Source organism: Rhipicephalus sanguineus, chromosome 10, assembly GCF_013339695.2.
Source record: "Rhipicephalus sanguineus isolate Rsan-2018 chromosome 10, BIME_Rsan_1.4, whole genome shotgun sequence".
In the NCBI taxonomy this organism is placed as follows: Eukaryota; Metazoa; Arthropoda; class Arachnida; order Ixodida; family Ixodidae; genus Rhipicephalus; species Rhipicephalus sanguineus.
Window position 1 is genome coordinate 118,925,188 of NC_051185.1, and position 144,179 is coordinate 119,069,366.

Consider the following 144,179-nt stretch of genomic DNA (forward strand, 5'->3'; position numbering starts at 1 on the left):
GGGTTAGAGCGATTCAATAGAATTTCGCCCCAAAACAGGAGGTTAAATATTCGGGTACTCATGTATTATCAGCGTAACCTGTTCACTGAGGCTACCTTGTTTCGAAGATAAATACTTGGAGGACGCTTGAGCTTCATCTTCAAAAGGAGAGCGTGGCAGCGTGATTGGGCCCCGTTCGCATTGCCTTCTCACTCTCTAAGCAGACTTCGCTTTTCGGTGGGCATCCCAACCATGCCGCCAGGAAAGCAACGTCAGTGTGCGTACCATTGGCCGTTTTAAACTATCCTAGAATGCCTACTGCAAGTAAAATTGCAAGGTAACCACTATGCCATAATTCATCTCTGTGAATTAGCGAAATACTCACGTGCAGGTGCACCTGCACGCTTTCTTGATGCTTTCTTGAACGCCTTGTAAGGGGTGGGCCTTTAAACCACCTGTTTCATGCAAAAGATTTTTAAGCGCTCATAAATCGAAGACAGAAGAACTAAGAATTTGACAGGACAGCGCTTTGCTCCTTTAAGGCTCACCTTTTCTAATAATGGTCACGTGTGTTGGATGTACGCGCCCGGTACCCAGAAAAGGCTTCTACCATTTGACTCATCACACTCTAAAATCGTGAAGCGCGCCATAGCCACCTTATGCATCAACAATGCCCTGAACAGAAGCTGTCATCCCTTGATGGAGCAAAGTATTCAAGAACAGATAACACCTCTGGAGGCGGCTGGCTTCTCTAAAACTGTTCTTAAGGCGGTAACTGAGACAAAACTAAAAAAAAGCTGAAACAGGCAACTAAAGCAGAACGAGTTAACAGTGTTAACAAAACTGTTTATGACGACCGTAAGAAAGCAGAAGTCATGCCATGCATTCACAAGGTCTCGCCTGACGTGAAAAAGGTTGCCACACGGCATAGTTTGTGCGCTCTTTTCGACGCCGTGTAAGCTATCAAGTCTCTGTGGCAGGATTGATGGGCGGAAACCCACGAGTGCATTCTGTAGTGGTCATAAGTCTTGTTTTACTTCGTGCATCGCAAATGTTATTTATCGTATACCATTGTCGTGTGGTTGCGTGTATATTGCACAAACGGGACGGTGCATTAATGTCCGCTTAAAAGAACATGAAGCATCTATCAGGTCAGGGGGGTGAGCAAACATGCCTGCTCATTGCCGGGTGTGCGGCTGTTCTCCTGATCTGAAAGGCACGCAAATTATTGGTAAGGGAACCACGCAATACGGGCGTGAAATGATTGAAGCATATCAAATTTGGAAACATGGTTCGAACAAGTGCGTTAGTGTACCAGCGAGACTTAGGCCAGCGGGACTTCTGCAGCCAATCGAACCACCTCACCGGCCGTTTCAGCAAATCGGGATGGACCTACTGGGGCCGTTCCCGACGTCGACTTCCGGCAACAAGTGGATCGTCATAGCAACTGACTACGTCACCCGCTACGCCGAGACAAAAGCCTTGCCCAAAGGCAGTGCCGCCGAGGTAGCCAAGTTCATCCTGGAGAACATCGTCTTGCGTCATGGCGCCCCAGAGGTCCTCATCACAGACAGAGGTACCGCCTTTACTGCGTACCTAACTCAGGCGATCTTCAAATACAGCAAAACGAGCCACCGACGCACCACCGCCTACCACCCACAGACCAATGGCCTCACCGAGCGTATAAATAAGACCATCGCCGACATGCTGGCCATGCACATCGACGTTGAGCACAAGACGTGGGACGCCGTCCTTCCGTACGTGACCTTCGCTTACAACACGGCCGTCCAAGAAACGACGCAGATGACGCCGTACAAGTTGGTCTCCGGAAGGAGCCCGGCGACGACGCTCGACGCCATGCTTCCCAACGTCACCGACGAAGAAAATCTCGACGCCGCCGCTTACTTACAGCGCGCCGAAGAAGCACGACAGCTTGCCCGCCTACGGAGCAAGAACCAGCAGACGACTGACAGCCGCCGCTACAACCTTCGACGATGCCACATGGAATACAAACCCGGTGACCGTGTATGGGTATGGACGCCAATACGCCGACGGGGACTTAATGAGAAACTTCAGCTTCTTCGACGATACTTCGGACCGTACAGGGTACTTCGACCTCTCGGCGTACTCGACTACGAGTTCTTTCCTGACGGCATTACGAACTCTCAGCGGCGCCGTGCGCGACCTGAAGTCGTCCATGTCGTGCGCCTCAAACCATATTACGAGCATTAGCGAATCTGAGGACTGTCATTTTGCTTTATTATTGTACTTTCTTGCTTGTGCTTATTGTTTATTGTACTTTGTTGTTTTATTCTTGTTATTTATTGTTGCATGCATTGGCCACCACCCCCGCCCCCGTGTTCTGTTTTAAGCATCTGAACGATGCTTTTTCAGAGGGGGGCATTGCCACGTGCGTTTCTTATTATCACTTTTGCTGTATTCGTTTTTCGCCCACAAAGACTGTCAGCAACGCTCAGCGCAAACCGCGCCTTATTGTTGGAGATGCTTTGCGATTATTGTAGATCGTTTTGTTAGGATTACGCGCAAGACGTGAACACTCGAGCTTATTCTAGAACTTGCGCGACAACCAGCCATAACGCTGGAATATTCGACGGCACATGTACATTACAAGTGCCGACGCGCTTCACTGCTGGTCAGTTGATCGACGGTCGACGATCTGTTCGCCGCTATCAGTGTATTGCTTTCAGTTTCCCGGCCAACAGTTCGGCCAAATAAAGAGTTTCATCTCTGACGTGCTGACTGCTGCCTTCGTCGACGTCACGGCCTCGTGACAATATGAATGAATGAATCAATAGTGTAAAGTCCCGTTTAGAGTTTGTAATAGTCAGGCTTTGTGTAATTGTGTTTAGCCAAACCACCCCGATGATGTGTTCCCGATCGGAGTACTCGTGCTCGCCTCAAGACTTTAATCAATGTTTACGCCTTGCCTATTGTACTGCTCTTGCTAAGAACACTACACTAATTAAACCGAACATCTCACTTACTGGGGTCATGCGTGTGGTTGCCATAGCTGCTCCGCCTATTTAATAATAGGCCTTGTGGAACAACAAAAACATACTTCAATTTTGAATACCAGTAGATTACGCACAAACTATCGCATGCGCAGAATTTCTCTTCCAAATGTGTAATTGTGAAATGCTTATCGAGATGCCATTTCTGTAATTAAATATTTTCTCACAATTTATAGCGTCACGCGTGACGTGCACTTTTCATATCAAAGAACACCTCGGAAAGAATATTCATGCTTGCATGAAAATAACACCTTCATAACGTAAACAGCTTCACACCTGTGTGTTTCATTACTGGCACTAGCACCGAGTGACTCTCTTGTTTCTCTTCTAGGAACATCCTATAGAGCCTTCCCTACTTAAAAACAGCGAAACCTTACAGGTGTGAAAGCACCATGTAACCTCGTTTCCAGTATCCGAATGAAGTCCCAAATTATGAATAAGCGTTAAATTGGTAAGTTACTTTTGCAAATACGGACGGCGTCCTGTTAAACAATTCGCGTGTTTAAATGAAATGCTCCTTACAATAACATAAGGGTGTTCAACATACTGTTCAACACCAATGGACAGGCGTTTATCACAACATAACGCCCTTGTTGTACCACGTGCCTTGTACCCGAGTAATTACGGTAATATGACGACAATCCTACATTTACGTTTGTCTTTAAATTTGTAACGTTTGCTGCGCAGAAAGTTGAGAAAAGTTTTATTGGAGACACTGTGGTAAGCGCGATGACATTGCGTCACCATTAAGCTTGCTTATCCCCGAGAACCTTTGTTTACTTTGATAGGGAACACGTGCAAATAGTGCTCAAACGTAATGCTATTATGGGTGTAAATACGGTAAGCCATCTACGCCCAAAACATCGGCTTAAAATATTATTGAACACTAGAACACATCTATAGTAAAGAAATATGCGGGAACACTTGCACAAGGTCTCGCTAAGTGTCGACGTGTCCCGCTTGTCCCCGCAAAGCTTCGCTTGCTGACGCGAAGTCTCAAGGGTGCTTCGTTGCTGTGCCTTCGCTCCCTACTATCACGGCGTTCAGCAGATCTCAACCGCTCGCAAGCTAGTGCTAGCGCTCACTCTGAATCACAGCGCCCTTGTAAACTACATGTCGCATAAGTGCATGTCCATACTGGCGGCTGTTCGTATCCAATGCTGTCGTAATCTTGGATTGTAGGCGAGAGAGAGGGAAACATTCATCAAAAGGTACCCACAGGTTCCCTCATGCATTCGGCTAACACTACTTGAAGGCGAAAGCCAGCTTCTTTTTCTGATTCGATGCATTGATCCTCCCCTCGCACCTTTCAGAAAGCTTTCTGCGCCTAACGTGGTTTTGCACTGCCTTCAGGAGCGAAGACATTGAAAGCTTTGAGAACCACAGCTGTTTTTGCACTGCCTCTTTGACCAGTTAACCTTTGGGCAAGCGAAGATGTCGTGTGATGACGTCATCATGGGAAGTCACAATTTTTGATATGTGACTCCACGATGTCGTCATATGGTCACGCCATCAAGAGATTTTTTGCATCACTTGTGTGGTCTCCGATGGCGCCGACGCTAACGGCCAATTTTCGCGTTCGATGAGGGATCTAAGGCCTTAATAAAGAAAAACTGCAGCGTCCTTCGATGGTTCCGGCATGGTGCCGCTGGAGTGTTAAGAACACGACCCAAATTGTGCTTAGTGGCGAGAGGACTAGGTCCATTTGGTTAAAATGAGGCTGAGAGCAAAATGTAATTTGTGCATCGATTTATCAATGCCGAAGATTCCTGCGTATAACGAGCCGAAAAGTGCGGTGTTCTGTGCCGGCCATCCTCGGCGATAAAGAGGGGGGTCGGCAGGCGTCGGAGTGAACAAGAAAAGCATCAATAGCCGCATGATCTCACAGACTCATCAAGTGATGCTAAGAGCGAACTGTCGCAACAAATCATCAACCGCGCTACGTCATGATGAAACCGTGACATCATGTTGTGATGTTGCCGAACGAACTCGTCACTTGTTGAAAGGCGGGCCATCCAACCGGGTTAGGTTCAGAAAGCATCAATGGAAGGTAGTGGTCAGGAGGCACATAATTGAATAGACTAAGAACATCAGCCTATTTTATTCAGTCTCTCGTTACTGCATCGGCTTTCGTCAATCTTGTTTTTAGGTTTTCCTAAAGAGTGACTTTTTTTGAGAAACTGTTCTTCTCTGTCTGACTACCCACCGTAGCAGCTAGTGTAGTTTTTGCAAGCCAGACATCACGGCTTCAATTATCAGCCATGGCGGGCGCATTTAGAAGCGGGCGAACTGCATAAAACACACGTGTACTCAGGTTATGGGGCGCATTAGGGACCCCAGATGATTCAAACTTATTAGCACTAGCAACTACAATGTGGCTTACGATAATACCATGGTGTCCTGACATGCAGCCCCAGAAGATGTTTATTTGAAACGTTATACACGTATTCCTCTCGATTGTGGTAAAAAAAATCACTCGATTCTTGCTCCATGCAACTGTTGCTTTGCGAGTTGGAATTGCGTCAAGAACGTGTGTGATAACAGATACAAGCCGGTCTATTTATCAGTGCTTGTTACCGTAGCATCGCTGGACATATGGACCGATGATGACAGATGCATTGTACCTCGCCGGACAACAACAGTTGAGGAGCCAGAGAGGTGAGCCTAATGTTACAAGCAACAAAGCGAAAATTGCATTCTGAATTATCGGCCCTTGTTTCAATGACAGCCAAAGCGTATTAGATCGCCCAATAGCAATACGCTCGTTGAAATCTATTGGGTGTGAAGCCCACTACTGGAAACGCCGGCGCCACTATCGGCGTGACGTGCTTGGCAGGATCACGTGGTCTCAGGGGCCACGTCGGCTGCTTGTGAAGCGCTGCCACGTGCTTTGAAAACGACTTTGAAGTTCCACCTGCACTGCGGCCTGTTCAAATGCGGAGGTTTTCTCTAATTTTGAACACAATTGAACCCATTTTAATAGGAGTGGCTGCCTCCAAAAGCGATGAACATGCTGCTCTTCTGCTCGGTGCCGCACTTACGCCACGGAGCCCGCTGTCAGCCTGCACCGGTACCCGCGGGACAATAAACTGCGCGAAGCGTGGCTTGTGAAGCTGAAAACCGGCAAGCAGCCATTGACTACGCGTCGTGTGCGCAACGAGCGCTTCGGCGACGAAGACTTTCGCTACTGCGTCGGGGCTGCGATGTTCGGTGACTAGCAGACAGCGCAATTTGAGACGATCCATCGCGCGCGCTTCCCGCCGGCTACTATTGCTTGTATCCCGCAGGATCGATAAGGCGCAACCTTTTACCTGGTGCGATACCGTCTCAGAACCTGCCCGTGCGACCTCTTGATCGTCGGCCCCGTGCTCAGCGTACAAATCGGCTGCGTATACCTAAGTCATTGTTTAGACACGCTGGATTAAAAAACTCACAGGGTGCCTTATGCCTTTCCCTAAGATGACTGGCATGCCAAATCCATCTTCTTCTTCTTGTCAGTCAATGTATTGATTCTCCCCCGCCCCCCTCCAAAAGCTTTCTGCAGCGAACGTGGTATTGCACTACTACTCCGTGATCGGCCCACCGATCACGGAGGCTGTGCAAAGTGACCATATCGTGTTAATACGTCATTATGTGAAGTCATGTTATGCAACGTCATAGTGACGTCATAATGGCAGAGAACGGTAAGTTCACTGGAATGCAAAGAGCGCGGTAAAAAAGGCGAATATAAAAACGGCATCGCATTTGCTAACGCTTTGTGTGAGCACCTAACGAAACGAATGTACTAAAATGAGGAACAGAAGCAGCGGCAATTGCTCGCTGAGAAGACCGATCAATATGCAGTGCGCCGCAATTTGTGAAATGACATTGACACGTACGGGAATTTTGAACAAAAGAAAAAAGAAAGCTTTGCAATCGCCGGGACGGCACAACACAAGTTACCATAGGCGCGACAGAGTTATAGTTGTAACGAAATTGTTATTGAATTGCTCTGATAGTGTCTGCGCAACCGTTGTTTGTGTACTCGCAAATTCTCACATTTAGCGGCCTGAAGTTCACAGCACGGTGCCAAAACGCGCTCTAAGCGAAAGCGAAATCATGAGTACGGACATACATGCAGACGCTCATACATGCAGAAGCAACGTCGGTCGCCGCGAACCCGTGCGATCGCTGGCTTGAGGCTTCTTTCTGTTATGCTCCATTCGGTTATAGAAGCAGTCCATTTGAAAAAGGTATTTCCCACAGTGTGCAGTTAGTGACCGACTACATTTCACGCAAGAAGCCGGTTCAGCGGTCTCCATCGAGGTGACCGCGTGAAGTGGGCGCCCCGTTTTCTAAGAGACAGCGACTGTAAACTATCTTGTGCATTCTGTTCGTTTCGTCGAAAGTTATTATTTTTACAGTAAAGAACATATTTCGTTTCGAAAGTAGTTACAGAAATGTCCCGGTGGGCTTTCGCGAGGTGTTTTTTAGAGCACTGACAGCAAAACCTACGGGGAGCGCGCGGCGGTATCCTGCCTAGCACGCAATCGAGGCACGTGCGATGTAGGGAGACCCCGTAACTCCTAGCCCCCAATAACCACTCCGCTCTAGGGTGAGTCATGGCGGCCGGACCTGCGATGTGTGCACCGTTTTCGTGACCACCCCATTGCGGACGTCAACCGGTGACCGACTCCCTTTGTCGACGAGGTTTGCAGTTCTCGTCCTCTGTCGCATGTCGCCCAAGCGGATACAGATGCTTCCATCCTAGATTCTTCTGTCGGCCCCCAAAGCTCAGCCAGGGGGAACTGAGTCGCGCGTGGTGGAGGGACACGAGGCGGACACGCACGGTTCCAGTATTGTGAATTGTGTGACTTGTTAATTATGACCTGTGCTTCTTTAAAGACGATAGTCTTTCTTGGGGAACTTAAACGCAGAAATTTTGGTCTGTATGCCTGTCTGTCTGTCTGTCACCCGATTCAGCCACCCGGCCAAAGTTGAACCACTTGCTTACCGCCCACCCATCCTGAACTGGTACGGCTGTTCGTACTTGTGAACGTTGTCGATCAAAAATAAATATTACGCATATCCGCAGACACAGGTACTAAAGCGGAGTTATTTCCATGAAGACACTTTCGCGCTGGTGTTATACGAAAAGCGTTAGCGGTATGACGGGATATATATTAGTACTTTGTGAAGCAATATAATAATATCAGGAGTACTGCATGCCGAAGCAACGATACGATTACGAAGCATGCCGTAGTAATGGGCTCCGGAGATTTCAACCATCTGGTGTTTTCTTACCGTGCGCTGGCATCGCACGCTGCACGGGCGTCTGCCACTATGTAATCCGCCTAGATCGAAACGCGACTTCCGAGGCTGGGATCGAACCCACGACCTACGGGTGAGCAGCCAAGCATCATAAACATTATACCATCATGGCGGGCTACTTCGTCATGTTGAAAAAGAATAGTGAAAAAAAAATGGTTGATCCCTCCGTCATAGGAATCGGAATAACACGGAAGTAAAGCGCGCCCTTACAAAAGTAACTGGATGTTTACTGTACATTGATATAAGAGAGTTTACACAGTGTATATTGATGTCTGGCAGCTATAGCACCGTTCAACGTGGATACACCCACTTTGATGATTGGTGGTACATCTCCATCCCGACGACTAACGTCCATGTTAAGTGATTACACAAACCCTTGTGGTAGCTGTAGTAGTTAACTGTGAAATCGTAATCAGAAAACGAGGTGTGATAGCCAGAAGAGCGCCGTATATTGGACGCAGAACTTCGTCGCCATCCGAGCCATGTTACAATGTGATTGAACACCACGGCCGGACTAGAGGGAAACGCAAAGCGCGTCGTGCCGCCCCGGTAGCCCGGCCGTGATATTTCCCGGGGCGAGTGCGTGAGCGGGGAACGCAGTGTTACAGCCAGGTGAGGCAGGCGCGCGTGGCAGAGCTATTTTTGGTTTGGATTAGCGATGCCTACACTTTTACGACGCTTGGGCTAAGGTCGCAACCTCGCGGTGTGTTAAGGCATTGACAAAATTGAACGTCTATGAAAACGCGCCGAATGGGACGGACGTGTAACGCGTTGCACGGGCTAACCGCGGAGGCCAGAGTAATGATGAATTACCTTACGTTACCGCTGCCAGAGGGCGACACCACCCCACCGACCGGGAGAGTGGTAGATATAAAAGGCGCGTTTGTAAAACCTCTAGAGACTGCGACCGTGGCGCAGTGGATAGCGTGCCCGGCATGTGTTGTTGAGGACCGAACGGTCGTGGGTTCGACGCCCTTTGACGGAACTTTTTTTCTTTGCCATCTGATCGTGTAAAATGTTTCAACGACATTTCCGTGACGGAAGTACGTCACTAAAGTCATGGTGGACCCCGGCATAAAACACTTTCGTGCTAAAAAAACAAGGCAAAAGGCGTATCTAAAGCAGGAATATCACTATGTTATTGCCCATTAGAACTAAGACAACACAGAATTAGACACAGAGAATTAAGATAACATTAGAACTCAATCAACCAAAGGACCAAGCAGGATGTCGTACAGGCCACTTGACGATAGACACATATTCACACTATGAAGCAGGTGTTAGGGAGGAGGAGGAATACAAAAGGGAGAAGGCAGAGGGGTTAATCAGACAGCAGTCCGATTGGCTACACTACGCCGGGGAAAGGAAACGGGAGTGAAAAGATGGGAGAGAGAGAGAAGGGGGGGGGGGGAGCGAGAGAAAAAGGAAATGATCAATAAATGCGCTGACACATATGTGGCGGTGACACTGTACAATCGCCACAACCGTTCACAAAGGCCAGTAGTCCTTAAAAAGCACAAAAGTGCTTTACCAGCCTTGTGGGCCGACGAGCGATGGGGACGGTGCTCCAGCAACATCTGCACGGAGAGCGGCCGATCGTCCAATCGTCGCATCGCATCAGAAAGAGTTCGTCTTTCAGAGGCAAATCGAGGGCAGCGGCATAGCAGATGATCGATGTCTTCCTCAGTACTGCAGACCTCGCATTCCGCACTGTCGGTGACTCCAATTAATGTTGTGTATGCCTTCGTGAAGGCAACTCCCAACCAAAGCCGACAGAGAAGCGAAGCTTCACGTCGACGACGGCCGGATGGAGGTTGGAGTTCCAGCGTAGGGTTTATTTGGTGGAGTCTCGTACGTCTTATACTTGGCATGCTCCACTCCGCTAAACAGAGACTACGTGCCAGGTGACGAAGCTGACTTGCAGCGTCTGTCCTAGAAAGAGGAACAGGAACGGTGGTCTCTTCTTGGCGGGATGTGCCAGCAGCGTTGTCTGCGGAATCATTGCCACTGATCCCGCAATGACCAGTTAGCCACTGAAAGTCAACCTCGTGGCCTTTTTCGTTGACGCCGTGATGAATATTGAGTAACTGGTACTTAAGCTGTTCGTGGCAACCGCGTCGGAGAATTGACTGCAGGCACTGCAGTCAGCTGACTGCAGCTGACTGCAGGTTTCGAGTCGGAGAAAACAGCCCATTTGCTCGGTCTGTCCGAGTAGATATACTCTAGGGCACAACGCAAAGCCGTAAGTTCTGCCGCAGTAGATATAGTTACGTGGGATATGTTGAGTCGTTGAGTTATATATCGCCTTCACAGATTACGAGAAAGCATTTGATTCAGCAGACTTATCAGCAGTCATGCACGCACTAGGGAATCGGGGCGTCGACAAACCAGGTATAAACATACTGGAAGAAATCTACAGCGGCTCCACAACCACCAGAGTCCTCCATAAAGAAAGCGACAAAATTCTAATAAAGAAGGGTGTAAGGCAGGTTGAAAAAATCTCCCAAGTGCTGTTCACCGCGTACTTACAGGAGGCTTTCAGGGCCCTAGATTGGGAAGAGTTAGGGATACGACTTAATGGAGAGTACCTTAGTAACCTGCGATTCGCTGATGACATTGCATTGATGAGTAACTCAAGGAATGAATTGCAACTCATGAATACTGAATTGGACAAGGAAAGCAGAATGGTAGGTCGGAAAACGAGTATGCAGAAAACTAAAGTATTGCCTCGGATGAGAACAGCGCTTTGCGATAGGTAGCGAGGCACTGGAATTTTTTAAAGAATACGTGTACTTGGGACAGGTAGTAACCGCGTACCCTAACCATGAGACTGCAGTAACTAGGAGAATAAGGGTGGGATGGAGCACATTCGGCAAGTATTCTCAAGTCGTGAATGGTAGTCTACCACTATCCCTCAAGAGGAAGGTATATAACAGCTGCATCATACCGGTACTTACCTACGTAGCAGAAACATGGAGGCTTGCAAAGAGGGTCCAGCTTAAACTGAGGATGATGCAGCGAGCAATGGAAAAGAAGATGATAGGTGTAATATTAAGGGACAAGAAGAAAGCAGAGTGGGCCAGGGAACAAACGAGTTTTAAGGACACCTTAGTCGAAATTAAGACCAAAAAATGGACATGGGCAGGTCATGTGGCGCGTATAGACAAGGTAACCGTTGGTCATCAAGAGTAACTGACTGGATTCCATGAGAAGGCGAATGTGCGAGAGGAAGCCAGAAATTTAGGTGGGCAGCTGAGACTAAGAATTTTGCGGGTACAACCTGGCAGCAACAAGCACAGGACCGGGTTGATTGGCGGAACACGGGATAGGCCTTTGCCCTGCAATGGGCTTAGTGAGGCTAATGATTAAAACGCCTTATGCGCTTCTCCACCGCTGGTCACCTTAGAGAACACAAATTGAGTTCAAATCGTTTTCATCTCGCTTTCTTGCCGTTTGACGAAGCTGCTATTGGGTGCGTGCCAGTGCGCAGTCGCTTGAAAATTTTCAAATTTCTCTACTGGTAAATGACAGCGGTCTGACCACGTTGGTTCTGCGTCATTTTTGACAGTTATTGTCCAAGCCTCCTGCGAACTACCACAGTTTAACCAAATCGACCGCCCGCCTCGGTAGTTAATTGTGATTATGGTGCTTCACTGCTGACCTGAATGTGGCGGTATCGAATCCTGGCCGCGGCGGCCGCATTTTGATGGAGGCGTAATGCAAGGGTCCCGCGTGCTTCGAGGTAGGCGCACGTCAATGTAGTCCAGGTGGTCTAAATTTCCGGAGCCCTCCACTACGGCGTCCCTCATAACGATATCGTCGTTTTGGGACGCGAAACCCCTAGAATTATTATTACCTCCACCAACCGCGTATTTGGCACCAACAAAAGCCTTCTGAAAAAAAAAAAGACTTTGGAGTACACTTCCTAAAGCAATAAGTTCATCATCAACCATTCTATACATTTCCGACTTACTGTGCCAGTACGTCATGTGCGTCTCTTCAGTGGTTAGTCGGCGTTTGTGGTGTCCTGACTTCTTTCTTGTGTCCGTGTTTGCACGCCCTGTCTTTTTAGAATGAATACTTACCAACTAGCTCAGCTCTCTGTTATTCTAAGCTTCATTTCTAGTACTCTGAGCCCTTTTCCGTGTTCCCCTACTTATCTGAACAATCCTGCCTCTTTGGCTTCTTTAATTGCTATTTGCTTGGTCCGTGCTAGAACTTTTTCATGGTTTTCAAAAAATAGAGGTTGCCCAGTTAAAGTTCAACTTTTGTGCGGCTTTCTGCAACCTTCTACCGGACATGCCAGGAGGATATGTGCCATATTGACCGCGGAATCATGGCGTCAAGTGAGAGTTTACCAGGAATGCCTCAAGGTCCGTTGTTCGACTTCGCGTGATGATCGCCGCCAGACGCAGATGTACGCCGGCTGGATGAGGGTAGCTAACCAGCATGCGGAATTCATATGGGGGGTAAAACTTGGAGAACTTCAATCATGTAAGAGGAAGATTATTTCTACTGTTTCACCGCAAGATAACTTGCTAATCCTTGGAGGAGCTGCCTTAGATGATAGTCACTGCAAAACCCTAGCCTTAGGTCCTAAATACTGTTTTAAGCCGAACCTGAAACCAATAGACGTTCTAAGTTTGCCGCGTACAATCAGTAGACTTGTTCCTGCAGAAGAGCGTTCCCACTGCCTTTCAGACTGCGTTGCTAGCATCAAGGGTTCTAATATGCATCTCAAGTGTTCTGATCCTATCCGGCCTTTGGTTAATTACTGTGTCGAGAAGAAACTCAGGCGAGTAGTTTCAGATAAGGAAGCGTATTTTGTAATTATGCCGGACAGTTTGTTCTCAGAAAAAGCATTAACAGCCATAGAAAAGAATTTTAGGACGGTAAAACTTAAGCCATCGGTAGTTAGGCAACGCGCTGTCGACCTTTTGTTAAGACACAATCTTGAGAGAATACCTTGTAATGTCAAGAAGGCCAAATCACTTACTTTGGAATTGTTTTTTTTCAGTCAAAACACCTAAGAACGAGATTCCGTTTCGAGCAATCGTTTTAGAGCAAGGCACCTGGCAAGTCGCTGTATCTAGTTATTTGCAGAACTGCTTAACCTCTTCGAGTTTTTCAGACCTTTTCGTATGCGTAATTCTCAGCCGCTAGTTCAGTTCCTCTCAGAGGAGAACCCCGGCTGTTGTAAGGCCTTTAGTATGGATATTGAAGACCTGTATTATTCTTTGCCGCATGAGGACTTGTTGAAATGTGTTAATGAATGTAATAACGAACAAGAGCACCAGACGGTTTTCACCGAAAAATGTGGTGTTTCTACAGGGGCAATTCTAGAAATCCTTTCCATGTATTTAAAGTCGACGCTGGTAGGTTGGAAGGAAGGCGTTTATGTGCAGAAATCAGGGATATGTATTGGTTCTAAAGTTGCTCCGGTTCTTAGTGATTTATACATTAGCAAGATTGACAATCTTTTGGAAGGCGCCTTAGGTAATTCGGTTATTAAGGTATTTCGTTATGTGGACGATTACTTGATTTTTGTAGTGGTGAGGACTTTGGAAAGGTGGTAACTTCCGTGAGCGAAAAATTTGAATTAAATGGAGGAGGGCTGAGCTTTACTAAAGAGGTGCCTCAGAATAATGGAATACAATTTCCAGACATTTTCCTAACGTTCCAGAAGAACCACGTGTGTTGGCAGTATTCTCCTAGATCTTCGAAACCGCTGTTAAATTTTTCATCAAAGCACTCGAAAGTTGTAAAAAACGGCATCGCCATGTCTTGCCTTAAGTCAGCCCTCACCAAGTCGTGTGAGCACAAAATGAGTGATAGCTTTAACGCACAGGTTACGCGTCTTTTAGATGTAGGGTATCCTCGTGATGCAGTGGCCACGGTCGCTGAACGTTTAAAGAAGTCTATTGTGTTAAGTCCGAGCATGGTTGCAGAAAGCTATAGGAAGAAACGTGTGGTAGGTATACCGTACATTCATCGCGTATCTCACAGGCTAAAGAAAGTAGGAAGTAGATACGGCGTTAATGTTGTTTTCACGGCTGCCAATAAGCTAGGTAAGATTTGTGCCGCTGTGCAGAGGAAGAATGAGGGAGTAAAAGAAAAGAAGCGGACCGGTATTTGTTTCGTAAAACACACCAAAAAATTCACTGATTGCCGTACGAGTGTGGTATATAAGATCCCTTTCAGCTGCGGCCGCTTCTACGTAGGACAGACGGGCCGATGCATTGACCAGAGATTGTTGGAACATAAGAGATCGCTAACAGGAGGCTCGCCTTCTAATCTATCTTTACATTGTCGAGATTGTAAGTGCACGGCAAAATTTGATGAATGCGCAGTATTGTACCGGCATAGAAATGAAGAAACGCGCCTGATCATTGAAGCTTGGCATATCGAGAATAGTGGTAGTGCATGCGTGAGCCAACCGTCGATTAACTTCCATCAAGATGAAATCAAATGCCTTAACAGTTATCTTGCACGTAGACCGCCACGCGTGCCGGATCGATAGGTTCGCCTGTCGCATGGGCATGCGCAGATATGTTTTCGTGCCTTCTTTCTTTTCAGCCGTTGTGCGTCTCTTCAGTTGTTAGTCGGCGTTTGTGGTGTCCTGACTTCTTTCTTGTGTCCGTGTTTGCACGCCCTGTCTTTTTAGAATGAATACTTACCAACTAGCTCAGCTCTCTGTTATACTGTACAAATGCTGTATTCACAAAAGTGTAGTTTTCTTTCGCGTATTGTGTACCGTTTTGCCTTTTTTTTCTCCTTGTCTGTAATCTTTTATTTTAGGTTTTCTGTAATTGAGTTTCCTTTAGCGCAATATATAAGCTTTTGTTTTGTTTTGTATTAACCTATGCATAAAATCTTTCCACATGGATATAAATAATACTGTCGGTCAATAATGAAAACCAGCAGATAATGAAGCCAAGGAACATCCAAGGAGCGTTAATTGTACTATTTTAAGTGTATTGCTGTAATTGTAATATAGATGTGAAGAAAGTAAAGTGGACGAAAACAGAACTTGCCGCTAGCAGGGACCGAATCTGCGACCTTCGGATTACGCGCCCCATCGTCTCACGAAATCAGCTACCGCGGCGGTCGTCCCCTCGACCACTTATCGTGTATTTATGTGCACGCAAACCCTGGGAGTGCTAGTCAGCGCCGCTCTTAGCCATGACGACGAGTGTGAAAAACTTTTTTTTCGTCAGATAGCGTCACACAGTACGTGGACCTTCATCGAGCGGACAGCTGAACAATAAACCCTGGGATACTACGTGAAGGCACCAACTTTGCCGGAGCAAGACCCTCGCTGTGAAATCCGCTGCGAAATCTTATCTGCTGGTTTTCATTAAGGTTGTGTCAAACACAGAAGGGAGCCCTCGAAAATTCCCTTCCTTGAGGGTTGAATCGCGCAAACGAGACAGGGACTAAAAGAAGAGACGACAACACACAGAGCGCAACACATTGCGCTCTGTGTGTTGTCGTCTCTTCTTTCAGTCCCTGTCTCGTTTGCGCGATTCAACCCTTAAGCTGACAGCCATTCTGGAGTCCCTTCCTTCGTTCACTGTTTGTCAGAGGGGCCCTTTCCACAACTCAAGCTGGGTTCCGGAGTCCCATCTGTATTAATATGACGCACTGTACTCTATTTTGTTATGTATAATAGATAGATAGATAGATAGATAGATAGATAGATAGATAGATAGATAGATAGATAGATAGATAGATAGATAGATAGATAGATAGATAGATAGATAGATAGATAGATAGATAGATAGATAGATAGATAGATAGATAGATAGATAGATCAGTACTTTTGTAGAAGCCTCCTTTGACAAAAGCGTTCCGATCACATTTCAACACATTTGCTTAGTGAGCTACTGTCGCATGGCGGTACGCGAGAAACGAAGTGAGAAAGCTTTCCTTATCTGTAGCTCTTGCTTCGACATAAGGGCAAAATGGGCGGTTATCTTTAATAAGAGCGGTTTCCTTTAATGCGTATTTCATCGCCCCCATGCGATGGAAAGCCGCAAGCAAGAAGCGAACACTACGGTATATATGCGATAACAGTAGCATTGCTCCGTTTTATGTCTTTTTGTTGCTACACGAGAGCGGAATAGCGGAACACCACCGAGCAGCGAGAAGCCCGGTGACAAGAACAGCCATTCCGCTCCTGTGTGCAAACGAAGCAGCCACGTCTGAATTCACACCACCATGCCGAGTTTCCGACGAGTGCACCGTTTTTGCGAACACCCCGTCGCAGGCGTCAACTGGCGGCCGACTCGCTTTGTCGAGGAAGTGCCCAGCTCGCGTGTGTGTGGCCTCTGCCGCATGATTCCCAAGCGGATAATGGTGCTTCCGTGCGGCCACCTTCTATGCCAGTCGTGCCACGCAGCTACCCAAGGATCCCGTGGGCGGTGTCCCTTGGATCAAGAGCCGTTCGAGGAAGCTGAATGTGACAGCTATGATTTGCCTGCTAGAAAAGTGAACGCCTTGAAGGTCCGAAAACAGTTCTGTTACGTTACTAGCACACTGATTGTCTTCAGTAATAGCTGTGTAAGGCTGGCCGTTTTGTGTTGGCAAACCCGTAAGTTTATTAACCATGCAGTAAACACTTCTCAGAAAGCTTGTTGCCCCGGTATATCTTAATTAGAGCTACTAAATTACGGGTCCGCGTGGCGGAATGTTGTAGCATTGAACGTATTGCAGTGCTTCAGGTACATATCACTAAGTAGAAATGGGCCTATTTGCGCGGTCGTTCGGCACACGTTATTTCGCGGGTAACACGCACTGCAGCCTCAAAACGCGAGAATAAACCAATAGGTTGTTGACAAACTTTGAAAGTTGTAAGAAATCGGTAGAATCACAAGATTGTTTCGGCGCAAGCTGATATTCAAGTGACATTCACTAAACGCTGAACTCCATGTAAAAAGATGTCACAAGAGACATTCAGTTTATATAGGTAGAAACCGCTCGGTCCGTGGCTTACTCCTCGAACCGCTTCTTCCATGTTGCTGCTCGAACCGACGCGCACTATCTACATGACCGAGACTTATTTTGTCTTTCTTATTTGATGGGGGCCCGCGCCACGGGTTACAGCGATTCAATATATTTTCGCTCCAAAGCAAGAGATCACTGATTCGGTTAGCAAGGTATTACCAATATAAGCTATTCCGTCAGGTTATACCATTTTGAAAATAAGAAGTTGAAGGGCGCTTGAGCTACATCTTCAAGAGTAGAGCGCGCTATTGGCCGCGAGATCGAGCAGAGTCGCCTCCTAGCGGCGAGCAGACGAAACGCCGTGGTGTGGATGGCTCCTTGCACCGTGTGGTAGCGACACCGTGTTCGCATGTGTGCGTACGTCATACACGTCCTCAGATTACAGCTTTTTCCGTTGTGCTAGCGCAGGATCAAACGCTTGTACGTATTCCTGCACGATATGCATAACCATTTCGCCTTACGAGACTTGTATGCACTCAAATAAGCGAGTGCACGCACGTGTCGGTATGGCGCCAGGTCTAACCATCGTACCGTCCATTCACCAAAATCATTTCACTGTGGGTACAACTTTGTCGCTCAAGCACATCAGATAGTGTATTTGGCGTCGTCCTAAACGAAAAAAGGGTACTAAATGTCGAGTGAATGCAGAATTTTAGCGACACCATCTCGTGAAGTGTTGACGATTTTCAAACCCTTGTGACACGGCAAAGCATGAAATAGCGTCTGGAGAGGCCGGTTAGCGGCAAAAAGGACCTGACGCCACGCATTTCTATAGCAGTACGCGTATTCATGCAAACAGAAAAGCAGAGTGCACAAAGTTCTACTTCATCTAATTACGCAGAAATACAGGCCCTCTTTTTTTTTTGTAGCCGCTAGAGCAAAAAGTAAACACTTAATGGCTCAGTCGCGCATCACTATTTATATTGTGGTATAGGCAAAACACAATTTAGACACGTGCATATAAAGCAAGAAAAAACATCGAGCACAGTGGAATACATGAATGTGACCGAAGGCTAGTACATCATTGATTGGCAGATTGCGCTCCTCTCACACGTAATATGGACGTTAGGGCAGTTTTCTGCATTAATTTGCCAAAGGAGGGCGTATACATCACCTTTAGGCTGCTGTCAACGCGCTTTATTCGCCGACAATTGACTCAAACCGCCCATGGCGAAGTGCCGCTGCGTACATTTGCATACGCGCCGCCGACAGCCTATACACACTAACGCGGAGACGGTGCTGCCACCTATAGCCCGATCTCGCTGCGAATAGCGTGTTTGGGCCCCGTTAGCATAGTCTTGTCATTCTCTAGCCAGACTTCGCTTTTCGGTGGGCGCCTCAACCAAGCCGCGAAGAAAGTGACGTCTGTATGCGTAACACCAGCCGCTTTAAACTATCCTAGAATGCCCTACTGCAACTAATGTTGCGAAGTAACCACTATGCCATAATTTTTCACGCTGTGAATTAGCGAAATACGAACTACCCGTTCGTAAGGCAACAGGCACACCTACGCAGCTGCACACTTCGTTGATGCTTTCTTGAGTGACTTGTCATGGGTGGTCCTTTAAAGGGACCACGGTTTGCACGATTCATAAGATTTCGCTTTTGCGAATGTATGCTTCTGTTACGGAATATATGTTACCGCGACTTGTCGGACTACGTGAGGCCCATGTGGTGGTTTTTGTCTGAAACAGTGTCAAGCATTGGCGTCGCTCTGTGGTCCAACACTTGCTTGATGATGATGAGGATGATATAGAGTGGTTAGTGGCGCAAGAGCCAGTGATGGCAGAAGAGCGGCAAGACAACCTTTAGAGAGTGATCAAATATAGTGTAAGGTGGCTGCATAAGGGCCTGAAATCATGTGCACTAAACGTGCACAAAGCCTACATAATTCATAAAGTTATCACAGTTAGGTGATAGTTCAGTGAGTGAAAACGGCGGCATTGTACTAAATTTTGGTACAATACGAGGGAACTACTGCGATCGCAAGGGCACTAGACAGCAAGGATCCAGAGGTTTAGTGCATTAAATACATGGTGCTTTCGCAGCAGCATCCTCCTGCACAGAGTGTGCTACGAATCCGGCCTGCAAATGACTTTCAATGTGGCGGCCAACTTTAAGAAGCTTGAAACAGACTCACGATTAACGAGTGGTTCGCGACCTAAAAACATTGCAGGGTGAGATGGTATATTCTGACGATATGCTTTAAAAAAGAGTGCCATATTCTTCCCGGCTCCAAGTCACGGCGCTATCCTCAGGCACGGTCAGTGCCTCCTTATTTCTACTATTCAGGTCAGGGGTTCACTACCAGACAAAGGGCGATTGCGCGAGCTTTAAGTGTGTCCTCTTTTTAATCCAGAGAATAGGACATCGCTTCTAGATTTTGCAGCGGCTGGCCAGTTAGCTATTGTAGGCTCAAGTAAATGATGCTCCTTATGGGTGTGGGCATCCCACAAGCGTTGCCAGTACATTGTAAGCCTTTGACGTACGTACAGTCGCAACGGAAAAAAGATTAGAAAAAGTGACTGGTGGTTGGCGAAGCAAAATTGCTGCGACACGCCGCGGAACGCAACAAGGACAGCGAAAGATGCACACTTTCTCTGTCCTTGTTTTGTTCCGCTACATTATGCATTTAGGTCAAGACCAACTAGCCCAAATTTCAGCTTTAACTGTAACATTTTCCAAAGCAGGGGTGGCTGGCGGAAAGCACTCCACCAAACAGCTTCCATTTGAAATGATAGCTTGATCGCTGCTCATCTGTAAAACCATGCGCCAACGTTGCTGCGGACGTGAGTTCATTTCCTTTTTTTTACGCAGTAGATAACAGCAAGATGGGCTGCTTTTTGCGGTCCATCCCTGCTCTGGAAAATAGACTGTGCTTGGCACTGTCTCTCTCGGCATGCTCGGCCACAACACCGCCGCGTGCCGCACTTTTGCCGCTCCAGCCACAAGTCACTTGTGCTAATCTTTTTCCGTTGAGACTGTACATGGGGTTACATGTCCGTTTGCTTGCCACGCTTGCTTTCGTGACCCGCACAACACCTTCTTGCCGCGCAGAAGACGCGGGTTCGATTCACGTTCGGACGTATGACATTTGTAATTGCATCCAACGCGATTCTTCGGCGGCAGGCAACGCCGATTACGCGCTTACAACCAATGACTCCGACTTCGGAATTTCTGCGAAGCCACCTCTTTAACGCTGTCGCTTTAATATCACCGGCAAAACTAACAGCAGTAGAAACGGCTTTACATGAAAGTTTATTTTCTGTTACTTCACTGATATCTATATAACTATCCAAGGCTTTTAAAGTTCATGAGGTTGATTTACACTGAAAGCATGCGAAGTTGCATATATCTGTACAAAAAGCTCCCAAGAAGAGAATTCACACTGAACGTGACACTGGCGACCAGCCACAGCAAGGGCGTCATATTGTGAAACGTTTTGTAAATGTACTTGCGATAAAGCGTCATCGGCAAGCCAGAAATTGTACTCCAGTAAAACTTATTTGCTTCTTTGTAATTAAGGGTGTAAGTAACAGCTAGGTCATTAAAACAACGTTTAAGCGCTAGAAAAAAAGCACTAGTGCTGGTGTTTCTCAGAAAACATTAGAAGAGTATCTAAATCAAATTTCTTATGAAGTCTACCTCAGCTGCAGCTGTTCTTTTAAAGAAGAGAGCGAAAGAAAAACAATAGACGAATAGCTAAAATTTAATCTTCGTGGAGTGCAATGCGAAACTATTACAAAAAATATATTTGTGCATGTTCGGATGGGAAGAGATAACCCATATGTGCTAAAGATAATGCCTTCGTTTGTTCCTTTTTCTGCCTCATGTAACATAGGTATACTGCTGGAATAAACGACATGGATGCGAATTCGAGGGATCCATGGAAGATATGCTACGACACTACGAGAACGAGTGCACATGGTACACCGTGGAGTGTTTGCGATGTTGCGAGGAAGTCCTGCACAGGAACCTATCAACACACTACGTGGCCGGATGCAGAGCCCTGGTTTCTTCAGCACGCGCAGGTAACGCGTCCTCGGACTCTCAAGCAGTGAACCTTCAAGAAGTGACGGCTGCTCTCGGAGAACTGAAGATGCTCTTGAGGGACGCCAATCACGAGCAGCTGCTACCTGCGATCCAGAGTCAAATGAATGAACTGATCGAACAGATCAGGAACCAGGAGTCCAGGTCGGCCGTGATCCCTCACGCTGTCGCGGCATCTGCAAGGTCAGCGATAGCTCAAGTCACAGCACGGAGTCCCTCGACCTCGTTGCAAGAGGGAACTATTCAACAGAATCCGACTGAAGAAGCAGGCACGCCGTCGACTTCTCAGTCCTGCTCGGAGCAGACGTCGATGCCTCGACAGCTGGAGCCCCTAGTGGACCTGTCGCGAGATGTTCTCCAAGTCATGCGCAAAACATCCTCGCAAGATTTTCCTCAGCACGCCATTACTTATATTTTTGGAAGTTTTAAATGTAATTAGGGTTAGCCGGACTGCTGTCAACGGCAGTCACGTGGAGGGAAGTGTTTGGAACCGTGAAATATATTCTGTCGCTCTCAAATGTAGCCGTTTATGTGCCACACAGAGAAATCAAGTTTGCTGATGTCACAGTGTTGCACACGAGGGACGCGTCCTTTACAGTTGAAGTCTGCTGTCGCTTTAGTGATCTTTATGTGGGAATTACGTTTCATGGGATGCGTGGAGATTCTGCGTGTATGCCCCCTGTCTTCGTCGTGAAGGCGTTCAATCTGCGCACAGGGAGAATTGTACAAATGTCTTCGTCTGAAGAACAATGCGACTGCAAGCACGATCGAGACTTATGGACACATCGTCGCCGCATATACTGCACAGACGTCAAATACCTGGCGCACAAGGGCGCCCCAGACACCGGCGTCAAGTTGGAAATCGAGCATAAGAACGCGCGGGCACACACTCGAGCGTCTAGAGTTTCGTTTAGGTTTGCGAGTGTTTCTTGCTTCTTTTCTTTGGATGACTAGTGCTACAAGAGTGCATGTCGCAGCACCACATAAACATGAAAGAAAGAGTCTGTCAGCATTGAGCGCATAAATACTGCACTGCTTAACCTCCTTTCCGTATTATGTGTGCGTGTGACGTAAAGTGAGTGAAGTTCCGATCGAAGTTTCGGATCCTGAATAAAGCACGTCGTGCGTATTTTTTAAAAGCATTTCTTTGTATGAAACATTCTTGAAAACATCGTTCTCATTCAGCTCTAGTTTTAAGATTTTCTTTCATGTTTGCTCTGATATTTACTGTGAAGTTATACGAAGTCCCACATGGGGTTTCTAATAATGTGTATTTTTGAACCCCGTGTAGGTTTGCCAATATTTATGACACGACCATATAAAAACCGGTTGTGGTATATTTATATAAGCTACAAAGCATAGTATAAAGCAAATTACATTAAAGTCAAGCCGGTAGTTTACGGAAAAAAAAAGCGGGACATATATGACCGCTGACTCATGAGAGTGTTTTCAAAAAGTGGGAAAACACTGCCCCACTGCCTCATGAAGGCATCATCTCGTGATTGCATCAACGGGTATTTGGGATGAAACGGCCGAAGCAAGTGCCACAGAATATCGCTTCTCAAGATGTGCTGAGGAAAGTTGTGGGGATCTCATTCCAGCAGTAGAACACCACCTGCACCTGCGCTTCTTGTGAGTCGTCATAGTGGTATGGTCTGTTCTTGTAAAGCTTACTTCACCGCATGCACCAATCATTACATTTTCCTCCATTTGCCTGTCCTTTCTTTGGCTGTCGAAATGAGCCTTTTTCACTAGGGTAGTCTGCGCATGCGCGGCGGCGGTGACGACACGCGCGCCATGTTTTTTGGGGGTCACAGCGTGGTGACAGGAGCGAACTGAGCGCCACCTGGCGTGGCAGGTTTGCTAGTTTTCCCCAAAAATAACAGGCTTCCGAGAATGTCTACCGGCACGCGGCGGGCATCTTCGGTGGTCATGGGCCCCCAATTTCGTTTTCAGCGATCTCCACTAGAGGCACTGTTCAGACCTGAAAAAGGCCCATTGTCGAGTACCAGTGTTGTCCCTGTACATGCGCCTACTTTTCAAGAGGTATATGATAGCAGGAAAAATATTTCCACACAACAATATCCGCAATTACGCTGGGGAATGAGCGTGGCAATATCGCCAGGAATTGTTTCAATGCATTTATAGGCCAAGTTGTTTCTCAAATTTCTAAAAACACGTGATGACTGGAAGCTAAAATCACCTCTCTGAAAAACGAGAAAAAGAGGAATTTATCCCGCATTTTGATTGGTAGGTTCTTTCTATCTGAAGGAGAAAGTTCAGAAGCTATCATGAGAAGCTCATCGAAATTCAACGTCGCTGTAACACTACTTCCGCCCTTCGAAAGTGTGGGAAAAGATTTGTCTTCGATATTACGAAGACTTAGGTAAGATAAGAGTGACTTAGCGTTGCTCTAATGGCAACGGGTGATGTGAGAGAAAAATTTTCGCACAGACTAAAAAGTGGGACGTATGCGTCCAGCTGTCGCGCAAACGGTTAATTTTGTTTTGCCAAATCACCCACACGATACGTTTCCGATCGGAGTACTCGTACTCGCGATTAAGATCACAATGAATAATTACATCATGCCCATGGTAATACTGTTGCCAAGAACACACAATTTAGTAGCCTGAACATCACAGCGACTGAGATAACCCCTGCCGCTTTCATAGCCACTCCATCTGTCAACCAAATGGTTTTGTAGAACATCAAAAACACACTTCATTTATTCAAATAGCGGTAGATTACGCACAAACTATGGCATACGAAGAATTTCTTTTTCAAATGTGTCGACTTCAATGCTGACCGAGATGTCGTTTCGGTAATTAAACATTTTTCACACTTTATAGCTTAAATCGTGATCTGTACTTTCCATATCAACTAACACACGTGGAAACATTATGCTTCCATGAAAAAAAGAACTCCTAACATAAACGGTGTCACACCTCTGTGTATTATTACTAGCACTAGCACCGAGGGACACTTTGGGTTTTCTTTGAAGCACATCCGGTCATGCCTTTCCTGCTTAAAAATAGTGAAGCCTTACAGTCATGCGAGCTGCATGTAACGCCTTTGGCAGTATGCTAATAAAGTTCCAAATAATGAGTCTGCGCTAAATTTATGAGTTGATAATGCAAATGTGGACAATGTCCTGTTTAAATATTGGCGTTTGTAAATGTATAGTTATTTCTAATGGCATGGGGGCCTTTAAAAGGAGTAGTTCACTGCCAATTCAATGTAAGCTTATCACGGCAAATTAAACATCAAACTGAATTTTGGTGTTTCACGTGCGAAATCTCTGGCCTGATTAGGAGGCAGGCTTTAGTGTGCGACTCAGCAATCATTTTTGCTACGTGCCTTTTTGTATTTCTGAAGTTTCGCCATTCGTCTGACTTCTACTGCATCGTGATGTGATCGGGGGTCTGCCCATAGGACCGGGGAGCAGCCTGGCCTCAGGGAGAAGTCCAGTTCAGGAGCCGGAGTTGATAACAGGAACGTTTATTTACATGACGTTTTGGTAGCATGCTTGGAGCGTCCCGACGCTCGCGTTATAAAGCCTGGGCCTTCCCAGCATTCCCTGCTGGAGGAAACAATCAAGTCCAAGACAGTCCAATCAGACGTTGTCTTCATCTCCGCCCACTAAACGAAACGTAGGCGCCGCCCCCTTCGCCTCAAAGAAAGTGGGAAGCGGCGCGCCTGGAAGACGGAAGGGTCCTGGGAGACAAAAAAAAGATAATAAAGCACTCTACACACAAGGAACAGTTCCCGGCGTAGCACATTCCCGAACACAGGCTGCGTTGTCAGGTGTGCCGCCAGGTGCAGTCGTTCCTTGACTTGATTGCGCCGTCGGTGCAGCTGACGGCCAGCTCCCAGTCAGGTCACAAAGCCACGAAAGAACCATACACACAATGAATGGATCACTGCAGCGTACATTCCTGACGGCGGGCCGTGATGTCAGGTGTGTTGACAGCTGCAAACCTCTCGTTGCCTCGATGCGTTGCCGGTGCAGGTGACGGCCAGCTGCCGGCCGGGACCCAAAGTCGCAGACACCGCATAGTGCCCGATGAAGAATCTCCGGCGTTCGGCTAATGGTTCGGCGCATCTCGCAGAAGCCTGAACATAGCAATGCACAAGCGACTGCCTCCTCCGTGCAGCCTGGACTGTAAATAGTTCATCTTCAGGCCATAAAAGCGTCAAAGTCAGCCATGTCCAAGGCGATTGAAGAGGGAACTTGACAGCTTTGAAGGGTCCAGGACACTACGGCAGGGTCGTCGCCTCATCTGTTGCGTTTCGGGGAACGTTGAGGGCGAAGAATGCAGGGCTGACGCCGCCATACCATTTTGACAATCCCGCGGCGCCAAGCCGCGAAGTCCGATCATAACAGCCCGTCCACCGCACCAGGAGGTCTCGAAGGGGATGCAAAACCAAAGCACCCCGGAGAGGCCGTAGACTTTCTCCTCTGTCTTCCTTCTCACGTGGGCTGAGCCCCAGCTTTGGACCTGAGAAGCGGCTTGCAAGTGCCGGAAATGAACCAGCCAAACCCAAGCCACAACAAACAGAGAGCACTCAACTGACCTTGAGAAATGTCAGGCTATATTTCTGATCAAACCTCGCTCGAAAATTACATTTACGCTCTCGCTCGTGAAAGTCACGGATCAATTAACAAAAGCTACAAGAAACACAGACACACTAAACATGAACAAAATCAATAGCCTAACGTTTTCTATCGCTTCCAGAGAAAGCCACATCCTCTAAGGCACGCAGGTGCTATGGGCGATACAATACCGAAAGGGAGTGATTAACACAATACACTAATGGCATGTCATGAACTCAAAACACAAATAAAAGGTGTCTAAAGCTTTGGTGTTAAACTGGAAAGGCACGGCTGGGTCAACAGTGTGTCTGCCACTTGCCCAACATCGTGGTCCAAACAACCCACCTCAGCTTTACCGACCACAATTCATACAAATAACCAAGCGACTCACGCGATAACCTTTCCCTCTTCGCTCTTACACAAAACGCACGCGGAAAGAACAATAAACAAACAAAACCATTTTTCGCGTGGCTCTGCCAAAACTCGCACAAAGCCTAGCCTGGCCTATGCTTCCCGCAAGCTCCCAGCTTAGCGCCTAGGGTTTTGCTATCCAACACGTGGGACACCCCTGCGTCCACGCATGAAACGCAACGGAAATGCCACAAACTCTTTTTGCAGTCAGCTGTCATAATCCTATTCAGGGCACCCATCTCTTAGGCCCTTAACTTCCTCTGATGCGTGTCACTAACCTTCCGATAGTTAACTGCAGAATGCATATCGGCTAACAAAAAAAAAGCATAGAGCGCTAAAGAAAACAATGTTCAATACTAGTTAAACTAAACCGTCAACAGTCGCGGACACTACAAGGACAACTAATTCCTAACTAAAATCAACAAACAAACAAAATTCTTTTCAACAAATCCCGAGTCACACGTAGCTCGTGCCTGTAATAAGTCAGAGAGTTCATTAAAGGGACCCAAATGATTATTTCGGGAAAGCAGGCACCCGCTCGCATACTTACTCATGGTAGTGGGCGATGTGAACATACGCGTATGCGTAGTCAAGAGTTCGACGGAAGTTCTTTTGGTCAGGTATCATGATAAGCATCTAGATGCGGTCACTGACCAAGTCAAGGTGAAAAACACAGAGACGTTTCGGCACCCATACGGGTTCCTTGTTGACACTCTGTGTGAACAAGGAACCCGTATGGGTCCCGAAACGTCTCTGTGTTTTTCACCTTGACTTGGTCAGTGACCGCATCTACATCCTCATAGGCGTATCTGTTAGCAATGGCAGTTTTTTTTTTTTCGAACGCACCCTGACGGCCTCGCTGGTGAAAGTGGGATATGCACCGGTGTTAAGAGGTACGTTATAACCGACCTCGGCGCCCCATATTATCCTCTCCTACTATGGGATGCATCGTATGGCAGCTATTTGTCATATGACCCTATTCTAGGCCACTGGGCCTACGTGGCGTCAGAAAGAGAGAGAGAGGTGGCCTTATGGGAAACTTCGCTCGACTTATAAGCTCGGAGCCTGACGAATAAAAAAAGAAGAAAAACTCGTGGGTAGCAATACATACGGGTTCTTCCTTTAGCTCCTTAATGCGCTCATTTATCAGAAATGCTTCCTTGTATTTTGCGCGTTGTCTTCACTTATCCGACTCAGGCGAAAATAGATTAGCTGGCGTTCCTCGGCGATTAGGTCTTGGATTATTAACCACACAGAATGTTGTATTCATAACCATACTCGTTCTGCCATCAAGAAAAATTCGGTAGCAAAGTTTTGTGCTAGTAATCTTAAGTTTATTTTTTGTTTTTTTTTATTGCACTGGGAGAGCCAGTGCCGCTTCCCTTTGGAAGGCACTGAGATCGGGCTAGTTGGTACTGATCCATATTTTCTGTAAGCGCGAAGGACACGTACACAATCGAAGGACACAGGACAAGCGAACATCAACTTCTTCCCTTCGGAAGAAGTTGATGTTCTGCTGCTGTTATGAACATCGATGGACTTTCTGAAAAAAATAAAAAACGAATCGTGTGTAGTCGATTTATTTTATGCAGTTTGGCAACTGACTTAAGCGAGACGTGTCTTAAGCGCACGGCTCCTTAGTCCGTATACGCCTGATTTCAATCACGTTCTGTAGCTTGGACCTTTACCATTCAGTATGTATAAAAAACAACGTGCTCTATACGCGAAAGCAAAATCTCAACGCTATAGAGGATTTCGTTGGAAGTTTGAAAAGAACAATGAGCAAACTAATTTGCAGTTAGCCAGAGTTAAAGTTAGCGTCATGACTTAGCGTCACGACTTAGCGTCATGAATTAGCGTCAGTTAGCCAGAGCCAGAATTAGCGTAATGACATGAAACGACCGCATGGTGAAAAGTGGGCCGATCCCGGAGGCAGTGCAAAACCACGTTAGGAGCAGAAAGAATTTTGGGCCAAGGGACGGCAGGGGGGGGGGTGTCTAATATAACCGACTGAGAATAAAAAGAAAAAGATAGATTTCACCTTCTAGTAGTCTTAAGCGAATGCATAAATGGTGGTGTGACTTTTGACCTTTTTCATACTTATGCCTAGCAGCAAGAATCACGAATGAAAGTGACAATAATGGTACTCACTTTGAGAGAAAAAGGAAGAATTTTACGCTTTGAATCCAGACAAAAATGAGTCTGTCATATGACCTCATATGCATAAAAAAAATCACAGCATATCCACGGAGTGAATGATGATGAATGGGCGAAGCTGCGGAGGTTCATCGGTAAACCGTGAATCTTCCGTGAATTCTGCCCAGTACATCATCACCGACGTGAGATCGGGCGCGTTTATACTAAAGGTTCGATGAGTTATGACGACTTGCTGCTCACTTTAATTTTACATGTACGCTGTGAATTTTCATTGTTTAGAAAACCATTGCTTTAGAAAACATGTGGCGTCTTTCTTTAAGCAGCTGGCGTCTTTTCGCTTTGCTTTAGAAACATCTGGCGTTCTTTCGTTTTGCTTTTACAAAACCTCTGGCGTCTTTCGTTGGTTTATTTCATCAATCAACGGCGTTTTGAACAAAATTTTTATTGTTTAATCACGCACAGGAGAAATCTCACCAGGCACTACCTTGGAGGTAAACAATGGCTGCTAATGGGAATGAGAGACAGAAGAAGTCGGCTTTTAGCTAACACTTACGCTTCTACTTCTCATAACGTTTCCTACTGGAACATGCCAATGGCTGCTAATGGGGAATGAGAGACAGTATAATTCGGCTTTTAGTTAACGCGCACGCTGCGAATTTTTTATTGTTCAACAACGCACAGGAAAAATCTCCCACCGGCACCACCTTGGAGGTCAAAGCGTAAGACTTGTTACGCACTACTACTACGACTACGATTACGAGGGACGAACGGGGGCCGCCTTAAGGAGCTTCGCCCCTAAAACTTCGCGGCACAATCCTCCGGCGGCGCCATCACTAATAAAGCAGGATCTCCGTGAGTAGCTCGTTACATCACTTCACGTTTTGCAGCTAACTGAATACTAGGCAGACATTACCCCCGCCTCTCCCCATCACCCCCTTCCCCCCGGACGCACACACAAACACACATACACAGCAAGATTGCATCACATAACGTCATTCGTAATCTTGAACGTCACATTGAGTAATCGCAGATTGAAGGGCATAATATATTGCGACCTTTGAAGCGAATGCTGGGATGGCTCGTTTGACAAAAGGGTCTTGCTTTCGTAAATCTGTCTGAGCCTATCTGGTTTGTTGACTGTCGCAAAAAGATAAACAAAGGAACTCCCATAAAATATAAGACTAATTAATGCCTCTGGTACCATACTCTAGCAACGGTAGCACTAATCAGAGTGCGGTGAATGATACCGAAACCACGTTTCAGACATGCAGTCATTGTCCCTTTCGTAACGTTTTGGTGTAGGGATCCTGTCGAATGGAGTTAGCAGCGTCTCTAACGGCAAGGCTTTGAGGTTGCGTGGAACTCTCGGCGAGATGGTTGTAGTATATAGACCAGAATTTCCAGCGCTCGTAGGGGGCCGCCATGTTTGGCCGACCGAGGCGCCGCGGTGCGAGCATTTGCTTGGGGGCTGCTGAAACGCGCTTGCGTACAGCACGATGCACCACGTTTGTGGCTCTCAGTAGCGGGCGATGGCAGATTCGCAAGCGCTGCAGCCGCTCATTCTTCTCTGAATGTCGGAACGTGCATCTTCTTTCATGCGACTACATTTTCGAACAGTGGAATTGTGCCAGGGAGCTTACCAAACATCGCGAGAACGTTCAGCAACATCGTCACGAAGGTTTGAATAGTTGCAACGCCGTGCAGCTAGTTGTCAATTCTTTTTTTTTAGAACTGTATCATATCAAGAGACGTTTGAAACTTACGCATTTGCGTATGCTATCGGCCAGATGAAACCTAGTAAGCTGTATCTACTTCTTTTTTTCTGAAAGGAAGCAGCGACAAATATTTTCCTGCCGCGCTAACGTCCGACTTTATGCTGCACGACGGCTGTTTTGTGCTCTCTCGCAAAATGCGACGGGATGAATTTAATTAGGCGATTATGCCAGTTTTTAACGCAGAACGCTGTAGCTGAGATTGCGCGCGGTTTCTAAGCGAGATTACTGCGAAAGCATGGCCTGGCGTAGTCTCCGAAGCCTCTTGTAGCAAAGCTAGACGCAGCGCGCATGCCGGCCCCCAACATCTGTGTTCTTAAAGAGCCGAGTCTGCAAAAACATACCGTCGCACAGGTGCATTGAATTACGATTAAAACCGACCAAGATTACGTTTGAGTCCGATATTGCTTAAGTTGGATCCTGAGCGAGCGGCGCACACACGAGCACTTCCTATCGCGACATGCCTCGGTCTGCCATGACAAGATCCCGGTCACACGGGCACTTTCGATCATGATTGAGCCGGATCAAGATTTATCGCTTCGGCCTTCCTTTGCTGTCCCAGTAAAACTTCGTAGTTATGAAACCCCAGTTCGACATGCCTCGTGGTTGTGAGGTTCAAAATACATATGTTCTATGGATATGAAGTTGTAAAAAGTGAAACAGTTTGTTACATCGAGGTTTACCTGTGCCTTTTTGAACAAATTTATAGCCAAGGTGGCCGCATTTTGGATTTCGGAAGCAAGCTTAAACACCCGCGTGTTGAAATTTCTGTGCATGCTAATAACCGATGCTTGTTCCCGCTCGGCAGCTGCAGTGGTGCGCGTAAGTCTTCAGGTGAAATTGAGAAACATTTATTAATTGGCTTCGCAGTTTGCGAAAATATCTGTTGAGGTGCATGGATACTGTCTTTCTGATTTTAAGATTCGTCGTTGTTCTAGTAATTTTTTTTTTCATCCAGCAGGTGGTCCTGTTTTAACCGATGCACTTGCAGTGCAGCCGTTTGAATAGGTAGAAAATGTGGCCTCCTGAGCAAAAGTATCAGCTCACTTATTACTTATCGAATTAAAGGGCCTTGAAAACGTCTAGAATACACACTGCACAAACACAAGCCGCTCGTGTTCCCGTGAACGTCGCAGGTCTGTTGCATCAGCCGCTTCCTTTTTCACTCGTTGTTCGGGCACCCAACGACGGCGCAGCGCCACCCGGACGAATTTTTGTTCATTGCACTGCCGTTCCGAGTATGCGGCAAGCAAGCAGCTGAGACCGCAACTTTCTAACAGCTCTGAAAGCACTGACACAAGCGAACACGCGACGCAAGCACGGCTATCAGCTCCCGCCATCAGCAGCCCCCGCCGTCGTCTGCACCACCAGGAGGCGCCTGGGGTCGAGAGTAGCGGCGCGGCTGACACTCGCGCTACGAGGCTAAGAAAAATCTGGTCTATATACATGAGGGTGGTGTGCACTGCTCAAGAGCGACCTGGGAGAAAACGACAGATTACATTAAAGAAGAGCACTGCCTCTTTTCACTGTCTTTTTACTCTCTTTTTCTCTTTTACTCTCTCTTCGCTCTCTTTTGTATTCAATGCTTCCTTTCTTTTCACTCTCTTCTGTCTTTTCACTCTCCCCTTCCTCCTTTACCCTTTCCTCGCTTTCATCTCTTTTCGCAGCCTGCTTTCTCTCTCACTCTATTATTATTTGGCTTTTTCACTCTCCTCTGGCTTTACGCTAACTCTTTCCTCTTTATCTCTATTTTCCCTCTCTTGTGCCCTTTATTTCGCAAGCGTATACTGCACTATGCACACCATCTTGTTGTGTTGTGCATGAAATGCCCGACGCGTGGTACAACAGTTGCGGTACGCGGCTGCTGACCCGGTGGTCGCTGACTGGACGCCGGCCACGGCACTCACGTTTCAAAGGAGGCGATATTCTAGAGGCCGGTGTACTGTGCTTTGCCAGTACACGTTCTCTTTTGTATATAGTTCAGTTTTTTTCCCCGTTCTGTTGAAGACTGGAATTCATTACCTGGTTGTATTCGTTCACGCCCATTGCCCAATTTTGTAGCCGACATCCATGACATGCGTCTGTAATATACCCTCGTCTATTTGCTGTTGGTGTGATCTCTTAAGTAGCATTGTTTCTTTAATCTATTTTCAATCATGTTCATCACATGTTTGTGCACCTTTGACCTTGTATAATCACACATCTGTATTAGTTTGCCTGTTTACATAATTTTCATTGATGTTTGTTAAAATTCCGCGTATCTTTGTATACCCACTCCTGCCATAGCGCACGTAGCGCTGCAGCCTGTGTAAATAAATAAATAAATAAATAAATAAATAAATAAATAAAGAACACCAGATGGTCGAAATTTGCGGAGCCCTCTACTACGGCGTGCCTATAACGATGCAGTGGTTTCGGCACGTAAAACCCCATATTGCCGCGAGTCTTATATTTCATGAGTGTAAGCTTCACCCACAAAGACTGTGAGCAACGCGCTGCGCAGGCCTCGCCGTGATGTGTAGGAAGCTTCGCGATTGTTTTGGAACAATCTGTTAAGATTGCGCGCCGCACGAGAATGTTACAGCTTTGTCGAGAGATAACGCCGCCACCAGCGATATCGCTGGAAAGTTCGATAGCGCCTGTATAAAAGCCGACGCGCTTGACTGCTTGTCAGTTGATCGACGGACGACGCCCTGTTCGCCGCTATCATTGTACACCGTGTATTGCTGTAGTTCTAGTTCTCATGTTCCCGGCCACAAGTTCGGCCAAATAAACAGTTTCATTCTGCAAACGCCGACTGCTGTCTTCGTCGACGTCACGACCACGTGACATCTGGTGGAGGTGCTGCTTCATGATCCGGACGCCACCGCGGAGCGCTGACCCAAGCCCAAGCCGCGAAGAAGACGACTCTAAGGACAAACCGGATCCTCGAACCAGCCGCCGGCAGAAGGGACTAGAACCAGAGTACGGGCTCCTTCCCGAAAACGCCAGGCAGCCGAAGACCGTCACATCGACCGCTGAGACGATGACTGACGCAGTGCCCCTTACGGCGATCGTGATGCAGCCACCCAGGGAGCCGCCGACGTTCCGTGGTTCGCCATGTGAAGACCCCGAGACTTGGCTCGAGACCTTCGAAAGGGTCTCAACATTTAATAACTGGAACTGCGAGGACAAGCTGCGCCACGTATACTTCTACCTAGAAGACTCCGCGAGGACGTGGTTCGAGAACCGAGAATCCGCCCTTCAAACATGGGATCTCTTTCGGACGACGTTCCTAAGCACGTTCACGAGCGTGGTCCGCAAGGAACGGGCCGCGGCTATGCTGGAGACCCGTGTGCAGCTACCCAACGAAAATATTGCCATCTACACGGAAGAGATGAATCGCCTTTTTTGACACGCCGACCCAAGTATGCCCGAAGAGAAGAAAGTGAGGTTCCTTATGCGGGGTGTCAAACAGGAACTCTTCGCTGGATTGATAAGGAACCCGCCGAAGACGGTCGCTGAATTTGCATCGGAGGCTTCCACGATCGAGAAAACGCTTGAGATGCGAACGCGGCAATACAACCGCAGCTTCTTGGCTACAAGCTACGCCGACGTTCAAGCCCTAGGACCCGCCGACCTGCGTGAGACGATTCGAGCAATCGTGCAAGAGGAGTTGCGAAAAATTCTACCTCCGTCGCAACCTCAAGTAGAGTCCATCGCCGACGTCGTGCGCCAGGAGATCCAGCATTCACTCGGCGCGCCTCAGCTAGCAGAGCCGCAGCCGCAAGCTATTAGCTATGCTGCTGCAGCTCGCCGTCATGCTCCTCCTCCACGCCCCCGCCAAGACGCCACACCGCCGCAGTACCGTCGCCAGACGCCGCCGCCGCCACCGACGCCCTACCGACCACCTGTCGGCCAGCGCGACACCCCGAGGAAGACCGATGTCTGGCGTGCCCCCGACAACCGCCCGCTCTGCTACCACTGCGGAGAGGCCGGCCACACGTACCGCCGCTGCCAGTACCGACAGATGGGACTACGCGGATTCGCTATCAACGCGCCGCGCCCGCAGCCAGGCGAACGGCCGCGCGACATCAACGACTACCTCACCGGAACACAGTGGCAAGAACGACGACCTTCCCGCTCGCCGTCGCCCGGCCGCTACATGTCACCGCACCGCCGGCCGTACACTGGCCCACACCGGGGCCGGTCGCCTAGCCCGTATCCGGAAAACTAAGGGCAGCAACCGATGGAGGTGCGGTTGCTGAACGACAAAATGCTGAAGATCCTCCGCCGTCGACGACGACGCCGCGACGAAGTTCCGAGCCCCCGCCGAACGCCGAACGACGTCCTGAAGACGAAACTTTGCGACCGGAAGCAGACCTGACGACGCAACGCGGAAGCAGCGGTGCAAACCGACGCAGCCGTGACCCGACGCCGCGACGTAACCGCAACGCAAGACGGCGGACTAGCGACCTCGACGTTCTGATCGACGGCCACAACGTCACCGCTCTCGTCGATACTGGAGCCGACTATTCCGTCATCAGTGGGCCATTCGCAGCACAGTTGAAGAAAGTTAGGACTGCTTGGGAAGGCCCCGAGATCCGGACCGCTGGAGGCCATCTGATAACGCCGATTGGTGTCTGCACGGCGAGAGTCACCATCAATAACCGGACTTATCCTGCGAGCTTTGTAATCCTACAAAATTGCTCTAGGGATGTGATACTTGGAATGGACTTCCTAAGTGACCACGGCGCCGTCATCGACCTGAGGTGTGAGTCGATAACGCTAACCTCAGACAAAGCGCTCCCGCCCCACGCGACGCCAGGGAACCATGCATTGAACGTGATAGAAGAGCAGGTGACCGTCCCGCCGCGCTCCAGCGTCATTATTTCCGTTGGCACCGAAAAACCTGCGAACATTGAAGGCGTCATCGAGGGCGATCAGCAACTACTCTTGAATCGTCAAATTTGCGTCGCAAGAGGTATAGCCGAACTGCGTGACGGTAAAGCAAAGGTAGTGCTGACAAATTTCAGCCACGAATATAGGCACCTCAACATTGGTACGACGGTCGCCTACATCGACGAATGTGTGGCCGCCAGCAATGCTTTCGCCCTCTTCGATGCTGCCGAACCTGCTTCAACGAATCGAGGTCCCGAACCAGATTTCAACGTCAACCGGAGCCTCCCGAAGGTCAAGCAAGACCAGCTGAAAACCCTGCTCCTGCAATACAAGGACTGCTTCTCGTCGTCATCACGAATTCGACAAAGTCCTGTGGCGAAACACCGAATTATAACGGAGGAAAGTGCGAGGCCCCTCCGTCAGAGCCCCTACAGAGTTTCGACTCGAGAGCGCGACGCGATAAAGAAACAAGTCGACGAGATGCTACGCGACAACATCATCCAGCCGTCCAAGAGTCCGTGGGCGTCACCCGTGGTGTTAGTGAAGAAGAAGGACGTGACACTGCGCTTCTGCGTTGATTATCGGCGCCTGAACAAAGTCACGAAGAAGGACGTGTACCCCCTCCCACGAATAGACGACACCCTGGATCGACTTCACAACGCGACGTACTTTTCGTCGATGGACCTCAAGACCGGCTACTGGCAAATCGAAGTCGACGAGAGAGACCGAGAAAAGACTGCCTTTATAACACCCGACGGCCTCTTTGAGTTCAAGGTCATGCCTTTCGGTCTTTGCTCGGCACCTGCGACGTTCCAGCGTGTCATGGACATCGTACTGGCCGGATTGAAGTGGCAGACGTGCCTTGTGTATTTGGACGACGTCGTCGTGTTTTCCTCGACCTTCGACGAGCATCTCCGGCGGCTTGAGGCAGTACTTCAAGCAATCAAGGCCTCTGGACTGACCCTGAAGCCAGAAAAGTGCCGATTCGCGTACGAAGAGCTCTTGTTTCTGGGTCATGTGATCAGCAAGTCTGGAGTGCGCCCAGACCCGCGGAAAACAGCTGCCATCGCCGACTTCGCGCCACCCACCGACAAGAAGGCCGTGCGCCGATTTCTCGGCTTATTCGCCTATTACAGGCGCTTCGTCAAAAACTTTTCACGTATCGCCGAACCACTGACGCTTCTCACGAAGAATAACGTGGAATTCAGGTGGGAAACGGCGCAAGTGCAAGCCTTTCAAGAACTTAAACGACGCCTCCAGACGCCACCCATACTTGCGCATTTCGACGATTGCGCCGATACGGAAATACACACCGACGCAAGCAGCGTAGGACTCGGTGCCGTCCTTGTACAAAAGACTGACGGGCTTGAAAGGGTTATCAGTTATGCTAGCCGGTCACTATCCAAGGCAGAAGCAAACTATTCCACAACAGAAAAGGAATGCCTTGCCATCCTCTGGGCTACATCAAAGTTTCGCCCCTACCTCTATGGCAGGCCCTTCAAAGTTGTCAGTGACCATCACGCCTTATGTTGGCTAGCTAACTTGAAGGACCCTTCAGGTCGTCTCGCACGATGGAGTCTGAGGCTTCAAGAATTCGACATTACCGTCGTGTACAAGTCCGGACGAAAACACTCTGACGCCGACTGCCTGTCTCGTGCCCCCGTCGACGCGCCGCCGCAAGACGACGACGATGACTGCTTCCTCGGAAGTATAAGTGCCGACGACTTCGCCGAAAGGCAACGGGCCGACGCGGAACTGGGGGGCCTTATTGAGTACCTCGAGAGCAAGACCGCCGTTGTTCCGAGGATATTCAAGCGAGGACTGCCGTCGTTTTTCTTACGGAACGGCGTTCTCCTGAAAAAGAACTTCTCGCCACTGCGAACGGACTACCTTCTTGTCGTGCCCTCATCATTGCGACCAGAAGTCCTCCAGGCCCTACACGACGACAGGACGGCTGGACACCTCGGTGTTTCTCGCATGCTCGCCAGAATACAGGAAAAATACTACTGGCCACGCCTTGCTGCCGACGTCGCCCATTACGTCAAGACTTGCCGAGATTGCCAGCGACGGAAGACACCGCCGACTAAGCCAGCGGGACTTCTGCAGCCAATCGAACCACCGCACCGGCCGTTCCAGCAAATCGGGATGGACCTACTGGGGCCGTTCCCGACGTCGACTTCCGGCAAAAAGTGGATTGTCGTAGCGACTGACTACCTCACCCGCTACGCCGAGACAAAGGCCTTGCCCAAAGGCAGTGCCTCTGAGGTAGCCAAGTTCTTCGTGGAGAACATCGTCTTGCGTCATGGCGCCCCAGAGGTCCTTATCACAGACAGAGGTACCGCCTTTACTGCGGACCTAACTCAGGCGATCTTGAAGTACAGCGAGACGAGCCACCGCCGCACCACCGCCTACCACCCGCAGACCAATGGCCTCACCGAGCGTCTAAATAAGACCATCGCCGACATGCTCACCATGTACGTCGACGTTGAGCACAAGACGTGGGACGCCATCCTTCCGTACGTGACCTTCGCTTACAACACGGCCGTCCAAGAAACGACGCAGATGACGCCGTACAAGTTGGTCTACGGAAGGAGCCCGGCGACGACGCTCGACGCCATGTTACCCAACGTCACCGACGAAGAAAATGTCGACGCCGCCGCTTACTTACAACGTGCCGAAGAAGCTCGACAGCTGGCCCGCCTGCGCATCAAGACCCAGCAGCACACCGACAGCCGTCGCTACAATCTCCGACGACGCTTCGTCGAGTACCAGCCCGGTGACCGTGTCTGGGTCTGGACGCCAATACGACGACGCGGACTGAGCGAGAAGCTTCTTCGACGATACTTCGAACCGTACAGGGTACTCCGACGTCTCGGCGCACTCGACTACGAGGTTGTCCCCGACGGCATCACGAACTCCCAGAGGCGCCGAGCTCGACCCGAGGTCGTGCATGTGGTGCGCCTTAAACCGTACTATGCTCGTTAGAGCACCTGAGGACTCTAATGTTTGCTTTCTTTATTAGTTTTCTTTAGTATTGCATGTATTCATGTTCTGTTTTTAAGCATCGGGACGATGCTTTTTCAGAGGGGGGCATTGCCGCGAGTCTTATATTTCATGAGTGTAAGCTTCACCCACAAAGACTGTGGGCAACGCGCTGCGCAGGCCTCGCCGTGATGTGTAGGAAGCTTCGCGATTGTTTTGGAACAATCTGTTAAGATTGCGCGCCGCACGAGAATGTTACAGCTTTGTCGAGAGATAACGCCGCCACCAGCGATATCGCTGGAAAGTTCGATAGCGCCTGTATAAAAGCCGACGCGCTTGACTGCTTGTCAGTTGATCGACGGACGACGCCCTGTTCGCCGCTATCATTGTACACCGTGTATTGCTGTAGTTCTAGTTCTCATTTTCCCGGCCACAAGTTCGGCCAAATAAACAGTTTCATTCTGCAAACGCCGACTGCTGTCTTCGTCGACGTCACGACCACGTGACAATATATTATTATTATTATTATTATTATTATTATTATTATTATTATTATTATTATTATTATTATTATTATTATTATATGTGTTATTAGTATCATTATATGGCAGAGCACTGTAAGCGTTGCAACTGCCGTCCAATTCTTAATCAGACCAAAATTTTGTCACAATTTGGGGATGGATTAGACAGGGAGATCCTCGAAACCTTTTACATTTCGCGCGAAGGGACACGTTCACTAGCAGCGCATGAAGAAAGAGAGATTGCCTTCACGTCGCGGTAGAGCCTTAGCATGTCATGATGGTGATACTGCTTTTTTCATGTATAAATATTCGTGTTTCTTCGAATAAACTCATTTCATAGCTCGCGCTCGTCTGTTGTAAGTGTTCCTTATGGTCCTCGTGTTTGTTTGTTTTTTTGCTTTTTTTTGCGCATCGTTGTTCTGTAGTGATAAATATGGTTACCCGTAGAGAAACGATGAAGAAGGTGGTTGTTGTGGTTGGTGCTCGTGCTGGCTCCGTTTTGGGAACTGACTGCTGTCCCGTCACTGTCCCGCCTATAAGACGCTCACCGTACCTAAACAATTAAACGTATACTATCAATTGGTGGAGGTGCTGGGTTCTTCACCCTAGAACTTCGTTCTCGGACTCTACCCCCCGCCTTGTCAATTCCTGACGACATGGCCCAGCAAGCTGCTACCCCAACATACCTGTTCAGGCATGCCAAGACAGCGGGATCCGGTGATTTTCAACGCCTCCGACGAGCAAGACGCCGAAGACTGGCTATCTTCATACGAAATAGTAAGCGCGCACAATAAGTGGGATCAAGCCGGTAAACTTGGCTACCTTCACTTCTATCTCGCGGGTGTGGCACAGCTGTGGTTTAACAATGACCAAGCTGGCATTCCTAACTGGTCGTCCTTTAAGACACGCTTCGCGGAAGTATTCGGCCGACGCGCTGTTCGCAAGCTCCGCGCCGAACAGCGCTTGCGCGGCCGCGCGCAGCGGTCTTGTGAGACCTTCACGTCCTATATCGAGGATGTTGTGGACCTCTGCCGTCGTGTCAGTCCAGACATGTCTGATACTGACAAAATCCGGCACAATATGAAAGGTATCGAGGACAACGACTTCTACATGCTCGTTGCCAAAAACCCCCAAACTGTCGCAGACGTAACTCAGTACTGTCAGAGCTACGACGAGCTGCGGAGACAGCACATTTCTACGCGACACCCGAGCTTCGACACGGCCATAACGTCTGCATTAACCGTTGGCGCTGTTTCTACCGAACAGACCGCGTTAATGCAACAGATACAGCAGTTCGTCCGCGAAGAAGTGGCGCGACAATTGTCTCTTCTGCCTTACGTTCCGGCCAGTGCGCATACGCTGACCCCAACGCTCAGACAAGCGATAGAGCAGCAAGTCTCTGACGCTCTGCCTTCGAACTACCATCATTCGCCTACCTCCGCACCTCCGACTTACGCTGAGGCCACCAGACGACCATCGCTGTCGCTACGACTCGTCACGGACTCTGCTCGACAGGCTAATGCCTTCCACGCGGCAAGCCCGCCTGTACGCCCGGACCGGCCTCCTTTTCGCCGTCCCCCACCACCGTCCTCTAATCCTTGGCGCACACCCGACAACAGGCCGATCTGCTACTCCTGCCGTCTCCCTGGCCATGTCGCCCGTTTCTGTCGTCGTCGTGATTTCCGCCAAGGTGCTGGCGAAGAAGGTTACGGCTACTATCGTACAGAGCCACCTCAGTCGAGTTCCTTCCACCCCAAGTCGGACACGTCATCGTCAAATCGTCGCGGCTTCGACAGGCATTGGTCACCCTCACCACGCCGCCGTTTCATTTCGCCTATGGTTCGTCGACCGCCACCCGTCCCAGCGGAAAACTAACCATCGCAGTTCCCGAGGCAAAAGCTGCGCCCATATCGAAAACTTCAAGGCCTCGATTTCTACCCGCCAACAAAATAACCGTGTATATTGATCGTGTAGCTGTGCAAGCGCTCGTTGATACTGGTGCTGCTGTGTCTGTGCTGAGTGGTGAACTGTGCCGCAAGTTAAAGAAGGTTACGATCCCGCATTCCGGCGTCTCTCTCCGTACGGCAACTTCGCAGCACATCCAACCTTCCGTGGCGCGCACAGCTCGGCTAGTCATACAGAACGTTTTGTATGCAGTTGAATTTGTCGTATTTTCACCATGTTCGCATGACATCATCTTGGGCTGGGACTTCCTTTCCGCTCATCATGCCGTCGTTGATTGTGCGCGTGCCGAACTAGAGTTGTCAACGATGTGTGAACTGCCGCTGTGTCAAACGTCGATGTATGACGGGCCCTCTGATCTTCTCGAGTCGACGTCCCTGCGGACACTCACATCCCTCCTCTGTCCTCTGTTCTTGTGCCACTCTCTTGCGACGACGCGTCCTCTGTCACTGCCCTGTTTACACCCTCCGAAGCCTTTGGCTCTCGCAAGAGCTTCCTTCTCCCACTCGCAGTTGTCACTATAGAAAACTCTTGCGGCGCCATCTATATCACGAACCCGTTTTCTTCCCCAGGCCCCTTATTCCGCGGTGAACTCACAGGTCACCTTGAGGAAATAGTTACCACTACCACTTCATCTCTCGAGGCATTCCTTCCATCGATTGATTCTGAACTCCCACCTGCTCAGCGTACTTGGCGCTACTTGATCGCTTCAAGACGTCATTCGACCATAACCAACGTTCTTTGGGCCGCACGTCTGCCATCGTTCACCGCCTTGACACCGGTACCCATGCACCTTTGCGCCAGCGTCCGTATCAAGTCTCTCACGCTGAACGCCGGGTCATCGACGAGCAGGTGAGCAACATGCTTCAACATGGCGTAATACGACCTTCAAACAGCCCTTGGGCCTCCCCGGTTGTGCTGGTGAAAAAAAGGGACGGCAGCATCAGATGCTGCATGGATTATAGACGTCTTAATAAAATCACACGAAAAGATGTTTACCCGCTGCCCAGAATCGACGACGCTCTCGATTGCCTGCAAGGAGCGGAGTTCTTTTCCTCTTTAGACCTTCCATCGGGCTACTGGCAGGCTCCTATGAATGAAGCCGACCGCCCAAAAAACTGCGTTTGTAACTCCTGACGGATTGTACGAGTTCAATGTGATGCCGTTTGGCCTCTGTAATGCGCCTGCCACCTTCGAACGTCTGATGGACAACATCCTAAGAGGCCTAAAATGGAACACGTGCCTGTGCTATCTGGATGACATCGTCGTTTTCTCGAAGGACTTCGACTGCCACCTCAGTCGCCTCGCAAGCGTCCTCACTTGCCTTGCGGACGCGGGACTGCAGCTGAACTTGAAGAAGTGCAATTTCGCCGCACGCCAGCTTACCATCTTAGGGCACGTTGTGAGTAAAGATGGTGTCCGTCCCGATCCTGCAAAGCTTCGCGCTGTCGCCGACTATTCCAGGCCGTCTACACTAAAAGAACTCCGTAGCTTCATAGGCCTCTGTTCGCGACAATAATCGCCCCACTCACACAGCTACTTGCCGACAACCAAGACATCTCGGCGTGGTCTTCCGCTTCCGACAAAGCATTCGCCTCTTTACGCCATCTTCTGAGATCCCACCTATCCTACGGCACTTTGACCCGGATGCTCCAACCGAAATCCACACGGACGCTATTGGAGTAGACCTCGGCGCTGTTCTTGCCCAGCATAAGTCTGGCTTCGATGAGTTTGTCGTTTCCTACGCCAGTCGCACTCTCACTAAAGCGGAAAAGAACTACTCAGTCACGAAAAAAGAATGCCTTGCCATCGTTTGGGCAATCACGAAATTTCGACCTTACGTATATGGCCGCCCATTCGACGTCGTGACTGATCACCACGCTTTGTGCTGGCTGTCGTCATTAAAGGACCCATCTGGTCGCCTAGCTCGTTGGGTGCTCCGTCTTCAAGATTATGACATCCGTGTCGTCTATCAGTCAGGCCGTAAGCAGTCGGATGCCGACGCCCTTTCTCGTTCGCCACTTCCCCATGAGTATGGTGTTGCGTTTATTTCCATCTGCGATTGGTCATCTCTTGAACACGCTGACATGTCATCTGAGCAACGCCTGGATCCACGGATAGCCTTTCTCCTAGAGTATCTGTCTCGGGCGTCTTCACGTACAACCAACCGCTCGCTTCGACGCACTGCTCGCCACTTTGAAATCCGTGACGGCCTCCTGTACCGCCGAAACTACCTGTCTGATGGCCGCAAATGGTTGCTGGTAATCCCTCGGCATCTACGTTCCGACGTCTGTGCCTCCTTTCTCGCGGATCCGCAATGCGCCCACGCTGGTGTGGTGAAGACATAAGCGCGCCTCCGGATTCGATACTACTGGCGCGGAATGTACCGCTTTGTTCGGAAGTACGTCCGTTCATGCTTCAAGTGCCAACGCCGGAAGAGCTGTCTGCATACGACCACAGGGCGACTCCAGCCACTGCCTTGTCCCTCTCGGCCGTTCGACCGCATCGGGATCGATTTGTACGGTCCTCTGCCATACACACCAGATGGCAACCGCTGGGTGATCGTCGCTGTGGACCACCTCACGCGCTACGCTGAAACTTCCGCGCTTCCAGAGGCCACATCGCGTGAAGTAGGCTTGTTCATCCTTCGAAAGCTCGTTCTTCGGCATGGTCTGCCTCGTGAGCTACTCAGTGACCGCGGACGTTCCTTCTTATCCGAAGCAGTAGAAGCCCTCCTCCGCGAATGCAACGTTGTCCATCGAACTACTACCGCATATCACCCGCAAACCAACGGGATGACCGAGCGCTTCAATCGCACACTCGGCGACATGGTCTCCATGTATGTTTCCGATGACCACACGAATTGGGACCGCATACTGCCGTTTGGGTATGGGCCGGGCACGTAGCACGTCGTCAGGATAACCGGTGGTCATTAAGGGTAACTGACTGGATTCCAAGAGATGGCAAACGCGTGAGGGGGCGACAGAAAATTAGGTGGGCAGATGAGATAAAGAAGTTTGTAGGTATGACGTGGCAGCATAAAGCACAGGACCGGGTTGATTGGCGGAACATGGGAGAGGCCTTTGCCCTGCAGTGGGCGCAGACAGGCTGACGATGATGATGATGACTGCCGTTTGTCACGTATGCTTACAACAGCGCCATTCAGTCTACCACGGGATTTTGTCCGTTCTTCCTGATTTATGGTCGGGAACCTTCGTCGTTTTTGGATGCTATTCTTCTGTATCGGGCGGACCCTTCAGAATCTAGGACTCTAGCCGAAGCCGCCACTTATGTCGAAGAATGTCGGCAGCTCGCACGCTCGCTTACCACGCACGACCAGGCCCGCCAGAAACACTCTCATGACCGAAACTTATCTCCTTCGTCATATTCACCTGGAACAATCGTGTGGCTTCGCGTGCCCTCATCTGCCCCCGGCCTTTCCGCAAAGCTCTTCCCTAAGTATGACGGGCCTTACCGGGTCCTGCGCCAGACTACACCGGTCAACTACGTTATTGAGCCTCTTCAGCCACCTACGGATCAACGGCGCCGCGGGCGCGAGACTGTTCACGTCGACCGACTGAAACCTCACTACGACCAACCAGTATTATCTGTGCCATAGGTCGCCAGGATGGCTCCTTTTCTACCGGGGAGGGATTGTAGTGATAAATACGGTTACCCGTAGAGAAACGATGAAGAAGACGGTTGTTGTGGTTGGTGCTCGTGCTGGCTCCGTTTTGGGAACTGACTGCTGTCCCGTCGCTGTCCCGTTTATAAGACGCTCACCGTACCTAAACAATTAAACGTATACTATCAGTTTGAAATGCTTGTAGCTCCGTTGTCAACGACCTTAGAGTGACCTAGACAAAAGCCGGTGCCGCAATTCGAGCACTCAAACGAGGCCATTTGGGTTTCCGGACGAGAACACGAGACATCCGGGCAACCAGTCAAAAGAGCTTGGCGGTACGCGTTTTGCCGCCTCTTTGAGAGATGGCGTCACGCTGCGTGCGGTGCCAGAGTTACTAGTGTATATGTCTCCTCTATGTGGCGCACCAACGTCTGGCCTGCGAACGCTCAGGCAAAGCCTAAGAGTTATCACATACAGTGACAGGAAACAATGGCGTCCATATGGACCAGCGCACAGTATGGCGTCGTGTGGTGTGATTGGGTCGCGTGTGCCAGGGGCGGCGCCAGGATCTTTTTACGGGGTACCGGGGGGTACCCACGACAAGTGAGTTCCTTGGGGGGGGGGGGCAGGGCAGCTGGAGCTGGGAACTTAGGTGTTGTCTTTTGAATACTTGGGGGAGGGGGGGGCGGTTGAAAGGTAGGCGGAAATCGGTGGGCAGCTGCCCCCTCCCCCGCTTCGCGCCCCCTTCGCGCATACACTAGGCAAAGCCTAAGAGTTATCACATACAGTGACAGGAAACAATGGCGTCCATATGGACCAGCGCACAGTATGGCGTCGTGTGGTGTGATTGGGTCGCGTGTGCCAGGGGCGGCGCCAGGATCTTTTTACGGGGTACCGGGGGGTACCCACGACAAGTGAGTTCCTTGGGGGGGGGGGGGCAGGGCAGCTGGAAATGGGAACTTAGGTGTTGTCTTTTGAATACTTGGGGGAGGGGGGGGGGCGGTTGAAAGGTAGGCGGAAATCGGTGGGCAGCTGCCCCCTCCCCCGCTTCGCGCCCCCCGCCGGCGCCGCCTCTGGGAGTACTCTTGCGAACATTTACTATATCCATCCTAACACTGTGGCAATAGTGTCATCTCCAACCAATCTGCTTTGTCGGTAGTCGTTTCATGCTTACATCTACTCTCGATTACGGGAGTGCCATCGATTTATTTAGGTGCCATAGAAGGAAGGGTTTATTGGTCAGCCGCCAGCTGGTAATCGCGATGCGATACTCCTCTTCCTCCTCCTTGACTGCATTTGGCTAAAGGAATTATTTACATTTGCCGCCTTGGCAAGGTAGCTTGTGTAGCCGCGTAACCGCAGTCAGAAGATGGGGGAATGGAATACGCCGCATCTCAATCAGTACACAGCTCGCGAAGGTTGTGGGCTCGGTCTGGACCTGAGGCAGGCTATTTATTTCACGCACTTTCATGTTTCGCTTATGTTGTAATTACTAAGCTTCAATAAAACGATTACAGGAAACACCTCGTGCGCTCTACGTGGCTTCATTACTTGCTGGCTTCAAATCGTTGCGCTCTGCAACAACAACGAGTGGATTATATGTAGGGCTCCCTGTTTTCGGTTTTATCCGACAAAATCCGATAGACATTCGCCGGTAGAGTGTTTAACAATTCGTATTTATCCGGTAAACTCTGATTTCAAGGGCCAGTATGACCTGGTTCCGTTCTTTATCCACAGGGCAAGTTCTAAGCGCTCATTGATGCATCTTCTGGTTTGACCGATTTAAAGTTTAGTACGCGTAGCTGTATTAGGCGACCTTATTATGCTCCGACTCAGCTTCCTACATGCAGAAGCTTCACCAGGACTTGCAACCCTCCAACCCCGAATTCAAGGCGCTTCACTTCAAAGATCCGTTCTGCCTACTCAACAAAGCTCTGGAGGATGGAATCAGGACTAGCTCGTTTAACGTAGTTTATGATTCTGTAGTGCCCTTTCCTGCCCTGTTGATGTCGTCGCGGGAGCTGCACCGTAAGTTTGGCCTTGTGTGCTTGGCCATGGGCATGTCCATCAAGTCGCTGAAAACGGTATGTCCGTCGAGGTGGCTGTCTTTTTATGAAGCTCTAGAAGATATTCTGGACTACTGGCACGCCATTTTGTCTTTCTTCAGAAGCGACGAAGCCAAGAGAACGAAGTGTGAGAAGCTCAAGAGTCTTATTTTATCGACTGAAGCTGTGCACGATTTGCACGTTAAGATGAGGTTTCTGAATACCAATTCGTGTGCCGTGCTCTCAATCATTAAGGAACTTGAGGCAGAGAGTACCCTGGCACACCAAGTTTATCCCATACTGGGGGTTCGTTTGCACGCACTCATCAGTCAATGGCGTGATCCAACCGAGGTCTTCGCATCCGATGGCACAAGTCTGTTGCACCTTTTTGACGAGAATGACCGCTTAACGACTGTCGCAGATATTCACGGATACTACGCTGCTGTCGCCGAAAAGTGGAGACAGACATCTGAGAGAAACCTGTGCAATCAACTACAGTACACCGAAGAATCGTTTTGATACTGTGTTCAAATTGTCAATCCAAATGTGAAGCATGAGCTGCCCTGCGAGTTCCAAACCTATGCGCCTATTTCTCAATTGGTGTCTCTTGAAACAGACGACATGAGCCAGCTCCTGAGTGATTTTGCGAACTATCAGTCCAATGAAATATGTAACGTTCTTGAACCCCTGTCGTTTTCGAGACTTCACAATGTCCAGTAGCCAGTGCTTTCTCGCTGCGCACTGCGTCTTCTGGCGCTTCTTGTTTCTAGCGCTAACCTTGAAAGGGCATTTGCAAAGCTGAGAGTCGTCAATCTAAAGGAGCGCGCTTCGATCACTGACAGCAACCTAACAAAGTATGCTTGCGTGCTTTACAATAAGCTTTAACTGAAGGTTGTTATACGCACAAATACGGGTGTTTTTGTGCATATATGTTTTTGTGCATCCAAACCTTCTGGAAAAAATAAAATTTGCTTCTTGCGTTTGGCGTTTTAGTATGCAGATATGAATTGATCTCAAATTTTGGGGTTTAGAGAATAATGCAAAACTCCGAATTTCGAGAATTGGCGATTAACGAGAAATGAACTCCGGTAAACGCCGAATTTTGGGCAAAAATATAAACTTTGATAAAAACCCACCGATTTTCAAGAAATAAAGCCTAACTACCGAAAACCCGGAGCCCTAATTATATGAATATGAATCAGAGATAGAATTGTGAAAACCCTTATTCTTCCATGTCCTGGTTTTATTGTTTGATCTCTGTTTGACTGTTTTTAAACCCCATCTTCTGTTGCTCTTCGTGTTGCTGTGAGAAATTTGTGTAATGCTCAAATTCCTTCAACAGCTAAGGAGGAGCTGGCGCCTTATTCGTGCTCCAGCATCTGCTCGCATCATATCAACAACAACAACAACAACAAATAACTGGCACTCGATCTCGAAGGAGGAAGGACACTATGGCATGTGAACTATTGGAGGTCTACTTTATCAATGCGAAACGAGATGTTTGTATCGGTGATACGCCTGTTACCCTGCGTAGATTTGAAGCGCAATTTTATTGAAACTGTGTATTTATATGCATGTGATTGTACATCATTGTTCTGCGCAAATGTAACTGCGCACCTGTCTACGATGTATATAAAAAGGAGCCTTTCTTCAAGTAAATCCAGTTGCAAGTGACGCTCTTTCCTGTCCTCCTGTTTTTACAGCGAAAGCTGTTATGAGATCATTTCATCGGCCGTTTTTGGCGCCGTAGTAGTCCACCGCCGGTTCCGTAACCACTGTCGCTCGAAATAAAAAAAAAAACACAGAATAAGAAAAAATTCCAGGACGGAACGAGGTTCGAACCTGGGCCCTCTGCGTGGGAGCCGAGTATTCAACCTCTAAGCCATGCCGGTGCTTGAAACTGCTATGCAAAAAGGTCCTATACAGGCTCATGTCGGGAAGGAACCACATTAACATATGTAATGTAGCGTGCTAGAAGAGTAAAATAAGCACCAAGCGTCGCACAACGCGAATTCTGGAACCAGGCGTCACACAATGCGAATTGCGCAACGAGAAGGTTGTTGAATGCTTCCAACCCATTACAAAGGGATCTGCCATAATTCTTCGTCGTCATCAGGCACAGCATCAACAAAGTGCGCATAATGCCTTACATGCGTTTAGCAGGTACCACGGCTCTCCGTAAAATGACGAAAATTGGCACAGTGCCTGCTGCCCTACTTCTCAAGAATTACAATTATTCAGAGCGTAGTGGGTTCCTCGCAAGTGCACTTGTATTGGTTGCCCAGGAAGCCCATAAGCGCATGATCCATTTCCTCGGGGTCTCAGTAAAGTTCTTCGCCCCCCCCCCCGTCTCTTTCCCACGTCAACGTATTTTATACAGCATGACGGGAGAGGGAAATAGCGACCGGGCGTAACCCAATGCAGATTACATAACTGGTGGACCGTTTAAAGCTTCCAACCCATTACAAATGGCTGAGCCATAATTCTTCATCGTCATCAGTCGTCGCTTCAACAAAGTGCACATAATGCCTTACAGACGTGTAGCTGGTGCCTAGCTTCTCCGCAGAATGACGAATATTGGCTTAGTAGGTGCTTCCCGACTTCACAAAAATTGTGATTTATGGCGTAGTGGGTACCTTGCTAGTGTACTTGCATTAGTAGCCCCAAGAGAGCTTAGAACGGGCTCTAGAAACGCCGCTCTTCCAGCTTTCGCTGTGACTGTGCTGCGGTTTCAGCGCCGGCCTGGCGTTTCTTTTTTTCTTCACCTTTGGTTGCATCCTTACCTTTTGATCAGCATGAGCCAATTAGCCCAACAACATGTTTTGCTATCCTCTTTCTTTCGTTCAGCAGCACCAATTGTTTCCGCAGTTAAAGAAATCATGAGTCATCACAAATATTAGTAACTGTTCAGATGTATGTACATTCTTTTGCATAGTTCGTGGCAGAGCATCCAAACCTCTATGCTAGCATAACTAGGCGCACTCGAAGCAAATCACTTAGTGACGAGCGAACGGTAATTTCATCGGGATTTCTCGAGCTTGCAATTTCCTTTCCTTTTCGCGCTCTCCGAATAATCAGGCGTTAATTGCTAGCGGGTGTTTGCGCTTCGTTGTACTTCAATAGTTACGATGTTTTCTTAGCATGATGGTGCAAAATGGTATCTTTATTCGTCGGTTATGTTTTTTTGTGTGTTTTTTTGACGTGTTAATGAGGCAAATCCTCTTTCTTCTGCTTTATATAACAATGAACGGGTATTTGTTGGATGCGGTTTCTTTCGAGGCGAAGGCCTCAAATGTGTGTTTGAAGGTCTTGTGATATTTAAAAAATATGGTAAAAAATAGAAAAGTAGGTGAGCGCGCGATCGGCGCGTTCACTTCGTCCACTTCGTCTTTGTGGCGTTGCGTGAGGGAAAAAAAAGGTCGCATGCATTATGCATTTGCCTAAGACGGCTCGAATGTCAAAGCCACCTTTGTATGGCTAGTACAACCGGCACAGGGACGACGCTTGCAGCATCATGGCCAGTGCAACAATAACAACAATGTTTGATGATACCAAAGCTTATAAAAACACGAGCGAGCGCACTGAACTTACTGCGCATCCCTGATGCGCATCCGTGCTGATTCCATTAGTACGCGTGTGCGATACAATCTTCTTTTACGGCGAAGCTGTATACCTCTCGTTGGCCTGAAAATTTCGTGGTGTCATCACAAAACGCCTACAGCGCATATGTGCCACATAAATTGGGCAAATCCCACTACTCACCACAGACGCTCGCGCACTGCTGTGCTAGCAGATGCGCGCGCTCCATTGCGTTTTCATCTCGGACGCTAAGGAAGGGCGTTCGGAGAGGTGGACAGACGAGCTGATGAGCGCAGCGTAGCAAAGGAAAGAGCGAAATGTGCAAACAAGCGTAACTGCGCTATCGTTCGCTGTAAACTCGTGCACAACTGCAACACCACAACTCAATATCGACCTCTTGGCGGTTTAGGGGCCCTTTAACAATTCATGGCAAACAGCGTATTTCTCCTTGCAATCAAGCATGCAGCACAAAGCTCAGTATTCTTTTCCATAAATGAAACCTCAAAACAATGAACTAAACCGCATGATGGATGATAAGACGCCTGTGAACAAGGGGAACACCCTCCCGCGCGTTCCAGGTGAAGTTAGGCTGCAGCTGCTTTGCACTTCACACGAGGGCTGCGAATGACGTCAAACGGCACTTCGTTCTCCTGGCGTGGGTTTCCCGCTTTCATTATATAAAAAGGAGACTCGTCTGGCAACTCATTCAGTTCAATCAATGACCGCCATGGGTAGACCACGGAAATTAAAGACACCGGAAGAATAGCGGGAATACAATGCTCGACGAAAGGAACAAATAGGCTTGCTGAAGACGGTCGCGGAATCAGTCACGGTCTACCACAGCGACCACTAATCAATTATCACTACCATTAGTGTAAAATAATACCCCCCCCCATCAGCATCTGTGGTGTTTTTTTCTTCTCAGTCGTTCGTACGAAGCCCCCCCCCCCCGTCCACTGAAAGCTTTCTGCAACCAACGTGGTTTTGCACAGCCTCCGGGATCTGCCCACCTTTGACTAAGCGACGATGTCGTGTGATGACGTGCCTGTGAAGTCACGTCATGTCACGTCTTTGTGATGTCATGATGACGTCACACACTTTGGCTACCTGTCATACCGTGCATCGCATGATACCTTATGCACCATTCTTGTTGACGCCGACAGTAACTTTTTGCGTTTGATGAATCTAAGGCCATAATAAAGAAAAATGTTGCAGTGGCTTAGCTCGGCTATGCCAGGATAACGTAGCCTTAGCAAAGGTTCAGCTGATTATTCTTAGCTTTCCTGATTATGTAGGATTAGCTTGATTATCATGCCCACTGCTACTCCAATGACACACACACGGTATACGTATTATGTGGCACAGGTATATTTATTTTGCCAGGCAACTACTTCGGGATCTGATGAGTTAAGCTTCTCCGCTCTTCTGCGCCGTTGAGAAGCATTTGCGCTATTTTTCTCTACGGCTATATCACACTGGCAAGCGCTAGGGTGCGTTTATGCCCGCGCACTCCGCTCGGGGTGAGGACAGGCGCGTCGTCTGCTACGACGGCCGCCATTGCGAATCCCGCTGCAGCTCGGCAGCATGCGAAACGCGCTACACAAAGCGCTTGCGGTGCGCGGATACGTCCGTAAATAAGTTCACGCTAGTGAGCTTTCTCTTTTTCTTTTTTTTGAAGCTTGGGCAGCTTTTATCGCTGTTGTTGCCTAATGTTTTTTAAAGAACCATGTAATTCATGTAAGCTGACCGCCTGTGCATGTGTTATGCGCTAGAGGTAGACGTAGACTCTTATGTTGAAAACGAATCCTCTTCCTTATGCCGGAAACGACAAACTCTAAAGCGTTGCTTAATTTTCTCGTAAACGCTGTATTCCAAATACACAAATAATCGCTTAAAGTATTTGTATACATGTTAGCAGCAGCAGTATATGTATCTGAACACACACAATTTAGTGTTGCGAAGCTACCTAAGTGCCATTTAGGTGGCTCATTTTGCTAAGTTTGCAAACAATTTACTCGTTTATTATAAATGGCATCATACATATCGTACACAGAATAAAGGGCCGATGGGCATTACGGTGCGAATATCCTGCTAAAATGAAACGAAAGCTTCTTTATCATTATTATTGCTGACATCTCTTGCTCACAATCTGTAGCCGCTACTGTATCGGCACTCGAGTTGCACCTTGAGTCCTTATCAAAACGATGAATACGTTGTTAAGTAGTATGCCGTAAAACATTGTATGCGCGCAGTATCAGTGAGTTTTTCCTTCTTTTTGTATCTGCAGTTTCTTTTTCTGTATCTGCAGGTTTTCTCGCATGCCTAATTGCATGCACATTATTATTGAGTGTTTCCTTTACACTTTGTGCGGCAGATGCACGGCGTCGTTTATTTGTCTCTTTTATTAATAATAATATCTGAGGTTTTACTTGCCAGAACCATGATATAATTATGAGGCACGCAGTAGTGGAGGGCTCCATCAATTTTGACTGTCTGGCGTTCTTTAGCCTGCACTGACATCGCACAGTACACGGGCCTGTAGCATTACACCTCCACCTAAATGCGACCGCCGCGGCCGGGATCGAACCCGTGACTTTCGGGTCAGCAGCCGAGCTCCGTCACCACTATACCACCGTGGCGGGCGTATTTTTTAAGGCGAAAGCCTTAAATGCCTCATCAAACGAGAAATTTGACCGTCGGCGTCCCGCGTCTACGGCGTCAGCGTACCACGACATTGGGGACGAGGGATGCAAAAAATCGTCGTCACGTGATGACGTCACCATATCACGTCATCATGGCTTCACAAATTTTGGCGTGACGTCAAATGATGCCGTTATCACATGACATCGTAGCTTGGTCAAAAGTGGGCAGATCACGGAGGCAGTGCAAAACCAGGTGAGGTGCCTCCGATCTTGGAGGCAATGCAAAACCGCGCTTTGTGCGGAAAAAACTGAGAAGAAGATGGCTTTCGCTTTCGAGCCGTCTGAAGCGAACGCATAAGGGAGCCCGTGAGTTTTTATTTCATTAAATGGTTTTCCATGACGTACTCATTGTACAACTTCACTTTGTTTCTTGTATTTTTTTACTCACATAGCGTGTCTACTGTACACAATGCTTCCCCGTCTTCTTGTTGTTTTCATGCGTCTTCTTTGTATAGACGCTTCGCGAGAACTGTTTGTATGCGCATTCCTGTATGAGCCTTCATGGCTTATATTATTAATAAAAATATTACGCTTGCTCAAGGCAATAAAATACTGTGCGTGCGTGTGTGTGTGTGTGTGTGTGTGTGTGTGTGTGTGTGTGTGTGTGTGTGTGTGTGTGTGTGAGCGCGCGCGCGCGTTAATATCCAGTGTCATTTATTTGTGCGCATTAATGCTGCGCTGACAGAAGCAATTGCACAAATAAAACGCAAATTATACGATAAAACACAACTGCCACTAGTCGATTCACAGTGATCGTAAATGATTAAAAAAACAGGAACTGCGTAATTATTTAAGACAGGACGAAACTGTAACCTTGAAACACAGAAACAGGGAAGGACAAAAAACATTTATTGCACACATGCATACATGGGCATCAGACCAGCACAGAAGGCGTACTTGAAACACGGAAAGGAATATAGAAAACAAGAACCAGCCGTGGTTTTATTTATGGTGCTTGACTGGTGACCCGAAGGTTGCGGGATGGAATCCCGGCCGCAGCGGCCCCATTTCGATGGAGGTGAAATGACAGAGGCCCGCGTACTTAGATTTAGGTGTACGTTAAAGAACACAGATGGTCAAAATTTAGGGAGCCTTCCACAATATACGGCGCCTCTCATAATCATATCGGGGTTCTTGGGACGTAAATTCTCGCAAATAATTATTATTAGGAAAAAAGAAGGATCTGATCTGCAGACAAACGCGCATATTATATTCCATGATACATTTCAAATCACAAAAATAGCGAAAGAAAAATCAAACGCTGATACAGGACCAAGTGCAGTTAAAAATGTTTGCGAAGAAAAATGCAGGATTCATGCACACGTGAACCAAAGCATTTTAAGCAAGTAGCTGATATCAGTGTGTCAATTTATTACGCAAGATCAACACCGGCAGAAGTTATCCTTGCATGTGCATTCGAAATACCGGCCGGAAACTTACGCTGCAAGTGCATAATATGTTCTTCGGATGCCGCTTGTCACGTTTGATTTTTACTGTCCAAAGAAACCTCGTATCTTCTAAAACGATACAGCTCCCAGCGTTTCTTGAATGATTGGTGCGGAACGCAACACCCGGCCATGGTGACAGTAGCTAGCGCATAAATCTGGAGGGAAACGAGCATCGACCTAAAAACAGCACGCGCGCCACGCACAAGTGACCGGGTGGGGGATTGAAAATGGCAGCCACGCTGCCGCCAAGGCCTTGGAGGCGGCACCGGCCCTTTCAAAAGCTGACACCACTCTAAGCTGGGGCAAACGCCAGTCTGAGGCGCTATCAAGCGGCTCCAGCGCAATGTCAGACGGCGACTGCACGGCGAAGGCGAATAGCTGCGCGCGCGCCAGCGCCAATACGTCTGCCACGGCTACGACGTCACTTCTCTGGAAAGCGCAGACCGGCGGCGGCGAGTCGCGCGCTGCGGCGGCGGAATGCGCGGGATGTGCCGGATCCGGTGCGTGACATCACTGATCCTCGCGCATGCGCAGCACGGCTCTTGAGGAGGCACGCGAGACTGGCTCGGCTAGGCCAGTGTAGCTAACGCTACAAAAGCACGTAAGTCCGTGAGCGTCGCGTCCACTTCGTCCACGTCGTCTTTTTGCCGTTCGCGTGAGCAGCAGCGTAGTAGGGCCGTGAAGAACGGTGAGACGCGTCCTCCACACCAGCCCCGCGGTAATGGCCCTGCCAGGCATGGCGGGGGGACGCGCGTGTCGCGTTCGCTTCTAGTCGGGGCCGGGCCCAGTTTGGCTGCTTCTGCTTGCTAGGTTGTGTGTTCTTGCTATGCTCTAACATTTCAGAAACTCCATTATCCTGACAGTTGATTGGCCCTTATCTTAAGTAAAATTATGCTCCGATGTCATATGTATGATACACAAACGCTTACATTCAACCAGAACCATCGATTCCGTACCAGTTTTACTTTTAAAGACATTTTCTGAATAACCGAAAAACCGGAAGTATGTACTCCACCGGAAGTGCTTGGAAGAGGACTAAGAGTGTCACTCGGTACTAAAAAAAAGTCACGAAAGCAAACCTCTGATTTTGTTAATGCCGCGTTTTTCTGACTTCCCCACTTTTTTTTTACCGCTTCCTCATTCTAAATATACCATACATGAAAGGCAAACAGTGCATATCGCATCTTTTACAGCGCCGAGTTGAGATTTCCATATTGTTATCTCCTTTTTGCATTTCCATGTTATTATATTTTCTAAACTACGGCAACCGTTTTCGCCGACTCAATCCTGCGATCCCAAAAATAAATGAAAAATAAATTTAAAAGTAAAAGTGAAAAACATAAAAAAGCTTTCCGAAAGTGCATTATATCGTACAGGCTTCCTTGTGCATCTTTAGATGTCAAGATCGCAGAAGGCATGGCAGAACGACAGCCAGTAGGTTATGACAAGAGCGCACCCTAAGGGCAAGACCTCGGAGACGATACGCTGTCCCCCCAAGAACTTTCCTTCCGTGATGAAATCGGCCGCTCACTTTCCAAGTCACGTATAACTTCAGGCAGTTTCCTCTAGCGTGAAGAGATGAAGCAAATTTTCCACGCGATGCACGTCTGGCACGTTCATTTTATATTTGATGCGTCACTTTTCTCATTCATAATGCACGTGTAAAAGCTTAGGCTTTTTGAAGTAAAAATAAGAACCCATCCCGCCCAACTTTCCGTTTTGTTGAAGCCTACGCACTGCATGGCGCGCGACACTTCCCAGCTCCTTTCTTAGGTTGTTCTTTTCCGCTTTAGTTCGCTCGCTTCCTGTTGTGCTGGAATGGCGGACACATGGCCCTGTCAGAAAATGTGTGGCCGTAGAAGCGAAACGAAGCACGCCCGTTTCTTTTTGGCAGATAGAATAATGAGGCACACCCGAAAGTCAAGGGCCTGCTGGGCTCCCTTCCTCGCCAGACGGTGGCGCGGGTGGTGGGGCCTGCTATAACCGCTTGCGAGACGGCGTCCTCATTTAGAGATGCCACGTAAGGCTCGTTCACACCTGCGACTAGAACTGGTCGCGCAAACAAGTTAGTCGCAAATGGTGGCACATGGCCGCTTTGGTCACAAAGCGACTGCTTTGGTTCCGTCGCTCGCTGCTCGATTTTTCAGACGTACGACTGCAGTCGCAAAGCTCTGAACCAATCACATATGCAAGAACAGGACGTCAACTTATTTTACGGAGCAGTGGCCATGCGAGTTATATGCGAGCAGACGTGAATTCCGTGCGGCGACGAGTATTCGCAACTTTCAGCAGCTATAGAGGGCGCCACAAGAAATCCAATATGGCTGTCAATGCGGTGATCACCTGCACACACGGAGTGATCGCCGCATGTGTTGTCGCTGGTTGCTGCCGCTTGCCGGCTAGGATAATTTTCCACCGCATTGAACTTCCCATGCATGAAGTAGCTCACGCTTGAGCGCATAAACTGCGAGACACACGGCACGATTTTGCATCCAATTTGACGTCCTACGCGCTGGTGTAGCAGCTGGAATGGTGATGTTTCGCCGTACGGGGTCGCCGGATCGGGCGTCCGGCGTGCGTCAAACTCGGCAGATTTTTCTCATCTGCCCGGTCCGGCGATCGCACGGCCGTATAGCCATAGTGGCAGCAGCACGGAAGACAGGCAACGTCGGGCCGCTGGTCGGTTCCTTACCGCTCCCATCATCATGTCCGAGCATGCCGAGGTATTTGCCGATATCGCCGCTATCGGTGGCATGAAAAAGATGTGCTATAATTATTTTATTTAGTGTAGAGTGTGAAACGCTCTCTGCTTGTTTAAAACATGTAGATTCTACAAGACACAGCAGTTCGGCCAAAGGTTCGCGTGCTCCTCAGTCTTACGATACCTACGACGAATTCATTTTTTTTTGTGCTCCGCATCTATGGCAGTGCTATCTTTGGGAATCGAACTTTGGAATTTCCGCTGAGCTGCATGCTTGTTGCAGTTGTCATTGAACTGCGAAGATGTTTTAATAAAAATTGGTTTTTCGTGGTTCGACAGCAAAATATTCTCACTTTGTAGTGAGTGCGAAGAAGACGGCATCACTCTGGTAGAGGCGAAACTTTTATTGGGCGAACCTGTGCCCAGAAAACTAAGTAGCTCAAAATACAAACAATGCACTCTGTACACTGATACCGGCGAGAACAGTCGTCGACTGTCGAGTAATCTGATCGTCGGTGGAACGCGTCGTCTTTTATACATCAGCGATCGATCCTCCCGGCGTTATCGCTGGTGCTCGCGTAAGCTCCCGAATAAACTTGACTAGTCGTGTCCGGCGCGTTATTTGAACAGAAGAATTTGAAACAATCGCGAAGTTTCCGAAACATTGCGGCGTGACCTCTTCCCAGCTGTGCTAACAGTTTTTGTGAGTGAAACCAGATCACGTGATGATGGATGAATAAACTTGATTTCGGTCCCACGGAACGCGCCCTAGCACGTTGCGGGCCGCTCCCACGTCGGAACAGAAAGTCCATGTCTCTCTAAAAATAAACAATGGCGCTATCAAAGGAAATACAAATTGCATTGATTCATCACTACTATACCATGTTGCTTGTTTGATTATCGAATTTCCATCCTTGAACTACGAACGCTTGATTAGATAAGCTGCTCAAAGTAAATGGCTGTCGTTTCGCACTCTGCACCGGGCAAGGCATCTCTACAATGCAGTGAAACTCCTGCAACGGATCGAATACGCGGGGTTGTTTATAGCAATGTCCCTATTGATCGGGTATAAGTTTGTTTGGGTGTGTCTAAACAATCGTGTCAGCTGCAGCCGGCTTCGATTGACTCGATCGGTAGCACACGAAACTGAATTTCGGACGAGAATGGGGCGGTGCATAGTCTGAGTGTTTCGATCGGCTTCTGCGAAGTGTGCGCGAGTAGCGATATAATTTGTCACAGGATGATCTCTTCGAGAGGAGCAGTCGCCAATTGGTACAGCTCCGGCAACGCTTAATCTATTTGCATTTTTCTCTAATCCAAACAGAAAGGAGACCTTGGTTAGATAGGTGAAGTCGAGGGTCTACGAAATCTCGTCTGGTCGGTATGAAACATTCGTGAAAAACTTTTGAAAAATGCCGACCGAGGTGAAATTATATTTACTTCGACGTTTCGGCTCCCGTACGGGAGCCTTTCACAATGAAGCTGAACGAGCAATCCAAAATAATTAGGTGTTGGGCTAGTTGATGGTGCATAACTGGCTGGTACATAATAATGCAAGGTGTAAAACTACAACAACGAATACGAAGGCAAGCGCTTGTCTTCGTCTTCTTTCACGTGTTTGTCTTTTTATTCCTTTCGTTCGCTTGCATGCCTTAGTCAATGAGCAATCATTGCAACAGCGCTTGCGTGTGGGAGGCGAAACCTCGAAGTAAATTTATTTTCACCTTGGCAGGCATTTTTCAAATGTTTTCACCAGAGAACAGATAGCACGTGCATATGTGCAGTCTTCGCAGTTGGGCAGCAAAGGGTTGGATGTGGAAACAAAAAAAGAGTGAAGGAATTTCATTGAAACACGAGAAGGTTGCGGTACAAACACGTAGCGTGCTGTTCGGACTCCGCAAGTGAACAAAAAAAAATTTCCCGTTGATCTAGCTCAGAAATTAAAGTGACGGGCCCCCTCTCGTCATTCATGCACACTAGGTTTAGAAGGCTGCGCTTCCAAGTACCATCACGGATGCTAACTACCCAATGAGTGCTTTCTACACAACTTCAGCATTACTATCAGCCTTATGTCGGTTCACATTTATACTCCCGTCGACTCACACATTCTTCAAAGCACTATAGCGTTCATACGCCAGCTCAGTAATTATTAATCCGAGGCGTGAGTTACGTAGAACGGGGGGGGGGGGCAGGCTGAACCCCCCTCCCCCCACGAACTCTTTCACAGGAAGTTCTTGATAAAAAATATCTCGTACGAGTTACCACTTTCAATAAAAATGTCCTTACTGGATTGCAACCACAGATAACTTGTAGTTGAAGGTTCGAGATCAAAAGGCGCCAAGCAGAGCACCAATTATGCGAGATGTTGGTGTTAAAAACCATTGACACCATGGTCAAAAAAGCCAATTACACGCTAACGGACTCGTGAATCGACTCACTCAGACTCAGAGCCGTGAGTCTGAGTGAGCCCGAGCGAGTAATATTTTGATGAGTTTGAGTCCGAGTGAGTGCGGCTGAGAAAATTTTCAGTGAGTCTGAGTCCGAGTGACTTCAGTTTAGGAAAATTTTCGTGCTCTAAGGGCAAACTGTATTTCATGAGTGAGTCTGAGGGAGCTCCACATTTTTTGCCGAGTTATGCCAATGACTTTATACACCTTCTCGAGTGTGCGGCGTCCGTCCGCATGCGTTCTCGAGCAGAAAACTCACGTGACCTCCTAAGAGCGAGAGTTCATTTCGCATAACGGCGTCATCGTGTGGCGTGCTCAATTGACATCGTCCATCGCTCAAAGGTGGGCCAATCCCGGAGGTGGTGCAGCACACGACGGGTGCAGGATGCTTAAGTTTAGAGGTACGCCTTCCGTGCGTGTTTTGCCACGCCAGTCGAGTCTAGGCGCGCCGTTGGCAGGGTCGTGCGTTGTAAGTAAGAGTCGACTGCTCATTGGTTATAACTCCCGAGCAGCAACGCGCTTACGAAGGGGGCCGACGAGAGCAGAGGCGAGAGTGAGCCCGTCATATCCGCTGGCTATCCACCTTCACCGAGCGTAGCAATTACAACTTTTTTTTTAATCCAGAGCTTCCTCTTTGAGATAGCAGAATCAAATATACAGGAACAAATTTCGTTCGTGCAGAAAGTCGATCACTAAACGATGCCCTTGATACCTTTCAATTTCAAAGGACATTGACTATCTCAGTGTTGTTGCACAAGCAAAGCGCGTCTTAATCAGCCTCACTTCTTTCGCAACCTCCTTTTAAATACGAAGCATTTCTTAGCGAACCTCAGGCACTTTGGACGTTTATATCTACGTATCTATCTACCTATCTATCTAGCCGCCTACGTCTGGGACCTCTCCTGGTCGTCTCCATAACTTGTAATATACGAAAATTGGCATAGCAGGGGATCAATGTATGACGAACACGATTCAGTGGTGATGACATTAATAACGCAAAATACCTGTCGTGTACGTCATGAAACCCTTTCTCTCAGTCACGTGTGGTACATACCCGCATGCCAGAGTTCATGTTATGCGGGTATGTGCCACAGGTGATACAGAGTCTCAACCAACAGAGCAATGGCGAACGCACACATTGACATGCAAGAGAAGTGATACTAATAATAATTGTTGGGGGTTTATGTCCCAAAACAACGATATGATTATGAGAGACGCCATAGCAAAGGACTCGGGAAATTTTGACCATCTGGTATTCTATAACGTGCACCGAGATCGCACCGTTCATGGGCATCTACCATTTTGCCTTCATCTAAATGCGACCGCCGCGGCCGGGATCGAACCCGCGACCTTCGAGTCAGCAGCCAAGCACCGTAACCGCTACACCACCGCGGCGGACGCAAGGAAAGTGAGCGAGCTGAAGACAGACACCCTGGAAGACGCTCAACTACCATCCACTCGTCCACGTGATCCGCAACATGGACCAGTGGATTACAAAAAAAACCGGGGTCAGTGCTTCCTTAGATAAATCTGCCGAGAGACCAGGCATCTCATCATTACCGATACTTCAACATTGGCGTATGAAGACCCAACAACACTGGTCCTTGCACTGCGTGAAAGACGGTTTGGATGTGGACAGGGCATCAAAAAACCTCGCTGCCAGGTCCAGGACGGGAGGCATCGTAGGTCATTTCATCGCAAGAGGCATCCAGGATTTCCACCGGCTGCACTATACCTCGCACTTCACTACCTTTGACACCTCATAGCCGCTATCACGAGCGGATGCGATAAAAGTCCGGTACAGCTGATGGTGCTCATTGATCACGGTGATGATGACCTTCGTTCAAGGACTGTCAAGACCCCTCTACACATACACGCAGGTTCGTAAAACGTGAGTGCGTTCTTCGTCATAACGGACAAGTATAAGCATAACAACTGTAAGGCAACTGTAACAACTGCAACTGTGACTGTAACATACGTGCAGTGTGCCTGTGCGTGCCACTAGGCTGCGTACCATATATCTAGGGAAACTTTCCTGTATGAAGCTTAGTTGCGAGTAACGCCTGTCCTGTGCATCTGTGTTCCTTCTTTGTCCTGTTCGGATTCGCGCTCTCCAGTATTGAAGAATATAAGCACTACACGGCTTACCACGTCTGGTGTTGGTAACACCCATGTCGCTGTTGCCATCGTTACGGAACAGTAAACAACTGGTTATATAACACATATATGCGACTTTTCAACAAATGAGTGTGCGTATACCACTTCCATATTTCTCTAGCGTCATTCTGTAACGTTTCGCTCAATGTGCAAAATTACGCCACAGTAACCATTCCGCGCATGCTTCGCATAACATCGATTCCCACGGTACGTGGGATCTGCCAAATTTTTTTTCTTTTTTTCGTGTGCACAGTGTTTGCGAGAATGCAAGTTCAAAAGGAGTGCAACGACCTGATGATTATATTCTGCTTTTCACATCGAAGCGCAAGGAACAGGCAGCCACAAAATGCGCAATTTCAGTTAGTGAACCCTACTCTGCAATCCACTGAAAACCGTTCGGTGTCGTAAAAGAAGTTAATGGAATCCGTTAAAGGCTGGTGCATGTTGTCTCTTTAAAAAAAGATAAAGAAATATTAAGTTTGGATCGCCAGTTTCATTTGAAATGCGTCGCAAACCACGGCTTACAGAATGACGCTGAAGTGTTTCTTCCTCCAAAAGTATGAAGAATTTCATGAAAGGTATTCTTAATGAAGCGAGCGTTATGAACCATTGTGCACTATTTATAAACGGAAGAAAAAAAAAGCAAAGGTAATAACAACGCATCTATGATAGCTTTACCTCAATCGCATTGCTATTAAAGATTCCTGCTCTTTTATTGTATTTTCGGATGAATAAATTCCTCCTTTGAACGGCCAAACGTTCCCGGGAAGATCGCCTTCAATATGAAGCTACAAACGAAAAGGCGAAAGATGGCTTTTCATGCTAATCTCTTGTCGCGTACGTTGCCGTCATAGAAATGGATTAATGAGGCTGCTTGCTTGTTCTGAATATGAAGAAAGAAAGAAAGAAAGAAAGAAAGAAAGAAAGAAAGAAAGAAAGAAAGAAAGAAAGAAAGAAAGAACGAAGAAAGAAGAAAAGAAAGAAAGAAAGAAAAGAAGAAAAGAAAGAAAGAAAGCAAGAAAGAAAGAAAAGACAGCTACAGCGTTGTATTTAAGTCACCTTACGACCTTTCTTTTGATCGCGCTGTTCTGACCAATCATACGGCTCATTTTTTTGTTGTATCCGCGTACGCGCTTTATCCTGAACACTTTTAATGGCGAGGCAACCGCGGTGTGGCACCATGCTAATCCGCTGTCTGTTCATCACGCAGTTTTGCCGCTACCTTGCTGTCCCGATGTTCGGGGATGCCACAGCGCATGCTCCTTACGTCATGCAGTGGATAGCCTGGTCAAGCGTTCCCTCGCCGTGTCATGGATGTGAACGCCAGCGCACGTGTGGACTGCCCTATCTTCCTTGCGGATAACAGCCATGATTTCACCTTCGCTTCTTCGACTTTCACCCTGGATCCTGCACCGGACAAGGCTAACGTCACACTCGACGGCCCAATCATCGACAGACCTAGTTCGACGTCTGCATGGTCTACAGCTATAAAAGCGTCCCCGGTGGATTCTTTCATCAGTGGGCGAGGGAACAGCGGTGTGGGCACCATGCTAATCCGCTGTCTGTTCATCACGCAGGTATGTTACCTTGCCAATCCTCGGTGCATTCGTTCGGATGACCGATGTATGCTGCTGTTCTCTCACCCACATGATCGCTATCACGGTTTTGTTTATACTTCATTGTACTCTGTGCTTCTAAATGCCGCCCGCGGACTTTTACTGAGCGGTGATGTGGAATCTAACCCGGGTCCTAACACCCGTTTCTCAGCGCGATGCTGCTTCACAACCTCAGTTGACAGATCTTAATAGTGAACCCACGGTAGTGGAAATGTTGGCTGAACTACTAAATGGTCAAAGAAATTGGCTCAAGATATTGCTGAAATCAAATGTTTCAGTCATCTGTCAATGCGAGGTTTGAAGCTTTGGAAGCTCGTGTATGTTCTCTGGAATCAACCATCAACGTCTAGTGGTACGCAGATTTCGAATGATCACATGAATGCTCAAATTCAACAAATAAAGAGCGCCATATCAACTCTATCTAACAAAAACGACAGCTTAGAAAACAGATCACGTAGAAACAATATTATCCTTCATGGCCTTAGTGAAGGACCTGGCGAGAATCGTGAGCAACTATCCGCCATCATTTCCAAGTGGTTCGACGACACTCTTAAGGTTGCATGTCCGCGCATAGAAAGGTGCCACAGGCTTGGCAGTAATGTTAGAGGCCGCCCACGTCCCGTTATCATGAAGCTCTTGGATTTTCAGGATAAGGTGGTCGTGTTAAAAAATTGCTATAAACTTAAAAACACTGGCTTCCGGGTCTCCGAAGACTTCTCTCCCCAGGTTCGTAATATTCGCAAAAGGCTCTGGGAGGCATCCGCCTGTTATAGGAATAACGGTGCATCTGTCCAAATTCGTTTTGATCATGTGTTCATTGACAAGGTGCGATATGACTGGGATAGTTCATCCAATACTCTTGTCAGATCATCCACTGGCTTAGCTAAACCCGCTGAATCGGCCTCTGGGGAAACATCTTCTTGACCACGTGGCACCTACAATAAACTCTTCTTATTAAATATCAATGCCAGAAGTGTTGTTAGTAATTTCTCCAAATTTCTTTCCCTCATCTCCTCTTATGCCCCACACATTGTCGGCGTTACTGAGACTTGGCTGCATGATGGAGTTTATGACTCTGAAATAACTCTCCCTGGCTTCAAGGTGGTTCGGAGAGACAGAGAATTCGGGAAGGCGGCGGTGTGGCCCTATTTCTTCGGTCTCACCTGAACTTCTCTGTAGTCCTGCACCACCGAATACTGAGTCCTTGTGGTGTAAGGTCCAACTAGAAAATATGTCCTTGATTATCGGGGTAGTGTACCGACCGCCTGGTTCTGATGTAAAACATTTACATAATCTCAAACCACTTTCTACAAAGTTATGTTGCTTCAGCGCCTCACATTATTTGCATGGGTGATTTTAATGCTCCTGGTGTGGACTGGTTATCTATGACAGTTAGTGGACATGATAGTTTCATCGGAAGAGCTAATCGACGTTTCGTTGTCTTGTGGCCTTCACCAAATTGTTAAGGACTCTACACGTAATGCTGCTGTCCTGGACCTAGTTTTTGTCACTCATCTCTAGCTAACTCGGTTTTGAATGTGATATTATTGATGGCGTATCCGATCATAACGCTGTATTCTCAGTTCCGGGTATCGTCCCAAAATGCCGTTACACTTACTGCACGTTTCGTGATTTAACCATGCTGATGATCTAGCAATTACAGACGCCCTTTGCGACTCTTTTCAAGAATTTGAGCTAAAAAGCGCCACCAGTGATGTGAATACGTTATCAGCTTTTTTCGAAAGTCTTGTCAGTAAGTGTATCAATTGTTTCATTCCTTTGAAAACAAAGAAAACAAACACTGAAATACCTTGGATGACTAGGGACCTCTTGCATTTGTCGCGTCGTGTGACCAGACTACGTCGAGCAAGACGCTCTGGTGACTTAACAAAGCTCCAACAGTTTGTTAGCGCCAAAAACGAACTTTGTGCTAAAATTAAGGCAGCGAAAGAATTTTATTACAGGGTTCCTTGCCGAAGCTAATGAAAGCAAATACCCGTAAATTCTGGAAGGCTATCCAACCATCTGGGTCTTCATCACACACGATGACAATTGACAACGTTGCAGTTTCTGATCCACAGACAATCGCTTCTGCCTTCAACGCTACTTCCACTCAGTCTTTACAACTGACAACTCGGACATCCCTGTTTTTCATTCAGAATCTCACCCCGGAATTGACGATGTGTCAGTGTCAATTGAGGGCGTACTCAATCTCATTTTAAATTTAGACACCAAGAAATCATGCGGTCCCGACGGCATCCCAACAGCTTTTCTAGTTAATACTCTCTTTGGTGTAGCAGATACCTCCAATTATTTTTAGAAAATCTCTCTCGTCAGCCACACTTCCTTTCTCGTGGAAATGTGCTTCAATTCTGCCCTTATTAAATCGGGTAATGCTCAATTATTAAGCGATTATAGACCAATCTCTTTAACAGCGCATTCATGTAAAATGCTAGAGCATATATATTTAAACATATCATGGAATTCCTTGAAACGAACAAAATCTTAAGCACTTACCAGCACGGCTTCAGACGCGGTCTTAGCACTATTACTCAACTTACAGAATTCGTTCATGACATCAGCAGCTCGATGGACATAGGTGACCAGGTTGACACCATTTTCATAGACTTCGCCAAGGCATTCGACACTGTCTCACATCCTAAATTATTGCACAAGTTGTTTGCCATATTAAAGAACGTGTCCTTGGTTGGCTGGATATCCGACTTTCTTTCGCAGCGTTCACAGTATGTCTGCTTCAGCTCTACTAACTCGCCTTCGATGCCTGTTTCATCAGGTGTTCCCAGGGTTCTGTGCTGGGCCCCCTTTTATTCCTGCTTTATATTAATGACCTCCCCTTGCACACCCCTGTGAAAATACGCCTTTTCGCAGATGACTGCGTCCTATATCATACTGTTAGATCTCCACTGGATCATGCCACTCTCAACAATTCCTTCTCTCACTTTTGTAGCTGGTCCAAATCTTGGCAAATGAATATTAACTTCTCCAAGACCGTCGTTATGTCATTTACCCGACGTTCATGCCCCTTGACTTTTGACTATGGTTTTAACAAGGTTAGTTTGTGCAGGGTGAACGAATTCAAGTACCTCGGTATCCTTATGAACACACAACCTCTCGTGGTCTAAACACATTGATCACAACATTAACAAGGCTCTTAAGAAATTAGGCTATTTACATCGTACGCCCGTCTGCTCCTCAAGAAACCAACTGCTTACCTACAAGCTCTCATTCGTCCCATCCTTGAATATGGTTGGGGGTGGAACCCACATAAGAAAGTGACATTAAAAAACTAGAACGCGTTCAAAAAAGAGCTGTGCGTTTTGTATGCAAGAGTTAGACAGGGATTTTTCTGCGTCGAATTGTCTTACTCACCTAGGCTCACTACACTGCGAAGCGTCGCCACGTTGAATTGCCTCAATTCCTTTACAATCTAATCAATTCTCCCGCCTCGACACTCTAGACAGCTATCTCAGTTCTCCAGACCTTTATCTACGCGGAGCGACCACGCCTAATATTACAACTTTTTCACCCGCACTGACATGTTCAAATATAGCTTTTTCCTGCAACTATAGAAGCCGGAATTGGTGCCCGGAAGTGTGCATTGTACCACTGAAAGAATTCTGGAAGCATGTCATGAATGTTGATTTGTGTTATGTTTTGTTTTCTTTTCCCACTCCTGCAATAGCCTCATTGAGGCTGCAGTTTGTAAAAATAAATAAAAAATAAATAAATAAAAAATTGGGGGACGTAAGCTTCGCCTTTAAGAGTTGAACGCGATAGCAATATCCTGCCCCTAGTGCGCACTTCGAACACTACGAGTGTTTAACAGAATGCGCGCAATAAGGTGTGTGCCTTATGTAATGGGTATCATGCTTTAAACCAGGAGCAATTATGCGCGAGAACCTTTTTCGAAGCTGCGATGCACCCACTACGTGGTCTTAACGGAATACGCGCAATAATTTGTGTGCCTTTTGTGATGGCTGTCTTTAAACCACCAAGTTGTTATGATATTGACGTGGTGTGACGCCCGATGGCAATGTACGCTTGTACCACGCAATATTACTGCGATATTACATCTCGTACTGTGATACCTGTATACAGGACGCGTGTTTTTGGGAAGCATCGAAGTTACTTTCAGCGCAGCTCCAAGCAGAGGCGTGGCTGTGTGGTAGAACACCTGCTTGCCACGCAGACGGCCGGGTTCGATTCTCACTCGGACCCAATATTTTTATTATTTATTTTATTTGCAGCTTTTTCGATTTTACGGTCACGGACAAGATGATGATTTTTCGCTCACAACCAACGGTGCCGACGCCGACGGCGAAATTCCTGCGATACGAGCTCTTTAACGCTATCGCGTTAATAAATAAATGCAAGACGCACATTGCGCAAAATAGTCCTGCTCAGCATGAGGGCGAAATTGAGACTAATTGCTCGCTTGCGTCGTGGTCCATGCCTTTTCCGTTCGGTGGTATGCGCTTGTATCGTGCTCACATGTCAAGCTGCGCGCTTCCGTATCGAGGGCTAGTCGCAGCGAAGTTCTCCATGACAAACGATGTCTCAGAGCGTACGCTGGTACACGTGTACTAGAAACGGCAGTGCACTTGAAACTTAGTTAATCACACGGTCCCTTATGCGTTCGCCTAAGACGACTCGAAGGCATACGTAAACCATCTCCTTTTTCTTCTCAGTTGATTGCTTTAATTCTTACATTCCGATCCGTCGACGTGCTCCGCAGCGGCCGGGGATCAAACCCGCGACCTCGCGTTTTAAGGCAACAGCCTTAGATATCTCATCAAACGTGAAAATTCACCGTCGCAGGCGTCAACATGAGTGATTCAAAGGTTATCATCACGTGATGACGTCGCCATATCACGTCACCATGACGTCACATAGTGTTAAAATTTAAGACGTCACCATACGTCACTATGGCGTCATCGTGACGCCACATGACGACGCCTTCATATGGCATCCTCGCTTGGTCAAGGGTAGGCCGATAACGGAGGCAATGCAAAACCATGTTAGATGCAGAAAGCTTCCAGAAGGGGGCGGGATAGGATCGCTGCATCGACTGACAAGAAAAAGAAAAGGCTTTCGTCTTCGAGCCATCTTAGGCGAATGCATAAGGGACCCTGTCAATTTTTGACGCTGCTCCTGAAGATAGTAATTGTGGGGTTTAACGTCCCAAAAGCTGCTCCCGAAGAGTCATGCCAAGAGCACTGTGAGGTGACATCACAAAATAAGGTCAGTGACCTCAGCGGCATGGTGCTGCAAAAGAAGGCTGGCACATCCGCTGCTGCTATTCTCAATAAAAGGTCTGTTCCCGGTGCAGTTTACCCCACACACCAAGAAAAAAATAGTAATTGACTCTTTTTGCGAGTCCTGACTTGCAACCGTGTATGACTATCCTTAAAGAGACAGATGAACTCTCTTTGGAGATCATTGTACTCGCGTAGGAGAGTCGTGGCACCCAAAAGAGAGTTAACGTGTTTCGTTAAGATATACATGGCTAGTCAGCACTCTCCGAAAAGAGTAACACATACTCTTGCTTTCCTTCGAGTGAATACACTCCTAGATTTACTTTTGTTGCCTGCTCCATCAATATAAAAGTTCGCTTTAAAGTTTATGCGCATATCACACTGAAAAACTTATTTCTCGTTGATCAGCGTCATCGCTGATGTTATGGTGTTGTAAAATGACAGCGTTACTCTGTTACGAATTCGGAAGGAAACTATGCTGTAAAGCACGCCATAACGACGTAAAGCTGAGGTCGATACTTTATGGTTCTTCGCTGCCGGTCTATCATTTACGAGCGGCGGCAAGCTGCTTTTAGCGGTAGATAATGATATTACTTCGAACACATCAGTAAGTATAAACGTAAAAAATGTCGCCCGAGTGATCTTAGCGTGGCCTAGTTATTGTCGCAAGTGACTACCAAGAACAAAACGGTCTGTTTTCTAAAAGCATAAAATGAAAAAGAGTTCTAGCGCTCATTACATAAAAATGCCGACATTTTGCCGGTCCCCGCTAGGAACACTGGAAATGAAAATATCTATTGTCCTAGAAATGGACAAAAAAAAACAAAGAAAGAAAAAATGCGAGGTCAAGTGCGGAAGCTGTTCGAGTAAACTAATGAGCAATGCTCTCCATTGAGCCTTATTTTGCATTTTCTAATAAGCAAAATGAATGAAGTGAGCCGGAATGTCTTTAACTCAGCTTCCAAATGCGTTAATGCATTCAATGAGCCTTTGTGCCACTTCATGCGCTGGACTCACAAAAATCTATCGTTCATCATGGTTCAGTGATTTATCCGTTCAGAGTTAGCCCGATACAGGCTCTTGCAAAAGCCCACGAACAAATTGGCTGGAGCTATTTGTTTCTCTTTTTTTTCTTCTTTTTTTTTGAGTTCCCGACAAAGTGGGTTTTAGTTATGCATCGAATATGCTGAACTCACCGATGCGACTAATGAGTTTCAATACTCTGCGTTTCATAGCCTTTTTTGAAATATTTTAAGTACACTTTCAAATACAATTTTCTTATCAGGACTCTGAAGGCTAGAATTTTCGACCCGTTGCTAATTTCCGAAGCTATTTGCGAGTGCTTTTAAATGTTCCCTTCAACGATATTTTGATAGATAATATTTTGCACCTATCGTACGCGTGCACCTCGCCCCTTCTATGGGCCTATAGTGGGCCGTATTATTTCTAAAGAAACAAACAAATAAATAAAGCTAAAAAGAATAAATGAGCATTTCTGGATGAAACTACGCTTTAGGTAAGCTTATTAATGCAAAACGAACTACACCTGCCTCTCAACGAAATACGGATATTTTTTTTGTTTATTGATTTACTGGATGCACTCTATCGGATACGTGTGCACATTTGTTCTATTAAGTATTTAAAAAAGAAAACGTGTCAAGTATCACGCTGCCTCTTACTTCTTCTCTAAGAGTAGCAAGTTTGCTTTCTTAGTTTTTTTTCTGTCATGCAGAGAAAGACTCCCAAGGACTATTACTGCTATTAGCGAATTAGACGAATGCCCTCTATGTATCATTTGGTCCTAACAGTATTTCAGCAAATAATTTATCCACTTGTATTCAATGGCCTTCGTATTGGTCGGTACTTTACACTACAACCAGTAAACGAAGTAACTTTGCTGAGGTCTCAGAAGAAACTTCAGTGAATAAGTTGCCTTTACAAGCTTGCAGTTCTCTGCGTTGGAGATCGCATTACGGTTTTACGAATTGTTGATATAGGACTCGCAACGGTGGTCTGGTGGTTACGAGCTTATCTGCTTACCCAAAGGTCGCGGGATGGAATCGCGGCCACGGCGACCGCACTTCGATTGGAGCGATATGCTTAGAGGCCCGTGTACTTAGATATGAGTGCATGTTAAAGAACCCCAGGTGGTTGAAATTTTCCCAAGCCCTACACTACTGTGTCCCTGATAATCATACCGTGGTTTTGAGACATAAAGCCCCAACAATTATATTTATTATTAATAATAATTGCTTATATGGGCATATTCATAAAAGAAAAGGTAAGCTAAGCAGTTTCTCTTCGGCTTTTGTCACTATCCGATGTTCGCTCACAAGTCAAGTCCTCTTGCTAATTTTCCTTCTTTCGTTTTACCTTTTAATGAACATTTAGTATCGTTGCATGTAACCTATTTGTAGTGAAAAGGCACGTATATACCAAAATAACAAATGCAGCTTTCAGGAAGTTCTATTTCTCTGAATCTCTTCATATATGTTGTCAATATGACGACAAGCTTGGCGGCAGAATTACGGATCGTGTCCCAAAATAGATGAATGGCGAGGCTAAGTTTCTGTTCTATGGGTATCGTATGACATTTGTGTAATATTACCTTGTTTAACCATGTCTATCCACCTTTTATAGATATGTTTTTTGTATTTTTCTTGTTGCCTACCTTATGTATTTTTATGGTGCTAATTTATATTTAGAGTATAGATGTTATGATATCTCTTATCCTAGCTTATGCTTGTTGCTCATGACGTTGCGTTAAACTACCTGTATCCCTTTTGTGTGTTTTCATCCCTGCTACAGTGCCCATTTGAGCGCTGTAGGTGTTTGAATGAATGAATGAATGAATGAATGAATGAATGAACACAAGCCTCCAATTATGCGTATTGCACGCTTGCATGCAGCTACGCAGCCGCCCAATGCCGTTGCATTTAGCAAGACGACAAAATTTCCTTGGGGACAAAATCAATAGGTGCGAACGAGTTAGAGCAAGAAAACAACAACACAAGAAATGTTTCGGCCGTCTTCCAGAAAGACATCAATGCTAAAGACGGTCGCCATTAGGTTGTTCGAGCTCCACGGCCTCCCTCTTTGCCTCACTCTAGGCCAGGGCAGTGATTACTGTGGCATCACAGGCTTGCTGCAGTATTCGCCCCTTCAGGGAGAGGTTGCTCTCAATAGATGACTCGCTTCTCAGGAGTCTCCTGAAGTCTCAGAAGACGCAGCATTTTAGGCTGCTGTCGTCTAGACGACCTGGAGAGGCTAGCTGTCTACTCAGACGAGCGTGTGTTCTTGAAGAAGGTACCTTGCAATCTCTATAAAATCACACAGAGTCCCAATGGCAAAAGCTGCGAGTACACATGCGCACCTCTTCGAGTGAGAAAGAAAGGGACAGGGATTTCATTATAAGAACCTAGAGAGGCGGCCTGAGCTTGTGCGCTCTGCCTTCTACTCTACATGGTGGAAAAAATAATAGAAATACGTTCCTAAAAATGTCGCCTGGTCCATTATGCAATCTCCGGCTTACTGAACTTGTGGGCGCTCTTTGCCAGCTTTTCTAGGACGTAAATATTTATATATGCTCTTGGACGGGGTTACGTTGTGAATTGCACTTGCGCTTTTTTTTAGCAGTGACTCTACTTCCGTGACTTTCCTTGTATATGGATTTGATTGTATGGCTTTAGAATTTTACTTCTGCGGCTTTATTGGTAACCCTTTACCTGTGTGACTTTACAACGACTTTCCTGTATGGCTTTAAAAACAACATCATTTGTATAACATCGTCAATGCAGCGTTAGAAATCAGGCCTGCAACATATTTCGCTTTCTGCTTCCACATCCAGGGTAAACACTCAGACAGAAGAAAAACTGGGGCATCGCGTTGAAATTTTGGGAAGAAGAGTGAAAATGAAACGTGCTTCCTCCTCTGGAACCATTCTTTTTCTGAAAACAGTTTTTCCGTGATTGAGTTTCACCACCAAAAACCAAAAATAAATAAAAGATTCTAGAGTCAACATCAAGGGCGTCAGCAACGGCATATGGTTTCACAGAAGGCAGTTGTCCACGTTTTTCAGGTAAACTTGAATTCACGCTATACGCGCCAGCGTTTACGTTATGTTTTTCTATGTTCCTTACGTTTCTGCTGCAGAGACTCGCTCGTTATAATTTCCGGTGAAGTGTAAAGTTGCAGCTGTTTGAAAATCGCGTTTCCTCTAACCATGCACACGTATTCGGTGGAAAACATTCACTTCGTCATAACGGCGCGCGAGCAGTTTTCAAACAAACAGACATAAACAAAACAGACAGAGTGCGGAAACTTCGAATGGAGCTTCGGAAAATTTCGTTACATCATACGGGCGTGTGGGTGAGCTCACTTTGATTCAGCGGGCGTAAAAGCAATTAAAAGTGTAAGGAAAGCGGCACCAGACAACGTTACGTTAGTAGTCGCAGTAAAGTGCTGTAACCTGCAGACACGATTTTGCGTCTCTTCAATGCACTGAATGCATGAGCTAGAGGGGCAGCGGATACGGTAAGCCGGAGTATGCCGTGAGAAGCGAATTTTCCCCATGCTTAGACTTTCAAGTGCCATATTTCTCGTCTCGCCACCCCCTGCCACTTTTCTTCTGCAAGAAGCAAAAAAAGTACACCATCTCCGCTAAAGAGGACCATGAGGCGATGCGAAGCCGGAGCACTTGCACAATCGCGTTCCGTTGACGTTCGTTGGGCATGCTACCGACCTCGGATTGTTATTGACGGTGTTAATAACGTTGTAGACGAAGGTGACACGGTTAACGAAGTTCTTTATGAGCAGCGTCTAGTACTTGAAGTGTGCACTTTGCTTTGATGAGGATGGCTCTGTGGTCGCTGCATTGAACCGTGATGGGATCTTGGTGCAGTGGGTGGATCTTGAAATTGGTGAAGACGTGATCAATGCATGTGCCGTGAATGGTAGTTCGCTGCCCTTCGCTTCGCAGCTTTGTCTTGAGTGGACGCAACTGGGCTGATGCTGACGCATGCTTGCGTCAGCCCACTAACTGACGGGACTGTTGCTTCCATCACGCTTCATCGGAAGCACCAATGGAGTCAAGCGGAGTCAACCAAAGCAAGCGCTGCACTGAACGCGCGCTGCGCTCTAACCGCTTAGAGGAGGAGAGTAGCGCAGAGAGTAGTGCATGTGCCGCGAAAGCAAAAGCGAGAACACGGGAGAAGCGCAAGCAGGTGCGGGTAGAGATGTGGAGAGAGTAACGCGCAGCTGTCGGAGAGAGGAGAACGAGGAGAGGCGCGCATGCGTAGTGTGAGTGCGGACTACCACGGCGCGTGTAAAGCCCCTTGATCTTAATTACGAAATTTATAGCGCGGAACTTCTACACAGGGGACAAAGGAACACGACGAGCACAAGCGCTATGCTCTTGATCTTGACACTCTCCTCGGCGCACGCGTTTTCCTCCTCAATTCTCCTTGGATTTCTCCCCTCCCCTGGCCGGCGCGGTGCGCACGGCACGCTGAACCCTCCACTGACTCGCCGCAGCCGCATTATAATCACTGCGCGCGCTGTTTAATCGGCCCCTTGAAGCATTAAATGAGAATCTGCCCCATAAGAAGCAGTCGTGGCGAAAGTGGGCTTCCGACAGAACATAAGGGACAAGTATAATTTTTCAAGACACAGGTTGAAAGCGCAAAAGACGAAGACAGAGAAGAGGCTTGACACACACGAGCGCTGACTTACAACAGTATTTTATTCGGAACCAGGCAACCACTATATAGCACAGAAGCCTTGACACATCACGTGTGCGCTGTCGGCACAAAATTCATCTCCCGACGCAAGACACATAACTCTTTCCTAGAAAGAGCAATAGACGGTTGTGATACACATGCGTCACCTAATCTATCAATTAACTCCGCCTCAATAATCTCGCGGGTTAGCCTATTTCTATTTCTACTCACAACTGAACACTCGTCGTAAGACGGGTCACACGTGGTCATAACAGTGCAAGATCTACAGTGTGCATCTAAAAACCCCCTCTCATCTCGGATACGTTGTAACGATGCTCCCGGAGCCTATCATTAAGGCATCGTCCACTTTGGCCAACATAATAGTTACCGCGAGTCAAAGGCAGTTGATAAACTGTGCCTTTTGCGCAGTCAACGAAAGAATTTTGTGCTTCTTATCACACTCACTATTCTTGGGGGCACACACGCTAGTCAATCTGCACAAAGATCGCAGTTTATCTGGCGCAGAAAAAAACAACTCTAACGCTTGCACGTTCACCGATACGTTTTAGACGGTGTGAAAAGCCGTGAATGTACGGAATAACTGCTAGTTTACTTTTTGAAGGCGGAGAAATGGTTCTTTTCGGTACCATATGGTTCAGAAGGCCTTCAGCAACGCTAACGAGTACATGCGAAGGATACCCCGCATCCCGAAGGCGAAGAACCTGCTCATAGAAACTGTCACTCATGAGCTCGGGGGAAGACCTACGCAAAGCAATGGACAGACATAACTTCGCAATACCCCTTTTTACCAGCTTCGAGTGTGCCGAGGCATACGGGAGCAACGGTTTATTCGCGCGCGGCTCAAATTTCCAGTAAACACGTTGGTCGCAAAATAAAAGATTGATGTCAAGAAAGCGTAAGCTTCTGTTAGATGGTAACGCATGAGTTAAAACTAGGGGTGATAATTCATGACGAAAAAAGGTAAGTGCGCTAGTTGCTAGCGTCTCGAAACCGCCAGAATTGCAATCAAGAAAAATTAAAAAGTCATCCACATACCGGAACGTTCTTGTGATGCTAAAATCATGAAGGCGACCACTAAGGTTCTGTCCAGTTCAGCTAAAAACAAATCGCTTAAAATAGGGGCAATGCAGGAGCCAATGCATATCCCTTCTTCTGTATGTATGGCTGGTCTCCCCACTGAATAAAGGTAGACAAAAGGTAAAACTGGAGCAATTCTAAGAATCCACCACATGACGTGCCAGTCTCATTCATAAAAGCAACACTTCCGAACCTATCAATACAATTCTGTACGCAGGAAAGCAAACAAGACTGGGGTAAAGAATAAAATAGATCCTTTATATCTATGGAGAATGCACCAAGGTTCTCGTTCGAAGACGACCTCAGGTAATCTATGACACTATCAGAATTTGACAAGGAAGGGGTCATCAATGGGGAGCAAGTTTAGCGATTTTTGCAAAAATAGGGCAATAGACTTCTGCCACGTACCATTCTCAGAGACGATGGCTCTGAAAGTAGCGTCAATCCTAGTGTTTTGACGCTGAAAAACACTTCGAGACAGCCGCGCTTGCTCACGTCTATACCTTTGAGGACACTGTCTAATTTGAGCCTTTTAGACAGTCTTTTTGCCTTTGCCTTTTCCTTAGCAACTGAAAGGCCGCGGCGAGAAACAAAGGCGCTTTTTACAGCTTCTAAGGCCTTTACTTCGAATAAGCCTTTTGATAGCACAGCAAAACCCCCTCTTTGTCGGCCGGTAAAACGCAAAGATTGTTGCCCTTCAAAAAAGACAGGGTACGCTTAACAGGTAGCTTGGGAACAGGAACTTTGTACCGGTATGAAGCGTCCACGCCGTCCGACACACACGCACCGAGTCCTCAACAGAAGCACGCTGAGACACCTGTCTGACGAAGGTCAGGAGCTCCGGGCCTGTCCTCCTCGTCTCGACTGCGAACTTCGGGCCCAAACTGAGCACATGTTGAACGTCATAGGGCAACCTGACTTGTTCGAGGACATGGACTTTTCCCTTGGACGCTGAGGACTTCACAGGAAGATCCCGGCGAAGCTGCTTGAGATGGAGCTGCCACAGCGACTCAGTGGTCTGGTCAAGCACCTTAAAGACCGACTGAAGCCTCCTGCTGTCTGACGGGACACCCGTAGTGCTCAGTTGTGCGACAAGGAGCTTTGTGTGTAGCCGTGCAAGACGAAGCCACTCCGAACGTTGAATCTTGCAAATTCGACTGCCATGGTTCGCCGATGGCAGGAACCCCCGAAGAGCGCACGAATATCATGAGGCATGAGATTATGCCGCATGCAGAAGGAAAGAGACCGAGCTTTGCAGACAGCACTGGCGATGAAGGCCACGGTTGCTGAAGGGTCGCAAGGAACACATAAAAAGGAGCCCGATGTATTGGTTTCAAGACGCTTCCAAGCGATTAAAAAAAAAAAAAAGTATGCCAACTGGCGGCAGAGCAGTTTAGTTCTCCGTCGTTGCTTCGGCTGTCCGTTACGGGGAGGTGTATTAAGCGCATATAATGTAAGCAGCATAAAGTATAGTCGAGAATTTCGTTCCAAATTGTTGTCTTGATGAGCGTAAAGAATGTAGCCAAGAAAGAATGTGGTGGTTTACTTAAATTAAATTGCTCGAATTGAGTGGGCACGGAGCCTTTTTGTGCCAATGCCGCTGTCGGACACGCACGCACGCACAATATACACGCGCCCATACACACGCGATACAGATACGCGCGCATACACACGCGATACAGGCACGCACGCATAGACACGCACATACACACGCGATACAGACACACACGCAAATATACACACGCGATACAGACACGCACGCACATGACACCACGCACGTACGCACGCGATACAGACGCGCACATACATACACACACATACACACGCGATACAGACAAGAACGCGCACGCATGCGATACAGACACGCACGAACGTATACACATGCGTACAGACGCGATACAGACACAACGCAAATATATACTCACGCACGTAGACACGCGATACAGACACGCACATACATACACACAAACACATAAACACGCGATAGAGACACGAACACACACATACATACACACGCGCTACAGACACGCACGCGCATATGCACGTGATACAGACACGCACGCAATACAGACACGCACGCACACAGTACATACATACACACGCTATACACGCACGCACATACACACACACGCGGGTACAGTGGCGGTAGACACGCACGCATATACACACACGCGCGAATATACGCACGTGCACACGAAGGCACACACATACGTGCGCACACGCATACACAGGCGCCAATACAGAGATGCACAAACGCACGCAAGCGCATACATGACCACACACATACGTGTGTGCGCGCACACACAGCAGCGAAGACACATACACAAACGTACGCAGACGCAGCGCACACATGCACTCAAACACACACGGAAACACGTGCGCGCACGCACATACACATGCAAGCACACACGCGCACACATACAAAGCTGCATGCACCCGCACACACATTCCTGTAGAGTTCACGCCTGGAGGGTTCATGGCGTGCGCGAGCAACTAAGAGCGCGCGAAGTTTGCTTGCGCGCTTTTCGTGACGTCAGGGTCAGCTGACTGGAAGGTATCGCGCGTCGCAGCCACTCAGCGTGGCGGATGCGCCGGCTCCGCGAAAGAGAGGTCGAAAAAAGAGGAGGTTGACGGCGTGGCGAGGGGCGTAGCGGCGTGGATAAAACAGCGCCGCTACTTTCCAAAGTCAAGGGGCTTAAGCGCGTGCGGATTACCACGCCACCTTACATACCCCCGAGCAAGAGATGCGTCGCATCTAAATTACGGTGATATATTTCAAGCGTTCGAAACAAGTAATTCCTTCCTCTCTCTTCAAATGTTTTGAAACGTGCATGCTCGATTAACCGCGCTCTATTTCTAAACGCTCGGTGTTTCTATTTATCATAAAAGCATCCAGAGAGGCTAATAATGGCTCGAGTCTGTGCATGTTCTAAAGCAGATCCTTGGTTTACATAAAGCAGGTTAAAGAAGCTTCTACAGCGTTAAGGCCGAACCATATACAGCGTTTTTGCGGCGTTTCTGACGTTGCGTCCCTCGGCGTCGTCGCATCAACGCCGTCAGAGAGGGCGGCAAACCATATGAAGAGCGTTAACCTCAGCGTCGCACAGTGTGACCAGTTGGAATGAACCTGACATCTCGTAAAGCAGTGTACAGTTTCTGTCAATGGACCAACAAGATATACTCCTGAGTATAGCTTTTATGTCTCATTTGCAGTTCTGTGGTGCAAAAAAAACGAGTCACATTGCCCTCCGAAAAGCCTTTTTTTTATTTGACTTGTAGTGCCAGCTATTGGCATTAAGAAGAACCACGAGCTTGTAATATATGGCCTCTGAGCTTGAAGCTGCCGTACATCTTGAGGCCACGTATGCGGCCAATACACTAATTCCTGCTAAGCCTACCGAACTTGAGTATGGCTCTCGGAAAAAGTTCAAAGATATCACGAGCACTTTGCTGTCGAAGCTTCTAGGGAACAAGCTAAGTCAAATACAAGCATCAGTTGAGAACTTAAGGGCCACACAGTGCACGGCGACGACTTATTAGATCCGAGGCGGGCGGCAGCCATTTGGCAGCAGTGACGACGCCGTTACGTAGCGGAAGTCGCTGCCAGCCGCACGCTGATTGGTCCGCATCCATCGAACTGCTTCCGGCCGTCGACGCTGCCGCCCGTGATGTCTGGACCGTCCAGAGGTGGACGTTTCGGCCACTGTCACCGGCAGCGTCGACGTCGAGGGACGCCGGCGTACGAAACGCCGGGAAAACGCCGGCAAAAACGCTCTATATGGTTCGGCCTTTACACCTCGTAGGGAGTTGTATAGCTTCGTAACGGCTCATAGCTGCCCAGTTTGCAGCTTCTAAATACCACCTCCTTTTCAGTACTTCTCAAGTTTTAAATGCGAAGAATTCTTAGGGAACCACACACACTTTGAGCGTTTCTATCTATCTATCTATCTATCTATCTATCTATCTATCTATCTATCTATCTATCTATCTATCTATCTATCTATCTATCTATCTATCTATCTATCTATCTATCTATCTATCTATCTATCTATCTATCTATCTATCTATCTATCTATCTATCTATCTATCTATCTATCTAAGTCTGTGTCTCTCGTGATCGCCCCCTTAAATTGGTGTAGACCGAAATTGGCATGGGAGGATAAGAGGGGTTGACGAATATGACTGTCTGGTCATGACATGATGACATGAAAACCCTGTCACGTACGTCGTCAAACCCTTCGTCCAAACACGTGTGGTACATACCCGTACACCGCGACCGCGATATGCGGGTATGCGCCACAGATGATTGACAGTTTATATGTACTCAGGAACGCCGAGAACAGACTTTCTTAATGTAAATGTACAAGCGTTAAGAAAGAAATCACACCATCTCCCGCTAAAGGGGACCATGAGGCGATGCGAAGCAGTGTTTCGGCATGTAGAGCCCGCGTTTCAGAGGTGGAGTGGTGAGGGGGAAAGGGGAGAGGGGAAGTGGAGAGGGGGATGGTAAAGGGAAATGAGAGGGGATGGGAGCTGAAGGAAGGGGAGAGGTGATGTGGAGGGGGAAAGGGGAGACAGGGAGTGGAGAGGGGAAGTGGAGAAGGTTTGCGCATGCGCAGTAAGGGTGGTCACGCCGCACACCACCACCACCACCGGATTGAACTCCGCTATAAGATGCTTCACATCTAAAACCGACATGGGCAGCTTTGACCCGACGAATGCAAAGAATAAAAATACAGGATTCCAGCTGGAATCGAACAGAAGAATTTTGCGTGGCAGTCGAGTATTCTACCACAGAGCCACGCCAGGTCTTGTAACTGCTCTTTAAAGAGACCCCATTCAGGCGTATAATGTCGGTGCAAAGTCAACTGCGGTTGTAGTGCTTGTCATCTAATTATATAAGAAGTGAATAAGCATTACATATGTACTTCTATGATACAGGCGTCATGTCGGGCTAGCGCCAGTTGTGTCTGAAGTGTTGGCTCCGCTATTAGAGCAGTCCAATAAAAATTACACATGTATTCCTATGATTCAGCAAGCTATATTCAAGCTCGACCCTGGCGCTAACGCATGATATTCGCATCATCCTCCCGTAGCGTGTACTTCGTTTCGATAAAACTGACGTCTCTGCTCTAGCGCGAGTGCTGACGTTACGTTTAACCATAAGTTACCCTTTATACAGCAATCTAGTTGACGTACCTAGTAAGCCCACGATGTGCACACAACTACTCCGCTTACAAAAAAGCGTCGGTCCAGCTCATAACGCTTCGCTAAAAGTTGAAAAATGCAGCATGACCGGGCAGGTACTCTCTGACTGCTTCGCATGAAAACGATTCCCACAAGGCGTGGGATCTTCCGAATTTTTCTGCTTAAATTCTTGTTGGCTTTTACAGACTGGTGCGTCTATAGGAAGATGAAGTAGGCATGAATTATAAACTACTACCGCACTTGTTGACATGATTAAATGCTTGTCAGGTTACGTAAGTAAGAGTGAAAAGAAGGAAGGAAGGAAGAAACAAGCGGAAAGACAGGGAGGTTACACAGTTCTTAGACCGGCTGGCTACCCCGCGCTGATGGAAGGGCTAAGGAGGATAAAAGGTTTTGGGACCTTGGCCGAGTCCGTCGTCAGCATAGAAGGCTTTAAAAGCATTATTGCGCTTCCTGCGGACAACTGGTCTTAGAGACAGACTCTAAGCACTGTCATATTATCGTTTCCTTTCTTTCCCCTTTCTTTTTTTTCTTTTCTTGCTCTCCTTTTTTTTAAGAGTGAAAAATTCTTAAAGAACGTGCAACCAGGCATAGATCCAGGTTTGTTTGTTTTTTTCCTTGTAGAGGGGATCCGTATTTGCGATGGTGGTCATCATAATTACACGTATGTTGTCGATTAACAATGATAATTACACGTACTTTATTCTCGTCCCATCTTTGACCAAGTGACTCATGTCGTGTGTTGACGCAATTATGTGACGCCATAGTTACATCGCGAATTTTTGTGATCTGTGACGTCATGATGACGACATATAGGGACGTCATCAAGTTTTGATTATTTTCATCCTCGTGTTGACGCCGACGCCGCGGTACAAAGGTCGACACCAACGGTCAATTTCCGCGTTTCATGAGCCATCTAAGGCATCACTTTTGCTTAAAAGTAAGCAAAAGTGATGTCACTGAGTAGCCAGTCATTTAAAGGGCCCGTGTTCGGGCTTGGTGAAAACACACGTGCAGCGTAAACCAAACACCTCAGTACTGCTGTCGTGTGCGGCATGGAGAGTTTACAAGCGGAGCGCGAAGTCCACTTTCTCAAGCGCCCTCTCTTCATACAGAGGCTCGAAAGCTTTCTGCACCTAACGTGGTTTTGCACTGCCTTCGGGATCGGAGATGTTGGAAGCTGCTTTCTACATCTCACGTGGTTTTGCACCGCTTCCGAGATCGGCCCACCTTTGAGCAAGTGACATGTAAGATGACTTCATCAGGAGATGATTCTTTCCATGACTTCATGCTGACGCCAACGATCACTCTTCGCGTTTTCAAAGGCGCCCCTGAAAGGACGCAATTTCGAATAACCGGTGTTCTATGGTTAAGCAATGTGTGGTCCCTAGAGCACCGATGATGGTGTTTTAGATAGAGCAAATTTATTAGAAGGCAGAGAGGTCGGCCTGAGCTTGAGCGCTCTAGCCTGCAACTATGCACAGGGGAAAAGGGGAAGGGGGAAAAAGAGTAATGAAGATGATGATGGGGACAGGAAGAGGTATTGCGTATGTACAATAACCACGTAGCACAGTGGTCTTCTTAAAGTCTATCGTCAAGTCCTGTACTCTTGAGAAAATCTATGAATGCTCTTGTAGCAGTCGGTGATGCTGTCTGGTCGGACATTGCGGAGAACAGATTAGTCTCACTTAGAGTGTTCACACCGATGCCGGCCAACGTTGAAGCCAGCGTCTTCCGTTCGGACACGTACAGAGGGCAGTCGCACAATATATGGGCTAAAGTTCATCTACTTGGCAGCGCTCACAGTTCGGGCTGTGCGCATAGCCGATAAGGTGCGCGTAGCGTCGAGTGAAGGCGACGCCTACTCGAATTCGGTGCAGCAGACTGGCGTGGCGTCGCTTTATTTTAGCCGGGAGTCGAAAGGTCATGTGAGGGTCTGTTTCGCGCAAACGCCTATGCCGATGGTCTGGGTTAGACCAGTAAGTTGTCGTGAACGTGCGCATAAGCGATCTTAACAAAGAGTTCACGTCACTTCGCGAATACGAAATTTTTACGAGAATGGCGCTGTTATCAGCAGCGGCTTTGCTGTAGCATAAGCTAGCACGTTGCCAGCCAAACCACAGTGTCCGGGTACCCATTGGAAGATGATAGAGGTGACCATTCCGTTGCGTGATATCGAATGCTTGTATGATTTCGGAAGCCATATGTAATATTGTCCTTTTCGTGAGCATGAATGAAGGGCTTGTAATGAGGACTTCGCATCAGAGAGTATTGTCCATTTGCGTGGAGCTTGGTCGGATACAAATCGAACAAGCTTCTCGTATAGCAACCAATTCTGCTGCTGTTGATGAGGACTTATGATCTAACCTGTACGGCCGGGAAATATCCAGTTGAGGGATCACAAAAGCGGCAGTCGAAACGCGCGGAGTCACATATCCATCAGTGTATACGTGTATAGTGTCGTTGTATCGCTCAGTCAAGTACGCCAAGGTGAGTTTGCTTGAGGCCAACACAAGGAACACGTGGATTTCTTAGTAATCCCAGGTACTTGAAGGTGCACCGGTGGTTTACGCAGTGTCCACAGTGGCACTTCAGGGATGACGGTTGGCGCAAAACCTACAGGAATGGTACTCCTGTGAGTATTGATGCATTCTGAGTAGGCGCAGCCTGGTCGGTTTCTCTGCAGTGAAGACAGGTGGTGGTGCGCATGCCGGGTCAGCAGCCGAAGGTGAACTCGAAGAGGTTCACAAGACGTGGTAAGTCTCTATAGGGTGGGTAAGTGACTCTTCAATGGTACCTGATGTTGTAGCACATCGCGGGAGGCCTAGGCATGTCCGGAGTGCTCGCGCTTGAAGCTCTTTAACGTACGAATGCACGTTGTACGCATACGTGAAAGCACAGGTGAGCTTTAGCGTAGATATCCCACAAACAATGTCTGGTGTAGCTGCAGGAGGCTTTTCTCAGAGGGGCCCCATCTTAGTCCCGCTACAACACGAAGCACGTCTATAAAGCTGACCAGTTTGGTCCGTAGCGCCGTGATATGCTTCGACCAAGATAGGTTGCGGTCTATAACAGCACCTAATATCTGTAATGTGTGACAGCAGGAATTTCTGCTCCGTCAGCGAAGATGGGATACCGCGTCATTGACTTTCTTGTGAACGCCAATGCTGCACACTTTGCCGGTGAAAGTTGCAAGCCTTCACGGCGCAAGTACTTGGCTGTTATTGACGTAGCCTGTTGTAGTCTTGCTCAGCATTTGTGGACGCGTTACTCCAGAGGCCCATACGCAAATATCCGTCTGCATATGCTCTTATTTTAACATTGTCAGGGAGCTCCGCTCCAATACCAATGAGCGTGATGTTGAACAATGTGGGGCTGAGGACCGCGCCTTGTGGAACACCACGGTTGACGTAGTGCCTGCCGGTGTCACCATCAGCCGTCGACATGAAAATGGTACGTTCGCTGAGATAGTTGACAATCCATGCGTAAAGTCGACCCCCTACGCCAACGTCTTCAAGTGCGTCGAGAATGGCCTCATGAAGGACGTTATCGTAGGCACCTTTTATGTCCAAAAAAATTGCGCCCACTATTCTCCGACGTTGTCTTTCCTGCTCCACAGAGGAAACTAGGTCTATAATTCCGTCTATAGATGAACGACCCCTGCGGAAACCATTCATGAAATCTGGCAAGGTGAAAGTATTCTCCAAGAGCCATTCCAGTCTTGTAAACATCATACGTTCCATTACCTTGCCCACGCAACTGGCTAAGGCGATTGGTCTGTAGGAAGAGAGCTCGTTGGAGCACTTGCCTGGTTTCAATAGGGCCACTATGCGGCTGCACTTCCAGTTATCCGGCACTCTCGCCGTGTCCCACATAGCATTGTAGAACGACAAAAGAGCTTTCCGTGCTTCTTGGCTGAAATGGGAGAGAGCCGAATAAGTGCTGCCATCAGGTCCTGGCGCGGAGGAGTGTTGGGAGGCTGAGATCGCAGCGTCGAGCTCGTGCAAAGTGAACGGCAAGTCGAGACGTTCGTCACGGGAGGTGGTGAGGCATAATATGACGGTGATCCCGTTGAGAAGGACGAGCCTACGAGGCAATCGCAATATTCTTTTGCTATATTTCCACTTCGCTCCCGCCTTGCTTTAGGGCCACACCTCGGAAAGATAACAGGGTTTCCTGGGATCCGAGGAACCACAAAACTTTCTCCACCGTTGCCTGTCGAGTTTATCGAGGTGTCGGAAGTACATGTTTGCTGTGCTTGTCGGATGTAGACAGGTCTGATGGCGATCTCGTCCTCCTGTATTTTCTTTCAGCGCGGCGACAAATCGCACGCAGGTGCGCGTATTGTGCGTCAACCTGCGATCTGGGTTTCGACACACTGATGAGTCTGGTATTTGCTGTCAAGGCTGACACTATAAACGCCTTCTATTTCAGAAATCCATGAATGTTGCCACAGTGAATATCACAGATGCTTGGAAGCCTTGTCAGTCTACGCTTCGTACAGAACGGGGAGATGAACGGCGGAATCCTTTAGTTGTATACGCGTCGGGAGGTGGTCACTACAGTGCGTTTCTACATCTAGACACAAAGAGGTTGTAGACAGCAGATTCTAGTCACAAAACAAACGTCCAGGCAGCTGCTGTATGATGTGCCACGAAGGAAAGTGGGGGATCCATTGTTGATGGTCATGAGGCCCCGATTTAGCACAAAATCAGCCATGTCCCTGCCGCGGTTGTTCATCGAAGCAGAGCCCCACATTGGATGGTGTGCATTGAAACCTCCTACTAGAACGTGCGGGCTTGGGCAAGCTTGGAACACAGACGAGAGGTGACAACAGTCAACGCGGCTTCTGGGAGGAATATATCAACCAATGAGAGATATCGAACGTCGCTTGTGCTTCATAGTCAGGCACATATAATCATTTGAAGCATGAGGAGCGACGTCATGCCTCACGTACGTCAAATCACTACGTATACATATAATCACTTTGCTCGCACTTCGGCCGCCGCGAAAACCATAGTATCAAGTATCCGGGTATCCGAAAAGGTGATACCATGTTTGGCTCACATATAACGACCACAGGAAACTGATATTAAACATCCATTGCCGAAAGTCAGACAGCCTACTTCGCAAACCTCTTGCGTTCCACTGCATTATAGCAGATGCATGTACTCTCTCTTCGAATGAAGTCGCATGTTGTTCTATGGAAGCGCTACTAGGAGCGGTTCCAACACATTGAGGATCTGCACTGCTGCCTTCGCGCCCGGCGTCTGTAGCTCGCAGAGAATGGCACATAGGGAATTTAGCAGGTTCTACGTCTTGTCAAAGTTTTGCCTATCCTTTTCAGCCACCTTTGGAGTTGCAGCCCATGATGTGGTCGTCCTTATGCTCCAGACGGTACTGAAGGCCAATCTGCATCTGAAGCATCTTCCTGCATGGCTGGCTCGGCCCGCTTTTGTGCAGCACTCGGTCGGGTGCACTCCAGACGGGAGTAGAGGCTTTACACTGCGTCGTCATTTGTTTATTTTGTGCTACAGTCGATCTATCACTTCGGTGGCCGCTGTGGTTCTGTTAGCGTCGGCGTTTTGAACGGCGTCTCTGACGACGAATAGATGAGACAGCCTCTCTGTGTGTCGAGTTGTCCCTCACCATCTTCCTCAGTATGCGCATTTCTTCTTTTATCTTCGGGCAATCTTTCGATGTCGCGTCATTCGGACCGGAGCAGTTCGGGCACTTGGAGGGAGCCGCAGCGTCACAGTCGTCAATCTTATGAGGTCCTCCGCACCGCTGGCAAGTTATCACACTTTTGCACACGGCGCTGACGTGTCCCTAACTTGCAGCACTTGTGGCACTGCAAGGGCCGTGGCACGAAAGTGCGCGCGGGATGTCTGACGTATCCAACCTTGACGCTTGGAGGCAGAGACTCAGAATCAAAGACTATTTTAATGCATCGAGATTGCCCGAAGCGGCGGACGGTCGCGATTCTGACTGTTGACGTTACAAGCCTCTGAAGATCAGCGTCGGTGATGTCAATGTCCACGTCACTTATGACTCCAATCGTTGTTCCTTTCCCGTGAGCAAGGAACGAGGAGCGCACTGAGATACTTCCCAGCTGCGTCACGGCCTTCAGTCTCTCGAGGAAGAACAAGTGCGTTCGGGCATAGTTGGGCCTTGAACTGCTCTCATATTTTCTCGCAATTCTGAGAATTCTTGACGACCGCAGATCAAGCGAGACGGAGGACGTCGTCCCTCGAGATGGGGGACCATCACCCCGACGAGGCCGCGGGCCCCAGCCGTCCTGCCGACTGATGGACCGAAGATGGGTGACCGTGTCGTCGCAGTCGCTCGTTGCGATTCCAGCGACAGCTCATCCGTTGAAGAAATGGAGTCTGAAGCCGATTTCACGACATTCACCACCCGGTGGTTGAAAAGAAAGCTTCGAAGGACATCAAGTTCGAGGGACTTGCAACCAGCGACAGATCATGGCAAGCAGTCTTTCACAATTTCATACGTGCCTACCTCTACGTCAGACAATTTGAACTCGCTTAACAGGCAGTCCTTAACGAAATATTTCGAGCGGGTCGCACCAGCGCAAGTGACTGAAATCCGCATCAATAGTAGGAAGAATATATTGTCAGTCGATGTGACAAATCATGGTGTTTTAACACGGTGTTTTAACGCTCTAGTGTTTTAACATAGTCCCTTAACATGGTGTTGACCAAAATTGGCGTCGGAGGGTAAGAGGGTTTGAAGAATATGACTGCCTGGTCATGACATAAATAACGGGACAATCCTGTCGCGTACGTCGTCAAACCCTTTCTGTAGCATAGCCATGGCGTGCGCATAGCAGCACCGGACCAGCAATGTATCAACGTAGTCAGCAGAATGAAAAGAACGTTTATTGAAAAGTGTAGAACGTATTTATAGGCAACACAGTGTAGACAGATAACGATGCACACGCGGTAGTAGCAATAGTCCGATGTGGTGCAGGCGGCCAGCTGAGGCGTCACAGGTGCGCGCGCCCCACACACACACGCACAGACCACGTGAAGATACAACATTCCTTCCCCCTTAGAAGTGAAAGCGTTGTACTGGCTTGCGTTCTCTTGTAGAACGCCTGAGGGCTTGTGGGGTGACACCGGTATTTATCGGGACCGCCGTGATCTTTGGTGATGCACGTTGTGCAGACCCAGCATCCTTAGGGAGGAACCCAGAAGACAGGCCGTCCTCCGTGCTCCCCGCTGCCGGAGGCGATCGTTCTGTTGCTTGGTCTTGCTCGCTGCAACATGTGGCAGTTGTTATTGGTGTCTGATCACTTCGCGAGTCCTGTCGCGGGCGAAGCTGATCTACATGCCGTTGGACGACCCCGTCCGAAGTGCTCACGGTCACCATTCTCGCTCCAGACGTCGCCTTCACATTGGCAGGCATCCATTTGCTCCCTGCACCATAATTGCGGGCGTATACGTCACTTCCTGGTAGCGGCAGCCAGTCCTCTTGGTCTTCTTTTGATCCTGTAAGGGCTGGAGGAAAACATGTGTCCAAGCGTGAGCGTATTTGGTAACCTAAGAGTAACTCTGCTGGGGATTTACCGCACTTTTGCGGCGTCCTCCGATAGTTAAACAGCAAGCGTATCAGGTTCTCCTCCAGCTTCCCTCTCCTAATTTTTCGAAGGCCATCTTTGATAGTTCGCACTGCCCTTTCCGCTGCACCATTAGACTGGGGGTGGTAGGGAGCACATCGGAGGTGCACTATGTTGTTGTTTGCCACGAATTCCTCAAAATCATGGCTGGAAAACTGAGTCCCGTTGTCGGAAACGATTGTGCGTGGTATCCCAAACCTGCTGAAAATGCCACGCAAACAGTTAATGGTGGTTTCCGTTGAAGCATGTGACAAAGGTACGGCTTCGAGCCATTTCGTGTGGGCGTCAACTACGACGAGTATCATTTTGCCGCAGATCGGCCCCGCGTAGTCAATGTGGATGCGGGACCACCTTTCGCCGGTTTCAGGCCACTTGACAACGGGCGCCGCGGTTGGCATCGGTAAATTTTGAACACAATTCTGGCACTGAGCAGACACCTCTTCAATATTTCTGTCTAGGCCTGGCCACCAAAACAAAGAGCGCGCGACAGATTTCATTGCCGGCGAACCCTGGTGAGTCTCATGTAAAAGCTGCAGCACTTGTACTCTTGATTCGGCTGGTATTATGACCCTATTGCCCCAATAAACAAGGTCATGTGCAACGGACAGCTCTAGCTTACGGTCAAAAAATGGCGGTATGTCCCTTGCCAGCCCATTTGCGTGTCTGGGCCACCCTGTAGTATGTATCGTTTGACTTCTACTAGGACGGGATCTGACGCGGTGAAAGCCTTCAGCTCACGCGTTGTCACGGCACCCCCTTCAGGTGGTTTCGCGAGAGTACATATTCGAGTGGCTCACCGTCGTCTTCAGTTTCCGTAGTTTGCAGCGGCAGTCGGCTTAGGGCATCCACATTCAGCATCTGTCGTCCTGGGCGTGCTGCAGCTGGTACCGGTAGGCCCCCAGCTGAAGCGCCCACTGTTGTATCCGGGCAGCGGCCATGGTGGGCGTCTGCCTGTCTGACGTCAACAGGCCCAGCAACGGCTGGTGGTCAGTCACCAAGGTAAATTCCCGACCTAGAAGGTAGTCGCGGAATTTAGTTACGCCAAATACCAGTGCCAGTGCCTCTCGCTCGAGCGGTGAATAGTTGCGCTCTGCCTGTGTTAACGTACGCGAGTGAAACCCGATCGGCCTGTGAGCGTTTCCGATCGTGTGAAACCAGACCGCGCCCACTCCGTATGGAGACGCGTCGCACTCAAGTTTTAATTCCTTCGAAGGGTCGAATGGACGAGAACCTTGGCTGCTTTGAGGCTTTGCTTAGCAACCTTAAACGCAAGTTCTTGAGGCTGTTCCCAGTGCCAGCGCGCATTCTTTTCCAGCAGCTGATACAAAGGAAAAAGTGTGGTAGACATGTTCGGCAGAAACCTCGCGTAAAACGTAATCATTCCCAAAAAAGAACGCAGTTCGGTGACGTTACGGGGGCTCTGTGCCTGCATGATAGCGTCGAGGTTTTTCTCTGTCGGATGAAGCCCATCGCGATCGATGCGATGCCCGAGATAGGTAACTGCTGGGCTGCGCAGCTTGCACTTATCGTGTCTCAACTTTACGCCTCTCTCTCGAAAACGCTCCAAAACGTTTTTCAGCCTTTCGCCACTGTCGCTTGATTTTTCAGAAATGAGCACGTCGTCAAGATAAGCTTGTGCACCCACAAGACCAGCTACCACCTCATCCATTTTTCTTTGGAATATCGCGGGTGCAGAGGCTATTCCGAAAGGCAGTCGGTTGTAGCAAAAAAGCCCTTTTGGTGTGTTTCTTTGCAAATTTTCTTTGCAGAATCATCCAGTGCCACTTGATTGTATGCGTCCCGTAAATCCAGAGTGCTGAAACAATCCCCATCGTGTAGTTGCGCAAACATATCTTCAATGATGGGCAAGGGGTATTGTTCAGTGGCGCATGCGGGGTTCACTGTGGCCTTGAAATCGCCGCAGATTCTCACTGCGCCGTCTTTCTTAAGAACTACGACTATAGGCGACGCCCATTCCGAGTGTGCCACCGGTGACAACACGCCCAAGGAAACTAACAGATCAAGTTCAAGTGACACGCGGTCGCGTAGCGCATATGGAACGAGTCTGGCCTTACAGAACTTAGGTACGGCGCCTTCCTTTAGGTGCAGACTGACCGGAGGGCCTGTGATGAGCCCCAGTTCCTCGGAAAACACGTCGTGGAAGTCGTTGAATATGCTGTTCACACTGGACTTGCCCGTTTGTTCTGTGGGCTCCGAGACTCCTGCAACGCAAACCACCGGAACACCAGCGACGTTCAGCAGCTGAATTAAATCTCGACCGCAGAGGCTTGGTCCCGCACAGTCTAACACGGTCAGCGCGCACTCCACGTCGCTCCCTTATGTGAAACACTGAGCGCAAGATCCCCAAGCACTGGCAGTCGTCCTGAGTAGCAGGATAATTTCACACTGGATGGTCCCAGTTTCGGCCATTGGTCGCGGTGCTTCTCGTACAGTTGACGTGGGATGACACAAACGGGCGACCCATTATCGACTTCCATGGTAAGCTGCACACCACACCAAGAGAACGTCCGGCGAATGGGTGGTACCAGACAGCTCTTCCGTTCCGAGGCCAAGGTCCAGATGTGTGCGCTGCTTCGTGTTCGTCGTCTGTCGAACCTTCCGTCCCCGTGAGAATGTTGGTTTGTGCCCTCCTTGCTGTTCCTTGCTCGCGAGCACCGCGGCCTCGGCATTTCCTTGCAAGGTGACCGCGTCCTCTACAGCGATAACAGCGAGCGTTAGACCAGGTGCAACAGGTCTCATTGTGCTTTGCACTACCGCATCTTGAGCATTCTTGACGTGCAGCACTCCGCCTCTCGTCTTGCGGTGTTTTCTGCTGATACGCTTCTACTTTCAACACTGGTGCCAAGGCCGATTCGTTCATGTTTTTCACGCCACTATCTGCAGCTTCAGCTGAGAGGACCATCACTTCAGCGTCTTCTAATGTTAATTCCTGCTTCGCAAGTAGCTGCTTCTGCAGTGCCCTTGACCGGACACCACACACAATGTGATCTCGTAGCATGCGATTTAAAGCACCGCCAAAATTGCAATTATCAGCGATTCGGCGAATGTCGACTAGAAATTCATTAATGGGCTCCCCCTCCGCTTGACACCGACTGAAAAACTTGTAACTTTCCGTGATTTCATGTCGCTTCGGATCGTAGTGCTCACTCAACACTTTCACGACTTCTTCATAAGTCAGCGCATTCGGCTTGCGTGGAGCCGCCTTCCCTGCCAGTACTTGTATCGTGTGCGTGCTTAAGCAGCCACCAGCAATGCTCTTTTCTTAGTCGAGTCTTCAATGGCATTCGCTTCGAAGTATGCTTCGACTTTAATAAGGTATGGCGTCCACTTATCTTGCCTTCTTCGAAGTCCGGAAGCTGGTGGTGAGCCATGATCGCCTTGGTTGCTCGGTCTTTCGTAGTGTCAGGTTCAGGGTCGTCTTTCACTGCATGGGTGGTGTACATCTTCGTCGCCACTGTAGCATAGCCATGGCGTGCGCATAGCAGCGCCGGACCAGCAATGTATCAAGGTAGTCAGCAGAATGAAAAGAACGTTTATTGAAAAGTGTAGAACGTATTTATAGGCAACACAGTGTAGACAGATAACGATGCACACGTGGTAGCAGCAATAGTCCGATGTGGTGCAGGCGGCCAGCTGAGGCGTCACAGGTGCGCGCGCACACACACACACGCACAGACCACGTGAAGATACAACACTTTCCTTCATACACTTGTGACACATACCCGTATACCATGAACCGCAGTGTGCGGGTATGCGCCACAGGCGATTGACAGTTTGTCTACTCAGGAACGGTGAGAGAGACATTGGTAATTTAAATGCCAGAGCGTTAATAAAAACAGACACCGGCAGCGTAGACCCGACGAATGCAAGGAATAAAAATTAGGACCCCGGCAGGAATCGAACCCAAGGATTCTGCATGCCAGTCAGGTATACTACCACAGAGCCAGGCCAGATCAAGAAACTGCTTTGGAAAAAGACGCCATGCGGGCGTAATGTCGGCGCAACTCTGTTGTAGTTATAGTGCTGGCTATCTAATTTTTATAACAAAGCATTACACACTAATATGTACTACTATGATACAGGCGTCTTGTCGGGTTAACGTTAATTGTGGTGCACTGTTGACTCCGCTTTTATGGCAGTATAATAAACATTAAATTTTATTATTTGATTCAGCAATCTATACTCAAGCGTTGCTCGACCCCGGAGGTCCATTTAAACGTCAGTATAGTGGGCGTGCCTGGTAAGCCCAATATGGGCACACAACTCCTCTATTTATAAAACCACGTCGATCTACGTCGCAACGCGTGGCTCAAAGCCAAAAAATGCAGTATAGATCCACTGGTTGACTGCCTCGCATGAAACTGATTTCCGCAAGACGTGGGATCTGCCGAAATTTTTAGAAATGCAGCTTTCCAGCCTGTGCGAATAGTTCCGAAAGGAATGCAAGAGTTCACGGTCCATTCCTTCTTATGCTATGCTCAGTTATGACCTAACAAAAAACGTCCGCCCACAGCCATCGCGGGCCATGCCGCAGAGAATTTGCATCAGTGCTCACTCCAATAACGCTTGTAACTTCAGCACTTCTCGAGCGCTTCAGCTAGGTGACTCTCCCATAGAAGCCCGTGTTTATGTCGCTGGCTTTTAGGTCAGAAACAAGAGCGTCCTGGCAGATTTCGTCAGGGATTCTGGCGGCATTGCTCCGCCACAAATAATGTTTTGTGTATTAACAACGAACCTTTATTTTTAGCATGCGCAATACTTATATTGGCTGAGAAAGTGTACTCACGGTTCGAGGGTAAAACCGCTAGCTCGACTGTCTTCCACAAGTGAAGGATGCGCGCGCCGCCACGTTTCTGTGGGCGGAGTTGTCACTTTAGAGGCGAGGCACCTTAGGGTCTCGGCGTGTCGGTGTGCATCGTGAATCGTCGTCTTCTGTAGGGACGGTCCATTTGCTTGCACGCAAGAGAGGGCACCAGCGCCTCAGCGCTCAGCGTCTCATAGAGAAAGAAAGAATGGGCGTCTGGCGAGAGAGAGCGAATGGCGCGCGTTGACTATGGAAACGCTCTTTCTGCGATGAAAGCTGAACTACCAGCTCGCAAGGAACGAGAACGCGCCCTCGCCCCCGCGATTGATGACTGCATTCCAGAGGAGACATGCCGAATTCCAGAGCTGTGGCGCCACAAGCTCTGGGTTCTCCACTACCCTCGCAACATGCACTCGCAGACACACGAAGGCAGACGAGGGGCGCGCTCTCGGGCCCTCGGACACCAATATTGATCCAAGCAGGGTGTATACTACGTTGATCTGGCAGGGCCGTCGCCCACCGGATTCTACACGGCCGCCGTAATTCACCAGGACCAACGCGTTAATGGTCTCTCCTATCGGGCTATCAACTCCGCGCGGGCAGATGAGGTAGCAATAGCGCTTGCCGCCTCGGACACGAACTCGAGGGTGATCATCACAGATTCGCGCAGAGCCTGTGTGTAACGAGCTGTATATGGCGAGACAGAGCTCAAAACGACGTGCTCGTGTTTGTGGGAAAACAACCACGATGACTTAACCGTCATCGGGACAATAACGAGGCCGTTTATGCATGAAGAAAATCAGTGTATTTACAGAGGATGATGGAACTCTAAAGATAGTAAAAAGATAGAACAAGCGCTAAGAGTGCGAACGAGAAGTCAACGATTGAACGACGCAAAGAGTGAGTTCACCGGGGCATAGCGGAGGTCAATTCCTGGGAGAGGGCTCACGGCTCAACGACGTTGAGTGAAGGCACTCGATGCCTGGGTAGCGTGGTAGTTGCGCTGCTAGCTGCGGTCGGCAGCGCTGCTCACCACCGGGGTCGTTGACCTTGAACGCGCATGGCTCCTGCTACGCTGCTCACGAATGCTGGCCGAGGCTCTCCTGGGTAGACACGTGGCTCACCTGGCGGGAACGTCCTGCGACGTTTCAACCACGCCAGGCCCGAGGTGGTCCGGGTTCGGCCCCAGGTACGAGGACGGCTGGTTTGGCCCCAGGTGCTTGGACGGCTGGTTTGGCCATAGGTGCTTGGACGGCTGGTTTGGCCCCAGGTGGGAACCTGCTGCTACGTCGAGTCCGGAACCCGACAGGTCTCTGTTCCCGCGCCCTGGTCCTTCGATCGCCGGCCACGTCTGCCTATCTTCTTCCCCTTCTTTTTTCCCGTCTCGTTCCACCGCGTCTCGCGCCACCGCGTCTCGCGCCGATTCCACCTGTCGTCTTCCGCGATGGTCTCAGAGGCGCGCCGTTCAAACGCGTTTTCCCGCGCTTCACTGTTCACTTGGCCCTTCACACACGGCCGCTTATCACATCACACTGTGACACCTACCTGGCGGGCGAGGTCTCACTTTAGCCTACGAAATTCTAAAGCGAGCCACGAGGGATTCGGACCCCTCAGCTAAACGCATCATTTGGACTCCGGGCCACCAGGGCCTTCGAGGTAACGAGGCTGCGGACGCGGCCGCCCGCGCGCTTATCCCCCGGGCACCTCACCCAGGCTTTTCCGGCTCACAGATGCAACCGCTTCTGCGATTCAAAGAAATTCTGGCTCACTATTGCGAACGCCATCGGCTTTTCCCGGTCCCTGCCAAGGGCCTGAGTAAAGCCGATGAACGAACCTTAAGGCGCCTGCAAACCAACACCTTGTTGTGTCCTGCAATAGTAAAACATTTTGACCCGAAAGTTGATGGGCGGTGCCCTCACTGTGGGGAAGTCTCCGATAACTTTCACATGGTTTGGGCATGTCAGTTGAATCCTTCCATTCCCCCTAACGCTTCCCCTACTAGAGAGGCATGGGAGGCAGCCCTACTCAATTGCTCAGGCCTGGAGTCTCAACGGGCTCTAGTCCAACGGGCGCAGGTAGCGGCGTTGTCCAGTGGAATGCCGGAATAAGGACTCCCCCTATGTAAAGGGTCCTTTTGGGCCTGCAAACTCTCATTTTATTGAATAAAAGTTTTTCACACACACACAACGCCGACGCAGGCAGCGTCTGCTAGCGAGTTTCTTGACTGAAAAAATTGCCTGCTCCCGCTGCACAACCGCTCGCCGGCCACCGCGTATATATAGACATTAGAGCTTGACCTGCGATGCAGTGCCTGTGGGAGATTTCTCTTGTGCGTACTTGTACAACAAAGATTCGCAGCGTGCAGGTTAACTAAAAGCGGACTGCGGGTCTTTGTGTCTAATCTCTCTTCTGTACCTCATTTATCTGATTGTCCACTAGCAGTGATTTTGCTCCGCGAAACACCGGCGCACACTGCATGCTTCGCCCCTCCACAGGTTTCACGTTAGTGCAGCTGAAGCACCCTTCCCTACATGCATCGCCCCTCCCCAATTTTCCTCTTAGGTTGTAAACGAGATGGTTGTTTCCAGTTATTAGAAGGATATAGAACAACAAAATGTAATTAGTTGGACAGCCTGCAGAGTTGCCGTTGAGCAGGTTTGAACAGCTGTAAGTCAAGATAAAAGTAACTATGCCGTTTTATTAGCGCTGAACTTGTCGTCATAGAGGATATAGGCAATACTATGAATGCAGTTGTCATCGCTGAGCCATAAATAATATTATATTGAAGGAGCGAAAGTTCAGAACAAAGGGAAAACAAATTCTCCCTCTTGAATGTGCTCCAAACCACAGGTACGTTGCAAATAAAGAAACGCATTAACGAAAAAGAAGAAAGAAAAAAGAAATATTATAGCCTGAATCTGCCTGTCACCAGTGCTAGGCCAGGGGGTGGCATACCAGGCCCGAGCCTCGCCCGCCCCCCCCCCCCCCCCCCTCGCCGAAATTTTTTTCGCCATGGCATACAAAGCACAAAATGACACTCGACCACATCTGCCTGCCCGAGAGAGAGAGACAGATAATCTCTCTTCCCTCCTCCTGACCCTCACTTCCCTTTCCTACCCCCTCGCTATGCGATACTATCAAGGCTATGCTATATTCTTTCAGCGTGCCTGGACAGACGAGTGGTTAAGACGCTCGCCTTCGGATCGTGGGTACGCGGGTTCGAATCCCGACGCCTCGTTAGGAATGTCTTTCGTCAAGATTTTCTCTCCTTCTTTGCTTTCTCTCTCTGTTTCTTTTTCGCTCTCACTTAACAAAGGCTTTCTGTCCTTTGAATGGGGCGGCTTGCCCAGGTACACATTTTATTTTTTGACGGCTGCGGGTGTGGAATTTGTGCGTGTGGCATATTTAAAAAAAGTCGTGAGCCTTTCTCTAATGGGAAAAAAAAGGGTGGGGGGGCCGCGAAGCTTGGCGTGCGTGTGCCTGGCGTACTTTCTTTCTTTCTTTCTTTCTTTCTTTCTTTCTTTCTTTCTTTCTTTCTTTCTTTCTTTCTTTCTTTCTTTCTTTCTGATAGTATGCGTTAAATAGATTAGGTACGGTGAGCGTCTTAGAGGCGAGATAGCGACGGGACAGCAGTCAGTTCCCCGAAACGGAGCCAGCACGAGCACCAACCACAACAACCGTCTTCTTCATCGTTCTCTACGGTAACCGTATTTATCACTACAATCACTTACCGGCAGAAAAGGAGCCATTCTGGCGACCTATGGCACAGGTAATACTGGTGGGTCGTAGTGAGGTTTCAATCGATCGACATGAACAGTCTCGCGCCCGCGGCGGCGTTGATCCGTAGGTGGCTGAAGAGGCTCAATTACGTAGTTGACCGGTGAAGTCTGGCGTAGGACCCGGTAAGGACCGTCATACTTAGGGACGAGCTTTGCGGAAAGGCCGGGGGCAGATGAGGGCACGCGAAGCCACACGATTGTTCCAGGTGAATATGACGAAGCAGATAAGTTTCGGTCATGAGAGTGTTTCTGGCGGGCCTGGTCGTGCGTGGTAAGCGAGCGTGCGAGCTGCCGACATTCTTCGGCATAAGTGGCGGCTTCGGCTAGAGTCGTAGTTTCTGAGGGGTCCGGTCGGTACAGAAGAATAGTATCCAAGAACGAGGAAGGTTCCCGACCATAAAGCAGGAAGAACGGAGAAAACCCCGTAGTAGACTGAATGGCGCTGTTGTAAGCATACGTGACAAACGGCAGTATGCGGTCCCAATTCGTGCGGTCATCGGAAACATATATGGAGAGCATGTCGCCGAGTGTGCGATGGAAGCGCTCGGTCATCCCGTTTGTTTGCGGGTGATATGCGGTAGTAGTTCGATGGGCAACGTTGCATTCGCGGAGGAGGGCTTCTACGGCTTCGGATAAGAAGGAACGTCCGCGGTAACTGAGTAGCTCGCGAGGTGCACCATGCCGAAGAACGAGCTTTCGAAGGATGAACAAGCCGACCTCACGCGCTGTGGCCTCTGGAAGCGCGGAAGTTTCAGCGTAGCGCGTGAGGTGGTCCACAGCGACGATCACCCAGCGGTTGCCATCTGGTGTGTACGGTAGGGGACCGTACAAATCGATCCCGATGCGGTCGAACGGCCGAGAGGGACAAAGGCAGAGGCTGGAGTGGCCCTGTGGTCGTGTGCACAGAGCTCTTCCGGCGTTGGCACCTGGAGTATGAACGGACGTACTGCCGAACAAAGCGGTACATTCCGCGCCAGTATTATCGAGTCCGGAGGCGTGCATATGTCTTCACCACACCAGCATGGGCGCATTGCGGATCCGCGTGAAAGGAGGCACAGACGTCGGAACGTAGATGGCGAGGAATTACCAGCAACCATTCGCGGCCATCAGACAGGTAGTTTCGGCGGTATAGGAGGCCATCACGGATTTTAAAGTGGCGAGCAGTGCGTCGAAGCGAGCGGTTGGTTGTACGTGGAGACGCCTGAGACAGATACTCTAGGACAGAGGCTATCCATGGATCCTGGCGTTGCTCAGATGACATGTCGGCATGTTCAAGAGATGAACAATCGCAGCTCGAAATAGACGCAACACCATACTCATGGGGAAGCGGCGAACGAAAAAGAGCGTCGGCATCCGAATGCTTACGGCCTGACCGATAGATGACACGGATGTCATAATCTTGAAGACGGAGCGCCCAACGAGCTAGGCGACCAGATGGGTCTTTTAATGACGATAACCAGCACAAAGCGTGGTGATCAGTCACGACGTCGAATGGGCGGCCATATACGTAAGGTCGAAATTTCGTGATTGCCCAAACGATGGCAAGGCATTCTTTTTCCGTGACTGAGTAGTTCTTTTCTGCTTTTAGTGAGAGTGCGATTGGCGTAGGAAACGACATACTCGTCGAAGCCAGATTTACGCTCGGCAAGAACAGCGCCGAGGCCTACTCCACTAGCGTCCGTGTGGATTTCGGTTGGAGCATCCGGGTCAAAGTGGCGTAGGATAGGTGGGGATCTCAGAAGATGGCGTAAAGAGGCGAACGCTTTGTCGGAAACGGAAGGCCACGCCGAAATGTCTTGGTTGTCGGCAAGTAGCTGTGTGAGTGGGGCGATTATCGTCGCGAAATCGCGCACAAATCTGCGAAAGTACGAACGAAGGCCTATGAAGCTACGGAGTTCTTTTAGTGTAGACGGCCTGGGAAAGTCGGCGACAGCGCGAAGCTTGGCAGGATCGGGACGGACACCATCCTTGCTGACAACGTGCCCTAAGATGGTAAGCTGGCGTGCGGCGGAATTGCACTTCTTCAAGTTCAGCTGCAGTCCCGCGTCCGCAAGGCAAGTGAGGCAACTTCAATACCTTTCATAATGTGCCGGATTTTGTCAGTATCAGACATGTCTGGATTGACACGACGGCAGAGGTCCACAACATCCTCGATATAAGACGTGAATGTCTCACCAGAACGCTGCGCACGGCCGCGCAAGCGCTGTTCGGCGCAGAGCTTGCGAACAGCGGGTCGGCCGAATACTTCCGCGAAGCGTGTCTTAAAGGACGACCAGTTAGGAATGTCAGCTTGGTGATTGTTAAACCACAGCTGTGCTACACCCGCGAGATAGAAGTGAAGGTAGCCAAGTTTATCGGCTTCATCCCACTTATTGTGCGCGATTACTATTTCGTATGAAGATAGCCAGTCTTCGGCGTCTTGCTCGTCGGAGGCGTTGAAAATCCCTGGATCCCGCTGTCTTGGCATGCCGGAACAGGTAAGAGATGGAGTTGGGGTAGCAGCTTGCTGGGCCATGTCGCCAGGAATCGACGAGGCGGGGGGTAGAGTCCGAGAACGAAGTTCCAGGGTGAAGAACCCAGCACCTCCACCAATTGATAGTATGCGTTAAATAGTTTAGGTACGGTGAGCGTCTTAGAGGCGAGACAGCGACGGGACAGCAGTCAGTTTCCCGAAACGGAGCCAGCACGAGCACCAACCACAACAACCGTCTTCTTCATCGTTCTCTACGGTAACCGTATTTATCACTACATTTCTTTCTTTCTTTCTTTCTTTCTTTCTTTCTTTCTTTCTTTCTTTCTTTCTTTCTTTCTTTCTTTCTTTCTTTCTTTCTTTCTTTCTTTCTTTCTTTCTTTCTTTCTTTCCTTCTTTCTTTCTTTCTTTCTTTCCTTCTTTCTTTCTTCCTTTCTTTCTTTCTTTCTTTCTTTCCTTCTTTCTTTCTTTCTTTCTTTCTGCCCGCTCACAATTGTTGCCTTCCTCCATGCTTTTTCGTTTCTCCACTTCTCACCAATGAGACCTTAGCGGCAAAGTATATCCTCCTCCGGGCGAACGTAATGCGACACGTAATTTGTATCTGCCGAGGTGTTCCTCATGGCTGGGATGGCATATACTTGTACCTGTCGCCGCCTTTGCCTCTTTTACCTTTATCCGCTTTTACCTTTGGCTTTATCCAACATCACGAGTGGTTGTCGTATGGTGGGAGATCAGTCAGGGCTTTTTACCTTTACCTGCTTTTAAGACGAATGTTTAAGGCGCTCGTAAGGGAATCGTTTTCATGCGAAGCGGACACCGATTAGCTGCCCATGCTGTATTTTTCGACATTTAGCTAGGTGCTACGAGTTGGACCGATGTTTTTTTTGCAAGTGGAGCAGTTGTGTGCACATCGTGGGCTTACGAGGCACATGAACTACGTGGCCACATAAAGGGTAACTTATGGTTGGACGTAACGTCAGCACTCACGTTAGAGCAGAGACGTCAGTTTTATCGAAACGAAGTACACGCTACGGTGGGATGATGCGAATATCGTACGTTAGCGCATTCCTCCGGGGTCGAACAACGCTCGAATATAGCCTCCTGAGTCATAAAAATACGTATGTAATGTTTATGAGGCTGCCCTAAAAGCCGAGCCAACACTTGAGACACAACTGACGTTAACACGACATGAAGGAACGGCAGATATAAACTGTCAGTCACCTGTGGCGCATACCCGTAAACAGCGACCCGTGGTAAACGGGTATGTGCCACACGTGACTGCAGGAAAGGGTTTGACGACGTACGCGACAGGATTTTCACGTTATTCATGTCATGATCAGACAGTCATTTGCGTGAAATCCTCTTGACCTCCGATGCCAATATTGGCGTACACCAAGTTAAGGAGGCGATCACGAGAGCACCCAGACGTAGGCGGCTAGATAGATAGATAGATAGATAGATAGATAGATAGATAGATAGATAGATAGATAGATAGATAGATAGATAGATAGATAGATAGATAGATAGATAGATAGATAGATAGATAGATAGATAGAAACGCTCAAATTGCCTAGGGTTCGTTAAGAAATGCTTCGCATTTAAAAGGAGAAAAGTAAACGGAACAACGGCATAAAAGATTGAAAGAGAGAGAAAGTGATAAAAAGAAACAGGCACGTTATAAAGATAGAAGAAACAGAGAGCAAGACACAAAGAAAAAGAGAAAGAGAGAAACAGACAGAAACAAAGAAAGACAGAGAAAGAAGCACACAGAAAGAGACAGAGAAAGGTACATAAATGCACAAAAAAGAGATAGGAAAAATTCGGCAGATCCCACGTACCGTGGAAGTCGATGTTATGCGAAGCATGCAGCGGGAAGGTGACTTGGCGTATTTTTTTTTACGGAGCGAAACGTTACGAAGTGGTGCTAAAGATTTGCATATATTTTATACGCACACATATATGCTGAAGAGCCGCATACGTGTTATATAGCCAGTTGCTTACAGTTGGGTAAAGCTGGGAATGGCAACGTGGGTATTACCAACACCGGAAGCGGTAAGCTAATATGTACTGCTTATACTTATCGCATATGGTGGAGAAAGCACGCACGTTTCACGAACCCGTGTGCATGTGTAGAAGGGGTTCCTAAGAGTTCTTCAATAAGGTCATCATCACCGTAATCAGTGAGCACTAGACGCTGATCATGAATGTTATCGGATCTGGTCACGATCGCGGTGGTGAGGGGTCCATTTGTAGTGAAGTATGAGTTAAAGTACAGCTGTTAGAAATCTTTGGATGGCTGGGTCATTTCGGCGACAAATTGTCTGTATATAGAGCCGTCGATATGTCGAAGTCACCCATCGCGTTGGTGAGGTTTAGGCCGTTGAGGCTGGTAGGCCTGGATAGGGCTACGTAGACCAACATCAGTGGATGGCGCTTGTCGTATTCGTAGGCTACCTGGGCGTATGTGACCTACGTAGCCTAGTCTACAAAGCGGCTGTCAATCAATCTGTCTCATCCTCGGTCAGCATGAGGCCATCGCCCAACCTCGTAAGAAAGAAAGAAGACACTGCGTCATTCTGGTGAACTAAGTGCACTTTACGCTGCGATGATGTGAATATCATACGTAACGTTCGTTAATGTACTCCTCCTGGGTCGAGCGATGCTCCAATATAGCTTGCTGAATCATAGGAATACAAATGTAATACTTATTAGACTGCTATAAAAGCGGAGCCAACACTGGAATCACGGACGTTAATCTGATATGACTCCTGTATTGTAGGACTACATGTGTAGTGTTTATTGCTTTCTTGTAAAATGAGATACCCAGCACCACAACCACAACTCACGTTGCACCGCCATTACGCCTGCATAGGCTGTTTTTCCAAACCAGTTTGTAGACCTGGCGTGGCTTTGTGGTGGAATACGTGATTGCCACGCAGAATGCTTGGGTTCGATTCCTGCTTGGATCCTGATTTTTATTTATTCCTTTCGTCGGGTCAACGCTGCCGATGGCGGTTTTTCTTAACGCTCTCGCATTTATATTACTAATGTCTGTTCTCACCGTTCCTGGGTAGATATAAACTGTCAATCACCTGTGGCGCATACCCGTACACCGCGGCCGGTGTAAACGGGTATGTGCCACACGTGTCTGGAGGAAATGGTTTGACGACGCACGCGACAGGATTTTCACGTTATTCATGTCTTGACCACACAGTCATATTTGTCAAGTCCTCTTACCCTCCCATGCTAATTTTGGTCTACGCCAAGTTAAGGAGGCGATCACGAGAGCACCCCGACGTAGGCGGCTAGATAGATAGATAGGTAGATAGATACGTAGATAGAAACGCTCAAAGTGCCAGAGGTTCGCTAAGAAATGCTTCGCATTTAAAACATATAGAGAAAGAGAGAAACAAAAAGACACAAAGGGAGTATGCGAACGAAGCAGAGAGAGAAACAAGGAAGCCCAATTAGAGCAGCTGCAGGGGCTAGTTGGTGTTGCATCTTCGAAATTCGCGCTTTTTTTATCGTACGAGGACGGACTGAGTACACACACAAACACGTACGCGACAGGACTACGCTCTGTGTTTGTGTGTGCACTCAGTCCGTCCTCGTACGATAAAAAAAGCGCGAATTTCCAAGAAGGAAGCCCACCCAGCAGCGCTCTTTCTTCGGGCTTAGCACCACTAGCGCGAAGCTGCCATAATTTGTTTCGCCATCTCCACCAAAAAGATATCAAGCAATTGTAATCCGTCTTCATTATAATTCGTTGGCACGGCGTTAGCCGGCAATCCCAATGAGCTGCAGATAAGAAAATTTCCAGCACGGCCAGAGAAACAATCGTGGCTATACAGATAGCTTTGGTTAGCGGGGCGTACATATATTTGGCTCCATCGACAGCAGTCGGTCTTTATTTGCTATCCAGAGCGTGGGCCTGAATCATAGGCCCGATTAAAACAGCATAGTTCTCGGAAATGCTCACGCTTCTTCAAAACACGCCCGCTAATGACACAGGCAAGCGAATGTTTGTAGTATGCAGGGTGTTTAAGCTCACTTCCGCCAAGTATAGTTTTTAATTTCCCGTACACTTAAGGACAGCTGGACAGAAACTAAACCGGACATCCACGTTAGCATAGTACGAATAATCCACGTATCTGACCAAACCTTACAACATTTCCACTCGATATTTTTCGTTATAGGTAATATTCTGAAGGCTCATTAGGCGACGTTTGTTAATTGCCTTGCTTATCGGACTGGCAGTTATTTCGGCATGAATGAAATATTCCGACGTTTCAGAACAAGTGCTACGACTCTAGCGTTGAATATTTCTCGCTGCAGTTAGTAATTAATGAGATGATTAAGCAGTCTTTGCTAATTACCTGGCTTGGCGGAATGCAAGGAGTAGCATAGAACGTTAATAATGAGAAGAAGAAAGAAAAAATAAATTTAAAAAAAAGGAGGGGAAATTTCAAGGGTGGGTTCCCCATTGCACGACACCAGTGGCCGCCGCTGCTCGCCCGGACGGCTTCCCAAGGCTCCCCCAGCATCGAGAGTATCAGAGGCGATTGTACCTGCCTAGGTTTGCTTCGGCATTCAAAAGAAACATAACTACGTGATGCATACGGCTCAGATTAATACTGGACCAATTCGGCACGCGTAGCGCATATGTTCGTTTTTAAATAGCAGGCGCAAGTTAGCTGAGTCACCTTGCATAGCGTAAATTCAGGGTCAGCTTGCTTTTTCCCGAGGCTAGAGAGGTTACTCGTAGTCGTCAGACTGTTCTCTGTCGGCTACATACCCAAATGTCTTTTCTTATGATCTCGAATATGCGCTACACAGCGCGAGCTGATATCATTTCCCGATTTCTTTGAATTTCATCGCACCATCCAGTTTTCCTCCCGCTTAGGCCTCGTTTCGCGTCTTTTTTATATCGATTGTGTCAATAAATAAATAAATAAATAAATAAATAAATAAATAAATAAATAAATAAATAAATAAATAAATAAATAAATCAAATTCATTTGGCTGTCGTTACAGCGTCAGCAACATAACGAACGCGAATAAAAGAACAAAGCGCTGTTATTTGCATCTTGACATGGTTCGTTCCCCTGTCCTTTGCAGCGAAAACAACATAGATTGAAGAAAGAAACACCTTTTAGTTCTGTTACGTAGCAAAGGACAAGGAGACTTTAGGCGAAGTTCCTGAAAATAAATAAACGCGCTGTGGCAATCGGTTTCATGCGAAGTAGTCAGCGAGTACTTCTATGCTGTACTTTATGGCTTCGAGCCAAGCGTTACGAGGCAGATCGACGTGTTTTTGGAAGTGTAGTAGCTATGTGCACATCGTTGGCGTAGCAGGTACGTCGACAACACTGGCGTTTAAAGGGTAACTTATGGTGCGACCTACCTACGAAATGTAAAGAGGCACCTTAGTAATTAAAACTTTTTTCTCTTTCTTTTATATTTCTTTGAGGTTTCCACAGCAACTAAGGAAAAATCGGCTAGTATCCTTTCTTGAGCAAAGTACAATATTTCATATCGAATACGGCGAAGTGTGTACGTCAGGAAGATGAGCGCCAGCTTTGAAGGACAACCGGGCTTAGCGAGAGTCTTTAAACCGTGTCGTAGTCTACTTTCTATTTACAGTGAGGCTCCCCTAGTCTACCCTGTGCCGTCGTCGTCGTCATCATCATCATCATCGCCGTCGTCATCGCCTTAGTGATAGTAGTAGTAGTAGTAGTAGTAGTAGTAGTAGTAGTAGTAGTACTAGTAGTAGTAGTACTAGTAGTAGTAGTAGTAGTACTAGTAGTAGTAGTAGTAGTAGTAGTAGTAGTCGCAGTAGTTGCAGTAGGCGTCACCCACTTCCCATGACCAGAGGGCGGAGCGAATAAATAAAACGAAGGGATGATAACGAAACTTGAAATAATGAGGATCATGACGATTCTAAATGATGATAATGACGATGACTGCGATAATAGTGATGATGGCGAAGCTCGAAATGCGTAAGCGTGCGTATTTCAAATGTGCCGGCGTATTTACGACACCTCGTGATCTCGCTAACCAATCACATGCACTCGCGCGCTTGCAGCTTCGCACTCCGGCCGCTCTCACGGCGTGGCACTGGCTGAAGCTTTTCGTTTTCTGTTTGTTTTTCATTCTCTTTTTTGTAGCATCTTCTTTCTGTTCTCTTTCGTTCCCCCTTTTCTCCAGCACAGCGTAGCGAGCTGGTCAGTAAGAACGGGCTAACTGTCGCGCTCTTCCTCCAGTTCGTTTCCTTCCTTCCTAATTGGTGGTAATAGGCAAGGGGCGCAGATTGTTCTGATAAAGCAAAAGGCTGAAGAGATGCCAACCGGCACTTTGGACCTAAAAAGCACAGACGGGCCGCAGAGAGATCCAGAGTCAAGCCTTATTCGGAACAAAAACTGAACACACAAAGAAGAAACACAGCACCAGTGCCTAAGTGCGTGGCTTCAATGATAGTTTAGTAAAGGTCATAGAAAGCGGGTACATACCTGCGGGCGCTGAGTTCCTTGAGGAAGCTGCCGTTACCATGTATACATTCATACAAAAAGAATGGTTGACGCTGATGTGCTGCCACTGGCCTGTACCCGAAGGGCCTAGAAACGGAGTTACGGGCGATTGCCACGAAGTATGGCGAATTTTGGTCAAGCAGGCAAAGAAAAATGAGGCGAGGTTCATGATGGCAAAAGCGCAACTGGAACGGAGACTAAGGAAGAACACAGGACGAAGCGACCTGTGTTCTTCCCTAGCCTAGTTGCGCTTTCGCCATCATGAAACTATACTAACACGCCCAAAGGACAGTTATTCTATGAAAAACCTCAAGGTGTTCTACCAGAACATTTCTATGTGGATCGCCAGCTGCATGTCCTAGGGGTTACAGTGGCGCTCGTATCTCTCGTGTTGTGTGTTCTCCGGATTAATGGATGAATGGATGGATGAATGGAAGAGCTTCATTGAGGCCCAATAGGTCGCGCTACTTTCCTATCCCGAAGCGGGCCGCTCCCACATTGGTACCGAAAGGCCTAGCTTTTCGGCCGCTTCGCGGGCCCGTTGGACTGCAGACAGCTCTTCGTTTAATGTGAGACTGCGTATAGCGGCGTGCCGCCGCTCTTCGGTGTTGTCCTTGTCGCTGCGTAACGCGGAGCAACGTCAGAGCATATGACTAAGATCTATGGTGTCGTTGCATTTATCGCATGTTGTCCGGATAACTAATCTCAATTAACAGCGGGTTTGGATAGCCTTTTGTTTTTAAGAGCCTGAGCGTAATGACCTGAGTGGAGTCTGCTGTTATTAGGTGGCAGTTATCCTGAACTGGTTTGAATCCATTGGTACCTTGGCTAAGATAAGAACTGCACTGTGCATCAGCAAAAAAGCTTTTCCTCTGGGATTGTTCGAAGGAAAGAAGCTCGGTCATTCCCTAAGCCGCTGTGGAATGGTGGTGCAGGAAGGAAATAAGACACTCGGGAAGAAATTTAGAGACTAGGTCCAACTTCGACGCGTGTACCTGAAGAATGTGCTAAATTTCGCGCTACAGTTGCGATTTGCACAAGGGAAACTTTTTAACAGACCGCTTCAGTTGGGCATCCGCTGCAGCTCTGTGGATACAGGCTCTCATTAGAAATTTCTGACCTCCTGAGTTCGAAGAGCTGCTGCGTACGGTCAACTAGACCTGTCTAATAACTACTTAAGTGCATTTTTTTTTCACAACGCGCCTTGTAAACGTGTACCTTACAACTGACTATATAGCTACCCAGACTACATAAGATATCCGAGACTCTGCTGCTTAAGATTATCACATTTTTATCCTATTTATTACAATATTATTCTCCTATCTTCTACGTAAACTGTTTTGCTTCGAGGGTAGGGGACTTGGTAATCTGGTCATTTTGCCACAGCAAGCGGGGTAAAGAATAACCGCTGGTATTTTTTCGAGACATACGTGCGACTACCTACGTAACAGGAAACATGACAGCTGCCCACTTCACATCGTGACATGCTATCTCTCTTTAAATGGACACGGGATTATATTTCAAAGCACGGGTCATTTTTTGGCCACGCAGAGAACCACTTCCGCGCCAGCGTATCCGTTTTTTGTCTCCTACGTGGGCCGATAAAAATAATTCCCACCGGCATAACGCAACGGGCCATACGTATACAAAGGGTCACAGGTCTCGCAAACACGAAAATTCTCTATGGTCGGACCGTGTCATTCTAGCTTCGACGAAGCGTAAGGGGAGATGCTACTCGAAAACAATTTTTTTTTCATTTCTTGACTTAGAACTTTGAAATTTTAGGTAATAATAGAGTTTGTGATGCTGATTTCAAAACTGTAATTAGTTTTCTGATAACTGTAATAGTTTCAGAGTTACTACAACATTGACAACAAAATATTGGGTTTTTTGTGCACACTTTTTAGCTTATTAAAAATTTTCACACAGAATCCCAAGATAGCTCATTTTGCTGCACATGAGCAGTAAAGTACTGAAAAGTACCTCAAATGTCTGCTTAACTTCCTACCTTTTTAAAAAAAAATCGAGGGTACCAAATGTATAATTTACATCTCCCCTATCAGCATATCAAGTTATGAAACCAAAAATATGCAATGTATAGTGCAACTTCATATAGATATCTGTATTTTAGAGTGGCTGAAGAAGCTCTGTGCAAAATTTCGTTATGATAGAACTATTTTAAGTGCACGAAAGTTTGTGCACAACATGTCAGAATTGCCTCAGAATGGAAATTGAGAAAAATGCATTTAAAAGTTATAAACATGTGTATTCATCAATATACAGTGCGATTAGCATGAAACTTTGTGAGAGCATAGAACAATCCACACTCTAAACAGCGAGCGCACTTAAAAACATCCGGCTCCATATGTTAATATTTCCCAGCCCTTAAGTTAGCCATAAAGGTGCACTCTCTTCACCATGTGGCAGTGATGAGCCCATGCCTCGGCTGTTTTACATGCAGACAGACGCTCTTTTGATTCGCCTCTGGTCATGTGAGTGGCCCAGGGTGACAAGTTCTTCAAGTGGCAGTATATCAAGCTCTTGAAGGATGTGCTCAAAGTTTGAATATCCCTTATTGAAGAACTAGGTAGCCATTGTTGCAGCTTCCACACCTGTACAGGATGGGAGCGTTGTCTTTGGACACAGAAGCCAGACCTTGCTGGTGAGCAAGTCCACAACACCTTGCATCGTTCCTTGTAGACAGTGAACCAAGAGCTTTTCAACTGTAAGGTGCTTATATAATGGATGTGCAGGCAACACCTGTTCGTTGGTCAAGATTAGAGTGTAATCTGGTACGCACTCCCGAAGAGCTCTGGCTCGCCTGTGCTTACACCAGGAAGTCACTCCTCCTGAACAGAATTGGCGACTTCCTGCCATGTTGCTAGAATTAAAGTAGGATGCTCGCATGGCAAGATACATTTCCTGAACATTTAATGTGGGTGGTTATTGCAATTTCATATAAATATTTTGCAGCTCTTGTGTTGCATCGTCTTTCAACTTATCTCCACAGGGAGGTGGTAATGGCAGTTTACGGAGTGCCGTGCCATGGTGCTTGGCCACATGGTTCATGCTTTCCCCTTTACCGCATCAACTTACCATACACTGTGACCTCAGCACCTGCTGTGGCTGAGGCCAGAGTGACATTGCCTGATTAAAATAGATTTTTCACCGATTTCTAATCTGAATTCAGCCTTGATACTCGGCAAAATGAAAGTTTAATGACCAAACATAATTTTACAAGTGAAATGTAAAAAATGACAATTTTCACAAAAAAGGCCATTTTTCGAGTAGCATCTCCCCGTAAAAGAGGTTCGCTATCCACAGTTGCGTATGCTGGAGCCGTCCTTTTCCATCGTGCGTAAGCGACAAAATAAGAGCACCCGGTTGCATTGCCTGGGATCGTTTTCTCGGGATCGATCGCCTGCATCCCGTCACGTGCACCCCGCTGTCTATTTTTGATTACTATGGCATCACAAAGTAACAGGGCTCAAGAAAGGCACACGACGACAGCGCTGAGTGTGAGTCTTCGTCGCCCTTCTTGTGTTCTGTTTCGGTGCTCGACAACTGACCCGCAGGTCGCGAGATCGAATCCCGGACGTGGCGGCCGCATTTCCGATGGATGCGAAAATGCTTTGGGCCCATGTACTTCAATTTATGTGCACATTAAAGAGCAGCAAATGGTCGAAATTTCCGGCGCCCTCCAATACGGCGTCTGTCATTATCATGTCGGGGTTTTGGGACGTTAAACCCCAACAGTTATTGGTATTAATAATGTGTTCTGTTTTTCTTGTTGATAGTTTTGTGCACTGGCGTGTTAGTAAACAAAAGAAAAACTCACAGGGTCTCTTATGAATTCGCCTAATACGACTCTAAGGCGAAAGCCATCTCTTTCTTGTTTTCAGTCAGTGTATAGAACCTTCCCCGCCCCCTTTCGAAAACTTTCTGCACCTCCACTGGTTCAGCAGTGCTTCCTTGGTCGGACCGCGTCATGTGATGTCGTATGATGACGGCATCACGGGACGTCACGTTATGTGACGTCATGATCACGCCACAATTCTGGCGATTCTTGACGTCGCGATGACGTCTTCACGTGATGATATTTTTTTTTGCTTCGCGCGTGTTGACGCCGCCGACGGTCAATTTTCGCGTTTGATGAGACATCTAATGCTTTAGCCTTAGGATATACCACACCATTGAGGCCGCTTTGCTACTTCAACCGCTGGCTATAGGGCGTGGTGATACGCAACCACAGTCCTGTCCAGCCCGCGGCTTCGGTCCGCTGCTTCCTACGGCACCAATAAGGAAAGCCTCGCGATGCATTCAACTCCAGCTAGATTTCTTCCGACGAATTGAATATGGCGTCCGCCGCACGTCGTCTTCTCACGCAATCAATGCATGCTCTTCTAGTTCCCTTTTCGAAGGAACGCAACGCGCCCAAATAAAGAACGAATCGAATCGCTTGAGTGGACACATGCGCTGCTCGCCAGTGACCGTAGCACGGATTGGATTGCGTGCTTTGTGTTGCTTTCGTAGTTGATTAGGTGGATTGGATCCGTCAATCAAGACAAACAAAAACATGTGACTAACTGCAAATCAAGGTGACAAAGCTTTAGGCGCACGTAATCGGCAGCGACCACGTGGACCTTTCAAGCGAAGCTTGTTATCTGCTACAGATTTCCGCGGCAGTGGCGACATAGTAGGCGAAAAACTCGGCGAGTGTACAGAAACACCAAGCACACCTTGCATCAGACGCCCCCGTGTGGCAGAAAACGTAGGAGGTCACTCCACGCGTCGCAGTTTAAAAGAAAAAGAAACATCTAAGAACATCTGATTCTCCACTGTCGACACTTTCAGCGCTTTGCTCAAGCACAAAGACGTAACAACTGTGACAGTTGTTAGTTAACGCTTGTCCTTTGTATACATGTGCGCTCTTTTCGGGCGTCCTTCTTTGTGATTCAGCGGCGCACTGCAAGTATTCAGATGCTTGTCGTTCCTCGTGTGACATACCATTATCTTGCTATCGCATTCGTTGCTTCGCCCTTGCGGCGAAACTGACTCTTTTCAGTGGCACGAGCAACGATTGACACTCTTGCTTCTCTTCCAAACACTTCCGGTCGAACACTTATTACCTGTTTTTCCGACTATTGAGAAAATTTGCTTTAAAAATAACGCTAACACGAAATTGATGGTTACGGCTCAAGTTAAGAGTTATATTGCATACATGCGATATCGTGGCATAGGTTTACTACAGATAAGGGTCATTTAACTGTCAGCTCAAATAATTAAATTTAGCTGAATGTGTTCATTGCAAGAGCAGGCGGTTTGCTTGTGGGCAGCAGGGATAGTTGCGCCACCTGGGGGAGCAGATTTCAACCACGCGCTTCTTTCTGCTTGGCCTCCGAGACACGCTTCGGCTGCGCGATGAAACACAAACTTAACCCAAGCGGTACATCAGGCCACATGAACATCAGACATCTAAGTCAAGAATTGAGGTCGTCTCCAATTTCGTTTTTCATCGTCCCACATCGACTAGGTTGTTTTGTCAGCGTCGGTACCTTTTTTTTTCATTTATTCTAGAACTACCCATGTGCGCTATTCTTTGCGGTCTTCTTCCTGACCCAAATGACGTGGCCTTTGTTGAAGCCGATAAAACTTGCCTGCTACGGCTTGACAAACAATGCTGGGCTGCGCGTAAACCACGAAGATTATATCCAAGTCAAGTATGTAGGGATCGTTCAGTACGAAGAACAAAAGTCTGACTCGGGCTTAATGGCGTGCCTGCCACGGACCTACGGCACGCATCTCGAACTTCAATGTACTAATGACACGCAAGGGCTGAAGCCATGTACGGTAAAACTGGAATTATCGAGTGCAGAAGCCACCGCTGCGATAAGCCACTCTCCTCGTTAAACACGCTGTCTTGTATCCCACTACTTGGTTGTCGACCAGGTTTGACCTGCGTTGTCATCGACCGGCTCACATATACACTGTTAGCAAAGAATCAATGAGAAATGATGCAGTCTCCTTCCTGCCACCTTCATTGGATTGCATCCAACGCATTGTTTTTGTTCCGAAGAAACATTGACTTCGTCGTATTTATTTCCTTATCTACAAACACCTCACTAGCCTGACAGAGGCATTGTGTAAGGGGGCTCATATACAAAAGAGCAAAGTCGGTTAACATGAAAAGAACAGCAAGTACACAAGGGTAAGAACAAAGTAGGTTAACATCAAAAACAACGGCAAAAGTACAGCAGAGTAGGGGCAAATACAAAGCTAGTGACATCAGTCCCTAACCGTTAGCAGTGAGATGGATTCCTCTAAGTGCGGTCGCTAGTTTGGTTATTCAGACGCACTGGTTTCTTCCAGCGTTGGTCAGCGTCGCTAAGTGTCCAAGTGTCCAATAGCTACGACTGAAAAACAGCGCTAAAAAGATGGGACAAGAGAAGACACGAGACCACAGCGCTGATTAACAATCGAAAAAGAACATTTTTTTGTTGTTGTTGTTGCTGTCGTTGTTGTCGTTGTTAGTCAGCGCCGTGGTCCCGTGTTATTCTTGTCCCGATTTTTTAGCGCTGTTTTTCACTCGTAATCTTGAACCAACCATCCGAAATGCGTAGCCTACTACAGTCCAAAGCTGATATTGTTTCGTTTTGCTTTTGTTTATGCGTTCACGTTGGCTTCGATTCGTCTTTGTTTGACGGCGCTGCAAAGCTCCGGTCCGTGGCGATACGAGATCCTGCTGTACAACTTTTTTTTTCGTCAAAAAGAAGTGGCGTAGTCCGCATCTTAGCGTCGATGATATACCAAAATGTGAAAGGGCATCGGAATTTGTAGGGCCAATCCAGAACGCGTTTGATCTGCTGCCAGATTTTGCTTTTGCTATAAACAGTGCGAATATTTGTGCACTTGCATTTATTAGCGTCCAATAAAGCGGAAAGTACTTCTGTGAATACACTTTTCACTTTCGTGTCATGATCTATGCGTATCAAAAAAAGATCAACTTTTTTTTTAACGCTGAACGGACTCACCTTTATAGTTCCTGATGTTACGCCTAACATTTTCTCGTAAACCCATTTTTCGTTTTCGAAATACAGGGTACCCAAGCGGAGATTGTCCTTGGTTAACGTTTGGTCTTGCTTTAATGTTTCTCTCTCTCTCTCTTTCTACGTCTACCATTCAAGGAACGGGGACTTCCATCGTTCTTCGCGTACTTCTGTCAATACTAAAGAGGTCAGGTTTACCGTTTGGAAACGCTATAGCTTAAGCGTACTTACGGAAAAACTTTGCAAAGATAAAAAAGCATGTTTTCCGAACACGTGAACGGCCAGTGTTGGAAGTAGGAGAATCCCAACGACTTCGTGTGCATTTGTAGGGGTTCTTTGAAGCGGAATCCTCTTTCACACACAACAGCGCAAGCATTTCGTGTTCGCGTTATCTCTCGCATTCCGTTTCAGTGAAGAAAATCAACGTAAAAATTTATTTTCAACGGGAAATAAAAGTATGAGACATAAAATGTGGTCTTCGAAAGCTTTCTACGTGCAGTCGTATGTTCCCATAAATTCCTTCCTCATGGCTCGAAGGTATCAAGTTCCCAATCGGTTTCTTCACTAGCGCCTACATTACTCACGGACTAACGCGACATCGTTTTCTTTTTTGTATTTTTTGTACAGCGACAGCTATGGCACAATTGCTCATGCTAAGCGCGTCATGTCGCTGCAAATCTGACCGCTAAAGGTAATGTTGTTTCTGATGTAAGTGTTCGAGTAGAACTTAAGCCCATATGACGTGAACTGTAGATGTTGGAAACGAAAGTACGTTCCATACTTAGCCCTAAATGTTCGCGTTTCAATATCGCGAGTACTGTAGGTGGTAGCAGCAGGAGCAGTGATAGCGGTGTGGCTCGACCAGTGTAGTAGGCAGAAGAAAACGATTTCCAAACGATTTGCCATTTCTCAGAAATGCCATGTGTGCCAAATACGTACGGAATGTTCATTTATTTATATCATTACCCACAGCGCCAATTGGCGTTACAGTGGTGAGGGTTCACAAAAATAGAATACGACAGAATGCAATGCCGCCAAACAAATAATCAAGATCTCCAATTAATCACAATCAGCAACACAAATACATATAACATTGACATAAAACATATAACATTGCATATAACCATGAGAAATGTAGAAATAAAAACACGGTTATTTTAACAGAGAGCCAAAGAAATCATTTGACACGATAGAGGCAATGTTTTAAGGCAATCGGTTCCATTCTCTAATGGTCTTGGGAAAAAAGCAAGAACAATAACTCTTTAGTAGCAATAGGAAAAGAACATTTCACATTTCGTCGCAAAAATCCCAGCGATTTCCTGACCTTTGCTGCAACATATTCAACCTGTCTTTGCCACCTTAGCTAAGACGTAAAATAAATACCGAGATATTTGTATTCAAATACTTGTCTTAAGTTTGCACTGTTCATATAATAACTACTCACATGTGAATTCTTCTTCCTAGTAAGTGTCATGAAAACTGTCCCATTTAAAGGGACACTGAAGAGAGACAATGAATTAGTTTAGATTGATAAAGTGCGCTCGGAAAACTCTTCTGTAGTTTATTTCACCACCATAGGTTTATTATTAGAGGAGAAAACCAAGTTCAAAGTTTCACTTTTAAATTTTGCGCCGAACTTTGTAATTCGTGTCGTAAAAGGTTTCACAGAGCACTTAACGTATTTTGGCGCCACTGGCTCGACAAAATTTCGACAAACCCGTTATGTCAAATCCCTTGCCCCCTCAGAGGACAATGCACTTCGATTTAACCGATTAGGAACTACGTAGGCCCAAGCAGGCGCCGTCAAAAATATGTGACATCACGGCAAATGGTGCGGGAATGCCAAGGTGGCGTCGCCACCTGTATTTTCTTTTTGCGCGTTTTCTCGCTTATTAAGCGTCTTCTCGCAGTAAGCGTGGTGTTTTTCGTATCGTGGAAGACTACTTTACTAATGCGAGCAAAATCGTCTTGCTCTTTAGTGTGCCTTTAAATTTAACTTTATATGTCATTTCGCAGACCATTTGCTAATACTGTCCAAGTCTCCTTGAAGCACAACTACATCATCCATGCCTTTTCTTTCCCTATACAACGCACAATCATCGGCGAGTAAGCGCATTTGAAATTGAATACCGTCAGTTATATCATTTATGTATAAAATATATAAGAGTGGTCCCAACACAGATCCTTGAGGTACACCCGGTGTGACATTTGTCATTCGAGATTCGGCTCCGTTAACAGTGACGAACTGCTTTCATGATGTTAGGTACGAGCTTATCCAGAAATGATCCGCGGATGTATATTATAAACCGGAAGTTTTTCGATTAATGAAGCATGGGGTACAGTGTCGAATGCCTTCTGAAAATCCAGGAATGCGCAGTCTACAGAAAGTCAATGATCTAGAGCTTCTACTATATCATGCGTAAATACTGTTAGCTGTGTGACACAAGACAGGCCAAGAGGGTCTCGTGGTGACTGTGCGGGAGTTTCAAGCCTACAGTTGGCTGCAGACGATGGGGAACCGAATTCGCTGTTATAAAAAAACACGTGAACAGGAACTGAGAAGCCTGCGAGCTCGTCAGGCATTGCAGCCAAAGATGTGATGTCGAAAGCATTGGCCAATCGCACACATGGTCAGATTCATAATGTATCTGTGGTGCCCCGTTCTCTGGTCCCACGTTTTCGCTAGAACCATTTTCCGGTAGACTCATCAAAAAAAAAAAAAATCCCGCGCGTTGTGGGAATCGGTTTTATACGAAGCAGTCAGCATGTACTTCAATGCCGTATTTTATCGCCTTGAGCCAAGCGTTACGAGGTGCATCGACGTGCTTTTGTAAGTGTAGTAGTTGTGTGCACATCGTGGGCTTTCCAGGCGCGTCGACAACACAGGCGTTTAAAGGGTAACTTATGGTGCGACGTAACGTCAGCACTCACGTTAGAGTACATACGTCTGTATTATCGAAGCTACGTGCACTTGATGGTGCAATCAGGTGAATATCATACGTAACTTTCGTTAATGTATTCCTCCGGAGTGGAGCGATGCTTCAATATAGCTTGCTGACTCATAGAAATGCAAATGTAATGTTTATTGAACTGCTACAAAAGCGGAGTCAGTACTGGAACCACAGACGTTAATCTGATGGCAAATGTTCGCTAAGAAATGCTTCGCATTTAGAAAAAAATCACAGGGTTCGTTATGAAATCGCCTTAGATGGCTCGAAGGCGAAAACCAATCTTCTTTTTCTTCTCAGTCGATGTATTCATCCTGTCCTGATCCACTCCGAAAGCTTTCTGCTAACGTGGTTTTACACTGCCTCCGGGATCAGAGCGCACAGAAATGCGGGCCTCGGAGCTGCGCCGGTCACATGTGTATTTGTAAGCGCTGTTTTACAATATTTGACGCATTCCCAATCGCGGGCTCGTCGGCGATCAGCTGTTTCTGATATGGCAATACAATCTTTTATCGAGGTGACTTGTTATCTCTTGTTCTCACATTTCATTGTTGCCTGGACATGAATGCATGTCTTTAGTTGTTGCCTGTAGAAACTGAAGCGTTTTTCTGCTAAGCGTACCATCGAAACACAGTAGTCAACGCTAACGCCACATCATCAGCCATGGCTCTCTCTGGTCTCCCATGGGCCTTGTGCCACAAAAACCCACTAATGATCATTCTGCTAAGCACGTTGATGAATTCACGAATCCTGGCATGGAGGAAGAAAACAGCTACGAGGGAGCGTCGCGCAACGCGATAACAATAATAATAAAAAAACATATAACTAAAAAAAAATGGTAGGTCATGCACGCAAACGTCAAACTTCGGTTGCCACCGTTTTCCCAATACGGGAAGGGATTCTCATTTTTTCCCCATTTCTCTTTCTCTTTCTTGGGTCGACCTTTCCACCGCGCAAGCACGTGGGGTTAGAGCCGAGTTGGGACTTTCCGAGCTGTAAATCGGTTTCTTCTCAATTACTCTTTTTTTTGTCCCTCTGTCGAATGTTGCTCCTGATTTTCACTGCAAGTATTGTCAATGTAAAACAAAGAGAACTTCGCTATGTCTTTGTCTCACTAAAAAAATGGAACCTAGCGAAAATGTTGCATCGACCTTCGCGTCTCTCTCCATTCTCTTGCAAAGAAATAAAATGCTAGAAAAATACGGCAGCTTGGTTTCTTCGCGACAAACTTACTTAACTCCGAGTTTGTGTATAAGAATCGCCGCAGGCGAGGTGATATGAACTGTTGGAGAGGAAGAAAGGCAAACTGAACTACGCCAAGTTCTTCCGCAATACAAGAGGAAAACGAAATCTGGAATGGAGACGAAACAGTTGTTTTTTTCTCGAGCATGGAGAAAAGATTCGCCCTTTTCGATTTGAACACTGTTTCGAAGTTGCTTCTCAATTCTTCGAGGTAGAAAATTATCGGAACCTGAGAAGAAATATAGACTTTTCTGTGCCCCCATTGAACAATTACAAGTTGCGCAGAGAACAACGATTTGGTGAAGCTATCGAAAGCGCACCGAACTACCTTGCTGCAAAGGCGTGGCTGTTTTTCTTTTAACTTCAAGTGACTAAGGACATTGTCTACGCTTCACTTCCTTCTCATATTTCCTCCATATATCTGTCCAGAACCTCAGCCTTTCTTTTTTTACTAGCTGTCCGTTTACGTTCCTACTAGGTAGCCACTGCGGTGGTCTAGTGGCTATGGTGTTCGACTGCTAAGCCGAATGTCGCGGCGTAGAATACTTGCCGCGGCGGCCGCATTTCTTTGGAGGCGAAATGCCAGAGGCCCATGTACTTGGATTTCGGTGCACGGTAAGAAACCCGAGGTAGTCGAAATTTTCGGAGTCATTCACCACGGCGTCTCTCATAAAACACCAAGAAATATTGCTATCTGAAGGCCAATTTTGTAGTCAGTGCATCCATGTGCAGTCAGCGCGCCAGATTACATAATAAATGTACTAGTTGTTTTCATGACGCACGAACGCGGAACAAACAATCCTCGGCGAAGGCCGTTGCGCACTTTCTATTTGTTTGAGCACTCACAAGGGCCAACACCGTTAGACGGCTAACCGTGTCGGTCAATACAAGAAATTCACGGACTTGGGGATTCGTTGGCATCGGCATCAAGTAGGCTGCAGATCTCTGGGCCTTGCGCTGATGTGGGGTATCTCTAACAGTGGTTCAAGGTCTTAGTGTAACTTCGCGGAAGAGCGGAAGAATCCGACATAAGAAAAAAATTGGCTCTAAGTTTTTTTAATGCTCATTTTGTGCTTCCTTCCCTCCCTATCCCATTCCTCTATTCCTTACTTTTCTGTCTCCACTACCCCAGTACAGGGTAGCAAACCAGATATGTTTTCTGGTTAACCTCTCGGCATTTCCGCATTACATTGCTCTCTTTCTATTGATTGATGTCATTAGCCTTCTTGCACTCCACCGTCAACGGAAGGAATCGAACCTGCAACCTCATGCGGAGCAGCTGCGTAACACTGCTGAAACGGAAGCCGCCATGGCGGGCGAACCCCACGTTTCGAAGCATCTTGTACTATTGAAAATTTACAAGGCTATTGAGACAATGAGGATCTCCAATTTAAAATACGGCGTGCCAGTGTATGGCGTATCGTATAGTGCTATAGAAAAGGGTTCTGCATAAAAAAAATTCTGCCACGACGCTGTTGCCTCTGAGTGAAATCACGGAAGTGGGGCTGTATTTCGTTTGCTTACTTCCGGTTCCTAATAACATGTCCCCCTCAGCGTCACGTGTTCTTGATAGGGTGTCTTGCGCCAACGCTTCGCAAGCGTTCTTGCGTATATGGGTTACGTGGCAACAGATTTCCTACAATATAACTATGAATATTACGAGGTGACAAGATGTGTGCACGTCAGCCCTTATTGCTTTCACCTCTGGCTATGACGTGAGGGTGTGCTTTCAGTGTCAAGAGTTATTCAGCAGAAGCACGTACACACAATGGCGCGTAGAAAGAAGGGTATTTAGGCGTGGGATATTGCTTACTGGAGACGCCAGTTTTTCTTAAATTTTGGCCTATCTCCCATAATAATAATCAATCAATCAATCAATCAATCAATCAATCAATCAATCAATCAATCAATCAATCAATCATTTATTTAACGTGCCCAGGAACAACCGTGAGGTCTTTGTGCAGGCGCACGCAAAAATAAAATCAATAAAAATAAACAATACAATACAGACAGTCTTCAGAAATAAAAAGAGCAAAAACACGTAGACAAAGAGAAATGAACACTAAAGGGGAGGAGTAAAATAAGACAATATGAGAAATATTGAAGGGGAATAAAAAATTAGATTGCACACATACAACTATGCGGAAAGACGGAGAAGGGAAGACTTTGTACACTGTGCCATACTATGTCAAAACAGTGCAAAGCTCGGATAAAAACAGTGATTGTGGACTATGAAAAACGTCAAGATCAAGAAAATTAATATTATAAAGACTTTGTATTCTGTGAACGGTAGAGTGTTGGAAGAAGCAGGCGGGTACATGAAACGGTCTGTTCTCTCTGGTTAACTTACGCGGAATTCGAAAATTAACACAATTGAGAAGTACAGGGCAGGATATGAAACCGTGGACTAGCTTGTAGAGAAATAAGAGATCAGAACGATTTCGTCAGCAGTGAAGTGATGGCAGTGATAATGACTCAGCAGTATTTGAACGAGATCCAGAGTCATTTTTAGCAAAGCGATGGTTATATATGCTGAGGAATTTTTTCTGGACTCGTTCAATGGTGTTACCGCTGGATTGAGCAATGCCATTCCATATCACGGACGCATACTCAAGTTGCGGAAGACATATTGCCGTGTACAATTTGTGTAGGGCCATGGGAGACCTGAATTCTCGAGATATTCTACAAACACATCCGAGAGAACGAAGGCCCCGCATAGCAGCACGCTTAACGTGAGAAGAAAAGTTTAACGCGCTGTCAACAACAACACCAAGATCACTGATTTCATAAACCTTGCATAACGGCACAGAATTGACAAAGTATTGAAATGACACGCTAGATGTTTTGCGAGTGATAGACATGAATTTTGTCTTTGCGGTATTTAGAGAAAGGTTATTGCCGTTGCACCATTCGGAAAAAGAACACAAATCTGACTGCAACAAGCGACAGTCGTTAAGTGAATGAATTTCCTTAAATATCTTGATGTCATCGGCATACAAGAGGAAAGAAGAATTACGAATGGCAAAAGAAACATCATTAACGTAAATTAAAAATAGGAGTGGGCCTAATACCGACCCTTGAGGGACCCCACTAGTCACTTTATACAAAGAAGAGGTTTGGCCATTTACGGCAACATAACAAGATCTATTGAGCAGATAGCTGTGCAAGAGATTCACAATCGACAAGTCAACGTCAGAGTTCGCCAGTTTAACCATAATCAGTGTGTGGCTGACTACGTCAAAAGCCTTGCTCAGGTCACAGTAGATTACGTCAACCTGTCCTCTCTGAGAAATAGGTGTGGAGATCTGCGTCATGAAACTAGCAAGATTTGTGGTAGTTGAGCGGCCAGCAAGAAAACCATGTTGATTTGGAATCAGTGAGTTTTTCACACTAAAAGACAATATTTTGTGAAGAGCCAGTTCGAAGATCTTTGATGTGGCACATAGTAGAGAAATCGGGCGATAATTAGAAACATCTGTCTTAGAGCCCGACTTAAATACTGGGAAAACACGAGCAGTTTTCCACATGCTAGGAAATGTGGAAGTGTCCAGGCAGTTATTAAATAACGTAGTCAGTACTGGGACAAATATAGTACCATATGCTTTTAGTATGGCGGAGGGGATGCCATCTGGGCCACATGATAAGGATGGTTTTAAGCGCTTAATGCATTCGCTGATAAGATTTTCATCCAGCGACAAAGCACTGGATGAGCTAACTGCCTTGGGCTGTTGTCTAATATCAGTGCTGGAGTCTGAGGCCTTATAAACGGATGAGAAATGTGTGGCAAAACAGTCAGCGACGGCATGCACTTCTACCCTATTTGAGTCTAGTAGTCTGAAGGACTCTCCGCTTTTGCTAGACCGTTAATAATAATAATAATAATAATAATAATAATAATAATAATAATAATAATAATAATAATAATAATAATAATAATAATAATAATAATAATAATAATAATATCTGGGGTTCTGCATCCCAAAACCCCGATATGAATATGAGAAACGCCGAGTTGGAGGGCTCCAGAATTTGGACCATCTGGTGTTCTTTACCGTACACTGACATCGCACATATACGCGGGCCTCTACCATTGCGCCTCCACCAAAATGCAACTGCCGCGGCCGGGATGGAGCCCGCGACCTTCGGGTCAGCAGCCGAACACCGTAGCCGCTGACCCACCGTGGCGGACCGCATTGTAATGGAAGGCGGTCCTGGAGAAACATAAATTCTTCCTTTCAAATAATTATTGGGGTTTTACAACCCAAAACCAGACTATGATTATAAGAAACGCCGCAGGGGATGACTTCGGAAATTTCGACTATCTGGGGTTCCTTGATGTGCACCTAAATCTATCCACGTGAGCCTCTAGCATTTCGCCTCCATCGAAGTGCTAGAGAGGCCAGGATCCGATTCCACAACCTTCGGGCCAGCACTCGAGCACCATAACTTAAAAGTAGGGGTGTGCGAATAGTGAAATTTTATCTCGAATTGATTTCGAATCGAATAGTTCCGAATAGTGTCCAAAAATGTCGAATATCGAATTGAATATCGAATACAAAGGATTTTATTGAAAATTGAATAAAGGAACAGCGGTAATGTGCTTTATCGTCGTGAGTGCTCCTGGCCCAAAACGTTTTGGGTGCGCGTTCACTATAGCGTTTTAACTGCGCGACGGAATGAGGGAAATTTCTGAACGAGTGGTGCGGTGCGGCAGTGGCGACAGCACAGCGTGAACAAATTTTCACATGTCAAGTCAATTGCAGAGGGTTTCGCGGGCCAAAGTATGGACGTTTTGCGGCGCTTGCGGCATATGCGACCGAACTGCGCAAAAAATTCCGTGCCTTCATTTCGGAAGCGACGTTGTGAAGAGCTTGAAAGCTTTCTCGTGGGCTTTTTGACGTGCGTACACCGCAAACGCAAACTAGCCGAATTGGGCGTTTTAAGGGCTACAATCCTCCTTAATACAACCTTCATCTGGACAGTACTCCCTTAGGGTGTAATGAGGTGGGTGTAATAATGTTCTGCGTCCTCAATTTTACTTCGTTAAGAAATTATGTGGAAGAAAGGAGGTAAATTCACTATCTGACGCCATTCGTCGAATGGAGTTCAAGAACAAGAAACTCCCATCTCATTTCCTCTGGCATGTTTTCTCTTTTTTTTCCGAAGCTTTCCATAATGCCTTCAGTGCTGGCGGGCACGTATGCAGCTGTCGGGGGAAAGAAGTAAAACAAAGAGGCGGCATGCTTCAACGCACTAAATATCCCTTGCACAGATAGCCCAGAGAAAGATATACGCGACCCTCGGAACGGCTGGAGAGGAAGCGAGGAAGCCCTTTGGCCTTGGCGGCTGCAGCCTACTGCGGCCCGCCCCCGCCAGGTCAAAAGCAAGCCAGACGAGGCGCTACCGAAGTGAAATAGGACAAAGCTTCGCGCCGCATGCGCGCGCGACGAAAAAATAACATAGAAAAAAAGAAAGAAACGCGAGGAGGGAGTCGTTCCCGTGGCGGCGCGATCGTCGTAGCTAGGCCGGCTAGGCCAAGGCCTTGTGAATGCCACTTCTCAAGTGATCAGCTGTGTCGGTCGTGTGTGCGCGTTTTGTGCCTGCAGCCTCACTGTGTTCTCGCCGCTGGATGTGATATGCGTGGTTTGACGACAGTGTGACGTGCTGCGCTGCGAGTGCGATAATCGCGACGAACTGTCGACTCAAGCGAGCGTGCCGCTGCGTGCTCGGCACAGTCAGGAACAAAAATGGTAAGTAATACTGATGTTTTCTCTCTTTGCGAGCCCTTATCGTGGCTTATGCACCTGTAGAAGACCTTCTGCACATTGCGTCGCTTGAAAAGTGCAATGAAAAGCAAAAAAAAGAGAAAAGAAAATCGGCATGTCAAGCTTGCGAAATGCCCGCCAGCGCACCATGAGCGTGGCATGTAACCCATGCCGTACATTACATGCATGTCATTCATTGTTTCCATGTTACCAGCTGTCATTTATGTACGTCATACAGTCACGTCACGCTATACCAATCTTGGTGTGATATCAAGTTAGAGAACCGGACGCGAGTGCACCAGGCTCCATGCCGTAAATGACATACATGTCGTTATTTTCATGTTAGTATATGTCATTTATGTTCGTCGCACAATCACGTCACGCTATATCTATTTAGGTGTATGTCAAGCTAGCGAACCGGCCGCGAGCGCACCATGAGCGTGGCGTGTGTACATGACATGCATGTCATTATTTTTATGTTGCCAGCTGTCATTTATGTTGGACGTACAGTCACACTGCACAATACCAATTTTGGTGTATATGAAGCAGGCGAAACGGCCACTGGCGCCCCCGAGACCGTGTTGTCAAAATAACGCCATGCATGACAAGCGTGTCATGATTTGAACGTTAGAAACTGTCGTTTATGCGCGTCATACACTCTTGTGATGCCATACCTATTTTGGTAAACATCAAGTTAACGAAACAGTCGCAAGAGAACCAAGGGAGTGACGTGTAAATCATGTCGTTAATGAAATGCATATCATGATTTTCAAGTTAAGAGCCATCATTCTTCTTCATGCAGTCGTGTCATGCCACACGAATTTTGGCATACATCCCATTAACGAAACAAAGACACGAGATAGGAGTCGTATGCGGCTAGATAGATAGGTAGATAGATCCGTTCAAAGTCGTAGAAGTGTTTAACAAATGCTTCGCATTTAAGTCGTTAAACTCAGATAGCAATGATGCGTGATGCATGTTTTGGAACTTCTGTGAATATCACTCATGCTTCATACGACCAGTCAATCGACCCAGGAGTGCGCCCTGATAAAGTTGTTTGCACGATATAATTTTCTTGCCTGCGATAAAGCATGAATGAGGCATGATGCTTTCAGGGAATATACATTAGAGCAAAAGGCCACGGTTATCACATTCTCACATGAAGGAATGTGCATAAAGGACAACTTTGTTTTCGATTTATTCTTTTCTCCAACTTCATTTGTTTGTTTTATTCTTTCATCATCGTGTCAATTTGCGCACATTGACATATGACAAGACCGTGCGCTCTCATTTTGCAGCATCTACCTTGGATGCCGTCAACTACCCTGGACATCTTTCTCCCGCCATGCAACTGTGAGAACCCACCGAAGCACAGATTGTCAGGAAGTGGAAAGACTTTTCGGCAAACAATTTTGCATTGCGCACTCTGCCTGTCTCCTGAAATAGCATATTAAGGTACATAAGCACTGTACATTCATACGTATGCATCAAGGAACAGTGAAATAGCATATCAAGTACATTAACATCATTAGCTTGGATTCATTTAGCTAGAACAAATAAATCATGTTAAAGCTATACAATGACAGCCATATCATGTGACAGACATCTGCTAAGTGCAGCAAAACTTCTTTGCAGACTAGTTGAGTTTGCAGACTACTTGTTGAGTTTGCTAAGTGCAGTGTTTATTGTGAAGCACATGCGTTTTACGGTATTGAATGAATGGATAAATGTTTATTCCAGCAAAATACAGGAAATGGGCCTCAAGTGAAAAGCGACAATGGTAGCTTGAGAAGTGCACAAGGCCCAGTAGAGCAAAAAGAGAGACAGAGCAGCAGAAACGCGTGCACGTTCAAAGGCAAAACATATACGCATACAAAAAGAAACAGGAAAAACAAAGCAGAAGAAACGTGCACATTCAAAGGCAAAACACCTACGCCATCTGCAAGGTGACAAAACCAAAAAGGGTGAACATTTACGTTAGTGAAAACAATGAAAATCAGAAAACAGTGAAAACAGAAAAGAAGGAACGGCCATTCAACGGCATGGAAGGAATGCAACTTCATTGGTCACGTATCAACAGTGGAATTTGCCAAGGTTACATGTGCATATTCTGAGCCATTAGGAGATGTGCAAGGCTAATTAATCGCATTGATATAAGTCAGCTGTTGAGTCTGTGTAACCAGATTGCTGAATCATCTTGTTTATTCCCTCTCGTTAATTTGCTGTTTTGCATTATGTTGCCATAGTTTTCAAGGTCAATACATAGTATCATGACTGTTGACACAATTTGACAAGGTGAAAGCGCTGTTATTGTGCCCAGGGCTTTGTTTATCCTCGTTAGAAGTGCGCGGTTTATTTTTGCCATGGTTCAGTGCCAAGTTGTCCAATCTTCACTCCTAAACAGAGTAGGTGAGGTTAATCAAGACCTTGCTAACATTCACAACCCTTTTAAAGTGTACTTATAATGATAACTTTACTGACATCAAAAACTACCCACATAATCGTAAACATGACAAGAGTACACTTCTGGGGGTGTTTCGCATTTTTTTACGTGTGTTTGTTTTTCGCCCTGTGCACACTAAGTGAAAAGCTCACGAGGAAATACTTAGCAGCATCTCAATTTTGTATTTATTTCGCGTTTTGACAAAATGTCCGCAATATGGATAGTCAAGTGCGAATCTTCTGTAAGGCATTCATTTTTATGTATACAGAAATCATAGTGGACTTCTTTTTTGTGTAATTTTCAGGAATACACTTCTGGCTAAGCATCAAGTGTTGCTTGCCCACCAGTCTGTGTTCAAGACAAGTGTATTGTGGGCATGAGTGTCGGCAGGATTTTGTCTTGGGGGTGCAAGGCGGCGTAACGTGTCGGCCTGGTGAGCAGGAGAGCATTGGTGTAGCTTGGGTGGGGTCAAGTGCTGGTGTGTCTTGAGGGCGGCAGGTGCCCTTTGTGCAAGCGCCTGCCGACACCCATGATTGTTCGAACACCCTGATGCGCCTCACTTTAAACTATGTCGAACAGCTCATACATCTTGCCACATTTTGTGGGCATTGTAATTTTGTGGGCATTGCTGAATGCTTTTATGCATCTTCGTAAGTGGACCTACAGTCAACAACACAGGTCTATTTTGGGCCTTTTGGAGGAAACTCAACTCCAAAATCATGTGCGACATGTTTTGATGCCATAGGGCAAACTAATGCAATAAAAAACTGTACAACTGCCTGTCTACACGGTTTCATATTTCCCAAAAGTGATGCTAGCCTTATTGTACTAATTTAGTTGCCTTCGTGTGTAGGCTGACACCAAGTTCCTTGGGTAGCTTTTTTTTTTGGATTGTACTTACATACTGGCACGGTGAAGTGCACACGTTAGTGTGCATCATGATGAGATTTTACACCCTACTTTCGTATTGCTGTACTGCTGTGAATTATGTATAGTGCTTAGGCTGTACTGTATATGTTGTTCCACGTGTTCAGTTTTGGGAGTACGTTCTGTGCACGACGATGGAAATATGTACCTATATCCTTACATTGACACGACAACTGCAGCTGTTTTGATTCCAATAAAATGTTGCAACCACTGTTTCTTGTATCAATTGAAGTATGACTACTTGTCGTACATGCAAATTGAAGAAATGAATTTGTGCTTGCAAAACAAAGTGCTGAAACACTGCCTGCTCAATGTAACTGCTTGTGTTTTTTATTACCAAACGCATTGAACAGATGATTCACAGATTATGACACATTGTAGAATATAGGCAACAGAAAGTTAGACAGAAAGTCATCACTGTGTTCTAACATAGATTGGGTGATCTTTATCAATAGTAGCATAATTGAAGGTGGCTGTTGTATAAATTAAGTTTAACGTAGTGCGCAGGTGAACGAGGGAGTGCACATATGATAGTTTTTCCAGTTTTCTGCATTTTTGCTACAGTCCTCGTGTTTCTGTGTTACGATTGTGAAATTCTGAATTGCAAACAAGCCAACCTCTCTGCTAATGTGGTGAAGTAATTCAACAGAACCATATTTTCTCAAGAACAGCTGTTCCATTGAGGAAGAGGGTAATGCATTTTTAATGGGTACTGCATCATCTGTCTGAGGAGAGGGCCAAGTACACATGGGCGTTCACAAGAGAGAAGTGCAAGCACATCAACTTTTTTTATTTTGCAGAGGACCTGTCACTGGTAAATTTGGGGAGGTTGTGCTTGATCTTGGGGCAAGCGTCTGGTATTCGCTTTAACGGGGAGGCGCGATGCTTAACAAAAAGATTAGCGAGTAAGATAGTAGGTAGTCTTCCAGTATGAAAGCAACTAAATACTGAATATGAGTTATAGAGAACCACTGTATGCCGCGCTAAAGAGTGCATTGCGAATAAGCGCTAATTGCGGCAACAGATTTTCGTTCAGCTGCTCAGAGTGCGCTGCTGCCCCTGCGTGCAGCTGGCGGCAGTACGCACATTAAATGCACTTAATGTAGGCGCGTTACAATGTTCTTGTAAGTCGGGCATCTGCGTAACTTTCATATGAGAACGCAGGCGGTCTTCAAACCGCTCAGAACACGCTGCCGCATCTGAACGCGCGCAGTTCGCGGCTGTAGAAACAACGAAAATTGCTCCACAGCAAACGCTCATGGAATGCACATACGTTCGCTCATCTGAAGATACCTTTGTCACGCTGGTATTGACGAATTTAGCGCGAGCGAAGCGCTTACGATATATGGAGAAGCACTAAAGAGGGCATACGTTTATAATTTTTCTAGCGGCACGACACGGTGAACCGGAGAATTCTGAGCCGAGGGTGTTTACGTCGATCGGCTCGGCCTGCATATGACGCCCCACAAATTATGTATTGAACTTACGCAAGAGCAAACACACGCCGATGGTACAAGAATAGAAGTTCAATGTTTTGCCGACGGGTTACCAGCCGCTTTGTACATACAGTGGTACATATACAAACCCATGAAAAAAGTGCGCAAGCAAGTGGTGCGTTGTGGAGCAATGGTTATAGTGTTTGCTTTCAGTGCGTGTGGCCGCGAGTTCGATTCCTGTGTCGTGCGTACTTGTATGCAAATGTCATGGTTGTGCAAAAATACTTTGATGTCCATTTTCAATTATGTCCTAGAGCTGAATAGTAGCGGAAATTGGCCAGTAAACGGTAAGATAGTTCCTAAAATATACTTTTTTTTTTCATTTCGCGACCGCTCCAGGGCCTCGTATAAAAGGAGGCTTTAACAGCTCTCAAAAGGAGCAGAAAAACTCTCAGTGCGCTCTGTTCAAGCCCCCAAAATGGGTTACATGAAAACGCCAACTTTACCTCCAGAAGGAGGCTTCAAAAGCTCTCAAAAGAACAAGAAATACTTTCAATGCGCTCCGTTCAAGCCCTCAAAATAAGTTCAATAAAATGCCCCCATCTCCCCGAAGGGAATCGTGAGGAAATGCGAATGCATTTCTTGCGCCGAGAGTACACGGCGTAGTAATTTTAATGGCGTAAAGCTGGACACATCAACGCGCTCAAGTGTCTCCCTTTTGGGCGCCTCTTTCAACGAACCCTTCCTACGTGCGTTCGTAATCACCTCAGGGACGTTGCCACCGCCTTCAATGCAGCGCAAACGCGTTTAGAACGCGCTGTTTCCAGTCTGTGCCAAGACAGCACAAACGCTACAAACGCGTTTCAAACGCACTGCATTGAGGCGGTGGCGCAGGGAGGAGAGAGAGCGAACGGCGAGAGAAGGAGCGGCGAAACACTGCACCTACCCTCTCCTACACTCTCTCCACACACGCCAGAGCGCGCTCCTCCTCTCCACTCACTCTCCGCTACTCCGTCCGCACCACCTGCTCCGGTTGCTAGGGGCGAGGATAAGCGCGCGCGCCCGCAGCTGTTGCTATGGGAGTGAGAGTGGAGAGGCGTGCGGACAACGCCGGACGCCGTACATAGCCCGACTAAGAAATGCATTCGCATTTAAAAAGACAAATTTACCTCCTTAGTTCCGTATATTCACTCCCTTAAAGGATGTAAATAAAACCTCCTTTTGAACCTCCTTTTCAAGGGGGTTTTGCGTAGTACCTTTTGGATGCACGTTATGCGTCGAGCCTGAAACTCCCTAAAAGGCTCAAACCAGTTCGCAGTGTAATGCCCTCTTAATCATGTCCTGGTTAAATGCTGGCTATATCCAGGAAACCAGACGAAGAATGTCCGGTTTCCTGGCTACATCTAGAACTTTAAGCAGCACGTGATTAAGAGCGTATCACAAGCAGCCAGAGCCAAGGTTATACAGATACCAGGTAGCAGCCAGCGAACTCGAAAACGCGACACTCGGATGGATTTGCGCTAGTACAGTGTACTCATACTTGCGTTGAGAGACGTTGATATCACCCAAAGGTCTGTGCAGTGATGTCAGGGGAAAGCAGTTGATTCACTGATTGAAAACCTCAGACCATGCGTCACTCATGGTGACGCTGTCGCCTTCCACGATCGTTTAAGAATACGGCCGCATAGTTCACTGTAGCCGCATAATGCGTGAACTTGAATATGTAAGAGAATGCAAAAAAAAAAAAACTTTTTTTTGCCTAGATTGATCGCATCTTTGAAGAGAATACGGCGTTAAAGGTTATGCGTGCCACTGTTTCATGCTTACTATTTCGTTATCGGCGCCTAAAAGATGTCGAGCCATGGCAACGTGTTTGTATTGTAATTGACTCGCGTGGCGTCTGCCGGCAATCCTAATTAACTACAGACGGGAAATTACGCAGCGCATCCCGAGAAATAACCGTGGCTATACAGCTAGCTTGGGTTGGCTGAGCGTGCATACGTTTGGCTCCATGCACAGTGCAGGAGGTTTCTTGAGGTCCCGACTTTATTGTCCCATATTAGAGTACAGAGTACTCTAAATCGTTCAACATTTCTTCTGAGCAATCTTACAGACGCGGATGCATAGAGCATATACTCAGTTCCAAACAGAGCAGTGGACGCTGTGGAGAGAGAGAGAGAGAGAGAGAAATTTTATTAGAAGTATTGAGAACTGTCGGGTGGGGTTCTCAGTCCAGAGCTCCAACAGCCGCTGCCGCCTCTCGTGCGCGACGGACCAACGCCCGCTGGCCACTCGGGCTTCCGTCACGCAGCATGGCCTCCCAGTCTCGCAGGGTTGGAATAGGAGAGGAGATGGCAGAGCGCCTGGCTGGTGGACGCTGACATTCCAGCGTTACGTGAAATAACGTCGGTACCGCACCGCAGCCAGGGCATCTGTCAGGGTAGGAAGTTGGATGGAGGATGTGGAGGAAGTGTAGGTTGGGGAAAGTGTTGGCCTGCAGTTGCCGCATCGCGGTCGCATCTTCTCGGGTCAGCGTATGGTGTGGTGGAGGGTACCGTAGGCGTTCTCGCCTATAGTAATCCAGAGTGTCTCGATATCCTAGAAGTTCCGTGTTCGCGTGCCGCTCATTTGGGTTGGACAGCTCTTCCTCTGGTTCCCGGTTAGTGAGCGCTCGGGTAGCTGCATGTGCGCAGTCATGACCGGGGAGAGAGGCGTGCCCAGGGGTCGAGACAAGTCGGAACCTATGTGGTGTGTGGAATGCAGTGTTCAAAATGCGGTGTGTGCGTTGTGAGACGATACCACGTGTGAAGGCTCGACAGGCGTCCTGTGAATCCGTAATAATTAGAATAACATCTGCATGAGGAAGGTTTACAGCAGCGTGGGCAATCGCCAGAGCGACGGCGCACTCTTCGCCCTCAGATATTTTCTTGCTAGGTACGCTAATTGAGGCTACTATGTCGTGGTCATTGTTCACCACTGCTCCGACTGTGAAATCACGGAAGCGGTGTCTAGCGGCGTCAGAGTATAAAACAGTGTTTGGGGGAGATTGATCGATGAGGCGTGTGAGATTTTTCACCCTTGCCCGCCTACGCCCAGCGTTGAGCTCAGGGTGCATGTTACGTGGCAGCGGAGCGATTGTAATTCGTGCTCGGAGGTCACTGGGTAGCTGTTTTTCTGCTACATTGTATCTGCATTGGTTCGGAGGATATCCTATACTGATGAGTAGCCGCTCTCCCACTTGGGTGTTGCGGAGTCTTCGTATCTGACTGTTACGCTGTGCTTCGATTAATTCCTTTACGTTGTTGTGCACTCCCATGGCTAGGAGACGCTCGGTGGATGCGTACGTGGGTAGTCCAAGCGCTGCCTTGACGGCTTTGCGGAGAATAACGTCTAGTCTTCTCTCTTGTGCGAGCGTTAGGGTCTGATAAGGGACGTGGTAGGTGATGCGGTTTACTATGCACGCGTTGACTATGCGCAAAATGTCTTGCTCCTGAAGTCCATGTCTTCGGTTTGTGATGCGACGGATCATATGCGTGATTTGAGAAACTTGTTGTTCTAATATTTTCATGGTGTATGTCGCCTTGAGATCAGCTTGAATATAGAGGCCAATGACGCGGAGTTTCTTTACGCAGGGAACTACATGGTCTTCTAACATGACTGTGATTTGAGGGCTGTTGTCGGGATTTCGCTGGGAACGACGAATGAGCAGTAGTTCCGACTTTTCTGCAGAACAAGTTAGACCACCAGCTCGAGCGTAATCCTGAACCACATTTACTGCTTCTTGGAGCGCGTCTTGTATTTGTCCGTCTGAGCCTTTAGTCACCCAAATAGTGACGTCGTCCGCGTATAAAGCATGTCGCAGACTTGGAATGGAGGTCAGTAGAGGCGGCAATTTAGCCATGGCGATGTTAAAGAGTGTCGGGGACAGCACCGATCCTTGTGGCGTGCCTTTGCCCGCTAGCTTGATGACGTCGCTGCGAAGCGAGCCTAATCCTATGGTTGCCGTCCTCTCTGTGAGAAAGGCCTTCACATAGTCATAAACTCGTCGTCCACACCGGGTCGATGCGAGATTCTCTAGTATTAGGTCGTGCGACACATTATCAAGTGCACCACGGATGTCCAGGGCAAGCAGAGCTCTAGTTTGCGCAGAACTGAGGCTGTCCATTACTTCCTCTTTTATTTGGAGAAGTATGTCTTGCGTGGACAGATGGGCCCGGTACCCAAACAATGTGTCAGGAAAAAATCCCTGTGCCTCAAGGTATGGTTGGAGTCTTTGGAGGACAACATGCTCCATTAATTTTCCAACACAAGATGTTAGCGAAATTGGTCGCAGGTTTTCGAGCACAAGGGCTTTACCGGGTTTCGGTATTAGTGTTATTTCGGCATGTCTCCATTCCTGAGGTAACGTTCCGGATTTCCAATGAGTGTTATAGAATTCTGTGAGCTGTTGTAGGTCTTCGTCATCGAGGTTCCGAAGGAGGGAGTATTAATTGAATTTTGTCTTTCCCTGGTGCTGTGTTGCGCTTGATATTCAGAAGAGCAGCGCGAACTTCATGCACGGTGATATCCGCATCCAGTGGCGTTGGTTCTGCATATGGGTGGTGTTGTATTTAGAACAGAGAGAAACGATGCATCCGATGCCTGAACATCATCTTCTTTATTTCATGTCCCCACGCGACCATCCTCATCTTCTTTCATATACAACATTTCCCCGGTTGATAAAAAAAAAACTATCGCTTGCGTAACGCATAGTCCCTGAGCTTCAACGGCGTTTTTTTAACTCGTGCGCTCTTCCGTGGTGGTTGGCCGGTCATTTTGTCCTGCAGTGAAGACGGCTGAGTACTTGATTCACTGCTGGCTTGTGCTGCTATTTCTTGACGTGACGTAGGTGGACAGTCAGCATGTTGTTCACTCGCAGGAAATGCACCACCTTGAAGAGACTCGTCAGGTAGTGGTAGAGTCCACTCTAGAATACCCGGTCGATTGCCTGTGCACTTCTCCGCAGCTTCTGGGTGTATCGCTTAAAATTTGGAGGCGTTCCACACTCGCCCGTCATCCAAAAGAAATGAAGCTGGCCCTCGTTGCTCAATAATCTTCTTCGGTTCTGAAAAGCGCGAAGATATTTTCCCGTGAACTGACGACTTTCTCACGCGGACGTAGTCGCCGACGGCAAAGTGTCTTGTCCGGGCTCCGCGACGGCAGTCTGTGTAAAGTTTGGAAGAAGCTTGGTTTTGTCTGACACGCTGACGCAGCCATTTCATCGCCTGTGCTGGATTTTCGTGAAATGAAGAATCCGGTAATCCAACAATGCTTAAGCGTGTTCGTGGCAGTCGTCCGTGCAGCAAAACGGCGGGTGCAACTCCCGTTGTGGCATGAGGTGTGCAGCGGTAGACCCCCAAATAGTCTGTCACGGCGACACGGATATCACGCCGCTCGTATACTGCCATCTGGACAACCGATTTGAGGACTCTGTTAAACCTTTCTACAAGCCCGTTTGCTTGCGGATGGTAAACAGAAGAAAAGCAATGGCGTATGCCACGTTCCTGAAGGAACTCTTCAAATTCAGCCGAGCTGAACTGCGGTCCGTGGTTGGAAACCATTTCACTCGGGTAGCCTTCACGAGAAAACACTTGTAGCAGAAAATTCTTGACGGTCGCCGTAGAAACTTGTCTTGCAAAAAAAACTTCTGGCCATTTGCTGTGATAATCAATAATCGTCACTGCATAACGGCAAGTGATGGGAGCTTGCTCAAATGGGCCAATAATATCAATGGCAATCTTCTCCCAAGGGTTGCCAGGGAAAGCTACTGGCTGCATAGGTGCTGCGGTTGGCCGTGCTGATTTGTCACATGACTGACAAACAACACATGTTTTAACCAGTTGTTCTACGTGGTTATCCATGCGAGGCCACCAGTACAACTCTCGCAAACGGCTTTTCGTACGACTGATCCCCGGATGTGATTCGTGTGCGACTTCCATCAAACGACGAGTAAGGGTACTTGGAATTACGATCCTGTCACCACGGTAAAGCAAGTCGTGTACAATGGATAGTTCTGCACGTACATGAAAATATGGCATTAGCTCCGCTTCCAGAGATGCCTTATCAGGCCAAGATGACAAAACGAAGTCCATGACTTTTGCGATTGTACTGTCAGATGCACTCTCCGCTTGTAATTCTGCAATGGTTAGCATCGGAGAAAGAAGGCAAACAAACTCATCTTCGGCAACCTGATTGGTTTCTCCTTGCAAAGGCAGTCGAGAGAGCGCATCAGCCACCACATTATCGCTTCCCTTACGGTACTCTACGGTGTAGTTGTAACAAAGAAGTCGCGCTGACCAACGTGAAATTAGCAATGGCCGATGTCCAACACCTTTGGTTGATAGCAAGGTGACAAGAGCACTGTGGTCGGTTCGCAAGACAAAGGGGCGACCCCAAAGGTACACGTGCCAATGTTCACAGGCCCAAACACATGCTAAGGCTTCACGTTCGCCTGCAGAGTACTTCCTTTCTTGTGGGCTCAAGGTACGGGAGGCAAAGGCAACCGTCTGTAGAATCCCCTTGTTATCTTGTTGTAGCACAGCACCCAGTCCATACCCGGAGGCATCGGTCGTGACGATGACAGGTAGGTTCGGGTCAAAGAAATGTAGAACCTTGCAAGTTGTCAGCAGTGATTTCAAACGGACGAAACTCTCTTCGGCAGCTGACGTCCAAGCAAATGGCTCGTTGCCTCGAAGCAATGCCCGTAAAGGTTCCACAACATCCGAAAAATGGGGAACGAACTTGGAGTAAAATCCCGCCAGACCAAGCAGGGAACGATGTTTGAAGGCGCCGGAGCTTCTTTCATCGCTTGGATAGATGACGCTAGTGGAAAGAGTCCTTTGCCGTTCACAACATGTCCCAGAAACGTTAGTTCCGTGACGTCGAAAACGCACTTCTGGTTGAGTTTCAGGCCCGCTTTAGAAAGTCGTTGCAAAACGATGCGGAGATTTGAAAGATGATCTTTTCGAGAACGACCATATACGATAATGTCGTCGATGTAGAAAAGTACACCTTTGCACCCTTTCAGTATGAGATGCATCATCTTTTGAAATGCTGACGGGGCTGAAGCCAAGCCGAAACATACTCTCCTAAAGCGAAAAAGCCCGTCGTGCGTGATAAAGGTAGTCAAATCACGACTCTCAGGATCGAGCTCTAGTTGATGGTAGGCAGACGCCAAGTCCAGCTTCGAGAATCGCTTGGCGCCAGCTAAGCTGTGCAGCAGCTCGTCGGTCTGTGGTAGTGGAAAGCTATCAACAATTATAGCTTTATTGGGCTCTCGCAGATCAACACACATTCGCAGAGAACCATCCTTCTTGCAAACAACCACTATAGGAGAGACCCGCTGGGAGGCGTCAACACGCTCGATTATGTCTTGGGCTTCAAGTTTCTGCAGTTCACCCGACACTTGTTCACGAAGGGTAAACGGCAGCCGTCGTAGCTTGCTGGCAACGGGTGGAACGGAATCACGAACCTTAACCTTGTGTTTGAATCCTTTGGCAAGTCCGAGCTGTCTGTCAAAGAGGTGTTCGTACTCAGAACGTAGCTCAGCTGGCAATGTAGGAGTGCTGGAGGCCAATGCAAGACACTGAAGCGATTTACCTTCAATATTCATCTGTAGTGCCGCAATGGCGTCTAAGCCCAGTACAGTGGTGCCTTCAGATACAACATACAAAAGAATGCAAGCAGTTCTGTCTTGGAACGCAGCTGAAGCGACAAAGCATCCTCGAACTCTTATCTTTGACTTCGAGTAGTCGAAAAGCTGCACTGAGGTAGGTTTCAAAGGGTAAGTGCTTGCAAAAAACTGATGATAGAGTTCTTCAGCCAGAATAGTGACAGAAGATCCCGTATCAACTAGAAACGAGATAGGGCGACCTTCCACAGCGACGGATTCGTAAATGCCATGCTTGCGTCCATTGACAACACAAACTGTTTTTCCGCTACTCTGGGAGCTAGCGTCGTCGTCGTCATCAACTTGTTGAACTTTAGCTGAATATCCAGACGACCTACACATAAAATCTAAGTGGCCAATCCTCTCGCAGCGACGACATCTGCGCTTGCGGGCCTTACATGCAGGACTGTTTGCAAGATGATCAGTCGCTCCACAACGATAGCAAGCTCGAAGGTTCGTGGTACCTTGTACGGGATGCTCAGATGATTTGGCTTTGCACTTATTACAAGTTGTGCGTTCCTTTGGTTGTTCAGAAGACCGAGAAGAGCTTTGCGCTGTTTTAACGTGACGGACTGAAGCATCGTCGCAAAATTCCTTAGCATGACTCACGGCTTCTTCGTACTGATTAGCAATTGTTAGAGCTCGTGAGAGCGTCAGTGAGGAGCCCTCAAAAAGTAACCGCTCACGTAAATGATTATTCGTCGTTTTCGAGACAAGCTGATCACGTAGCATCTCATCGGCGAGGCTTCCAAAATTACAGTCGGCAATGAGGATTTGTAAAGCAGCGACGTATTCTTCCGCTGTCTCACCTGCATGCTGAGCACGGCGACTGAACCGTTGTCGAGCCACGATGACGTTGACTGAACGCTTGAAATGGTCCGAAAGCAGGGCGATTGCAGAGTCATACGCGTCATTCGTCGATCCGGCGTCACCTGTGCTCGAAGGACTAGCGGCGGAAGCAGAGCCAGACAGCAAGTCCGCTGGCTTCAGTGTAGAGAAGATCCGCTGCCCCTCCATACCAATACATGTGAGCAGGATAGCTTTTCGGCGTTCGGCTGGAAGCTCTGAAGCTCCAGAAGCCACCATGTACGTCTGAAAGGCCTGCTTCCACTGGTCCCATGGGACAGCCGGATGACCAGGCGAAGGCAGGAAAGGCGGTGGCGGTTGCAATCCCGGAATGCTCATTGTGGTGATGCAGCAGAAATCACCAGGACTCTTGCTCTTGCATGGGTTGAAATCTCTTCGCCAATATGTTGTATTTAGAACAGAGAGAAACGATGCATCCGATGCCTGAACTCATCTTCTTTCATATACAACAGGTAGTTTTCATATTTTGGCTGAGGGCCTGTAGCAATGTACCTGTCTTGAAGCTTCTGTAGGATGCTTTTGTCATCCCCATCCTGCTTGTGTAGGAGTGTTTGGATGGTACTGCTCGTGTAGAACTTGGTACTTTTCGGGTCAATAGGAGCCCTTAGTATGGCCCACGTGCGCGCAGTACTTAGCGTTCTATTAAGAGAGTGACAAAAGTTGTGCCAATTGTTCCTCGTGAGCTCTGTGGCGTATTGTTCGGCTTGAAACGTGAGTTGAGCAATGCGAAGTCTAAGCTTGCGATTGTGTCTCTGACGACGCCAGCGTTTTATGAGGCTTCGGCGCGCGTCCCACAGATGTAAAAGATGCCTGTCTACATCTGGGATTTCACTTGTAGTCGTTATCCGCTTGGTTGCTTTTTCAAGGTCAGACTGCAAGCAGTGTAGCCATTCACTTAGCGGTGGCGTGGTGTTGTCGACTTGAGCGCGCTGCTTCCTAAATTCGTCCCAATTAGTGAGACTAACCTTCCGCTCTGGATGACGGGGGTTGGAGATCTGCAGTATAGTAGAAAGGATGCGATGATCACTACCTAACGTTTCTTGCAGATTTAACCAGGAATAATTGCTAACTCCCCTGACAAAGGTTAGGTCAGGGCACGTATCCCTGCTTACGCTGGTTCCTATTCTAGTTGGTACTAGTGGATCTGTGAGTAGGGTAAATCTGTGATTGCAGATGAGGCGTTCTAATTTGGTACCTTTACGTGTGGCCGATAGGTAACCCCACGACGTGTGTGGGGCATTAAAATCGCCAGCCACTACGACTTGTTCCCCTAGCTGGCACGTTTCTGCAATGAGGTACCCGAAGCCATCTCTCCTAGATTTAGGGGAGCTGTAGATGTTAAGTATAAAACATTCGGCAGATCCCACGTACCGTGGGAATCGATGTTATGCGAAGCATGCAGGGGATGGTGACTGTGGCGTAATTTTTCACATTGAGCGAAACGTTACGGAATGACGCTAGAGAAATGTTGTAGTGGTATACACACACTCATGTGTTGAAGAGTTGCATATGTATTAGATAAATAGTTGTTTACAGCTGCGTAACGATGCCAACACCAACATGGGTGTTACCAACACCAGACGCGGTAAGCTGATATGTAGTGCTTATATTATTCAACACTAGATAGCGCAAATCCGAACAAGACAAAGAAGGAACATAGATGGGCAGGACAGGCGTTACTCGCAACTAAGCTTCATTCAGGAAAGTTTCTCTAGATATATACACAACCGACTGGCACGCGCAGGAGCACTTCACGCACGTTACAGTCACAGTTGCAGTTGTTACAGTTGTTATGCCTATACTTGTCCGTTATGACGCAGAACGTAGGCATGCACGGAGAACGAACACACGCACGCACGCACGAACCCGTGTGCATGTGTGGAAGGGGTTCTTGACAGTTCTTGAACAAGGTCATCATTATCGTGATCAGTGAGCCACAGCAGCTGGACCGCACTTGGTATTCGGATCCGTTCATGATCGCGGCTACGATGCGTCTAAGTGCAGTGAGCTGAGAGGTATAGCACAGCTCGTGGAAATCCTGGATGCCTTTTACGGTGAAATGATCTATGATGTCTCCTGTCCTGGATGTGGGAGCGAGGTGTTTTGATGCCCTGTCCACATTCAAGCCGTCTTTCACGCAGTATAAGGACCAGGCGTTGTTGGGTCTTGATAAAGCAATGTTGAAGTCGCCGGTAATGATGGGAGGCCTGGTTCTCTCCGCAGGTTTATTGTAGGAGGCATTGATCCAGGCTTTTGCGTAATCCACGTGGTCCGCGTTGCGGGCCACGTGGACGAGTGGATGGCAGTTGAGCGTCTTCCAGGACTGTTCTGTCTACAGCTTCCTCACTTTCCTTGCGTTCGCCGCGGTGGTGCAGCGGTTACGGTGCTCGGCTGCTGACCCAAAGGTCGTGGGTTCTATCCCGGCCGCGGCGATCGAATTTGGTTGGAGGCAGAATGCTAGATGCCCGTGTTCTGTGCGATCTTGGTACACGTTAAAGAATACCAGATGGTCAAAATTTTCAGAGTCCTTCGCTACGGCGTCTCTCATAATCATGCCGGGGCTTTGGGACATAAAACCCCAACAATTATTGTTATCACTTTTCTTGCGTGTCAGTGTGTGTATGTTCGCGGTTACTGTGTTGGTTGAACTCTATCACCTGTGGCGCATACCCGCAAAACATGAACTCTGGTATGTGGGTATGTGCCACACGTGACCGAGAGAAAGGGTTTTATGACGTAAGCGACAGGTATTTTGCGTTATTCATGTCATGACCAGTGGATCGTGTTCGTCATACATTGATCCCCTGCTATGCCAATTTTGGTATACTAGAAGTTATGGAGACGACCTGGAGAGCGCCCAGACGTAGGCGGCTAGATAGATAGATAGATAGATAGATAGATAGATAGATAGATAGATAGATAGATAGATAGATAGATAGATAGATAGATAGATAGATAGATAGATAGATAGATAGATAGATAGATAGATAGATACGTAGATAGAAACGGCCTGAGGTTCGCTAAGAAATGCTTCGCATTTAATAAACTTTGCTGGCTGCGCTTCTGAGGAACGATTTCAACAAGCACATGTGGAATCGAGGACGACAGTGAGTGTTCGATTGTTGTCAACCGTTTGGATACAAGTATTGCGACAAGTTATGGTGTTTGGTGATCTGTGTACGAATGGAAGCCCGAAAGGGTAGGTGTGCAGTGCGTCTCCTGCAGAGCCACGATATCCGGAGGGTGCGCGAAAGTGGCAGTGTACTGTTGCAGGGAGCTCCGCTTTCTTCGGAACCCCCTGCAGTTCCACTGCCACATGGTGAAGGCAGGAGGACTATGATGTTGAGGGGGGGCCATCTTGCTCCTTGAGGACTGTGTCCTGAGTTAGTAGGGATGGGCGAATGTACGGGTGTGGTCGTTTGGTCAGGCCCTTGATGTTTGGGGCAAGTGGGGATGAGTCTTGGGGCCCTGCACTAAATGACGCGAAGCTCTCTTGGATGTGCTGCTTTAGTTCTGTAACAAGCGCTTGTGTATGGGCCTTTAACATATCCCTGAGTTCTGTACGGAAATCGTTAATTGCTTCAGCGATCATGCTGGCCACCTCAGCCTTAAGCGAATCCCTGAGTGTTGCCAGGGCATCTTGCAGCTCTTGCTTTGTGCAGTTATGTACGTTTGAGGTAGGGGGTACGTTGGGGTGGGTATGTAATGAGGGTGATGGGGAGGATGGAGGTAAGGGAGAGTTCAGCCTGGGAGGCCCTGCTGCCCAACTCACCTTAGCCGGAGGTGTCTGTCCAGCGGGCGCTGGCTTCTTGGCGGGTGGCGATTCTGATCCTTCAGCACTTCCGGATCTGTTCTTTTATTGGATCGGTCCCGGGGTTGGGGTCCTGGGCTTGGATGTGATTCCTGGTGTGTTCTTCAAGGGTGCCGTTGACTTGTCTTGAGACTTCCCTCTGCTCTTGGATTGGCTACGCCTCGTTCTGGACCTGGGTCGGTGTCCCTTGGGTGGTGATGTAGGGGGTTGTGTCAACGCTTTCGCCTCCAGTGCTTTCTTTACGTATTGCTTGTTCGGAGGTTTCCGTTCCCTCGCGGGGCATTGGGGGTGCGTAGCTGGGTGGTCGCCTTTGCAGTGGAAGCACCGAGTCGTGCAGCTGTGCTGCGGCGCTGGTGTCTCAACTCCACATGCGTGACATCGGCGTTCACTTGGGGTTGGACACACGTCGGCCCGATGTCCCAATGCAAGGCAGATTGTGCACACTTGTTTGCGAGGTCGGTGAATGTAGCATCGGTATTCCGCACGGTAGTAGTATACATAGCGTGGAACCTGAAGGCCTGCAAAGGTTATCAGCGCAGTGTTTGTGGACCCCATCATGCGGGCGTGCAGGATTTCGGCGTCGGGTGTGTAGATGTTGTCGAGGAGTTCGGTGGGTGAAGTATTCTTCTCGGGACCCATGATGACTCCCTTGCAAGAATTGTCTGGTGCGGCTATATAAGCGTGCGTTTCATATCGCTGCGTTCCCAAATTTATCACAGTGACAGCTTGTAGCTTTGTAGCAGTGGTTTCGTCTGGCGTGCTTGCTATCGCAATGTTGCGTTCCGCATTTATGCGAAAGAGGAGCTTGTTGACTGTTTCTTCCGGTAGTCCGGCAGCTATGCTGATGGCGCGTGCCACCAGGTGTTGCGCCCAATCACTGAGGCGAAGGCCTCCTTGTGGTCGGAATACAACCTTTAAGTCATCCACAGGTAGGGGGGGTGGCCGTGGGGTCACCTGATTTTTGGCAGGCTCGGGCGCGGGTGCAGAATTCGCTGTGGTCTTTGGGTTGCGTCGGCGGGTAGCAGTGAACCAGGAACCATCGTCTGGGTCCGCTGGATATTCGTTGGAGTCTGAAGCCTCCATGGATGCTGAGTCGTTGGCAGGAACTGTAGAAGTCATGTCGACGTAGTGGAAATCAAGGGCACTCCGAAAGTCAATGCAGCGCGATTGGCGCTCGCACGAACGCGGCCAGGCTCCGAAAGTTACGGCGGCGTCGGCGCGGCGTCGCGGAGACGCTACCGTCTCGGCCGTGCTCGATGACTGGAAAGAGGCTCGGCAGGGCGGCTTCACGTTTCGGAAAACTCCAAATAGTCGTAGCAATCAAAGTCCTTACCGGAGAAAGTCCGTAGCGGGTACCGCCGATGTGGGCAAGGTTCTACATTGGTTTGGTTGCGGTTGCAACAGCAAAGGGCCAAGAATGCGAGGTGCACTGCGTGAGACGCGTCTCCCACAGATGAAAGAGCTCCGGGCAGCACGTCTGTTCTCTGCAAACGCTAGATGGGATCTCCTGGACGCTGTGGAAGCTACATCAGCAGTTAGGTCAGCAAGATGTATAACTCCGCGCGTCTCAGAGCCGCGTTCTACCGTTGTAAATGCTCTTACGAGCATAGCAAGGGCATGCGCGTCAAGCGTCGCTACAAATAAAAAAAAAACAAAGAAACGAAGAGAAGGAAATGCTGAGAGACATAGAACACCATATGCACAGTCGTGTAACAGTTGTTTATCTGTAAGCCACAAGAACTTCTTATTTATTACTCCGCATTAAACTGAATCGATTCACATTGTGAGGGTGAAAGAAGAGAGAGAGAGAGAGAATAAACGTTTATTAACTATTCCTATTAGCAACTAAAGTGGGTGGGGCCCTTCGTCCAGTGCTCCACTGGCTATTGCAGCTCGCCGGGCCTGGTCCAGGGTTGCCAGTTGGCTTCCCAAGGCCTGATCCGAGAGTCGCGCCTCCCACGACCAGCGTGGTAATGTGTGTGTTTTTATTTGCGCGGAGTTTGCCGCAACAGGACGCGAGGTGCAGCTGTATGTAATGTGTGTCAGCGTTGGTATCCCTCCGCACGAGGAGCACTCATCTCGATATTCGGAGGCGTGGATCTTATACCCTTGTTACAGGGACAGCCTAAACCTCGGTTAATGTAACCGCGGTTACGCGTAATCGCGGTTCGCTTATGTTACACGGTATGCGAAACCGCGGTTATGCCGCTAACCGCGGTTGTACCAAACCGAGCTCGGCGACCTCGGTTTGGCGGCTAACCGAGAAAATGGCGGCCTTCATGGAGGACGTGTGTACGCCGCGAGCGTTCGTGAAAAACGAACGAATTGGACTGCACGAACCACAGAAAGCCTGATTAGGTTTTGGGAAAACAATTAGCGTCATCTGCGGAGCACCTCAAGGAATGCGAAAGTGGACGCGGCAATAACAGCCGAGTTGAACGCCGGACTGCCGCCAGACGCAGAGCCATTCACGCCAAAGCAAGTCCGCTTTAACCGAGGTCGCTTGTGCGCCGTGTAACATCGGCGAACCGTGGTTGGCGCTAACCGTGGTCCAACGTGGTTAACCGTGGTTGGTCGTAACTGCGGTTAACTTGCCTGTGTAACAAGGGTATTAGAAAGTGTGTGTAGGTTGGGGTACGTGTTCGTCTGCAGTCGGCGCCAGTCTCTCGATTGCTCTCTATTCAGTTTCGGGTGAGGTGGTGCCATAGTGCGTCGCTCGGGCCGTTCAGCTTCGAGGATGTCGGCTCGACCGCTTGGTCGCTCGACGTCGTCAGGGACTATGGTTTCGTCGACTGGGGCGTCCGTCGCTCGGTATGTACTTGCGCGAGCGAGTCGGTCGGCCCGTTCATTCCCGGGAACACCCATATGTGCCGGGCACCAAATGATGTCGTGGTCAGATGCGATGTGCGAGCCTAGGATTCTGAGAACAGTTCGTGGTAGTGTGCCATGCATGCAAAGTCGACATGCTCTTTGTGAATCCGTGAGGACGGTGGAGTTTGTACCTCGCTTGTCTGCATCTGTGATGGCCAGGGCGATTGCAGCGGCCTCCGCTGTTGCCACGGAATATGTGCGTACCGTCGCTGCTGCCACCAGTTGTCCTCTATTACTTGCCACTGCAGTGTACGTGCGGGACCCACTTGGAGTGGGGCCGGAGGGGCAGGCGTCCGTGTAGTACACGTCAGGATCAGTGCCGTAGTTGCGAATTTTTCGTGCACGAGCTTGGCGTCGCGCGCTGTGGAAGTCCGGGTGCATGTGACGCGGTATTGGTGCCACGTGTGTGTGTGAAAGTATAGTCGGGGGGATTAATTCTGTGCTATCTCCACTGTACTGCGGGGCAAGAGGAAAGAGGGGACTATTTCCTTGTGCGAACACATCTACTGCAAGAAGACTCGCTGGCCTCCACAGCGTCGACTGCTATGCATGAGACGGAGTACATTGTGTAAAACGTTCCCATTTCTTCTACACACACCAACCAATGACACAAGCTAGCCAATCTCCTAGTTGTATATTGTAAAAACAGGAACAGCTTGCTTCAGTGCAAGTCCGGTGCTCTCCAGCCGACGCTTGGGCCTGAATCCTATCTAAAGGGCAGGTGACAGCAGTGTGCAAGCTACGAGGTGCAACCAAAGCATATGCTTGGGCGGGAAAACATAGTTCTGTGCTGCCAGTGCTGCCACAGCTGCACATGACACGGCATCTGAGAAAATCGACATTCCTTTTTCAAGGAAAGACGTACCGACTTTGGTATCTGCGTTCGCAGGGAATCTGCAGCGAACAGTATGGTGCAATGCAAGTAACCGGTACGAACAGCTGCACAGAATAGACCCGACTTGTACCTTTTATATGCCACTAGGACTAACCAGGCATGGTGAAACGTGCATTCACCGGCTGAGACTCGACGTTTCCTATATGACATACTTCAAGCACAAGATCAGGCAGTCGGACGTGCACCACATGTAATACTGGGGAAGACTTAAAGCACGCACTCTGCGACTCTTCCCGCTACGACGCCGAACGACAGATTCTGACGGAAGCACTTGATTTGCAACGCGGCTCGAGCTTGCAGCTGCGGCCCCTTCTCGGCCCGTGACAAGACAGCGGTTGTGCGACGCGCAACACGAAAGCTCTGTTGCTGTTCTTGAGGAACACTCGACTTAACGAAAGTTTTTGAGTGGCTATTCTATGTGTGCGTTTGTGACTGCATGTACTATTTGTGTGTATATGTGATCACTGTATATATCATAGTCACCACCCGAGACCCGGAGTAGCAAGCCAGCCGAAGAACCAGACTTAAATCTCCGGGAATTTCATTAAGGAGTATTATCTCTCTCACAGTTCTCTTTGCAATTTCACTGTAATTGGCAAGGTTAAGACGACCGCGTTTGTTTCGATCGTGCTACGTCACAGCTATACGTGACACGCTAACCACGATTCGCATGTACGTCATATGTCTTTGAATATTGTATCTGT

General features: G+C 47.9%; 1 protein-coding gene across 1 annotated transcript; it reads left to right on the forward strand.

Moving 5' to 3' along the window:
* Positions 1–16,425: 16,425 nt before the first annotated feature.
* On the forward strand, positions 16,426–86,585 carry LOC125760301 (TNF receptor-associated factor 3-like). Its single transcript, XM_049420181.1, has 6 exons — positions 16,426–16,826; positions 21,169–21,758; positions 82,937–83,032; positions 83,605–83,729; positions 85,624–85,767; positions 86,500–86,585. The coding sequence occupies exons 1-6, from the start codon at positions 16,542–16,544 to the stop codon at positions 86,583–86,585; spliced, it is 1,326 nt and encodes a 441-aa protein (XP_049276138.1). The 5' UTR covers positions 16,426–16,541.
* Positions 86,586–144,179: the final 57,594 nt, after the last annotated feature.

What these genes read in the sequence shown, in the direction of transcription:
- LOC125760301 (XM_049420181.1), top strand. Translation starts at nt 16,542, where the DNA reads ATGCCGAGTTTCCGACGAGTGCACCGTTTTTGCGAACACCCCGTCGCA. An exon ending in GTCATGCGCAAAACATCCTC is followed by an intron (nt 21,759 to 82,936) that starts GCAAGATTTTCC and finishes CATTCTGAGTAG; the next exon opens with GCGCAGCCTGGTCGGTTTCT. An exon ending in CAGCCGTCGACATGAAAATG is followed by an intron (nt 83,730 to 85,623) that starts GTACGTTCGCTG and finishes TATCCTTTTCAG; the next exon opens with CCACCTTTGGAGTTGCAGCC.